Source organism: Nesoenas mayeri (genome assembly GCF_963082525.1).
Source record: "Nesoenas mayeri genome assembly, chromosome: 5".
Taxonomy (NCBI): Eukaryota; Metazoa; Chordata; class Aves; order Columbiformes; family Columbidae; genus Nesoenas; species Nesoenas mayeri.
The window spans coordinates 16,088,928-16,233,106 of NC_137548.1; the positions used below are offsets into that span (position 1 = coordinate 16,088,928).

General features: G+C 38.9%; 1 protein-coding gene across 5 annotated transcripts; it reads left to right on the plus strand.

Moving 5' to 3' along the window:
* Nucleotides 1-11,294: 11,294 nt before the first annotated feature.
* DICER1 (dicer 1, ribonuclease III) lies at nt 11,295-77,085 on the plus strand. 5 transcript variants are annotated; one of them, XM_080345136.1, is made up of 29 exons: nt 11,295-11,963; nt 30,803-30,868; nt 31,779-31,879; nt 37,095-37,287; nt 38,227-38,389; nt 38,833-38,963; nt 40,124-40,258; nt 41,006-41,166; nt 42,412-42,580; nt 44,662-45,134; nt 47,789-47,921; nt 48,341-48,583; nt 48,679-48,833; nt 50,156-50,288; nt 50,788-50,863; nt 51,982-52,121; nt 54,422-54,601; nt 55,376-55,589; nt 55,969-56,122; nt 58,289-58,471; nt 58,877-58,982; nt 59,082-59,257; nt 59,535-60,318; nt 61,711-61,866; nt 65,737-66,622; nt 68,782-69,050; nt 71,646-71,808; nt 71,897-71,972; nt 72,269-77,085. In XM_080345136.1, exons 4-29 carry the CDS (start codon nt 37,144-37,146, stop codon nt 72,432-72,434), a joined length of 5,769 nt encoding a protein of 1,922 aa, XP_080201262.1. In that variant the 5' UTR covers nt 11,295-11,963; nt 30,803-30,868; nt 31,779-31,879; nt 37,095-37,143; the 3' UTR covers nt 72,435-77,085. The 5 variants fall into 5 exon arrangements, 4 of the variants coding, with proteins under 4 accessions (XP_080201262.1, XP_080201265.1, XP_080201263.1 ...); XM_080345137.1 differs by lacking the exon at nt 11,295-11,963 and adding an exon at nt 12,054-12,189; XM_080345138.1 differs by lacking the exons at nt 11,295-11,963; nt 30,803-30,868; nt 31,779-31,879; ... (5 more) ...; nt 42,412-42,580; nt 44,662-45,134 and adding an exon at nt 45,716-45,750.
* The last annotated feature ends 67,094 nt before the right edge of the window (nt 77,086-144,179 follow it).

Sequence of the window (144,179 nt, forward strand, 5' to 3'; positions counted from 1 at the left end):
ATCTTTGAAAAGAAGTTGAGGACACTTAGATACCATGGTTTTAGTTTTGGTACCTCACTGTTTCTGAGGCTGCTTCTGCTTCCTTTTTTCTACTGCTTTTACTTGGCAGATGATGTGAAGATTTCTCTTTTTTGAAGATACAAAAGATTATAGGTAACTTAATTTGCTGAGGCTACTCTAAAGGCACAAGGGCATGGTAAAAGGATTAGCAATATCCCTTAAGTGCCCAAATCAATAAAGAAAGAGATGACAGATGGAAAACTAAATACAGAGAAACATTGACAGCTGGTACGGACTTCCTAGTGCAACTGAAGAGACTCTCGTGGCTTGTCCATAGACACAGTTGAGCCACTTCTGCATCTTGTCATATTTTGTCCACATTGGGGATCCCTTTAGGATACTTGATTTAGGACTTTTGCAGGGGAGGTGTTCCCGTGCATTACAGGATAGAAGAGAGGGCTTCAAATTAAATTGAATAGCAGTAACTTTTCTCTGTGTGACTTTTGGTGAAGTCACTCTTTTTTATCGGCACAGTTTTAGTTTCACAGTATGCTTTATGAGATTATGTTGATGTTGCTGGTTCCACTTGAAAATTCACAAGGTTGACTGTAATGTTCTTCATAAATGAGGGGTTCAATAATTTACATGGAGTGATACTTACAATATGTGGCTATAAGCTTTACATATTTTGTTTTAGAATAAGGTTTATCTCTGCCCTGGCTTAGTTTTCAGCTGACCTAATGGTACCTGGTGTCCTGAATATATAGTAATGTGTTTGCAGGTATTTAAAACCTGTTTTCAGTCATGTCATCTGCTGGGCTAATCCTAACTGTCCATCACACTTCATTCTTCTTTTTAAGTTTTATGTCTCCCTGGGATTTCTCTTCTGAGCAGCAGTTAAAATTCAATAGCAGCAGTGCATGGCAGGAGATCTTAAACATTGAAGATAAAAATCTGAATCTATTTCAGTCAACAGAATGCTGGAATCTTTTCTATTCTGTCCCATCACTGTTGACTAGAGCTGGATTCACCCTGTGAATCTAAAAATAAGACCCTTTGTGCTTCGTGAGGAACAGATCCAAACTTCCCAACTTAATTCGTTGTAAATCAACATAAGTAAAAAAAGATCGTCTTTCACCTTGCTAATGTTCAGCATTTTGAATCATCTGATTTTGTGATGCACGAACGTATTTGTGCTTGTCGATGAAGACATTGATACTTTTTTCCAAAAGAAAACATACACCGTTGAAGAGCTGGTGCTTTTTCTCTGAAAGAACAAAAATTAGTGCAAGAAACTTTATATCCTCATCTTGAAAACCAGTGAATACCAGGCTAGGGCATGGCAGCTATTTAATAGCAGCAAGTAGCAATGTACATTTTTTTGGAAGAAAGTGTTAACAACTCTTCATTATCTGCCAGCCTTCACAGGCTACTTCGGTTTATGACAACTTTTTCTCAGGCTTTCTACCTCATTCTCTGGTTCTTCCATGTTTCTTAGTCTTCGGCAGAGATTATTTGGAGTTGAATTCAGTCTCTTCATAGAACTTTACAGCTAGCAAAGTTTAATTAAATAAAATAAGCCCCCTTCTTGTCTTCTCGCCTTCCTCCCAAGAAAACTAATCAGAATGAGGAGTTCTTTGGTCGTCTCATCTAAACAACTGACATCCTTAAAGAATGGAAAAGTGAATGGGAATGCACTGATGCTGGCAGTTTCATTACACAGTATTTTCTTCCAAGAGGGGGAAAAGCCAGGGCTTGCTTTCTTGCCTCCCACTGATGAACAGTGATTGAAACAGTGAATTAAATGTGCAGTTTAAATGTCAAACAGCATCCAGCAATTGTCTTCATCATCCCACCTGATGTTTAAACTTAAGTATGATTTCCAGCTTATCCCGTGAAGAGATGGGGCATTGCTTCTTCCCTGCAAAACAGGTGAACTCCCCTGCCGCCCAGATTAGTCCATGATAGTCAGTATTAAGTTGCTTTCTGTATTTGGGTTTGTTTGTTCATTTGCTTTTTGCTATAACACAAGTAGTCTACCTTAGCCCTTCCATGGGTAAGAAGATCCAGGGTAAAGAGTTAAGTGATTTTACTGGTGTAGTCAACTATGCATGAAAAGAGACTGAACTCTTCAGGATTTTTGCCATTACTCGGAACTGCAAAAAAATGACATCTGCATAGCCAGCAGCTTCCTCCACTTAAACTGACTAGTAAGCCTGCATCTCCTCTTCCACTCTGCAAAATCCAGTCCCTCGATGCAAGTGCCCCATTCTGAAAACATGGCTTGTTGCTGGACTTTGTGTCCTATTCTTAGCTTAGCAGCTCAAAGTCTGATTGCATTCACTATGGCAAAGCCTGTTTTAACTTGCTGGCTAAACAACTGGCTTGAGGTAGCAGAGGTTTTAAAGGCTGGTGGGAAATCTCTCATCTATCCATTTTCCAACAAATATGTGCACTGTCTGAATAAGCAAGTTTTTCCTGAATTTTTGCTTGGGTTTTTAAAAAGTGCTAATCTCAAACAGACTGCATTTGGTACTTTGATTTAGCAGTAGAAGGGTACTGATCTGTTGAGACTGTATCTAGAACCCAATGTTGAGTTGTGTGGGTAGCAGAGTATTGTGAAGTCTGAGTGTTGGGAAGTGTTTGAGGATTGCTGGACAAAGGATGTTTGATGTTCACAGAAGCATCATTGAAGTCTGAGAGACAACTGTAACAGAATGGTTCAATGTTATTGTAGTCATGTAATTTAACAGCAAAGTGTTTTATTGTGGTTTTATAGAAAGTGCAAGGAAGGATATGCTAGTAAAGATAGATTCCTGCTAAACATTTATGGGGCATATGTCTTAGAGTTGACAAAATGAGTTAAAGAGTCACATAATCTACAAACTGAATTGAATACAGCTTTTGCCAAATTGTTGGAAATGATCAATGCAAATATGGGGAAAGCAGATTACAGAAAAAAAAAATGACAATCACTTTTCAATGCCATGAATATTTTTGATGGATTGAGCTCTAAAATGTATTTTTATTGAGTTTCTAGATTGTAATGAATGTGTCTAAAGAATTTTATGCAGAGCTTGAGAGTTCAGCTGTTTTAAAATGATTTTTTATATAGCAGTGATTATTTTATCTATATATTTAACAGAACTGTAAAACCATTTTAAGAGTACCTGTAAAATTCTATGTATGTGATATCACTATTTATTAATTATGATTCATGAGAATGAACATTAAGCTATGCATTGGTTGTGTCATCCATTTTAAAACTGGAAACTCCAAACAGGAGAAGAGATTTCATGAACAGTAGACTCAAAAAACATGAGAAATGATTGAATACAATTGTGTGACTCTTACAGCTGCATAGCAATATGTCATTTTGTGATGTTAAACTTTCAGCTAATGTTGCAAAATATATTGAGTGATTAAGCTACTTTCTTCCATTAAAACTTCCTGAGGCTGAAATTTCTACATGTTGGTATTTGGTGTCTAAACACACTTAAATCCTCTAGATCTTCTGGAGACTGTCGATTTACTCCAGTTCAGTATGACTGTAAGTTCTTTATCCAAGGAGTGAGCCACTGAGTTTATGGGGGTACCATGCAATAGCCAGTGGGTTTTTTAGGGTTTTCTGCACCAGTCCCCACAGAATCAAAGCTTTAAAAGATTAATTTGGCCAGTGTATATGGTATCATATTCAGCCACCTAACAAGATAATAGTTAGTGCATTATGCCAGGTTTAAGTACTTGGAGTCCCTTCTTGCCAAGCGAAAACCTGAATGCATCCATCCAGTTGTGTTCAGTTCCTCTACTTCTGTGGAAGTCAATGCCGTGCATCTGTGTGCTAAGCACACACTGCAGGATCTGGCCCTGAGGGGACTTAAATTGACTTTAATGACATAAGCCAGGAGGTAGCTGAAGCCATTAGCACTGGATCCCCTCAATTCCAGTGTACAGAAACAATGCCACTGACTTCAGGTAACCCCTCTGTACGCATAGTATTTGTTTGCCTAAATTCTGCAGGATACATCCTCTCTTTCTTGTGGAAAGTTTAACATCTACTTCCATTTTTGATTAAGAGAACAGTGGCAGGAAACAAATGGTTGGAAGATGAAGGTGAGGTTACCGGTTGGAGTGTGGCTGTGACAGTTCCCAAACCACTACAGCCGAAAGCTCTGACCCTGACAACATGCTGCCCACTGTTTTCCAAGTAGTGGATCTCAATGGAGGTTAAAAAAAAAAAAAAACAAACCTTTAAAGTTTTTGTATTTCCACATTGTGCAGTTTTTTGTCAGGTAAATAAAATTCTTCCCCTGGGCGTACCACTGATAACACTAATTTACAGCTGCCCAACTTAAAATGGTTCATGTTCCATGTCTGTATCTAGACAGGACTTGCAGTATGGCTTGTTCCCATGCACACTGCCATAACAGGTGAAGCTGTTCCTGCAGGAGGATGAGAGGTACATGTACATTAAATGATACGGAAAAGTCACATTCCGAATGGGATAGTTTGCTTACTCTGTCCATTGCTTGACACAACTCTAGAGACCACAAAGAGTGAAACATTAACCCCTGTATTTTCAAGTGCCATGTCCATTTCAGGGTTATCTTAACTGAATTGTGGAACATAAAAGTATTTCTTTCCTCCTCTAAACGTGAGATGGATAAAACTTCCTTCCACCTCAGTGGCACTTTTGATGACTCCAGGCAGCTGCCACTGCTGATATTGGAAAACAAGAACTGTGTTATTTTCTCACCATGAAGGGAATGTCCAGGTTTCTCTGGAACATAAAATTGGCCCCAGGGTGATTTATATACTTCTTCCTTCATTAGAAAGCTAGAAGGAGCAATAAAAGTAATTAATTTTAGCTCAGTAAGAAGTACTAAAACTGACCATTCCAAGAGAGGCTAGATCCTGGCCTTCACTGCTGCATTCAGATCAGGTAATATTTTATTCCCCAAGTAGTTTCATTAGTTTCACTGAACCTTCCTGGAATATCTTTGATTCACAGAATAGATTTGCTCTGTGTCCAAGGACCAATTCATATGGGGCGTCCAGATCCATGGCCATTACTAGACTGTAACAGAAAATCACCAGTGTTTACTTGGAAATGACTGGTCTGATTTAAGTCAAGTAACTTTCAACTTATATGCTGCTCATTTTTTGAGAGAAATAATACAGTTATTTTTTAATGCCAAATAACTTACACAAGTCAAATAAGTCTATTTTTATTGTAATAAAAAATTCAACTTCTGCTTTTGTCTTGAACAGAACATATTTTAGTAGGCATACCACTTTGTGCTATTGTATTCTGCTGTGCAAAAAGCTGAAGAAAGCATTTTACCTTTCTTGTTAAAGTTCTCCAGTTTAAAATGAAATCTAGTTTGAAATCTAGAGAGCTAGTTTGCTGAAGAGTTAATGAGGGACTTTTATCCTGAAGAAATAATTTGTAAGTAAGGAATGTAATATTTAGAATACATGCTGCCCTTTGGCAAGTGGTGACCAATGATGGCTATTTAAATGAGAACAAATGCTGGAGGTGCATTTTTGTGTACTTTCAAATACATTTCTGGATGCTTTCAATCAGTGGTTTGTATTGAATGTTTGCACTTGTTGCTCAAAGATAACTTTTGTGAGAAAGAAATAATCTGTATAGTTGGTACACCAGAAAAGCAGATGTTTTTAGGAACCGTTATGCTGTAATAAGAATAGTATTTACTAGTGAATAGTTCCACTTTATTTTATAAAATCTCCAATTTTGAAATAAATGGACAGGCTTCCTGTATATAATCTGTTATCTGTGGGTTTGTCCTTGTCCCCCCCAAAAAAAATCTTCAAACATCTCATTTCAGGAGAGATCACCATTTTGTTCTTACTTTATTTATTCAATATTATTATATATACTATATAAGGTATATATTATATTATCTATGTATTCATTTTCATGCCCAGAAACTATATTCACTTTTTAGCAGAGAAGATCTTGGTAAACACAGGAAATTTGTAAAGTGCATTGTTTCCCCATCTACCCAAAAAGTTACTTTTAATTTTTGGGGAAGAATCTCAACTTTTATTCCAGTCTACAAACAGAAAACAGATTTATTAATTCATTAATGCATAGAAATTGGCATTATAATGGCAAGCCATGAGAAAGCTTAGATTAACAGTTGTTTGGAATTATATACTGTTCTTACAATTCAGCTTATCTGGCCTATTTCTATGTAAATATTTAGACGAGTGGATTAGTAAATTACTAGATGCAGTACTGATTCACATTTACTGTGTTCCTCCCCCTCCACCTTAATTCCCTTTGCAGTATAGGATAAAAGGAAAATAAAGTACAACAGAGATGCAATACACTTCAGAACTAGCCCCATGATCTGTCTCCTGAAAAATACATCTTAACTGGATAAACACAGAGAAAGAAAGCAGCATATGGGGCATGGAGTGGCAGCGCTTCTCTGTGAGTATCGTGCTTTAGAAATTGTATCTGTTCCTCTGTGCCTTCTACAAAATCAAACCCACGTTCTGTCTTCAGCACTAATTATACCCGATGGGTAAACAAAGCCAGCAGGGGCAGGACAACCTTCAGATCACTAGGCAGATAGAACAAAGACTTAGATTTGAGCTGTGATTTCTATTAAGGAACTAATAAACATTAATAATATTTTCTTGAGTTGCTATTTCTGTTACAAGGATTATTTCCAGGAGAGTCAATTGCAGTAATTTATTAAATGCCTTTTAGTGTCTAACTCCATTCCTTGGTTAGACGGTACCATTGGCAGCTCTCTGTCCTTGCCAAACTGTACCGTTTACCTTGGAATATCATGGAACATATGATCAAAGCAAAATGTATAGCTCCATCTGCTGTAAATACTTTGAAGTTATTATTTTTGCATTACATTTTTATGGCTGATCTGCACCCTGGAAAACAGATTTATCACTTTGCTAATAAGTATTTTCGGCATGTTAGCAGGAATCAGCATAAATACAGCAGCTAAGTACATTTATACCTTTTGAAGTGATATTTGTCATTTCTCAGGCAGAAAGGAGCACAAAAAAAGTGTATTTCACAGACATTAGGAACTCCTGTTAATTGCCGTATGATGGATCTTTTGTACTGAGTCACTGCAGCTGTTTGTGAAATGCTGAAATTACATGACTTGCTTAAAGTAACCTTAAGTCAGTGATAGACAGGAAGAGATTCCCAGTTACACTTCTACTAAGTAATGGCTTTCCAGAAACAGGTGGACCAACAGTTTAATGAGGTAAAACAAACAACAGTAAAGCAGTTAAAACCACTGACATTTCTCTTGCACTAGGGAAAACATCCTTATTTAGACTTATTAAGTCTGGGTCACTGAAGCATGAAAGCACACCAAAAGAAGCATTTTAAAGAGCATCGTAGGGGGAATAAAAAGTTTGTGCAACCTAACACCTTTTTCAAATCTCAACTCCAGTTTTAGGAATGGAATCTGTTCAAAATAGGTTATTTTTTTCTTTTTTCTTCCAACTTCCTCCATAATCATACCTGCAGCTTTTTCTCATAATATATTGCAGGTGATACTATTATGTGTGGTTTAAAATGTTTGTAACTGCTCTTTTCTGCAGTGATTCGCAGCTATGAGCTGAAAAACCTGGTAGCCAGACCAGGGGGCCATTTGAGAGGAAAGTCTCAAACTAAACTTTCTTAAATGGGGTGCAGAATAGACACATCCTTTCCTGGCCAGAAACTTGAACGCAACACTCCAGCCCATATTTTCCTGATAACTGCCAGCTTGTTTCAATGTGCATTATTGAAATAGTGTGTGACGCTATGACAAAATAGCATGATGGCTGGTACCAACAGGAGGGAACAACAGAGGTCACCCTTGTCTCATGGGAAGGAATCTCCTCATTTTAGAAGCTGAGGAGATGCACAAACTCCAAAAGCACAAAGCCTGGTTTCCATTGATGTGATTACACTGTTCTACAGCATGAACAAAAGCAACCACTTGTGACACAGTGATTTTTGGTTTTTTTTTATTGCAATTTTCCTCTTTTCTAACCCAAATACATTTTTTCTTACTCTTACCCAGCAGGAAAAAAAACCAAACCAACCATAAACAGCCCCCACATCCCTTATTGATACGATTTAAAAAGGAGGAGATAAATGTGTCTGTTTTCTTGTTGTTACAACAGTTATCCCATAGAGTAAAACACTGGTATTTCCAGTACTATCGACATGGGTATATCTGTAATTTGGTACATTATTACTTATTCTGTTCTGGATTTTAATTAGTTGGACTATTTTATTCTTTTCATCCAATGGCCTGTTTACTTTGGTTCTAGGGTTGGTTGTGTAGTTTTCACCAGACACTGAATGCCAAACAGTTTGAAATACGTGGAATTTTTTAGAGTTATGTATCACACTGATGACTTCATCTCACTTTTCTTTAAAAATCTTTGTAAGAAATCTGTGAAATCAACATAAAGGTCAATTTTTTGTTTGAGCTTTAAACTCTGGAGGTTAGCTGTCATTATACGAGCATATGACGTAAAATATCCATTTCTTATGAAGGAAAGAGGATATTGGTGATAGAATAATAAGGAATAGCACAAATTTTATCCTAACAGCACTTTTAAATCAGAAATGCCTATCAGCATCCAGCCTTCATAAAGAAAGCAACTAAGGACAACATCCTTTTCTATCACAAAAATAACTTTCAGAATTCTCCTGACATTAATATGTTTTGTTTTCTGTGTTGTAAGTATTCTGCTTTATTCTTTGAACATACACAAATTTGATAAAATTCATTACTAAATCATGGCCTGCAGAGGATTAAGGAAGGTTTATTTCTGCTCTATTTTACATTAGAAATAATTGAGAATGCCAATTTCCTTCAGTACTTCAGATAAAACTGGAAAAATAGACCCGTATGTTCTGACAGCTTCTACTGGATAAGACTGAATAGCCGCCCCTCTTGCTAAGCTTTTGTCACAGGATCTAATTATATTTCCATCCATAAAAAACAGAAGGATGTCCCTTCAATGCTTTAAAGTACCTAATACTACAATATTTAACAACATGGGCATTACAGAAGACGTGCTATAAAGAGCAACAGAGGTTTGAGCCAAGAAAACACTTAATTTCATAATACCCCAGGCCTCTGTATCACTTTTAATCTGAAATAATTTTACTAAGGTTTGTTTAAATGAATTTTACAGTGCTCCAGTTAGCTTTATCATCTCATCCAGGTTTTGTAAGCACAGTTATATAAAGGAAGATGCCAAGTCTGCGATAGAATGCAGATGGAATGAGGAAGACTGGACCCCCAGCGACAGACCTTCTGTTGCATAAACATCACCTTCAGCACAACTTCAAAAGGGAGCGGTCAGCCACAAGTGGCTTTGCATTGCATTTATGGATGTTGCCTTCTTTATTAGGCAACAAGTATGATCTTCAGGCTTTGCACAAGTGTTTGCGATCTAAGGAGACTACTGACTTGGTCACCTGGTTGGACACAAGTGGACCTGGTGCTGGACCTGTGCACCAGACACATCCTGCAGGGTTTTGCAACAGGGCAAACAGGATCAGCGAAACACAGCACACAAGCAAGTCGATCCACCACGGAATGGAGGTATCAGGAGGAGGCAGAATGGGGCCAGCAACGTGTATTTACATTATTTAGAGATTTTCTTCCACCAGAGTGACCACATTGCCCACATGTGGCTATATCTTTACATTTTTGGTGTGGTGATTTGTATGGGTAGTCAGTCCATAGATCTGACCACTCACTAGCACTACAGGTAGGGCTGTTCTTCTGAGCTTTAAGTGTGTATATCCCATCATGATGGTAAATTATCATAAAATACAGTATTTTTTCTTGCAGACAAATTAAGAAAACTACTAAAAAGTAACAGAGCTTTTGGACAGGTGTGAGTGAAGGTCAGGGAGGAAGAGTTCAGCTTCCAAACTGAATTGTACCTTTAGCAGTCAAAATGATACCAAAGCAAACTGAGGTCCCTAACAGTACAGATTTTCACCACTTACATCCATTTTTTGGCACAGTCCTTTTTTTTTTCCATGCTCAGAAAAACAAAACCACACAAACCAAGCAAAACCAACCCACAACCAAGCCCTTCCTTTTGGTCAGCAATTTCATTTCTCCATAATGTAAATTAAAACTTGAGAAGGGTATCAAGGTAAAAAGGTAGAGCTATCAGCTCCATGGAGACTATTATAGATAATCTTAACAGCTGAACATTGACAGTGACAAACATTCTACTGACTTTGTGGAAAATGAGCACAATGTGTTCATTAACAGGTAGGGTGATTTGAGCCAGGTGCAGCATTTTCATGGTCACTTCCAAACACAGCTCTTCAGAAGTAAAGCAGCAGTTTTGTGCTCCGCCACTACGGTAACTGATGACTAGATATTCAGCAGGATAAGTCCTCTCTGGTTACATAAAACTGCCATTTATTTGGGGATGTGACCAGACATGAGTGTGATGTGATTATTGCATTTCAGCTCTTTGACAATCCATCAGGACTTACACTAGGCCAAGGAACTTTCAAACTCCAAATTTTAATTTACAAGAATTACCTGTTTCATTACATTCCCTAAGCATCTATCTGATCCAGGCTGTGGCTACAAATCTAAGCCATGCAGTAATAAAGCTTAGAGGTTTGGTGATCAGCTACATCCCTGTGAGGAGGGCTCAGTCTTCTCACCAGTCACAAAGAGAATGCTGTTGGCAAGCGATGCCATGGGAGGTGGGAACTAGGGAATTAAAATTAACTGAGACTGGAATTAAAATAAACCATAATGTAGCTCCAAACATGCTACTTCTCATAAACTAATTCACTTCAGTCCTAAATCCTTCCTTACTGACCAGCCCTTCACACTTAAAACTGAACATTCTCCTACATCGTGCACTGTTTGGCAGTTTTGTTGTGTTACAGCCCAGTTTAGGTAGATAATTTGTACAAGTGTCCCCATAGTTTTCCAAGGACACAGCTTGCAGATTACTGTCAACTGTCATTAAAGTAAAAGCTAGAAATTGGCAGCAGGAGAGGCACAAGAAAAATTGTGTTCTCCTGTTTCACCACGACACATTTCCCTTTGGTTCATCTGCGCTGAAGGGTTTTGATGGTGGAGAAGTTACCCTGCATCAACAGTCCAACCTAGGAAATTTCAGGACACTTAAAAAAAAAATTTAGTAGTAGCAGCTTGTAGCATTACTCAAGCAACTGCGTGTCGACAAGAAACTCAAGTGAGACCAGTGGTCCAGGTAGTCAACAATCTGCCTTAAGCAATGGCAAAAGGAGATGCTGCTTAGGGAGTACACATAATCCAAGCACCTCCAGGGGTCCTTTCTTCCACACTCTGGGCTCAGAAAAAGCAAGGCCTTAGCGCACCAGCTCCCTGGTGGAAAAGCAGCACTTTAGCAAGAAGGCCCAGAGTGATCAGAAAGCTCAGTGCCGCTCAGGCCAGACACTGGCCAGAGTCACCCAGCACTCCCTGCTGCTGCCAGAGGGATCACCTTTCTGCCGGGGCTTGCCTGGAGCCCTACGATAGCACAGCCCCTTCCCTCAGACCCGTCTCACCTCGCAGCTCCTGCCTCCCTGATCCAAGATGGCGGCCGCCGCCCTCGCCTCAGCGCGGCCGCCTCCGGCGCGCGCCACACCCGCCCCAGCGCGTGCACGGACGGGAGCGCCGGGGGCCGCGAGCCTCGCGGTGCTCCGGCGGGGGGAGGGGAGCGCGCACACACACGTGAGTCCATGGACCACCCGGTGGCTCCCGGACGGCTGCTGTTTCCCGCTGTCGGATTGGCTGTCCCATGAACCTTTCACCTTTTACCCGCCTTTCTCCGCCAATCGCCTGGCTCCTTTCATAGCGTGGAGATGTGGAGTGTGTGAGCTGCGCAGGGTGGAATTCTCGGAGCGGGCTTGCGTTGCGGGCGTTGGGCGGCTCTTGTTGGTACGGGTGGGAGGGGTGGGGGAGGTGCTCCGTTTGCGTAGGGCCGGCAGCGCAGGGGGAAGGGAGGGGGAGGAGGTTGTCCCGGGCCCAGGTGAATGGAGGAACCTGACAGTTGGGGGGAGTGAGGTGGCGGCGGCGGGGAAATGGCGGCGGCGGCGGCAGCAGCAGCACAATGAGACGCGGCCTGTAGTGGGGGGAAGCGCCAGACTGAGTCCCGTCCGAGCAGGTAGGAGACAGCGGCCCGGGCACGCCGGCCCCTCGCCCGTGGGAGCTGCATGGCGGCAGAGCACGGGTGCTGGAGCCCGCTGGCCTGAGCTCCCTCAGCCCCGGCGCTGAGCGGGGTGGGATGGCGGCGGTAGCTCCCTCCCGCCGACGGGGCCCGCTTAGGTCTGCCCCGCCTCCGACCCAGCGCTCAGCCCTGTCCCCGCGGGGCCCCGCCGGTCCCAGGGCCGAGACCACCGACCTTCGGGCCTCGGGATCGGCCTCGGGAACTTCCCGCAGGCCCCGGCGCCGGCAGGGCCCGCGTTCTGCGCCTCGAGCGGTGGCAGGGCCCGTGCGGCGGGAGCCGCGCTCTGGCCCGCTCGGCTTTGTCTCCTCTGGCTCCGCGCCCCCCGGGAGGCCCGTCCAGCCGGGCGCTCGGAGCGGCCGCGCCCCGCGGCTGGGGGTCGCCGGAGCCCGCCTGCCGCGTCGCGATGGGCTCGGGGAAGGCAGTGCAGGGTGGTGAAAGAGTTTCTGCTCGGAAGTGTTAAAGGCGGTATAAGAAACTCTTAGCTCCTCTCTGTGCCTCCTTTTCGTTCTCTTCCACTTCAAATAGAGGCAGCACATGGGGTGAAAAAAGGTAGAGGCAGCGTGATGAAGGCAAACCTTGGGCTGTGCGATCTTAACAAAAGGTTAAAAAGACAAATATTTTGGCACTGGAATTTGTTACTGTGTTAGGTAATCTAAAAGAAGATCTCGAATGAGTAGGAAATGGATGATGATGCTGACATCTGAAAAACAAAAAGGATATTTTTTTGTGTATCATCATTAACCATAAATGTTTGAACAAAGTGTATCTCTTAGTGATTAACTTCAACTGCTAAAAGTCTAGAGGATGTTTGACACTTCACATGATCAGTTATGAGTATTTTTGATGTTAAGATTCCAAACTTCAAGTGGCGTGGTGGGCTTAAGTGGTGGAAGTGTGTAGGCTGGGAGGTGATTTCCACTTTTAGATAAACAAGACAAAATGGAAAATTGAGACAGAATTAGCTTTGCAGACAGTCACTTTACATTATGTTCTATTTAGTTTTATGCCTTTACTTTTTATAAGCCATTTTGGGTGCTGTCTTGAAGTGCAAACTGCAGGTGTATGCTTAGTAAGTTGTGTGGTGGTGTTTGTTTTAAGTTGATATAGATGCAAACTGAAACTGATACCTGTTTTGCCATAATTATGCTCCTAAATCCTTCTTTTAAGAGAGTCTTTCCCATTGTCTGTGAGATAAGCTGTAGCCTACTTAAAAGCTTTGGAGATGCTACTAAATGTTTTCAGCTGGAAGGTGTTTTTACATGCATAATCATTGGATTGTTGCTTCATTATTTATTAATCCATAGGATTACAAAAAATATGTATTTATTCAGAAGTGCCATTTTCTGAATTAGCTACTGCTGTTCACGAAAGCATCTTGGATATACAGCTCTCTGAAAGTGGCAGCTCAGTGCTCAATCAAAAGGTGAATAATGCTAGAATTAGCAAATAATTGAAAAGAAAACGTCATCATTATGCCATTTTATAAATCCTTTCTGGGACCATATATGTAATACTAAATGCAGTTTAGCTATTTTTGCTTTAGCTATACCTCAAAAAGGTTGTATTAGGCGAAGAGAAAGAGCTACATCGAAAATTGACAAGGGCTATCCACTTGGGGCAAGAAATACCAGTGGGGGATAAGAGACATTATAAAACTTAAAGTTGTGAATGAAGTAAATAGGGAGCTGTTATTTTTTGTTTGTTTGTTTCCTCTTTTTTGAAAGATTTCTATATTCTACAGATTCAGAACAAACGAGATACTCCTTTACACCATGTGTAACTGAAATGCCTGGTGCATACCTGTAAATACCAAAAGTTTACAAGGCAGCTGAAACAAATAATCTCTGGTGTTCCCTACAAATTATCAATCACAGGGGTATCTTCCCAGACTCAGCAGACATCTAAGTGGCTGGTCAGTGGAAGGTATTCCTGCGGGCTCTGCTATTATATTCCTTGGTGCATGTCCTCCATTGCTCACTGGCAGAGGGAAGCCAACCAACTAGAAAGCTATTTTGTCTGACATAATATAATATTAACATTTTAACAGAAGTAACAGGGGGTGTGTGTGTTTGTTTGTTTTTTTAATAAATAATTTGATCTTCTGTAGCCTACAAGAAGGAAAAAAAAAAAGCAGAACATGCAGTTCAAAAGAAGTTGTCATAGGTTTTGTATAGTCTCTAGATGTTTCTTATTTCCCATCTGAAAAATTTGTAAAATGCTTTTACTGACTTTCACAAAGATAACGGATTACACTAAGTTGTTTTAGCACAGCTAATTAGAGTCTGAGTATCACTGCTTAGTAAAATGGATATAGTGAATTTGGGAATTGAAATACTATGTTTTTGGTTTTTTTGGATAATCTGTAGAATATAAGTGAGAGCAAGAATTCAGGAAGATTTTGAAAAGGAATGATGAGCGTTATAGTAATTGCTAAGATTTTGGACAGGAGTTTTATTGTAGGGCATAATCTAGTCTATCAAGGAGCAGGTAGAACATCAAAACATTATTTGAGATGGGTTATTCCTTTATTCCATAATTCCCTGTGAGGAAATCCAAGGTTTTTGCTCTTGTGCAGGTGGTGCAAACTAGTAAGAGTACTGAGCTTGATAGATTGTTGGCAGAAGAGTGAGATGGTTCCTGTGTTCTGCTTCCCTCCTGTCCTAATGCCTGGCTGTGTAACCACTGACCATCTGTGTCCCATCACCTTCATATTTTCAACAGTAATTTCTTCAGACTGATAGTACAGAACTTGGTTTTTTTCTATTTTTTCTTCTTTTTTTTTTTTTTTTCCTCTTTTTATTTGTTGTTTGTTTGTTTTGTTTTGTTTTTGTGTTTTGTTTTCCCAAGAAGTGGCTCCCTTTAAAGAAAGTGAAAGTGTGATTATGGTATTGTATAGAACAGGAGTCTATATAATTGTCTGCAATATGCTTTTAGAGCACTCTACCTCAAAGGCTAAGAATGATTGGAGTAGAGGAGGAAGCATGATTTTTCTTTGCACCAGACTTCTTCATCCTGTAACTTGACTTCCATATGTATCATGACAAATCAGAAGAGATCTGATAATATAGGAAAAACTAAAAGTTCATTTTTTAGCTGAAGTTACTGCAGACTGTGGTTGGGATTTGAAAGCTGGGTATGCAAAATGTGATTGTTTGGGGGTGTGCATGGGTGTAGGAATGCCATTAAAATAACCATTCTAAAAGACTTAATATACAGGACAAAGCAGTGCCTACTTCAATCTTGATATTATATAAGGTGAACTATTGGTTTTGGTAGTTCCTGCATGCCTTACCTAGTAGTATCATTTTTCAAGTTTGGGTGTTGACCAGTATATTGCAAATTCCCTTGCTATTTATGCTCTATGTTGCAGACTGAGTTAGTTAAGTAAATTTTCTGTTTGTCATCTTTAAATTCCTGCAGCCTTTGGAGTCACGAAGCACAGAACTGAAACTAGTATCAAGGAATTTACTTGCATCATTGCACAGCTGGAGGTGCTGAACTGTCTTTTTCCTGTGGGAAAAGAAGGAAGAGCAATATTCTTAAACTTGCATAAATACTCCTGATTTCAAGAGACTTTAGTACCTCATGTCATGGCTTTTACTTAAGTGCAACACACTTGTGAATCTGTGATCTGGTTTTCATTGGCACAGGTGTTACTTTTGGGTCCTTTCTTACGAAGGCAAAAGAAACAAAATTGTTCATTCTTGATCCTTGCTAATACATGACAGTATTTTCAGCTTTTTTTTTTATGTCCATAGCACAGTACTTACGCTATGTAAACTGGCACAATCAGTTTCTGCCCATGTTTTCCGTCTTCTGTTACTCTTTGTAAATGCTCAGTTCCTTTGGGTTCACCAAATAAGCGTGCATTTACGTCTGAGATGCAGGAGGGTGGCTGCTTACCTTAGGGCTTGGTTGCTGGAAACAGAGGTGGTCAGATTTGGACTGTTTTAGCTGGCATTGGGTTTTTTGTTTTGCTTTAAATTGCTCATCAATATCCTTGTGTTTCTTCATTTGTACACCAAAAAAATCCAACCAACCAACAAAACCCCAACCCACAAACAAACAACGACAAAACCAAACCAAACCCCCACAGAACAACCCTAAACTCCTTACTGCTAATTATTAAAACCTGGTTTCCAGTACCTGTCTCCTCTTTTGAAATCTGATTCCTGATAAATTGTCAAGCCATGTAGCAGCCTGTTCCTCAGCAGAGATGCTAATAGTAGGTAGTGGTAAAAAAAAAAAAAAAAAGTCTTTGAAAACTTAAGAATTCAGGACTTCTTTTGAAAAATCTTTCATTTTTGAAAAGGGGTTTGGAATTTTAGGCCTGCTCTCTTACTGATGGCATAAATTTCCTTTCCTTTAGATGTCAGGCAAATACAGCTTGCTTTTTAAAGTTAATTTGTTTGACTCCATTGAGATGATTTGACTCTGCAAGCATGTCTGGGCTGGCTAACTTTACAATTCATGTCTCTCTTTTGTTTGCAGATCTGCTTTGTTTCTGATCTAGATCAAGCTTCTTACAGTTTTCTTGCAACTGTTACTGGCTTTTTGTGGTGATTTAGGCTGTATATTTTCTTGTTCAAGAATAAATGAACAAGGCTTAATTATCTAAAGGTGAAGTTGAAAGTAAATAGTTGTTAGCAAAAACTTCTAGATGTGATCTATTGATTAGGAAGTTGTCCAGGATTCAGAAAACCTAATTTCTCTCACTGACTCTGGGGTTTGGCAATTTAATTTGAGTATCTCTTTTCACCTCCTCCTTTGAGTTTAACTTTCAAGCAGTTAAATCAGAGACACGTTTTAGGTGTTTATATTCTGCCTCTGTACTTCAAAACATTTAGATGTATTTAAGCTGACTTATTAATTGTGGTTTTATGAATTAATGATGTTCACTGGTTATATTCTTTAAGCAGGAGATTAGTGCCTGGGATCAATCTCAAGTAAGATTTTTAGTTCCTCAATTAATCTTTGTATTTCTGAGAAGACAAACCTGTCTGCCTTGGCTGTCTTCATGGTCAGTGGCTAGTAGATTTTCATTCTTGGAAGACTTTTGCCATGTATCCATTAAAGTTAAGTGCCTCCTAAAGGAGACCTACAAGAAAGCTGGAGGGGTCTTTTTACAAGGGTGTGTAGTGATAGGATGGGGGTAATGACTTTAAACTGAAAGAGGGTAGATCTAGATTTGATATGAGGAAGAAATTCTTCACCATGAGAGTGATGAGGCACAGGAGCAGGTTGCCCAGAGAAGCTGGAAGTGTTCAGGGCCAGGTTGGACAGGGCTCTGGGCAACCTGGTCCAGTGGAAGGTGTTCCTGCCTGTGACAGGGGGACTGGAACTAGATGATCTTTAAGGTCCCTTCCAACCCAAAGCATTCTCTGATTCTATATTATCAATTTGTTATGCGAAGTTATTAAGAAGTAAAATAAGTCTGTGAAAAATTTTTTTTGGGGAAAAAGAAGACATGCTTCTCACCCCCACAGTTACTGAAGATCCTTCTTTGTTACTCTTGCTGTCTAATATAGTGCTGTCTCAGTGATCTCCAAGACTTCAGAAACCAATTTACTGCTGGAGGTGGCTAATGGTCGCGAAAAAATACACTATTTATGAAAAAATATTTGCATCTCTGTTTCTGCTGTATGTTCTGTGAGTTCCTGTGAAGTTGTGTGTGCATTCTTCGTTTACTACTCTTGCTTCTTATGCTTTCCTGTTTCTGTGAGGCAAAATAAGAAGAAAATTGATGCTAGGATAGTTTATCCTAGTTTACTGAATGGAGTCATCATGAATGGCAGACACTGTAAGAGTAAAGTGACAGAAGCGTGTTACAAAGAGCCATGGGGTTACACTTCTGTCTCCCTCTCATTATTTCTACTGTTATTGTAAGCAAGGTCTGCATCTTCTGTTAGCTTATGAAGATCAAAAAAAATGCCATGGACTGCCTTATAGTTTTTTAGTACTTGTAAAAAAAGTGTGAGGGGGAAGTTTTTTCTTCGCTCTTTGAAAGTATATTGAACTGTGTCTGTGTAAGCCTCCTGAGTTGACATATTTTGACAACAAAGAAATGCAGCAAGCTGTAACTGGTAGGGCAAGAAGCAGCTGTCTGTGTATTTTCAAAGGTTAGAAAGTTAAAAATGAGAATGGTATACCCACGTATTCAAGTCCATAGGTTTATATGCTGAATAGATCAGTTGATTTGTTTACTGTGTAATCAGAAAGACTACAACCTAGTGTAGAACCCTTCAACCCTGAAGAAGTGTGTCTATACCATGTACTGAGGAATTTATCTCATAGGATTTGAGAGGAAAGAGTTTGAGCTGTGACAGGTGGTAGAGTTCTGGAGGAGGAGGTGTGTGGGTTTTATGAAGGTAATGGGCAATGTAGGTTTGCATTTTTACCTCCAAGTATTTAATTGAAAAAGGACTGGGAGAGTGCCAAAAACGTTTATGAGCTCTCTGGGTCTTTGAAAGACATACGATCAACTTCCAGGAGATGAGTAATTTTCCCTATGGTAATCTTTGCATAGTTAATGCTCTGCTATGCAGAAGTTGGGAAGTGAAATCTGCCTTGATTAATACTAAATTGTCTGGAAAATAGTCTTCTCAAGACTGTGTGTAACCTAAACTGAATAGAAGATGAATTTTCAGTTATGAAATTTGTGATGTGTTAAAACTGTCTGCTGACCAGTTATTATCTCATGGATGAGGGTCTACAAAGATTTACTGGATGATTTGAGGGCCTGTAGTGACTGGCATAAGAATGAGGCAAGTGGTGATTTCTGGCAAGTATTTTTAGTTGCATGCCAATAATTCTACTAATGTATATGTTGACGGTCAACTATTAACAGTTAAAATCTTTTATTGGTTCATCCTGTTATTGCTGTCTGCTGCCTCTAGGTGTTTCCTTTGGCTGCATTGAGTTGGTTTTGGGCCAGACAGCAAAAAGTTTTGTTTCTGGAATTTTTAGGTTTATTGTCGCTAGTGTAACACATTTCAGCAACAGCTGACAGTAGAGAAGAGAAGCTGGTGTCTGGTTTTGAGTGACAGTCTGAAAACCTGTTGAATCCAATTTGCTTGTTTTCTGTAATGTAGGCAGCCTAGTGGCTGTCAAAATGGATGACAACTGTCTCCTCATGCCAGCTCTAATACTCATCTGATCCCCAACAACTACTTAATTCAGCTTGCTGAACCAGCAGAAAACTTGCCTAGGTCAAGAAAAAAAAATCGCTTGGTTAGTGTGCTGAACTATCTTTTTCTCAAAGAGTCAGACAAGTGTCAAAGCTGTTAGAGAAGTGAAGGAGCAGTTACAGTGAGGTTGCTTCATCTAGCACTGGGTTGCCATGGGATTGGATCCACAGTTGTGTGAAATCTAATCCCAGAATACTTTGAACTTGATTGTCTTCCTTACAGTATGAGTATTGATTTTTTTTTTTTTTTTCCTTCTCAGCTAGTAATTAAAAGCTTCATTTTTTTTTCCAACCTTCCACTTTCTGATGTACTGTTAATAGCTGCTGTTTTAAACAGGTGTATTATTACACTAATTTGTGGGGTTTTTTAAAATATGAAAATAATCTGCGGTAAATCCAGGATTTGAAGCAAAGTGGAGAGTAAAAGCTTATGGTGTGTTGTGAAAATGGAATAAAAATTCCATTAGATTTAACTAAATTTCTTTAATGAGTAATATTCTGAGGCTTTAACAGCTTTTTAATGAAAGTAACAACCATCAGAAAGTATAGTAGTCAAGATGGAACACTTAGGCTCTAGCAATTCACTTGGAAAATTTGGATCTGAAGTTATGCCCAGTTTAAAACCTCTAATTTTTATCTAGTAGTAATTTGTAGTTGTGACTCCATAATTAGGAAGCCATGCAAGAAACTGCTTAAAATTTAAGTACATCTTTTCCAGTTTTCCTGAAATGTGGTGATCATATATTCCAAGATAGTAATATAATTGAATAAAAGCCTAATAAAGTAAAAAATGAATGTCTTCATTTATGCAGTTTTCCTTTGTTCTGCAAGTGATAGGCTGCTGTTTTTGGTAGTGGTGTGTTCAAGTTCTCAGTTGTACTTTGATTAGCTCTAAAAGCTATTGAAAGCAGAGTGGTTAGGCTTCAGTGAGGAAAAGACAAATCATTGTCCTGATAAAAAACCCAAACCAGACTTTAACAAACTGCACAAAAAACCAAAAAACATCCCACAAACAAACCCCAACAAAACAAACACACACAAAACCCCAAACAAGCAAACAACAAAAGCAAAAAACAATGACCAAAACCAACCAAATGACCCCATGCACAGATACAAAACCCAGAACAAGCAACTCCCTACCAACATGGTAGAGATCTGTAATCCTTAATTTGAAACCAAACTTTAGGACCCCATGCTATACGCTACAGTACTCTTTATATATGTAGAAGGTTCAAAAATAATGAGTTGGACTAGTTGAGGGAGGCAAGTCACCTTTGTAAATCAGGAAAACTTTCTGATTTTTCTTTTTTTCTCCAACTTGAGTAAGGATCTGTTTCTCCCTACCCCATAAATTTACTTTCTGAGTAGAACTGGCAGTGAGCTTAGGCTATACAGATTTTCCAGACTGTGTTGTTTGTGTCATTGTTGTTGTTTTTTTACCATGGGCTAAACTTGGGTTTATGTTGAAAATCGACTGTGTTTTTTTGTTAAAGCATGTAATTGAGTGGTGGTAGTACAGTTAAGATACATCAAATCTTTGAGCAAGAACATCCAAAATGTAAGCAAACTGCTTTTCAATGTTAGGAGCTCAGCATTTAAAGAGTAGGCTAAACTTTTGTATCCCATTGGATTTATGGGATAAATAATATTTACGAATTTCAATTTGCAGGCATACTTCTAAGAACATTAGTTGCATGTTTGTATAATTTTCATGAAATAGTAGCCAACACTTAATGCAGGAATATTTGCAATTGATGTTATTATACTGTCTAGAGGGTTAATTAAAAAGACAAAAGCAGAAATTTCATTTAAAATATTCATATTCTCTAAAAGTTTTCATTTTAATTAGGACATATATGATCATGGAAGTACTATGCAAAACAGTAAATCCTTTTTCCTGTTAGGCATCCAAGGTGCATAGTCTGTATCTCAGGCTGTAGTTTGACATGCATTTTAGATGGCATTTCTGCCTAGAAAGAAAATACCTGTATGTCTCCAGCTAGTGGTATTTGTTGTTAAGCTTTATTGGTTCAAGCATGTTTGAAGTTGTATGGTAAAGACTTAATTCATCAAAGAAACAATTTTATTCTGTGTGATTTCTTTATTCTGTTATGGTCTGTCTCTAGATGTGGCACAAATTACCTGGAAAGAGTTGTGCTTTGATAAGAGTGTGTTGATGGCAGCATGAAGAGTTATGCTGTTGTATGTATAGCAGTGCCACATTAAATGCATGTTAAGATGTGGTCTGAGCACCTGTATTGTAGAGCATTTTGTCTCACTGCTGTGTGAAAGTGAAAAAAAGTGATAAAATACAAAGTTCCTTTTCTATATTTTGTCTGCACCAGAGATTTCTAAAATACTAACATAAGAAATAGGATAAGTTTGACTGTACAACCAGACACAGATTTTTATGAGCATATTTAAGAGAGTTAAAATGAAATACCAATCTGGTAAAATTACAGTCTGTTAAACCGCTGCATATGCTCCGAGTTTAATCCTACCAGAAGAGGAGTAACAAGGTCACTCTTCTCAGTGACAGCTTGCCCATAAGGGCTTAACTCACTTTTACTTTTTGAATGAACTTCATCGCCTTATTTGATTAGTCTTAGTTTCTATAAGCTCTTGTTTGTGCAGCAAAGTCAGCCTTTTTAAAATAATATACCTTTAAAATTTAATTTCAAAACTATTTTTATATTGCAAGTCTTAAGGGCCTAGATGTATAGCCTGGGATTTTGTTTGGTTTGGGATTCTTTCACCAGTTAGTTTTAGTATGTGTTTGCACAATGCTGAAGTAGCTTAAATTGTAAATTCTGAAAATGGACATTTTTTAATGAATTATATGTAGCTATGGAGAAAGGGAAAGTTTTTGAATATTGGAATTGTATCCTACCTTCAGTAAGTATCTGTCTATTCAGTCTTTAAAATGCTTAGAGCCCAGATTTTTGCAAATAATAGTACTTTTTATTTTTGTTGTGCAAGAAAGGTGTTGTAATTAATCTGTTAACTAAAAAGAAGTTAGGTTTCCTCTTGCTCAGGGCTGAGAAAGCAGTGCTGAGGAAGGAGTGGGAAATCCTTCAAAGCCCTATTGAAAGTTAGGCATGTAATCTGCTTAAATCATTCTGAAAGTCATACCAATCAATTATCTGCCTCTTTAGGCTTCTTACTGCTTCTGTTTATGCCTTCTCAAGTAAGTCAGCTCATGAACTATAGCTGATAAAAGCAAATGATTAGTCAATGAGGTTGAAAGTCAGTTATATTTAAATAGTTATTTTGCATAATATAAAGTTTTGTTTATTGTTATAACTTCAGATATATTTGCACTGAATTGTAAATTCTTTCCAAATATACTCTAATGTGTGTAATAGGCAGGGGAAAAATTGTTCTACATAATGGAACATACCAGTTAATAAGCAAAATTATCTAATTACTTGAGTGTTAATGGCTGTGACACTACCCTTCTAATTAATTAAGTGCCTGCATTTGATAGTTGCATATTAAGGTAAATGATATCAATATGGAAGCACTTGTTTCTAAAGAAAACTATAAAACAAGTTCCTAACTGATAGTAAGGTTAGTTATGTAAGAAACCTTATATGTAAGGTTTCCAAAAATAAATTTAATCTTGATAGATTAAATTAAGGGGTGTTAATGCCTTTGATTTAATCAGACTTGCTGTATTTGGATGTTGTGGTGGAGTAATTTACCTTAAAATGCTTGATTATTTGCCTGCCTTTAAACTAAGTTATTTGGTATCTTAAGACTTTTAGTAAGGTGGGTTTTTTCTTTAAGCAGAAGTATCTCTACTTTTCTGAAGCTTTGATTGCCTTTGTTTTTCTGGTTTGCTTCTAGAAATTTGTTCTTTTCCTTTTATTCCCTCATAACTAGATTGATTCTTTCTCATTTAAATGCTGACAGTGGTTCTTCTGATCCTGCCTGAAATGTTACATATTCATTACAGCTGCTCTGCTCTCCATCAGCTTCTCTGTTGCTTCATGGATGCCTTCAGAGACTCTGGATTTGATTGACCTCTGGAGAACTGTGTGTTCAGTCAGTCTGACCTGCTGGAATTGGTCATCTCCAGGGTACTGTGAGGATAAATGAGGGCAAGAAAGTACTCCTAATGCAGTACTCATCGCTAAGTGAAAGCACTGAAGTATTTGTAGAGCTGCCCAGCAAACAGATGTCAAGAAATGTTTCCATAATGTGTCTGCCATTGAAACAGTCATAAGATGTCAAACACAGGATTTTCCCAAATTAATTCAGATTGGAAGAATGATGTGATAACTGCAAAAGATCATGTGTGAATATGTATTTAATTTTTCTAAATTCAAAATGAGAGAGATGTGTTCTGCTGCTTATCTGATTCTCCCGTAATCTCCCAGTCTTTTTTTGTCAATGATCAGAATTTCTGCAGTGAATGTATGTGCTAGGCTGTCTGTCACTTTTTTGTGGGTCCTGATGTGTCCAGAGTAGAAGGGCAGAAAGAGGGGAGATTGTCCAGGCTCTGCTGATGCTGCTGTCAGGGAGACCTCAAAGAATTTGTCTGTTTTCTTTTTAAGAAAACGCAGAACTCATTATATAGTAAAACACCTCAGTTTTTGCTGATGGTTGCTTGATGTCAGCTGCTTAATCTTGCTGTAATTAAGGAAGCTGTAAAATGTCTGCTATTATACTTCTGGTAATTAAGTGATATGAGGCATAGTGATAGGTTGTTTGGCAACTTCCCTGCAAACTACAGTTCATGTGGTAAGAAGAGGACAGAATTCTTTCTTTTACTTCATATTTTCTGGTTTTTGGTGTACTATGATTAGATAGCCAGTGCCATGGAGCTGGTAGTTGAGGTAAAGCAAAATCTACAGTAATAGTTTTAGAAAAGAGGCTCTGCTGTAACTAGTACATTAGTGTTTTGTCCAGAAAATGCAGTTCACAACTGATTGAATTACAGAACTATAGTTCAGTGTCATGGAACAGAGGAACTCCCCTCGACTGATGGCTGTGGACTGGGATCTGTCTGTCTTTCCAGTACAGTATTGTGCCAGTTATTCAGAGAGGGCCTGGAATTGAAAGAAGCATGGGAGTATATTAATTCTGAGTAGTGCTGAGCAGGAAAGTTAATTGGCAGGTGCAATACTATATTAATTTAGTTATGTTGCTTCCAGAACCCAAGCTAGTGTCAGAAACCCTCAACTGCTCCATCTACAGGGATTTAACTCCTTTAAAACATTATTTCTCATTCTTGAGTGATTTTAGATAATAATGTACAAAATTGGAATTGTTAAGCAATATTCCATTATCTTCTAACGTGCCTCAATAATCATTAAATGAGTGATGCAATATTTAGTAAACCACAACTGCTTTGAAGTTTGGAGCCATCCTTTCATTTGCATAGCTGGGAATGCTTTTACTTATATGCCAAAGTAGCTTTCAATCCATTCTGAGAAACAAAAGGTAAAAAATTAGATGATCTTCCCCCACCTCCCATCCCCCCCCCCCCCCCTTTTTTTTTTTAAAATGGTGGCTGTAGCAAAACAGCTTACTACAGTTTCTGAAGCTTTTCTTACATCATTCAACAAGGAGGAACAACTTGGATGCTTTTTTTTAGCTACATAGTCTGAGTACCCATTACTATATATATAGTGTGCGGAGTTAATGTGAAAAATTAGATTAATGCTGTACTGGACTGAAGATATTCTTAACTGTAACGTGGACTTGGCATTGGGCAAAAATACCTATTAATATACATTCAGAGAAATCCATCAGGGTTACCTATGTTAGCCCCAGTTATTCTTTTTCTTCTTGCATTCATTCTGCTCCTGTGGAAGATTGACAGATGGTTGAATCAGGAATGGATCTGTTTTCTGATTTGTGCCTGTGCACTGGGAGTGTTACTGGTGCTTAGTTCCATCAGTATTGGAGCTAAGGGACCCTTAAGAATGGGTTACTTCACAGCTCTGGCATGTAGGCTTTGCCCTTGTGCTATCTTTCATAGTTCATCAGAATGTGAAAAGCTTTCAAAGGAGAAAAAAGGCATTAACATTTGAAATGTCTCTGTCAATGTTTAGACATTTGTGATCCCACATATTAGGGAGAGGAAGCTATTTCAGTTGTATTTTGCAGGTCGTGATTATTTTATTTTTTCAAATTCAGTCATTATTCAATATTTAAACCCAATCTTGAACCTAAGGCTTCCACTTAGGGCACCTGTGAAAAGTAAAGGTTTATTTCTTAAATGAAAACTTTAAGTTCTATGGCACAAGATGAAATCCTTAAATCTTTGCAAACTGCTCCAGTTTTTCTTAACTGTAGTTCAGGACTGAGAATACACAAAACAAGCATTTCTCATCACATACTGTTATTTTTTGCCACTTTACCTCAGATAAGAGCTTCAGCTCTCTCATCACTACCTTTTCCCCAAAGTAAATTCTTAAATATATTTGAATCAGTTTCAGTGTGATGTCAATTGTTCTTGAAGGTCAACAGTGCTACAAATTATGTGTGATATGAAAATACTACATAGATCTTCTAGGTTTATACTGTTAAAATGTGGTATTTATGGCTTCTCACCAGTTTAAAACCCCAGTCAGTATACAATGTGCTTTATTGGACAGTATTGAAAAATGAAGATCGATCCATTAAAATAAATAAAAATTGTTAATTGATATGACCTGCTGAAGTCTTATATTAGTTTAACTGTAAAGAATGTAAATGAATTATCATCTTCTATTCTAGATGCATATATTTACATGGAGGGTAATAATACTATCTATAAAATGCTGTAGCTTTTTAACAATATGTTTATGGTATTCAACTAGGTATGTACGGTCTTAGTACCTGCTTCTATGCTAAGGCCTCATGCTTCAGTAGGATATAAAAACCTCTGCTTTTAAGACTGCAGCTCCTTTTAGTTTGACTCTACTAGTAAGCATTAATTACTGTTAAGATATTTTAATTGTTATTAATAGAAAATTCAGAATACTTGGAATCTATTTAAAGTGCTCCATGTTGCTTAAAGTTTTTTAGCGTTGGTCCATTAGTGCTGCAGAATGTGTTGCACTTGTTGATTTGAGATTATCATCACACAGATAATTAATGCTGACCTGGTTGATTCTTAGCTCTTTAAGCAAGAAATGGCTCAATATAAAAGCCTTTTCTGGCTGCTCTGTACAGTGGGTTGGTTAGCCAGAAATGTAGGTTAAGATACTAAGAATTTAATTTTCTAATTACCTTTCCCATTCTAGAATTAATACACATCATTTTACAGTCAGGCACTCTTATTCTTTTCTTGCAATCAGAACATGAGAATTCTGTTCCTCACATCTTGCGTGAGAGCCCTTGTAACACTGTAATCCACAGAGCATTTTCATCTACACCTTTAGATATTCTTACATATTCTGAGGAAACAAAAATGTGGGCGTATGTCTTACCAGTGGTTCTTTTTTTTTTCTGCAATAAATGAAGGAATCAATTAATTATGTTTGGTTGGTTGTTTATGGTGTTATGTCTCAGGAGATTGGATTCTGTGGCGTCTGAGCAGCTTTGAATGTCTTCTGAATTTGGGAGCAAAAATAGTCTCTTATACTACATTTTTACTAACGTACTACTGACTTCATCCCAGCTTCACACAAAAGAAAATTCCGGTAGCGTGCCTGCAAGCTCTTTGCAGGGAAAGAGCATGTGTAGACGTGTAGTGCAACTGGTGAGCAGCTTTTATTTTTTAGGAAGACAGATTAAAAACTACAAAGCCCAAAATGTAATTGGAGTAAATAATGTGCTAATCAGTACGTAATACTTCTGTATTTTAAGATTGCATTAGGATGAGTTAGTCTGATGCACTGTTAATAACAAATACTTTTTTTTTCAAAATAAGCCAGCTGTTTCTACACTGATTCTTGGGTGATACGTGAATTGATACTATGGTCAACTATAAAAGATTTGAACTCTTATTTTAGACTTAGAAATTCTAGAGGGTGACTTAACCCCCAAATATCTGTTGGTCTTGCATCATACATTTAATGACTTCAGAGAAAATGTTTTGTAAGGTAGGACTTTTCAGTAATTTTTGATGTACTGGCACAGAGAACAGAGGACTGTTTTGGGCAGCATGACTTTTTGCCACATGGAGAGAAGAGATTTATGTTTATGCAAATAATGGGACTGAAATCCCCACATGGGGTTGTATTCAGGGGACAGCTGCTTCTTTTCCTTATCATAAGGAAGAATAATTGGTGCTTTGGAACTGTACTTACCTTGCAGCTTGTCCAGGGATTGGGGAAGAGAGAAATCCCAGCCTTAATGTCTGCTTAATTGCCTTCCTGTCCAAAGACATAGATGCCTGGAAGGCTTGAATGTAACCTTTTAAATACATTAAATAATCACAAGTGAATAATTTGGTAACCAAGTAGAGGACCAAATGATAAATTCACAGATATCGTCAGTTATCCCTTCTTGTGATATTGATATAATAGTATGGTTACCTGCGTAAGTTAGGATCTGTAAATTTAGCTGTGAATCTTCTGTGGCTTAGTTTTCAATCAGCAGCTTGGAAAAAAAAAAAAGTACATGGAATAATTTAATTCTGCTTACTGTTCAGTCTCTTAAATGCATTTCCAAGGGCTCATATAGCTCAGATTTTCTTAGCTAGCTAGTGAGATGTGTCCTGAGTGTAGTTTTTTTCATGCCTGTCATGGAGAAGACTTAGTTCCTTGGATGCTAAGAGCATTTTGTTTCAGAGTTAGTCTGAGGCAGTAGGGAGTTTGTACTGTGGTTTCTGACGAACTTTGTTTGTACCATAATAAACCAGAGAAAAATATTTGAAATCTAAGGTTGCTGGAATAACATATGGAAGAGAAGGATGGGTCCTGTTTTATAGTCATCCCTTCCCCCCCTTCCAGCATCTGCGACCAGCTGTAATTAGAGAGAGACAGGATGCCGGTCCAGATGGACTTCTTCCTCACAATCCTAATGGTAGTTTTTAACCATAACCCCTCTGATGCGGTGCAGGACTTTTTGATTCACACTGGAATTCATTTGTATTTGGATGAAGATAATTCACTTCATAATAGCTCCATTGTGAGCTTAAGAGTCCAATTGCATAGTTCCTCTTGCAAGATAAGAACCTCTTTTTCAAGTCGTTAACAGTTTGAATAATGGTTTAATTAAATAGTAACATTATTATTGGGATGGGGGGAGGAATTGTGTAATTTCAAACTGTAGATGTTGAAGAATGAGAACGACGATAGTCCTGTTGACTGATGGGTGTCAGTAGGTCTTTTACTTCTAAAATTTCAGTCTTCCTTTTTCTGGCAATTTTTTTTAATAGCCACAATTAGATATCACATTAACATTATTATTTTTAAATACTGAATTACAAAAACAGGAAATAAAAATAAAACCTGTTGATATATCCTTTTGCTTACTCTTTGATAGATTGGGACACTTGGGTTTTGTATTAGCAAATTTTTAAGTAGCAAATAGCCGGGATACTTGAAGATCTTGGCGGAGATTTGCAGAAGTGACCAATGTATCACGTCTCAGCTGCTTCTGTTGATGTCTTTATAGGACCTGATTTTTTTTTTTTCCATGTTGCTACTTTATTCTTGGAATATTTGATATGTTTGTGGTGTGTCTAGGTAGGTGCTGCAAATGGCTAGTTACCTTGGAACTCTCGTCTTCTACCTTTAGATAAAACGTGAATGTTGAGCTCTTAGTAGAGCTCTTGGTTTTGTGGGGATTTTTTGTTTGTTTGTTTTGTTTTTGTTTTTAAACAAACGGTGGCATTACTGTTCAATAGAAGACATTCCAGAAGTCTAATTTTTACCAGTGTCAGTGTTATGTACTTTCCATTTTTGTCCCTTTTGCCTTCTTTTAACAAGATCCCCAGTCACTGTAGAGTCGAATGAGATGTATAGTTTGTTGTTGTGTGGTGGTTTTTTTATGTTTGTTTTGTTTTGTTTGTTTGTTTGTTGTTGTGTGTTTGGTGTGTGTGTGTGTTTGGTTTTTTTTTTGTGGTGTGTAGTTTTTATTATTTTTATTTTTAAAAAATTTAAGACCCTGTTGCCGGGTCTCAGTGCGGAGTTGCGTGTCGGAGGTGCGTGTGTCGGTGCGGGTGTTCGCGGCAGCCCCGGCCAGGCGGGTTGTGCCCGCGGAGGGAAGGGTCGCCCCCGCCCCTCGCCTTTGTCCGGGGGTGCAGCGGCACCATTGAGATGCTAATGGTATCAGCGCCCTGTTTTATACTAGAACTTGACTGCATCTCAGGAATGTGGCCTGTCTGGTTTCGTGTTGGCTTCGGCATTGAACAGGCCTACTGTAATTCATGGCTGCCGATCGATTAAAGCTGCGGTCTGCTGGTTTGTGGCTTTGATGTGCCAAAGGAAATTGTTGGGGTTACTGGAGAATTAATTTTTTTTTTTTGTTCTGCCAGATCTTACCTGCTGATCTGTATGCTTTTTGTTTGCTATGTTTAGGACATAAAGTAAATTTGCTGTTTGAAGTAATACAAGGCATTAGCTTTACTGGCAGTGTTGAATGTTTTTTTTCCTGTTCATATTTGTTATATGGGGGGGAGATGGGACTGAATGCTGTATTGTTCCTTTCTGCTTTTATTGCAGATATAAAGGGGGAGTATCTTTTTACAGGAGATGTGACAGTTTCCTGTTGTTAGGCTATTTTCTGGTTCGATGGAATATGTATTCTGGTTCGTGTTTTAGAGGTGGTGAATAAATTAATAACTTTGGCATAACAGGGACATGTTATAATAAATTTAAGTTCTAGTCACTGCATCTTAAAAGCAATTTGCTGGGTTTTCTGCAGAAAAAAGATGCGTGTATGATGCAAACACGAATTTAAAGAGTAGCCATGGGAATAACATTTCTGCAGGTCTGTTTTGTACACAAATGCAGTACTCATCAGATTTTCTGTGCTGCACTCCCTACATATTCTTGTTGTAAAATAAAGCAATAACTTTTTATGTTGCTTTCTCATAACACATTCTTTAAGATTTTTTTTTTTTAATAAATGTGTTGAATGATAAGTTTCTTCAAGATTTCATTACTGTATTAGGTGAAACATGCATGAAGGGAGCACAGGAGAGATAAACTGTAAATCTAGTTGGACACAGCTAGCAATTACTTAAGCAGATAAAAGAAAATATGCAAATATCTCCTGACCACTCTAAGGCTGATCTTTCAGACACTGACTGTCTGTATCCTTTGCCAAAAAAGGACATATGATAATTAGATTTTGAAGGACCATGTGCTGTTGCTACAGAGCTAAATATTAAAATGCAAGAAAGCAGACTACCACATGGCACAATTGATTTTTATGGCAGTTCATGTTAAAATGCTCTCTTTTTATATTGCCTTTTAGGTTACCTAGGGTGAAACAAAATTACAGGCTTGGAGACTCTGGAAAAGCTCAGCATCAGCATTTGAGGTAAAATTGAACATACTGAAGTAATCTTGGGAGTGTCCTTCTTGTTGACTTTATGGAACTGATTGGAGTAGAAATTTTCATCAAGATCCATTTTGCATTTAAGTTTTCAGTATTGATTTAAAAAAATTTGACTTCAGAATCTCTTTTCAGCTCTGGGAAATCTCATAGTTTAGGTGAATATATTGTGTAATTTTTTTATTTTAGAGCTTTGAGCATTGTAGATCTGCTTATATATGTGTATTTTTGTTTTAAGTTGTAGTATTATAGAACGGCTAATATATCTATGAAATTCTTTGTCATGTTTTTGCTAATTTTACTTGTATAGCTAAATGTATTTTTATGCAAATAAGTCTTTATTGCGCAATATTTTTCCTGCTATTAAAAAACATGTGTTAGTGTACTTAGGAAGAAATGGTTGTTGCTTTTTCATGAGTTTACTGTATTAACTGTGGCTTCAAATTGAAATACTTTTAAATAAAATCTGAATGCAAATTTATTTATATTTTTTAACGTTTAACTCAAGTGAAATGAAAATACAGATGCATAATAAAAGCAGTACAATTAGATCGATCAAAACAAAATTACATAGAACATACTACTACTGTATTTCTCACATGAACCAGTTGTTATATTAATTTTAGTAAGCTGTAAATAGGATTAGGGACGTATGCTTTCCTTGCACATTGATACTATGAAGAATGCTTTTAAAGCATTCTTTTAAACTTTTCTAATACTAATTAATGTTCAGGATGGACTTAAGTAGTTCATTTTCTGTTCGCAAATTACAGTATAGGGTTGAGATATTTAAATGTTTAAAAGCAACTACATTCCTACAGTTATTCCTGCTATTGTAGTTAGTTCCTTTTTCAAACCATTTTTATAGTTCATAGGTTTTGTTGTTGTTTTTAAGAGGCGAAGCTTGCAAATTATGTGATTAATCTACAAGCTGATATCATGATGTCAAAATGCAGTTCGGGAAGCATAAACACAGAGACTGCGGAAATTAAAACGGTAAGACTGTGCTTTGTAGTACAAAAAAAGCAGCTTTTTGTGTATCACTTCACTGTATTCTGCTATTTTATGTCTAAAGCTTCTTCAGGACCTTAAAGTAACTTCCATGTGTGACGTTATAGAAATTTACTGTGAATTTCTTTGGAAAGAATAATGATATTAGCTACTTTATCCATAGAAGGTGAGATACAGCAGAGGCATAGATACGTTTGTCATTAAACACATGCTTTGATATCTCTTATGAAGCTGAATATGATTAGAAATACATTCATTTTTTTTAAAAGGGTGTGTTTTTAAATATTTCTTGTGGGTTTTATGTTCTAATATGGTTGTATTGGTGAAATGCGATCGATTTAAAAAAAAAAAAAAGAAAGGGGAGATACAAAGGCTTGGAATTAGAATTGAATTTATATGTTGTTTGCAATAAGAGATACAAAGTCAATGGTGAGGAAAGTAAGTGACGAGTAAATTATTAAGGCCTTAGTTACGATAACATGATCCAGTTTGAATTAGGAGTTCAGCAAAAATGGGAAAAGAGGTTGTCTGATTAAAGCTATGTAAAAGAAAAATAGGTAGTATGTTAACATAAGGAAGGCAGAAATGTATCCAGTTTTACTGGTGGTCACACTGTCTTTCATCTTAGGTTCCACACAGTTCATGTTTTATCTTTTGTCCTTTGTGTTAAGGAGGTAAAAGAAGAGCAATCTGGGTAGCACCAGTTCTACACCACTGATTAAGAAACTACATAGTTAGGACAGTTGCACAGGGCCTTTTACACATCATTTTAAAAAATAATTTGTTCCAGAATCAGGCTACGTGTCTGTATTTGTTAAAATTGAAACACCCCCTTTCTAAACTTCTATTCTGAATGCTTCATGTACTAGTGTCACTATAGAGATGCTAGAAAACTGTGGTTTATTTGTTTGTTTTCTTCACGTTTTCTTTCTGTACTGTTAAATTCCCTACAGCCCATGTACCTTGTGCTAATATATGGTGGTATACTCCTTTTACTTTAAAGACTTTTACAGTGTACAGCAGCGTAACTTTAGTATGAACTGGGTCTTGCTGCCTCTGTTGATAGAGCTAGACTAATTGCAACAGAAAATGTTTATTAGACTTTGGCCTCAAATCCAGGCTTGGTCATACTGGTCATGAATACTAGATGAAGGACTTGAGGGGTTGTGTGTTTTTCTGAGTCTGCTACATGTCATATTGTACTCCATTTCTCTCTTATATACAGACATTCAGGAGGAGTCTGCCAGGGATTCCAGCTATTAACTATACTAAATTGCTTGTAGAAATGCTTCAGAAGCAGCTCTCTCAAATCTAGAGCCTCAATGTAATCTTCATTTAATAAGTTCTTTAATGAAACTTTTCTGAACAATGAAAAGCAGCTTTTGCTGCTTGAGTATGTCTTGGTGTGCTATTGGAGACCAATGTTCTGCTTGTGCTGTGAGACTGGTCCTGTATCAAAAATAGAACTACTAAAATTCTTCTAGTTCAAGATGAACATTCACAATGAGTATTGATTATTATGCTTGGAAAACCAGGGAAGCTGGTTCATAAAGGAATGCTTACATCTGAGCTTTGTAAGCATTTATGCACTCTGCCCTTCTGGAAAGGGAACAGATCTGATTTTTTTTTTTTCCCCCCTTTAAGAATATTGTAAGACCCAATATAAAAACTGCTGTTAAGCAGTGCATGTGGTGAAGGTCTTTAAAGGATAACACATAAGGAGTGTCTCGTGCAGCTGTGTTGTATGTTAAAGGCAGCATAACATAGAAGAGGTTTCTGATTAATCCTGTTGAATGATATGTTTTGACAGTATTTCCTTATTTTAGACCTTCTGGGTCCTTATGTGATTAGAAAGTTTGAATTTTGAGTTGGAAGCAGAAATCTCAATGCTTAATTTTCAAGGTATCCTAGATACCAGCTGCTAAATGGAGGAGACAAAGCCTTTTCCTATGAAAATGAAACTTTTTCACTTGTGTCTGAGGTAGTTGTGGTTTATTTTGGTTTTTGTTTGTTTTTAATTTTTTTTTTTTTAGTTCTCTAAGAGAACTGAAATTGCAGGTGTAATATTCACAAATATGCTTTTGTAATGCTTTTGGACTATCACAGACAAAGTGAAATCCTTTTAAACAGTATGCTTGTAAAAGCAGGTTTAGAAACCAGATGATGTAGGAAGTCTTGTATGTTGACCTCACTTGGGCAAAAACAAATCTTGCCCCTGAATGCTTATAGTATAAGTTGCTTTACTGTAGATTTCTGCACTAGTTGATATAGAACAGGGGTGTCAAACTCATTTTAGGACTGTTCTAAAATTACATTCGGCCCTTTGAAGGCAACCATGAGGCTGATGTGACCTCCAGTGAAAATGGGTTTGATGCCCCAGGTATAGAACATCCTCAGTGAATAGTTTAGATTTTGTAAATTAACTTTTACATTCATTTTCTGCTCTGTAGTTTGTTATATTTTTATAGTTTTCTTTTTGTTTGTTCATCCATTAGCCAAGTAAGTATTTTCTGTGTTAGATTGTTCAGTAAGTTAATGTTTCATGTGGCATTCAGACATAAAGCTTACTATAAAGCTTGGGAAGATGTGTATCGGGCTACTGTCCTTGCCATGCAAATGCTTTAATTTGATTAGTCACATACTGATTAACATTTGATGTCCAAATACTCTGTAGATCAGAATGCCAAGGATGATTGTCTTTGCTACATGCCACTGTATAGCACATACTTATCTTGGCTGCTGGTTGTCTCCTGTGACCCAGAGCTGTGGAGTCCTGGTGGAGGAGCAGCCATGAAGCAAGTAGTTCCACAGACGGATTGAACCAAAACATCTTTTAGTTGTTCTGCACTTGAATGCTCTATGACGTTACCAGTTGAATTGTTAGAACATAACCTGCATGTGCTTGTGTGCGTTGTTTAAAACGTATAAGACAAAAGTTTAAAATTTACAGGAGTTTTTTTATTATAACTGAAATGAATACTGATATACTACTGATTTTATGGTATGTGTAGACTATATTGTTTTCTGTTTGCAGCTAAATTAAGCAATATCATATCGATCTATTTTATCTGTTTAGATCTGAAAGACTCTGGCTGATATGGTAGCTTAGGTTACAGGACTGAAAAAGGAAATGAGAAGATTTGCATGAGTTTGGAGATTCATACAAAAGCAACTGAAAAGAAATCAGTTAAAATGTCAAGACCGTTATTTGGTATATCTTGTGAAAATGTACATTAATTCCCTTTTTTTCTTTAAACAATGGAACATTTGAATACATCTATTCTTTTTGGGGCCTTCTCACCCTGACAGTTTGTCTGAAGCTCAAATTAAAATATCTACCAAGATTCCTGCAGTATCAACACAGTTCTCTTAGTGAAGAAATACTATTTTTAATGGGGGGAAGTGCACTGATTACTAAGCCAAACTCAAGAATTTTTCCCTCTTTCACTAAGTAGCATTTGCTACTGAATGTTTGTCTTCAAAAGAGAAATCATTACTTAGAATGAAGCAGAACAATGTTACTTAACCACACTGTCCTTCAGGACTCCCTGATCCTTTTGGGGAAAAAAAAAAAGAGACAAAGCTTTATCTCTGACTGCTTTTTATAAAGTGGCTTTACTTCTGTATGAGTCTGGAAGAGGAATGATCATGTAATTCAATTTATTACTTTTTCTGTAATTTACAAGATATACTGGAGGAGGAAAACTAGAGAGAATCGGTTTGATCTCTTTTGTCAGAGCTTCCAATAGTTATCTAATATTAATGGAGTTAGAATATAAATTGGTGTTTAGACATGGCCCAAATTATAATATTTAATTTAAAATTGTGAATATACAACAAAGAGCTACAGTGTTTTATAATATTAGTTGAAAACTATGTTAAGTAAAATTCATGATCTTGGTACAAATACAAAAGTGATTTTTTTTTTAATTTGTACTGCTTTATTTGTACTCTGTCAAAGCAGTTATTCCTCCAAACTATTAGTGGTTAATATTTTCTATTTGATACTATATCATACTTTTCTCTTTTTTTTTCTTCTGCACATTTTGCACATTTTTAAAACTTAACCAACCTTCCTGTTATATCGAAAAGCAAGGACATTTCTATGTGGTAAAATGATAATTACCGTTTCCTCATGTATTTCTAATGAATGGTTACATTTGAAAGCATTTGTCAGTTTTATGTAGGTATCACTTTGAGATTGATGCTAAAGAGAATATAGAGCATCAAGGAATTTTGAGGAAAACTAACTTGAAAATGTTTTGTTGAAAAAGGTATGAATCTGATTCGAGGGGGAAGCATTCACATTTCTTAGATTTGATGCCATATGTTTGTGTTATACTTCAGCAATATTTTTCTGCATCGTCAGGCCTTAGTTTCCCTGGGCAAGGCAGAATTTTTGTTTTTCACCTTGATCATTCCTGACAGAAAGCAAACATTTTAAAAAGCCCCAGTGATGAAGACTTCATAGCCTTAGTATGAAAGTGTTTTCCAGTGTGTAGCTGTTATCAAGTTGTGAATGGTTTGTGTGTTTATCAATTAGAATATCTTTCTGGAGATAGGTGGTTAACTTGATAAGGCTCCCTTTCTGCATTGGTCTTTATCAGAGTCATCAGCAATTATTTATAATACTTCTGTCAGTTCATTAAACAGATAACCTTATCAGAATCTGTTGATTTGAAAGTACTGAGGTTCTTGTGTAGTTCCTGTTCTTTGCCTGGTGATTAGAATAAAGTTACTGTTGCATGTGAGTTTGTAAAGCTTTTAACTGGTCATATGGACAGAAAAATGGAAAATGTGATACTTATTTATGCCTGTGTTCTAGAAAAATAAATCTTCTTTCTTGAAGTAAAGCTAAACCAGCTTTAAAAAAAAAATTCTTTAAAGATATTTTACACGGGATTCTGTCAGAACATAAATGGAACTTCATTCTGAAACATACATGCATAAATCCAAATGCCTAGAATAAACTTTGCCCCATAAAGTACTGCTCCTTTCGAAATTCCTTGTACTTTGATAAACACCTATATTTGGTTGGAAAGGTGCCTGTAAATTTAAAATGAACATTTTCTGCTGAAAATAGTATGAAATTTAGCACTTTCTGGAAGTAAAATCAAGTACTGTCATTTTCTTCGAATAAATTTTCTGTTCTTGCTTTATATTGTGACATATCTAATACTATTTCCTTTTCTTCTCACAGTAGGCTGTGCTGGAACAAAAATGCAATGAAAGAAACACTGGATGAATGAATGAAAAGCCCTGCTTTGCAATCCCTCAGCATGGCAGGACTGCAGCTCATGACCCCTGCTTCCTCCCCAATGGGTCCATTTTTTGGACTGCCATGGCAACAAGAAGCAATTCACGATAACATTTACACGCCAAGAAAATATCAGGTACTAGTGATAATACTAATACAGTAATGTTATAAAAAAAGTACAATTAAATCTATTAACTTCATAGAAGAAGCACCAGGGCAGCTGGAGAATATGTGATCTTACACACAGTCCAGGCATGTCCCTCTCACAGCTCCACCCATTGGGAGTTAATTGTGTCTCTCTTTCTTTAGCCTGGTTGTGTTCTACATTTTCAATATCCCCCATTCCCTCTTCTCAGTTTGGTTAATGAGCAGAGCAGATTTTAAGCTGAGTATTCTCTTGCTGATTTCTGCAAAATGCTGTTAGGGGCAAACACAGTAAACATTACACTGTGCATCTTGATTGTGTGCATACAATCGTGTCTCCTCTGCCTCTGATCTTTGGTATTCTACATGGTAAATCTTAACTTTTGGTTCACATACTGGTCAGAAAAGCTCAGTAATGTCAGAAACCTTATCAGGGCACTTTGATTTTCATTTTATTCAGCAAACCTCTTTCTGAGTTCTAGAATTTCAGTTCTGTTTGCACTGCAGAGGTGCTGGAAAGCTATCATTTGGTTAGTATTACTGAAGAGCTTAGATCACCTTGAGCTAATATACTTGCCTGTTTGGCTGAATTGATGTATACAGTGAGATTTAAGAGCTCTAACTTCTTCACACAATGTGTCTAGCTAGCAACAGAATCATCTATTAAAACAATATAGTTAGAAAGCTACTTAAAACAGCAGCAAATTGTGATACTAAAGGATTTTAGATTTAGAAGATAGACTATATATAATGTTTGTTAATATTTTTTGTAAACTAGTTTTTTATGAAGGAGACATAGTCTATGGCACTGGAAAGATCTTTAAAGAAACTACTGAATTGTCTGTAGTTTATTTAACACTTGTGTTATTTTTGTTGTCAGCTTTTTCACTGCATTTCTGGAAGTAAGGTCATTATTGTCTTTTAAACCCAGGTTGAACTGCTTGAAGCAGCTTTGGATCATAATACAATAGTCTGCTTAAACACTGGCTCAGGGAAGACTTTTATTGCAGTACTACTCACTAAAGAGCTGTCCTATCAGATCAGGGGAGACTTCAACAAAAATGGAAAAAGAACTGTGTTCTTGGTCAACTCAGGTAAGAGGAAAGTGACACCGAGTTGATGAATGTGCTGCTAATATTTCCAAGGAGTATTCCTTAGTAGAAGTTTGTGTGAAAGCAAAGATGGGAGAAACTTTTGCGTAAAATCTTGAACAGCAAGGATGCTAAACTGATTAAAGGATGTAATACATTTAATCTTTTGCTTATAATCCATTTAATACAACCTGTTTATCTCTGACTTTTTCTGTTTCCTGTTTTAAAATTAAGGTGTAGAATTTGAAGTGCATTTTAGTCAGCAATCTGTTTCCTTGCTGTGGCTTTTTACATGGAGGCAGTTGCTGCATACACCTGGTTTAACATTAGTCTAAGCTAAAGATTACGTCACAAAACTTGCTACTAGGTAATATGACACACATCTTGAAAATTTGTCTGAAAAGACCTTTATGTGATTGAAGTTTTTTTGTGTTTTTTTTCTTAAGCAAATCAAGTTGCTCAACAAGTGTCAGCTGTCAGGACACATTCAGATCTTAAAGTGGGAGAGTATTCAAGTTTAGAGGTAATTGAATCATGGACAAAAGAGAAGTGGAGTCAGGAATTCTCTAAGCATCAGGTAATGTATTAAGTATAAGCTGTAAATATAAGCAGAGTCTACAGTATGTTATGCTTGATCAGGAGTGGTTGTTTCTTCCAATTATCCCTAAACTCCTTTTTCTAACAAATTGAGCATATTGGTATTATTTGTATACCAGTTTTGAAGCAAAACATGTATAGGGCTTCTCAGGTTTTTTTTTAAAAAGCTGTCCTTTTAATCCTTTGTTTTCAGTCTCCCTGACGTGTGGTTTGTGATGGTGGTGATTGCAGGAGAAACGTTGAGTGTTCATAGTGTACTTTAAGTGCCATTAAAAGATATTTAAATATTAGGTAATAAAGCAGATTATAAAATTGAATATTCTCTGGGGATACAGCACATCCTCTTTGATGTACATTTTTTCTGCCTCTTTGACATGCTGTTTGTGTGAAGTTCTTTTTTGATAGAAAGTCATTAGTTTTAATGGTAACATTTTTCCTTCGTGGTTCTTGAATTCTTTCTGTTATATATTTTTCTATACTGACCTAAATATCTTGCAGTAATGCAATTATTTGTAATTTCTGGGATTTTTTTTTTGTTCTCCAGCATTTCGTAGTGGCCTGTGAAGTATGTCTGAGGAACTCTGACAAGCTGAAGTGTTATGATACTTAGTGGAGTTCAAAGTTAACATAAAAATAGTGCATAATTTTATCAAGCAACTCAACTTTTTATCTGTGATAATGTACAAGAAATGAGTTTTCCTTTAAAAAGAATTGTGGTAACATCCTGCTTTTCTCTTACAGCTGCAGGTGGTTATAAGTTTATGAAGAATTCTCTTTCTTTCCAGAGACATGATAGTGGGAGACATAAGGAACACTAACTTGTTATGGGTTTAATGACATTTGTTCTGTGTAGTCTGGCTGATGTTGGTATCATCTGTTGTATTTTTTTTTTTTTTCATTGGCATGTGACTGGAGATAGATACATATAAAGCTTTCAGACAGCTAACTTTCTCAAGTAGAGAATGTTTTATTCTCTTTTGTCTCTACCTGATGTTTGTAGTTGAACACGAGTCGATATTTGCTAATACTGTCCAGCAAGACCTGCAGATGGCTTTCCTACTTCCTTGACCTGAGACAGCTTGCACTTTTCTTATACTGATGCTTTTGTTTGTTTGTTTGGTTTTTTCCCTTTCAAACTAGGTTCTGGTTATGACATGTCATGTTGCTTTGACTGTTTTGAGAAATGAATATTTATCCCTGTCAGATATTAATCTTCTGGTGTTTGATGAGTGCCATCTTGCAATCCAGGATCATGCATACCGTGAAATTATGAAGGTTGGTTTCCATTGCGTGAATGCTTTAATACTTGTTAGAGGAGGAGGGGTCAGGTGGGAGGGCTGGAGAAGTGTGAACTATTTTAAGGCAGCTTTTGTCACCAAGGAAAAATATTAGTGGAACCATATTTTAGCATGTTTGGAACTGTGGAATTACTATAATGAATTAAGACCTCCATGATATCATGAGATAGAAAAATAATGTATTTCGTGCATTTTATTTTACAGTGGGGATTAAAGAACAATCTGGCGTTCACAGAGAAGCTATATTTGTAGAATTAGGGGAATTGTGTAAATTCATTAATAAAATACTTGAGTTTGAGAATGGGATGCACTAACCAGTTTTTATTATTTTTAAGATACTGATTGCTAAAGATTCTTGTAGGCCTCTTTCAGGATATTCTTGGCTCCATGTGGTGTTTAGTTTATATAGCACGAGAAACCCAGTCTTCCCAAATCCTTCTTCACGTTTAACTACAGCATCTGTCTCTTTAATTTTTTTAGATGATGCTTTAATTTTTACATGGTATGGAAATATTATGATATGTGTGTTAGAAAGGTTGGATATTCTGTGCAATGCTGTTTATTTATTTATATTTTTCCAGATTGTAAATATTTACATTTAAAGATTATTGCTGTTAAATATTATTCAGTTTCCAACTAAGCATCTAAGTTTGCGGTCCGCTAGCTTGATGGTAGATTTGCATTATAACCGTCCTGAGGTATTTTATTCTGTTTCACTTCAAAGATCTGTGAGGGTTATCCATCATGTCCTCGAATCTTGGGATTAACAGCTTCCATTTTAAATGGGAAGTGTGATCCTGCTGAGTTAGAAGAGAAGATCCAGAAACTGGAGAAGATTTTGAAGAGCAATGCTGAAACTGCAACTGATTTGGTGGTCTTAGACAGGTATGTTGTACAATTATGGCTGTTAAAATGATGCCTGCATTTTTATTTTGGGTAGAGAACTAAGCCAGTAGAAATATTTCCTCTTTAAAATTTAAAGAAAGTTTGTGTGTATGTGATGCCATTATTTCTGTTTGGGGTGGGGAGGGTATGTCGAACTGCTTTTTGAGTAACCAGTGTTGAAGTACATCTTTCCTTAACGTTAGATCAAAGGCCGATTTGCTTTGATACTCAAACAAAAAGCCTGACCAACCAAAAAAATCCCAAAGCCCAACACTCCACCAACCTAAAAAAATCATGTTACACATTTTTGACTTTGTAAAGTGCACCTTATTCTGCTTGGAGAATAAATGGTTCATGTTTATTATATGCAAGAATGTTACTATTTAATTTAGTGAAATGTTGTAACATCCACAGTGCAAGATGTTCTTAATGCCAGAAGAGTTCCATGATTTTTTCTTTTTTTTTTCTTTTTGACTGAGTAGCCTTGGCTTAGAGGGTGATCAAAGACAGAGGGAGATGTTAGGAAGCAGTAAAAACAATATTGAAGCAGCATAGCAAGTGGGTGTTTTCCTCTGTCGTCTTACGGAGTGTAGAATCCTGTGAATGATGATTTGTTATGGAGGGAAATTATTGTGGAATCATTCATATGTAGCAAGTTTTCTTGCACCACCTGTACTGTGTTGTATGAACTGAGTTTCAAAGTCGAAGTTAGTTATTTCATGTTCTGGAACAGGTGTTTTGTAGGTGTTTTATAAAATGCATTTTTCTGAACTTGTGTGAACCATTTGCTTTTAAGAATTTCTCACTCGTATCTCTGCCATTCAAGAAGAGCGATTGCTTGTGTGTGTATATATAGACCTAAATGGACATTATGTAAATTGTATTTGTTTCATGTACCAAAAGAGTACAGGCTGGAAAACCAAAAGTGAAGGTGGTGGTCAAATAAACTCAATTTGCTTTGCCTTAAATTTTCCAATATTTGAAATGAAGATAGTAATATTAAACTTTTTTTAGGGAGTGTATTAGAAAGAACAGTATTTTAGAATGAAGTATTTGGGGTGATGTTTTTTTTACTTTGAAGTATTTAACTGTTTAACTATTCATCATTATTAATTCATGGTGAGTAAAGAAATGTACACCAATGCACTTCATGTTGCTGTTGTTATTTGCTGTATAATCTTAACAGGCTGAAATAGCTCTGGCTTCCAAAAGCTGTGTTTAACTTGATCTTTGCCCTCAATTAAGATATACTTCTCAGCCGTGTGAGATTGTTGTAGACTGTGGACCATATACTGACAAAAGTGGGTTGTATGGAAGATTACTGAAGGAGTTGGATGAAGCACTTACTTTTCTAAATGACTGCAACATATCTGTACATTCAAAAGAAAGAGATTCTACCTTAATTTCTAAGCAGGTAAGGACATTAAGCTGTGTGAAAAAACTGGAGAATAGAAATCTTGCTATTGTTTTTCTTTGCTGTGTATGTTACATCACCAGAACTTTCTAAGCTAGTCATCCTGGACTATGAGCAAAAAGATTTCTGATTTTTGTACTCAGTAACAGTGGAGGTCTTTTCATAAATGAGTGGAGCTTGAATGTCAATTGTTGATTAGTACGTTATCTAGTTTAATATTCAAATTTGCTTAAGGCAGTAAAATATTTCTGCACCCTGATGTTGTGGGTCCTATTTTCTGAAGTCAAGAACTTCTCCATGATCTCCCATGACCTTGAATAATTCAGTACAGAAGAGAAAACAATGCCTCAGGAACTAGATGGGCAAACCATACCCAGGTGTATTAAAAGATGATAAAATAAGAATTCAGGCAAAAATTCCAGCCGTAGTTCTACAATTTTGCAATTTCTACAGCTTATCTTAGAACAATATTGGACTAGTGCCACACCTTGCTGGAATGGAATTTGAATCTCAGGCTTGTTCCAGCTTTCTCTGTGTTTGCCTCTACATTGTCATGTGAGATGGTAGAGTCCACGAGACACGGTGTTTGAGCAGGGAACTCTCACACGTGGGGTCCAGGCAGCTTTTTACCCTTTCGGGCTTTGTGGGTTGGAATTGCCTCCTGAGATACAACTATGTAGGTATGTAAGTCTCTGTTTAACAAGAAATCAGTAATGAGTCACATTTCTATAATAGTCCATGAGGAAGTTGCAGAACATTTGTATTTCTTCAGCCCAAAGTATTCCAGTTTCCTTTAACATTCATAGAAACCCAGAACTCTAACACTGTCCAGAAGATCATTTGAGCCAAACAGAAGGATGATAGTTAAGGCAGCCTATCACAACTGTATGGGAAAAGGAAGTCCTGTTTACTTTTGTGCTAAAATATAACAGGCCAAAATACATAGGGGATGCTGACAGCTGGGGGCAATCCTTGGGATTTGCATAGTCCAGAAAGGTGAATTAACTGATATGCTTGTAATGCATGTAACCCTCTGTGCTTGTTTTCTGATCCAGTAGCTCTTCAAGAGGATGGAGGCACTCATATTAAGAAAAAGAAATAATTTTTCAATATGGGGTGCCTTGGTCATCAAGCCTCAATGTGCAGTTACAATTATTACTTTAGATAAAATTGCCCTTATTTAAGTCTTACAGTTTACAAACTTCAGGGAGGATAGTGTAAGGAGAACGGTAACCTGTTATTCTTCACAGAAGGGAAGAAGGGAGAGAAATTAAAACAGCAGCTGAAAACTGTATGATAGTGACTGTTACAGTTTTGTCATAGTTCTTCTGTTGTAATAGTACATCCAAATCCTGAGTCTTTTTAATAGCATTATCAATGTTTCTAGATTTCTAGTTTGTTTGTTTGACCATGTGTCTCTTCAGGAGGAAACAACTTGCTGTGGCATAAGATGTTGATGGTACTCAAGTGCCTATACTATGCTCTTTGAGTATGGTATAGTTCCCTGGTTTTGCTCTCCCACCCACACATACAAACCCCTGATTTTTTTTTTTCCTTTGAGAGGCTAGATTTGCTAAGATTACCCTAAGGCCCACTCTATAACTTTTTGGCTAAATACTTTTGAAACCGTGGCAAGTATCAGTAACAAATAAACTAAAATGCCCAGTAAAGCATTATCTTTTATATTTAACATAGAACTAATAAAATTATTAATTTCTGTTTTGTTTGTCTAGCTGCCTCAAGAATTATTCTTCTTTTTAGCGTAATTGTCTTAAGTTAAACTTCAAATTACAATTCCACAAAATTCGAAAATATTCTTCAAGCTTGTTTTTTTAAGATCCAGAGATGTTCAAAGTTTAATTGTAGTAATTTAGGGGGGGAGGGAAAAACTTGCTCCAGTAGAAATACTAAAGTTCCCAAGGTTGTCTAAATAACAGAAGCAGAGTTCTGAATATATTTGTAGTAGAACAATTGTCATAATAGATATAAAGATTGTGCTATATGAGAAACAAGATACTGGTCTTAAATGAATGGTTCATGAATGTACTCTTTGAACTGATATTTGAATTCATTTTTTGTAGATACTATCAGACTGTCGAGCTGTGTTGGTTGTTCTGGGACCCTGGTGTGCAGATAAGGTAGCTGGGATGATGGTGAGAGAGCTACAGAAGTATATCAAACACGAACAAGAGGAGCTGCACAGGAAATTTTTATTGTTTACAGACACTTTCCTAAGGAAAATACATGCACTCTGTGAAGAGCATTTCTCGCCTGCCTCACTTGACCTGAAATTTGTAACCCCTAAAGTAATAAAGCTGCTCGAAATCTTGCGCAAATATAAACCATATGAACGGCAGCAGTTTGAAAGTGTTGAATGGTATAACAATAGGAATCAGGATAATTACGTATCTTGGAGTGATTCTGAAGATGATGATGAGGATGAAGAAATTGAGGAGAAAGAGAAGCCAGAGACTAATTTCCCATCTCCCTTTACTAATATTTTATGTGGAATTATTTTTGTGGAAAGAAGATACACAGCAGTTGTTCTAAATAGGTAACGCTTTTTATTAAAAAAATATATATATATTAAAAGAAGAAAACAGAAAAAAGGCAGACTCAGCTGCCAGCACATGGATGTTAATATAATGAATATGTAGGGATTGTCTTGTATTTTCAGACCTCTATTTTAAAGTTGGTTAAGGAGATCATTCTGGATCTGCATAAAGAATAACAAAAAAAACCCCAGTAATTCAGGATATGTGTATATGGGGTGGATGTGTCTTTGAAAATTGTACTGAAGGGCTTGTTTTGAACTTGAGTCTGTAATTTAATTCTTTTAGAAGGCAAAACCTGAAATACTATACTTAACCTGTAAAATAGCCACATAGTTGCCTGTCTTAATCAGTCTTTATATTTGCCAGTGGATGCTGGAAACTTCTCTAGTCTACTGAGTGCAATACTTCTGGAAATGTTAACTTTACCTTACTAAATCACATTATTATATATTCCACGTTTACAGCAAATCAAATTTGCCCTTGCACAAATATCTCTTAAGATTTACCAGTGCTACTTTAACAGTTGATGTTTATAAAACGCCTGTTCGGTCAAACACTAAGTGCTTTCTTACAGTCTCCAACAAGAAAAATATGGACCCTGGAATATTTGCCAAGGTATACTTTGCAGTACTCTAGTTCCTTATCAGTCCTTATTCCTGAATATGATCCATGTTAGTTATACATAACACTTGTTAAATGCTATTTGTGACAAACAATGAATGGCATCCAATCTATTAACTTTTTTTTTTGGGGGGGTGGTGGTAGATTGTTTTGATAGAGTGCCAACTGTCCTGTGCAGTTTGTTTATTGCATTCTGGATACATCTGGATCTGACCCTTCTGTTACCTTTTTGCCTGAGTCAGTAGTTGGAATGCATAATATATTCTTTGATCTGCAGACTTGCCAATGTGTGTTTTGTGAACTTCATCTTTTTCTTTGCCTTTTTGCATTTAGACATGTATTTACATATATATGCAATATGAGGCAAACTAAGCCATTCAATGAAATGAACATATTCTCTTAATGCCTCTTGAAGAAATAACATTAACAGATTCTGATCAGCTTCTCCTGAGCTGAAATGAGTATTTCATTATCCTCCAGGAAACAGAGTTGTGATTTTTTTTATTTTTTTATTTTTTTTTTTCCTGTTAAGTCCCAAATGTGATTTAAATTATACTGTTCTCCCATTGCGTTCTTTCAGACTGATTTATGCACTATACTATATCCTAACGGCTGATGAACCTGAGAAAATATTGTTTCTACATCAAATAGGTAGCCAAATTGTGCCATTTTTAAGCACCTTTTGTACAGATTATTGGCAGCAAAAAATAAAACCATATGTAATATTTATCCACTTCTGAAAGCTAGCTAGCAGACTTAAAGAATGCTCCTTTACCTCATGTAACATGCCTGGTTTTAAAATACCTGGATAATCAGCAGATGTGAGCTGTTGGAATGAAGACTGAAAGCCTTCAGTGGAAACCTCACTGTAGGCTCTCTTCAACTGAGAAGATTTGGTTCTAGGGCCTCTGCTGATTGCAGCTGAATAAGGAAGTCTTGACTGTTTGAATTAGTGTATCAAAATCACTCAAGCTTCCAGTGATCCATTGTGGATCATTATACCTCCACTTTAGCTTAGTTCTGTATATTTTTTTTTCTTAAAATATATTTATTATGGTAGTAGTATTTAGAGACTAGAATCCCATTTTATGACGTCCATGGTGACTGAGGAAGAGCAAAATTCATTACATATGTAGTATTTTCTGGGAGAAAGCGGTAGCAATTTTCCCTGAAGCAGTAATTAGAGCTAATCTCTTTCTTTAGAGACCTTTAGCAATGGCCACTGTACATATACACATACTACAAATTAGAGGGGAAAAACAAAACAAAACACTTATTCTTTGATTATTTTTTGATTATTTTGATCATTATTGCACACAACCAATGAAGTGGCTCACTTGCTGTTTTCTTCAGTGTATATGGTGGAGCCCAGTTTCCTTCCATTTTCATTGTGTTGCCTCTTGACTCCCTTAGAGGGGATGTGAAAGCAGAAGTCTTTGTATCTATTTTAAAAACACCACCTGTTACCTACCACTAATAATATCAATAACATTCAAGATTCCAACCTTGCAGTTACAAAAAAATCCTCAGTGTTGCTTTTAAATAATTGGATTAAATCCTCCAATTGCATGTGGATACATTCAGGTTAATTTCAAGAGTAGTAAACATCTCACGGGGTAGGCTGAACCTAAAAATTAACACCTTATATTGAGGAACCATACTTTGTTGAAGCTGGAGTTACAGGTCTTCCTGCTAATATCAGTCATAATTTACATAAAATGAGATAAACTAAAGCACTCATGAGTAGGGAGCCTTAGAATAATAGATTAGTGTAAAAACATCTGGTTTTAACATGATAGGTCTGAAATGTGTGCGATGCATGCACACTCATGCTGTGTATGTGTGCAGTCCGTTTTTTATTGTCCTTACAGGGGTTTTCACTATAACTGATGGTTTTTAGAGAAGACTAAAGTCAGTTTCTGTGTGAGCATGGCTTGTCATGCTTTCACTTTTGATGTAGATCTTGCTAGCAAAAGATTGTCTTCCATATTATGGGTTGTGTAACTTCTAAAAACACATCTGTTATTTTTAGGTTGATAAAAGAAGCTGGCAAGCAAGATCCAGAACTGGCTTACATCAGTAGCAATTTCATAACTGGACATGGCATTGGCAAGAACCAGCCTCGTAACAAGCAAATGGAAGTGGAATTCAGAAAACAGGAAGAGGTAACTTGAAGAAAAATAACTGAAACTAGCAGTACCTTCAGAACCTTTGGCTTTCCTTTTTTTTGTGTTTTTTTTTTTTATTTTTAAATTGGTGTATGTGTCTTTAAAAACAAACCAAACCAGCAGGCGGAGTCTGGGGCACAGTCATTGGAAGTTTCCGGAATGCCCTTGGTCTAACAAATATATTTATTTGAGATACAGATGTTCCTCATTTAAAAAAAAAAAAAAAAGGCATGTTTGGAGACATTGCTATGTCATATTACACAAACAGGAATTAAAACTTGATGTAAAATCATGTTTGTGTCTAGTCAGATCATCAACCATCTAATTTTTCTGCATTGGATTAGTAGTAATATAGTTCCAATGATGGAAACAGGTTTCAGACTAATCTCTCAAATTTGTCTTCATTACTTTTGCAGGTTCTTAGAAAATTTCGAGCACACGAGACCAACCTACTTATTGCTACTAGTATTGTAGAAGAGGGTGTTGACATACCAAAATGCAATTTGGTGGTGCGTTTTGATCTGCCTACAGAATACCGTTCCTATGTGCAGTCTAAAGGAAGAGCTAGAGCACCGATTTCTAATTATATCATGTTAGCAGATACAGACAAAATAAAAAGTTTTGAAGAAGATCTTAAAACATACAAAGCAATCGAGAAGGTATGATGTCAAAGGAATGTGCCTTGTTTTGTTAAATTTATCATAGTGGTTTTTAAGGCAAAAATCTTACCATGTTCTGTTCTTGAAATGTTAAGATCCTCAGAAACAAGTGCTCAAAATCTGTTGATACCAATGAAACTGAAACGGAACCCATTGTTGATGATGATGATGTATTTCCACCTTATGTCTTGAGGCCAGATGAGAACAGTCCAAGAGTTACTATTAACACTGCTATTGGACACATAAATAGGTAAGAGGCATGTTTATTTTTTACTTCTTGTCCTTGAATAAAAAGTTTCTTAGTCTGTCTTGCAACATGGAAGCAGAGCCTGAGGCATTGCACATATTTCCTCTTGGGAATCTTGACAGGATCTTCTCTCCTAAAGAAAGTGGTTGGAGTGGTTCGAACAGATAATTTGATTTTTGTGTCTTTATCCTACAGAGGTTCTAGTTCTGGTAATAAATTTAATGATACTGATTCCTGTTTAATTAAAAGCTGCCCAGAAAACAAACAAACAAAAAAAGGCTTATTAAAACTGAAGTAAAATCTTCTGGTTCTAATATTCACATTTGTAATAGCAATCTGTTGTCATGTTTAGAAACAGGAATGTAGTAAGCAAGCTGAATATATAATACAAGTCCACAAGACAGGATGGTTTGCTTCCAAGGGAGCTTGTCAAATACCAGCTTTGTAAGGCCATGGCAATTAGAGGAGGTTCTCAGTGACAGGAAAAGGTAAAAATTATGGCACTTCAAACATGACAAGGAAGAAGATCCAGGGAGCTACAGACTGGGTAATTTTACCTTAGTCATATGGAATATAATGGATTAAGTCCTTATGGAAGCTGTTTCCAGGCACATAAAATGTTTGGCAGCAGCCAACGGAGTTTTATTGAGGGCATGTTTGACTGACCCACCTTATTGTCTCCTGTGTGATGAAGTGATTGACTGTATGAACAGGGGAAGAGCAGTGAATGAGATGTACTTAAGTAAATCTTTCAATGCAATTACCATGGTACCTTAATAGCCGAATTCTTGAGATGCAGATCATTTCAGTGAACTGCCTGGTACATAAAACCTGACAGAGTAGTCAGATTCAAAGAATGGAATGGTAGATGGTTCAAAGGGTAGCTGGCATTACTCATGGGCTATTAGAAGGTCCGGTGTGGTTTAAAATCAGCACATTTGCATTTGACACCAAGTTGTGATCAAGGAAAGAGACTGCAGTAGATGTAAGGCCACCATTTAGATGGGAACAATGAGGAATAGGGCAACAGTAAACTCAGGTTAAGCGAAGATATATGCAAACTGTAGGACTTGAGATGGAATAGTCTTGTGCATCTTTACAACCTTGGAACCACCTTGCTGGAGACAAGCTTTGTGGTAAAGGACTTGGAGGTCTTCTGCTCAGCAGTTAGTTCAGTATGAGTCAGCAGTGTGTTCTTGCAGTGCTCCATATGGCATGAAATCATCTTCTGTAGTGTTTACACCAGTAAGGCAAGATTCCGTTGAAATATATTTAGGTTTTAATTTGCAGGTTTTGATAATTTGTAAAATGTTTTGTCAACTTAGGTACTGCGCTAGATTACCAAGTGATCCATTTACACACCTAGCTCCCAAGTGTAAAACCCGAGAACTACCTGATCATACGTTTTACTCTACTCTCTACCTGCCAATCAACTCACCTCTTCGAGCTTCAATTGTTGTAGGTATTTGGGGAAATAAAAACGTTGAAATAAGTGAATGTTGGTATAGATGTGTCTGTGCCGTTTCTAGAGTTAGTTTCACTGTTGTTGATTAAAATCACGTGATTTTTCTTTTCCTATATTGTGCTCTGTAACTGTATTTAGATCTCTGTTTGTATCTGTTATAATCACTTTTCCAGCAGTTACTGTTTATTCCAAAGACAAAAATATTTAGATATTCTTCCCAGTACCTTGTCTTTCCACACACTCATGTATCAGTTGTAGGGCATTGTCCTTTATTGATTTAGATCAATAGTATGTTGAATTAAAAAACTTGTAATCTTGACTTCTGTGGAAAAGCAACATAAGTCTGAGTATCTTCAGAAAACTGTCATCAATGTAATTTTTTATGGAGTTTGCTCACCTAATATGTTTGTGTTAAATTAAACTAACTGTTTGTAACATGTAAGTAATGTGCTATTCAACCGAAGTTTTTAAGAATTATTTAAATGTTTGTAGGGTCCTCCGATGAGTTGTGCAAGATTGGCTGAGAGAGTTGTAGCTCTTATTTGCTGTGAAAAACTGCACAAAATTGGTAAGAACTGGAAAAGCAACATCTTTGATCAAAAATATTTTATAATTGAGAAATTGAACATGGTGCTGGTGTTCTGCATATATGTGCATTTCTGCTATAGCCACCTACTACAGCTTCCTTTCTCTTGCCTTGTTTTGTGATATAATCATGTACTTACTAATTTAACTTACACCTCATAAGCTAAAGATAAAAAGATTGCCCTGGAAAAATTATTTAATATATTTTATCTTAAACAGCAAATGCAATGCTAGTACAAGACATGTAGATTCTGACATTGAATATACTTAATAAAGGCTAAAAGTCTTGTTCTCTAGAAGATTTTGATTACAGGTCAGGGACTACATCCTGCAGCCAAAAAAATAACTTGTTCTTTAAAGTGAATTGTAATAAATAATACAATAAATTTAGGGCTGTGTATTTTATTTATTCTCTACTATATCGTAATGTGTGTTCCAAAAATAGGACATGGCAGGATTATTTGATCTCTCTTGTCTCCAGTAAATATAATGGAGCATATTCTTCACTGTGGAATGTTTTAAGGAGAATTCCATGTTATGTGTGTTTTGATAAAGTACAGAAGTATTTATGTATCTTTTAAGCAAAAAAAATTTGTAAGTCTGGTGTTTGTATTTTTATTCTGTCTGAGTTAAAACTTTTGATCACTGAATTTGTATCTGTAAATGTATCCAAGAATAACACCATGATGGCTCAAGTCAGTCTTGCGAGTGCACATTGAGCAGTAGTAATTCCCTTTTTAGAATGATACAGAAATATAACTCTTCTCTCTTTCTTGGCTTAACTCCACGTGAGTGATTTTTTTAAATGAATATTTCGGTTACTGGTAGTTTTTATGGGCAAAAGGAGTGTTTGTTTTCATATTTTCATTATAGAATTTTTTTATTAAAATTTCAGATATTTTTACTGTAAGTATTGCTGCCAAAAAATCAACCTGTATCACACTTTCCCCAAGTTATACTCCTGGAGCCTTGCAGTACTAACTGTAGTTTAAAAACTTAGGTGAGGTGTTTTCATGAGCAATCACATCTACTGCGTAGTATCTGAAGAAACCAAGATTGGATGTTCTTAATGGTATTTCTTTGTACTCTCATAATATTCAGGTGAACTGGATGATCATTTGATGCCAGTTGGTAAAGAAACGGTTAAATATGAGGAGGAGCTTGATTTACATGATGAAGAAGAAACCAGCGTTCCAGGAAGGCCAGGCTCTACAAAACGAAGACAGTGCTATCCTAAAGCTGTTCGTATCACTCGCTGCTCTCCACATCTCCCATCAAATGCTTTATGTACTGATAAGAAAACAAAATTGCCAACTCTTAATCTTAACCAATAAGAATCTTTTACAGCAATAATGCATTTATAGTTGAAATACTGTGCAGTTTTAACAGTATAGAAGCTTGCACTAGTACCCGAATGAGCATATGGGACCGTATGCTCTGGAAGCATGCCTGTACCTGCTGTAAAGTTTGTTGACTTTATTTGCCTAGTATAGAAATAACTGGGAGGAAGAATTGACATTCATTAATAATCTATAAAAACTTTAAGTTTTCTGGTAAATACATTAGAGAGAAGGAAGAATTCCTGGCTTTCTAGACAATTGGAGATTGAAGGCGATGCCCAGGGGTCAAAGTTCTCTGTCATATTTTTGTTCTATGCTCGCTTTAGTTTGACTTTACTGATTAAACACAGAATTCCATAATTTTTGGTTTAAATCTTAAAACATCAAGTATACTTTTAATATTTTTTACTTTTAAAGTAGTTTCAAATATTATACTTAAAACACTGAAGGAGTCGCATAAGATATTTACTACAGCTCTGCACTATTAGGTAACTTACTATTAAAACAGCCACATCGGTTTGTAGAAGTAGACTTTTTAGATGTTATTTGGGGTGAGATGTCAAATACTTTAAGAGAAAATGGGGAAAAGAAACTTTGTCACAGTATTTTGCAACTACTTCAGAACCTTCATTCTTCCCCTGCAGTTGTTACAGGTTCTGTCTGAAGGCCTTTGAATAGCACAGGTAACTCGTTCAGAACAGATTGCCTGGTAGCTTCTGATAATCTTTGACTTTTACAAAGAAACCTACAGGCTTTGTTCACATGTAGGAATGTCATGATGTACACTCCAGTGGTAGGTTACAGTGCTGTGTTGTATGTTCAGGTGCAGCCTCAGGTATGGTGGTAACCTGTAAGTAATTCCATTTGTGGCACCCTCCACATGCCCAATTTGTATTAGTAGTTTATATTGGGAAAGCTTAGGAAAGGATACCATGGCATAACAAGAATATATTACAGACAATGACAGATAAGAAAACCTTTTTTTACAAGACTTCACAAACAGTTTGAATCTTTGTGCAGTGTTTCTTGGTGCTTCTTTTTACAAGTGCCTTTCTCAGTCTTACCTCGCTAGTGATTTTTGGGAATCGGGGTCATTCGTAAAATGCACAATTACAGTATCTCTCATTTAGAGGGAGCTGATTTGTCAAGTGATGCATCATTCTTAGTCAGTTATTTTTTTAATACAGAATCCAAGAATACTTTCCCTTTTGTCCCAACTTTTCACATCTGGAAAAGAAGCCTTGGCAAATGTTTAAGGTCTACAAGATCCTCTTGGGCTTAATATAGTTATTAAACTTATGAGTAATTTTCCAGTAAGCCAAGAGCATAGTTCTGCTACAGTATAACCTTAAAATTCAGAACTACATGTATTGCAGTTTAATTTTAGATAAACAGGAGGATTATTTTTGAGACCTACAAAGTAATGAACTCCTACCAAACATAAAACATGGTTTCTTAAGGTCTATGACAGATATGAGCAGCAGAGTTAAAAATGCTTGTGGCTGTTGTGAGTATTCACATCTGCCAACCAGAGTTGTTAATATAAAAGTTGTATGGTGTAGTGCCTGAGCAAAAAAGCAGTGTATCAAATTTTGTGTGTTTGTTCCAAGTATATGAAAGAGGTTTTTGATACTTTTAAACAGTTCTGCTGGGGAAAACAGTCCCTATTAATGGAGCTGTAAGTTCACCCAGGCTTTGTTGTTTGGTTATCTTTTATTGTGTATGCATGGTTTTTGTTTGTTTTCTTCTACACTTATGGTCCAAAGACCTTGGATATAATGTGTGCTCCAGAGTTACTGGCTAAATATGGAAATTGGCATCGAAACTTAAGTTATATTTTTGGTGAAGTGCTGTCTATGTTCTATAGTTAGACTTGCATTTCTACCAGAGGGTGGATATGGAGGAAGTTTAGGGATGTAATGGAAGTTGCCTCTTGGCAAATAGGAAGATCTGGGAGCATTGTGCTCCCTTGATACAAGTGTTCAGACAGATTTCATGGTTGCCAGCCAGGCTGCTGACCTAATGATTTTGCTTAAAAAATAATTAAATTAAAAATTGAGTCCAGATTAATTTTTTTATTCTTCATTCTTAGCAATACCTTTCCAAATAAACATGTGAAAGCTTGTTCAAAGAATAGTCTTTGGGTGAAGTTTGCCGATTTTTTTCACTTTAATGTTTTCCTTTTTTTTATATATTTTTAGATTCCAGAATGTTTGAGGGATAGTTATCCCAAACCTGATCAGCCCTGTTACTTGTATGTAATAGGAATGGTGTTAACGACTCCTCTACCTGATGAGCTCAACTTCAGGAGACGAAAGCTATATCCTCCTGAGGATACAACAAGATGTTTCGGCATATTGACAGCCAAACCTATACCTCAGGTAATGAGTCTAGCTCCTTTCCTTATTCTACATGCCTTACAACCTGTCATTTTCCACTTATTCCCCACCCCCAGACTGAGAAGTTGGAAATGACCCTAAGTGCTGCTTGTATCAAGTTACCTTCAGAAAATAAGCAATAATATCAATCCAGTCCAGTCACCACTGCATTTTATGCCTTAGTGATGTAACTGTTGTTTCACAACTTAAATTTTGCAGTGGCAAATTCAAAATGTTGCTCCTTTTTTGTATGAGATAGGAGTGGTATATTAGCTACTGAGATGGCCTGCAGCACTACCTTATCTGCATGAAAGCTATAGTAACGACTCCCCTGGGCATTCCTAGTCTACAGCAGCAGAAAAATTAGGCCATGTTAATTGAAATTGCCACCTCTTGCTTAGGAAAGTTTTTAATAGACATCTGTGGATGAGACTCAGCTGTGGAAGATTTTTCCAAATTATGTTACCTATTGTGCACAGAAGAAAACATTTCAGCAGTGTTGTTGGTTTTCACATTTCTTCCTCTGTAATGGAAGACTTCCATTTTAACTTAGTCTTACATAAAGATAAGTGCTGTAAAACACAGGGAGAACTATTAAAAAAATCTGTCATTCTTCATGCCTTCAAAATCTCATCTATAACTGAAGGTCATCAAAGGTCAAAATTTTGGTCCAGTTTGTGGTGGGGTCAGGCAAGCACTACCTCTTTATCTGACCTAAACACCTGGTATTCTGTAGAGGATTCACAGTCTGGATTTTCTCTCTTGATTTTTATTTAGATTCCTCACTTTCCTGTGTATACTCGCTCTGGAGAGGTTACAATATCTATTGAGCTTAAGAAGTCTGGTTTTACTCTGTCGCTGCAAATGCTTGAGCTGATAACGCGACTCCACCAGTACATTTTTTCACATATTCTTCGTCTTGAGAAACCTGCACTAGAGTTCAAACCCACAGAAGCTGATTCAGCCTATTGTGTTCTACCTCTTAATGTTGGTAAGAACAGAGCTCTTGTTTTTTATTCACTTTGAGTTCCTTTAGCAGCGTTTGTTAATGTTTTGTGTTAAATTTCTGGTGGTAGCTGTAGAAATAATACCATATGTGGTCGTGTGAAAATTTGTCAGTTATATTTTTATTACTTCTTCATGATTCCAAATTAATTTTAACTTGGTGATGTGAATTGATTTATAGTAGGTTTCAGCTGACTCTATAAGGGTCTAAAATCATATACATGTCTCCTTTTGAATTTTTTTTTTTGAAATAATCAAATATGTGTACAGAGTAAGGAAAAATATTGTAATTTACTGCTTCCCAGAAAAGTTCAGCCTGGAAAACTTGCCCCTGAATAACTGATTTATGCATTTTCTTTTTTAAGTTGATGACTCCAGCACTTTGGACATTGACTTTAAGTTTATGGAAGACATTGAGAAATCTGAGGCACGTACAGGCATTCCCAGTACACAATATACGAAAGAAATGCCTTTTATTTTCAAGTTAGAAGATTACCAGGATGCAGTTATCATTCCAAGGTGAGTACTTTATACATACCTTAGATAATGTACCTATTGTATTTGTATGAACACTTGTAGCATGGAGATGTTAGTATCTGCACAGAGTTGCTTGTAAGAAATGCATGCCATTAATCTGAAGGTATCTGATGATGTCTTAAATAATTTAAAGATGTTTTATAGTCAATAGTTAATCTTGTATAGTAGGATATAAGTGTTTAGGCCTCCCACAACTCATTACTTTTTATTAGAGATAGTAGATGTTACAGATCTTCTGTAGTATTTTGATAAAATGTTGCAACTTCATCAAGAGCTGGCCTGCTGACAGCAATGTTAGTTTGAAAGATTTGAGTGGAAATCCTTTTCTCTGGTTACTGCTTATTCATGCCAAAGGCCTGCTAAAGGTATGCTCTTGGTAGATGGAAAAATTAACAAGGGAAAAAGAGCAATTAAAAGAATCTTTCTATTGAGTGGTATTTAGAGGAGAAATTTACTTAATTTTATGTAGTGTTTTCCAGAACTGGTAAGTTGGCATGATGTGAAAAAAGAAAATGGTCTGACTGGCTTGTCCTTGTACCTAGTATATTGTAAACTGCAGTAGTTGCAGAATATATATGGAAGATAAATGTTAGTACTTTGTTTTAGCCTCATCTGTGTTAGACTTTTTTTCTTCCCTTAAATGTCTTCCTACCTGTTTAGATAACTACTGTTGTAAAAATGCTAGTGTAAAAAAAGTTGTGACAGACCATCGCTGTGTGTAAGATTACATTGTGTGATTGAGCTAATGCCATAGAAGTACCTCCCAGGTCAGGTGGTGCAGCTCAGCACAGTTGCTGGACTTCACTGATGTTGTGGTATTTCACCTGTCTGAAGATTTGGCGGAAGTGCCTAAAACCTCTCATTTATGGTGTGGTGGTGGTTTGTTTTGAAGTGGGTTTTTTTGGTTTTTTGTTTTGTGTTTTGTTTTGTTTTTTGAGAGTGGAGCTGGAGTAGGCGGCTGAAACTTATGAAAGTTATTAGTAGTTATCTGTTAATATCCTGGCTTGGGAGAAGCCAAAAATTTTTGACCTTGTTTCACATGGTAAGAGATCTCAGAATTTCAAGTACTTTGTTTTCAGTCGACATAAAAATGGTGGAAATATGTGCTTGTCCTTCTCTGTCCTGCTTGGTTGTAAGCTCCTCAGAGGAAGCATAATACCATGACTGTGTATTGGTACAGTTCCGATTGCATTCTTCAGAGCAGGCATGATTGTGAATAAGATAAGAAAAAAGTATTTCCTGAAAGCTCCTTTAACCAACATGTTCTTCAGTGAAGAAGTTCAGAGAGCCTGGGAACATGATTTTCATAATTTTTCTCTTTGGAAGAAAGCTAAGCAGACTCATTAATAGTGTGTTAATTTTATTTAGAGATGTACATTTAGATATTTCAGTAGAAGCTTAAGATGATAGATGGAGCAGATCAAAGTATGAAATAAGCTAATATGCAAATCTAAATATTGGATGTTGATTTCATTGTGTTTTAATTACTCTTATTTTCCTGTGCACGTGTATCACCATAGTACCCAGTGACCATCAGTAGCCACGTTAAAGGTGTTGCTGCATTCTGGCTCTCTTTTTCTAACATTCTGCAAGAATTCTGCAAGAATTGCATTGTGCTTGGTAGGCTTGTGAATTTACCGTCCTAGGTATTTGGGGGTTTGTATTTTAACTTTATTTGGAGGTTGACTTGGTTAAAATGCCTGTTTAGATGTGAGTTAGTATAACTTTGTATGCAGTAAAACTCCATTTCTACTGATTGTAGCACATAGGTGACTGGACATTAAAAAGTCAAATGATAAAGTTTAATTGTTAAGTGTTTGGAATCAAGAAATTGTGATTTGCGGCGTTACTCTTGGAGACTGCTGTCCAGTGCTTCATTTTGTGTTAGATTTTGAAGACATAAATCCTGCATTGAGCTTAAAATGTTTCTGTTGAGGGAATTCTTTAGATTATAGATTGACTTTATTCTTCCTTATTTTATAGCACACTTCTCATTTAGTATTTGAGTTAGCTGAACATATGGTTTCTACAAAAAAAAAAGTCCATCGAACAAAAACCTTAAGTGAGCTATTTAACTGTTTATCACCTTGCAATATTAGAATATGGAGAACTTAACATAACAGATGGCTTTTTTCTTTTTTGGGTTAGGTATCGAAATTTTGATCAGCCTCATCGATTCTATGTTGCTGATGTATACACTGATCTTACTCCACTCAGTAAATTCCCTTCCCCTGAATATGAAACTTTTGCTGAATATTATAAAACAAAGTATAATCTTGACCTGACCAATCTCAACCAGCCACTGCTGGATGTGGACCACACATCTTCAAGGTAACAACAGTCATATTTGTATCTGATGTTTGTAGTTTGACAATGAAGTGCCTTTTTTGTTTTTTTTTTAATTATGAGATAAAGCTGAGGGCTTGTGTTTTACAAAATATGTAGGCAGGGGTTTTTTGTGTGGTGTGGCCTTTTTTTGTGTGTTGGGGTTTTTGTTTGTTTGTTTTGGGGTTTGTTTGTGGTTTTGGTGTTTTGTTTTGTGTTTTCTCGCGGGGTACTTGACTTATGTTATAGCAACCGTAACTCGAGGCCATTTTTTTCAAGAGGTAACTGTGCTGTCACTTCACAATGCGTTAAGGTTGAATGCAAAGAATAAGTCATCACTTAAAGTTTAGGCTAGTAAGTTCTGTTCGTTAATTATGTACTCATATTAAAGTATTTTCACATGGTTTTTAGACTTAATCTTTTGACTCCTCGCCATTTGAATCAGAAGGGGAAAGCACTTCCGCTAAGCAGTGCTGAGAAGAGGAAAGCAAAGTGGGAAAGTTTGCAGAATAAGCAGGTAAAACAGAAGTATCTAATTCAAGTCACCTCTCTCTTAGCAATAATCTGACAACTACCTTTACAGGTAAAATTCTTTTCTTCCCCCTTCTCTCTCCAGATACTGGTACCAGAGCTCTGTGCTATACATCCTATTCCAGCATCTTTGTGGAGAAAAGCAGTTTGTCTCCCCAGCATACTTTATCGCCTGCACTGCCTCTTGACAGCAGAGGAACTAAGAGCTCAAACAGCCACAGATGCTGGTGTAGGGGTTAAATCACTTCCTGCAGATTTCAGGCACGTATTTTTTCAATACGTATTTTTCCATATGATATCTGACTTCATTGGAAAATGAGGTGAAAACAGTTACTGCGTGAATTTAAAACTGATACCCTTTGTTTAACTCATCTCAGTTTTCAGTGAAACGTAGTTTAAAAAGACTTGATTGTGAATGGTAGAGTGCCGCAGTCACTGTTCTTTTCTGAAGAATGTAGCTTTCTTAAAAACATGTATGTACTTGTAGTCATCTTGTCGTAATATTGCTTTTTAATAAAATCAGTGTGTATCTTTACAGATATCCTAACTTGGACTTCGGATGGAAAAAGTCTATTGACAGCAAATCCTTCATCTCTATTCCTAACTCCTCTTTAGTAGAGAATGAAAATTACTGTAAGCACAGCACAATTGTAGTCCCTGAAAATGCTGCACATCAAGGTGCTAATAGAACCTCTTCTGCAGAAAACCATGACCAAATGTCTGTGAGTTACAGAACATTGCTCAATGAGTCACCCAGTAAACTCCAAATTGATGTCTCGGCAGAACTTGCAGCAATTAATGGTGTTTCTTATAATAAAAATCTTGCCAATGGCAGTTGTGATTTAGTTAACAGAGACTTTTGCCAAGGAAATCAGCTGAATTACTGCAGGCAGGAAATACCTGTCCAACCAACTACCTCATATCCCATTCAGAATTTATACAGCAGTGAGAACCAGCCCAAGCCCAGCAATGAATGTACTCTACTGAGTAATAAATACCTTGATGGAAATGTTAACAGATCTACCTCAGATGGATGCCCCAAAATGGCTGTGACCACCAGTACTTCAAAAGCTATTAATCTTTCAAAAGGCAGAGCAGATACTGAAAAGAACCTTTCCAGTGGGTACTCCTCAAAAACTCTCGGTCCTAATCCTGGTCTCATTCTTCAAGCTTTGACTCTTTCAAATGCTAGTGATGGATTTAATCTGGAGCGGCTAGAAATGCTTGGTGATTCATTTTTAAAGCATGCCATCACTACATACTTGTTTTGCACTTACCCTGATGCTCATGAGGGACGGCTGTCATATATGAGAAGCAAAAAAGTAAGTAGTAACAATCCAATAATATTATGTAAGAGGCATGCTATAACAAGCCATATATATAAAAATTGTACTAGAAAATTGAATAGCAACAGGTTGATTTAATTTCACAACTTTACTAATTACACAATGAGTAGTGTGCATATTAGGAATAAAAATACAAGACTACAGGATTAATGTTGCCATAAGTGTGATTGGTTGAACTTGTTTTCTGCAGTTCATTTCAAAACCTAAATCAGCTTATTACCTGCCTAAGAAAGGGTGGGACTGAACAGAACTAAAAGTTCTGGGTTACTGAAGAAATTTAGTGAACTCAAAACTACAGTTGTATTGAGTAGAAGCTCTTTAACAGGAGTGCTTCAACAAGGTGTAAGAAGTAACATCACAGAGCCTTAGGCTGTAGCTTTATTTGACCTTTTATTTTTTTTTTTTTGCTCAATTAAGCTACTTTCCTTAAAATTTTAGTGTGGCCTTACAGGAACACTAAAAATGAATCCACAAGAAAAAAATCTTACAGAACTGTTGCATCAAAACTTTTGGAAGTATTTTGAGGTAAATGTAAACAGTATGGAGCAGAGTCTTCAGTTCTACTGCTGCTGGTTTTATATTCTGGAATAATCAATCATGAAAGTTTGCTTTGTTTAGGGTTTTTTCCTCACATAATGTGATAACTTGAATTAAATGCTACTTCTGATAAAACACATCACTGAGAATTAAATGATTGAGTAGTTCAATCTTGGAAAATAAGGAGGGCTAAATAAATTGCACAGTTCAAATAAAGCAAGTGATTGAATCTTCAAGTTCAAATTTCAAGACTTTTAAAAGAAGCATGGAAAGTTTGTTTAAAATGAGAAATAAGTATCAGAAGTTGATAGCTAAAAAGGAAAACAAAGTACATTTGTGTGAGCGTGCTTTTTCCTCTTCCCTTTAAAATATTTAAAAGAATTTTAGAGGCTATCCGAATAACGTCTGGATGATAACTTAGTAAGATTTGTTATATGGAACTCTTTTAACACTTTCTACTGCCAAGGTTTAGGTCAATCTACCCGTAATAGCTATTATTTTTCATCCCAAATCTAGTCTGAATGTTGACTATTAATGCTGGTAATTAATGACACTTGTACAGCTTATATTTACTATTACTTTAAAACCAGCAATAATTTTATTTTGCAAAGATAATGTAATATGTCAGATTTCTTCAGCTGAAATTATCATAGCTAAAATGCTTGACCTTAAAAAGAAAAAGAAAACTGAATTCCCCTTTGAGAACTAGAGAACATGCCTAATGGTACAAGATTTGGCTTGATATGTAAAATTGTTTTGCTCCTTTTGCTTTTTAACTGATTTTCATGTAAATGTATGTCCAGAAGTTTACCAGAATGTTTTTTCTTGAAGGTCAGCAACTGTAACTTGTATCGCCTTGGAAAGAAGAAAGGACTGCCCAGTCGTATGGTGGTATCAATTTTTGATCCACCAGTCAATTGGCTTCCTCCTGGTTACATAGTGAACCAGGACAAGAGCAACACAGATAAATGGGAGAAAGATGAAATGGTAAGACTTCATTTAACTATGTTGAGGTGTAATTATTTGTGCATCAGTATTCTCTCACCTCTGCCTCCTCCCCACCCCCAGATATTTTGCAGTTTTCAGTAAAATAACATAAATCTATATCATTGTTTCCGTTCTAAAATGTCATTGTAACTTATGGAAAATGAGAGGAAAACCAATCCTGAATAGAACCCAAAGTACTGAACATCGTCCAGTAATGAGTGTATATATTAATAGAAAAACAGGGAAGAAAAACATTTTCCATGTAGTTAGCATGCTCTGAGGAGTTTTTCTCAAATTTCTCTTGGAAATTTTAGATGGAATTATCATTACTGGTTATGTTGTAATATATACAGACAAAAGACTGTTTCATTTTAATAAATAATGAGTTAACTTTTAGAGAACATATGAAAAGGAGTTTCTGGTTTTCATAGTGGTGAGGCAGAAGGAGGATTAGAACTGTCTTGAAGATGTTCAGTATTGTTTGCTGTTGGCTAAACCAAGGGTATGACTGAGAGCTCCTTCTCATCCAAAATACGATGTTGGCTTAGTCACCCTCACTGTCTTATCACCAAAAGCTTCAGATTGACAGATCTTAATGAGGAACAATTCAAATTATTTTCTAACTAAACTCATTGTATTTTGAGAGTAGAAGTGCATGTCGAAGAAATATCACTAATTGAAGTAGTCAGTGACATAAAGTGTTTGAGACCAGTTTGGAGGTTGGGGGAAGGGGATGGAAGGATTTTTTTTCTTTTTCCCAATTCTGAAGACCTTGCTTGGATTATGGAACCAGCAGAGGGCACATGAGAGAACTGTTATGTAGAGGCACTGTGCAAATAAATGTTTATTGCAGAATAAAACTACGTGATTATTGTGGTTCTGTATTGTGCCAAGATTTCATCTCAAAGAGACTTACTGCTTTTGAATAGCTTTCAGTTCTCCATAGCTTTTCAGTGGCCTCTTCTACTTTGCTAGTCACTGTTTATTTGTAAACAACCAATAAGTGGTTTCTTTGTGCCAAGTAGATATTTGGCTTTCTTTGGATGTGAATTTCATTCTCTATCCATGGACTGATGGCCTGTGACTGGGGCTAGAAATCTCATAATTACAAATTATTACAAAAAATCCTAGTAAAATGTTAGTATTTTTTGTGTTACTGAGCTGAATTAAGGGGAGGGATCTTCCTTTGTTCATTTGACCAAATAGCTGATTTCCAAAGACCATGAAAAAAGTACATACATCAGAGGTGTCAAACTCATTTTCACCAGGGGCCATATCAGCCTTGCAGTTGCCTTCAAAGGGCCGAGTGTAATTTTAGGACTTTAAAAATGTAATTACTCCTACATTTATACCCCTGACTTACATATATTTATCTTCAGCGTGTAAGTGGCCATTACTTATTCAAAATCAATCAAGTATTTAAGAAAAGGTTCGTTCTTCTGGAGTTCATTCTTGATTTGTTTTTGAAATGCTGTCTAATGATGAAGCAATCAGCTATCAGAATTACTTCCTGGCTCCTTTACCTACTATTCATTTTCAAAAATTACATTTTTTTTATTTAATACAAGAAACTATGTGTAGACAATGTTAGAGTAGTTCATGTACCTGTCCTGCTAAGTAAAATTAATTTGATTTTGAGAAACCTGTGAATGAAATTTTAGTAAAAATGAAATTATTATTTATTAAATCATTGCAAAAACAGATACCAAAATCTGTTTAGAATCATCCATGTAGACATGTCTCACTTAGTGTATTTTTATTTCACTGAAATATTTCACAGGTAGTGTGTATTAAGAAAAAAATAAGCACTAAAATAACTAATTCAAACCAAAATTTTGTTATCTCTTTCTGATCAGTAAAGTTACAGAAATTCCTTCTGTGTATATGCGAGATGGGTAATGACAACAGCAGAAATTATTTGGGCAAAACATCTACTCTATTAATTTCTATAGACATTTATATTTCCCTTTCCTCTCATTACTAAACCTGACTAATCCTGCTCCACCCCGATGAAGAACATCGTGATCTGTTTGATCCTTAGATGGTTTTGCATGCTGCCTGGTGCACCTTAGAGCTGCCATTCATCTGCACCTCTGGAGAGTTGTGCCCTTGGCCCAAAAGGAGAGGTCCCCAGTGGTAGCATCTGGTTCAGAGGTTTCCAAGATTGACTGGTGGAGACCTACAACATGATGTACCTAGACTGAGGACAGATCTAGGCTGCTTCGCTTGATTTGAAATGGTATTGGCTTTCAGGACTCAATCCAGAAAAGCTCTTGGAATCTGCTCTTGCTCCTATCAAATGCAGGGGCAGAATTCCCACTGACATCAGGGATGCTGGGTTGAGCCTGTGAATAGTCCTCTTCATGTTAGAAAGACCACTTGTGGATTTAGCAAATATGTTTAAGTGCTTTCCTGGATTGGGGCCATGGCAAATTGTGCAGCATTGTGTAGAGCTTGGGCATATCTGTACTCAGGTTGTAATTTACATCAGTCCATACCAATTTGCTCAATATAGGCAGGGGAAAGACATAAGACATCAGTAGTTTTACTGTTGTGGGTATGTATGTAAATATTAGAAAATTGGTGTCAACTTTAACTTTTCTTTTAATTAGTTAAGACTATAAGTATAGCCTGAAAAAAACAAACAAAAAACACCACAACACACACCAAAAACCACAAGCAAACAAACAAAAAAAAAACCACCACAAAAAAACCAAACTTGAAACAAATATATACTTGTTTAAAGGACAGGATTAATACTAGTTGCCTTTGCATTCAGTTATTATCCTATTTCAGGATTTAATGTATATGCCAATTTTCAGTTTAAAAACAACAAAAACCCATATTACAGAAGTGTGCCCTTTTTTCTGCTTTTCCATTTTTAGACCTGCTATACTAAGTTCCTGGTAATATTAAATGTATGACAAACTGTAGAGATGTCATGTTTGTTAAAATTAGGAACCATAGTGCAAGTTTATAATTCTTACAGAACCAAAAATTTGCCTATACCTAACAAGTAATAAGCAGCAAGATCACTTACTGAGTTTTCAACACATGTAGTCAAGACTGTCACCCAGATAAGCATTACATTCTTGCCAACTAACTGCTATAGATTCTCTTGTATGATCTGTAATATAAAAATCACCTGCACTGATTCACTAAGCTTTTTAGTGGTTGCCAAGTAGACTGAATTAATTTGCAGCTATGTTTGAGAGCATAGATGATTGTATTTTGTTGCTTCAAGTGATGATTATTGAGGGACCTGGGTAAGGAAGTTCTTAGTTGTTTCGCTGAATGTGTTCTGTTTGTGTGTCCCAAAATTGAGATTATGATTGTGACTACAGTAAACCCTGCAAGCCCCTTAATATTTGCCATAGAAGGATGTTGAAAGAATCTTCAGGCTTACATTGACTGAACATTTGTAATAGCCTTACTTAGCACCTAGAGAGAAGGATGCACCCAAAACTGTTTGTATTTCTCTAAATCCGTTAATTTAAAATTATTTCTTTTGTTCACTTTGGCTTGCAAGCATATAGTGTTTAGTGGTTTTAAAGTTAATTCTATGTGGGTCACATTCAAGTATAAGCATGAGTTGCTATGAAATGCAGCATATGTTATATGTAGAACATATGATATTGTAGGTTAGTAATAAAGGATTTTGTATTCCAGGACAATTATTCTAGTCTTAAGATGCAAGTGTTAATTGAGGTTTTATTGTGCATCTGATCAGACAATGTAATTAGCAACATTAATTAAAAAAAATCCATCTTGTTATTAGCAGAAAATACTCATATCTTGCTCTTCGGACAGTTCTGGAATAAAAGTTACTTATTTCCCTCTTCAGTACTGTATTTTTGTGTTCTTTCATAGACAAAGGAGAACCTGTTGGCTAATGGTAAACTTGATGATTATGATGATGATGATGAAGAGGATGAAGACCTAATGTGGAGGCTACCCAAGGAAGAAACAGACTTTGAAGATGATTTTCTGGAGTACGATCAGGAGCATATCAAATTCATTGATAATATGCTAATGGGATCAGGGGCTTTTGTGAAGAAAATTTCTCTCTCTCACTTTTCAACCACTGATTCAAACTATGAATGGAAAGTACCCAAAAAGTCATCCCTGGGTAACGTTCAGTTTTCATCGGATTTTGATGATTTTGACTACAGCTCTTGGGATGCTATGTGCTACCTGGATCCTAGCAAGGCTGTTGAAGAGGATGATTTTGTAGTGGGCTTCTGGAATCCATCAGAAGAAAACTGTGGTGTTGATGCAGGAAAACAGTCTATCTCATATGACTTGCATACAGAGCAGTGTATTGCTGACAAGAGCATTGCAGACTGTGTGGAAGCCCTGTTGGGCTGCTATCTGACCAGCTGTGGTGAAAGAGCTGCTCAGCTTTTCCTGTGTTCACTGGGGCTGAAGGTGCTCCCTGTAATTAAAAAGACTGATTGGGAAGGCGCTTTGTGTGCTACCAGAGAAAACTGTAACAGCGAGCAGAAAAATTCTTCACCGAACTCGTTTTCTGCTTCTGTAGCTAATTTGGAGCCTTCTCTGTATAAAGACCTGGAGTATGGCTGTTTGAAGATTCCACCAAGGTGTATGTTTGATCACCCAGATGCTGAAAAAACCCTAAATCACCTTATATCTGGTTTTGAAAACTTTGAGAAGAAAATAAACTACAGTTTTAAGAACAAGGCTTATCTTCTTCAGGCATTTACTCATGCCTCCTACCATTATAATACCATTACTGGTAAGTTGTCTTAAATTATTTTTTTGTTATATCGTAAATATAAGAGAAGTAGTACAGGTTGTGTTCCCAGACAGTCTTTTTTCAGACATCATGTGTTACTCTAAGAAGTTCCTAGTCTCTGAATACAAAATCTTAGAAAATATTTTGCCCCTTATTTAGAGGGGGATACTTCTTGAAGCTGTATCTCAATGATTATTCATATTTTGACTTGATACAGATACAAGATTTACTGAAGCCTAAACAAGTTTTGGGAAAGAGCAGCGTTTTTCATCTCTGGTGCTGTATCACTAGTTATATATGACTGACATTAAACCCTCCTTTAGCTGAAATTAGTTCTTGTAGAACTCTGGAAAATTGCACTGTGCTTCTAGAAGTAGCGATCATTCTTTGCAAATATATTTAGCAAATCTGTTCCATAATTTGTTCCCAAGAATATTTCCCTTTGACTGTACTTTTGAAGATTAAAAGTAGACTATACAACTTACATTAGCTGAACAGTCTATAGGATAGTGAAATATGGAGACTTCCATTTGAAGTTGTGAATTGCAAGGCTTAATTTAAATCTAGGCATTTCATTGCGTAAATATTTAAAGTCAAAATTTGAAGCAGTTGACTAAATCAGACTAAATATTAATTTCAGGTTAACTGTTTAATGTTTCTGTACATGAACTGAAAAGATTTTGCAGCAGTACAAATTTGTATTTCTGTAATCTTTAATTACTTTTGCTTATACTAATTAATTTAGTATTCTTTCATTCTAAAACTTTAAATATTTTCCTGTGATAACACACAATAAAAAGCAAACCGTGGTGAAATTCCAACTCTATTTCTAGTGAATGGCAGATTCCTGTGTGGTCAGCAGTCTAAATTTTTCCTAGTGGTGAACTGGTTCCTTATTCCAAGAAGAAAGCTTTGCTTTAATTAAAGAAATAAGTCATTTTGAAATGTTAGTACATTGAGAAACAGTTCTGACAACACATTGAAATGCTCCTTTGGTATTTCATTTTAGGTAATATAACCCACATATATATTTACTTTTGACAAATATTTCACAAAACATATAGAAAATAGATGATTCCTTTTTATTCGTGTGCTAATGGAGAGAAACCTTGAGGCCTAGTGTCCAGATGAAATTACATTATTGGTAGCAGAATGTTTTGATTCCATTTCTATTTACCAAGTAAGACAGCTGTGAGTTGCTGTTACCTGTAGCTTTTCTCTTAAGGAGTAACTAGCAGTTGAGATCTGGCAGCATCTATGTTCAGCTGCTGGAAAAGCAACTTAGTATTAGCTATTTCCCTCTCATGTTACTTTTGTAGTAATTTTGTCTTTCTTCTTTCTCTACTAACCTATCCCTATTTGCTTTCAACAGGCACTTTTGCTTTTGTTCATATTCTAAAACCAGACCTCTGTAGCTCCGTTTCTGTGTCCCCTGACAATTTTCCGAACAGCAAAGTCTTGGCAATTTTAGTTTCCAGTTAAGACAACCCATTCTGAATGGGAGTCTTTGCTCAGTGCTTTTTAAGAAATTTAAATGTGTGGCAAATTAATTAAAAATCTTAGATTGTATGTTCCCCCTGCTTTTAATACTTTTGGTTTTTTGAGGCTTAATTGTTATGGTTTTCAGATCAGCCTGCTGGTGGAATCCCTTGATTTTACTTTTTGATGTTTCTCAGCACAATGTAAAAATCTTGAGTAAAATCATTAATTGATTATAAACACATTTGTTTTGCTGGCCTGACAAATTAAGATTGGGTTCAAAAGTGACTTTATGATTAGATATAACTTCTGGTTTTTCTATTTATTTTTTTGTTTGTTTTGAGTTGGGATTTTTTGTTTGGTTGGTTTGGGGGGGTGGTTTTGTTTGTTTTTGTTTGGGTTTTTTGTTTGTTTTTTTGTGTGTGTGTGGGGGGGTGTGTTTGTTTGTTTATTTTGGGTTTGTTGTTGTTGTTTGGGGTTTTTTAATATTTCAATAACACTCTTTTTAAACACGAAAATCCTGTTCTGAAAAAACTCCAGCTTGTCTTCTCTGAGCATTGGTTAGTTTGTGGAATTTATATGGCAGCGTACCAAACCTCCTATCCAGAAAGGCCTGGAAAGAATGTGTGTGTTAAACTTAATTGTATTGTTTTACATTCTTCTATTTCCAATGCTTTAAGATTGTTACCAGCGCTTAGAATTCCTGGGAGATGCAATTTTGGACTACCTCATAACCAAGCACCTTTACGAAGACCCACGGCAACACTCTCCAGGAGTTCTTACTGACCTACGATCTGCTCTAGTCAACAATACCATTTTTGCATCGTTAGCTGTAAAGTATGATTACCACAAGTACTTCAAAGCTGTCTCTCCGGAGCTGTTTCATGTTATTGATGACTTTGTGCAGTTTCAAATGGAAAAGAATGAAATGCAAGGAATGGATTCTGAGGTTAGTGATGTAGAAGAAATGTATCTGATTTGAAGCATGTCACTGGATTTCTTAGCGTGATGCCCATTTTTGTAATGTTTCAGTTTTACACACACAACAGCCATAGAAGCAGGCTCTCAGTAATAAAGCCTGCAATATGCAAGGTAAAATACAATCTTCAGAAATTGAAAAGTTAGAACATTCAGAAAATAATCAAATAGAAACTAGTTTGCCTCTAGATTTTTCTGTGATGCTTGATTTTAGCCACTATTTTGCTTTTGTGGTGGTGTTAGAACAACATGTTGGGGGGGAACACTTAGCTTGCTGTTGTCACTGACACGTTGGAAGCACTACTGTGCTATAAAATTGTGACAAAGCATTACTAAGTCACGTAATGCTGACTCAGGATGTCCATTCAACATCATGAACAATACTACCTTGGCACAATGCTGGGATTACTTCATGTGGCACACTGACAGATATTTCCACTGTTTTTCATGTGACCATTTCTGTAAGAGCAGGTGTCATTGCACTGTGCTCAGGGGTCTTTCATATGCTCCCTGCTAGCCAGGGAAACATTATGTGTGTCGTTCAAATAAGCCACTTGAAAAATAGTGTAACTGAAGACTTCCAAACTCAGATCATATCTGTGCCATGCAGGAGAGGTAATGATAATGAACATCTGTTTGCTAGAGAATAGACTAAAACTAACTCATTTAGATGAACTGATCAGAAAATGTATGAGAGCAAGGGCCTTGCAAGTCAAATTCTAATCAGAGTCCTGGAAGAGATGGACTTTCTCATTATCCTTTCTTTAAAAGTTGTTATCCAATAGCTATTTCTAGTAGTTTGTCTCCTGAAAAACTGATCAGTCTCTTATAAAACATTCTGAGAATACTGCAGCTCTAAATAAACACGTTATCTTTGTCTTTAGTAATTTATTCTTTCTGATATACAATTTAAAAGCTTGGGAAGCAAAATACTTCAGTTACATAGATGTGTTTATAGCTCATGCGCTCTGTTGCAAAGTGAATTCCATATGTCTCATGGAAAGGTTCAAGAAAACATTGACTAATAAATTTGTCACTGAGATGTAGAGAATATAAATTATTTTATATCAGAGGCTTAAACTCTGTTACCAGTTTTGTTTTCTTCATAATATGAGTGAAAAGGCTGAATACTTACTTTAAGAGCTTATAGTAGTGATTTTTAGCTTTGTTCAGTTTTTGTTGGTATGCAAAAAGATTGCCTAGAAACTTCCACCAAAGTTGCAACCAAATTGTGTGATAGCTGTTTCAAATAAAATTCTTGTTTCACTCTCCCCTACGCCTGCTCCCTATCTTGGTCTGGCACTGAATTACTGGAACTCTTATTTCATCAGAGTTAATGCAAGAGTCTTTGTTTCTTCAGTTCGTGCCAGCCAGACTGGTTTCCATGTGTGTCTCCACGTCATCTGCTTTTCTTTTTTCAAATCTCACTCCTGAAACATCTGTTGTCCCTTGCCTTATAGTTCATAGTTTCTCTCCCCTTCTGTTATTTCAGTATAACTCAGAAGTGCGGCACTTTGCACTTGGTGTGAAATGTGCTATTCAGAAGAGTTGAGTTTGGTTTTTAAACCTCAAAATTCCCATTTGGAATGTGTACACATCAAGTCTAACTTTTTGTTTGATTTATTTTAGGTAGAAATATTGAGTGGGACTAGTTTGCAAAGTAGTACAGTGACGCTTAAGAGGAGAGAATCGACTTTAAAACTCCAAATAGGGGCCAGAGGGAGAGAGTAGCTGCTGGGGGAAGAGACTGACGTACTTATTTCTCTTTAGCCAGAGGACAGTAACGGTCAAAAACTTTGTTTTCAGCTTACTTTGTTTGGACTTAGGTGAATGTGTATTAGATATATTTGAGTTATTTTTCCATAAAGGATTAGATTAACTCAAGACCTTTAAGACGTATACTGTAAGTTTAGTTTTAATAATTAGAATAGGCTGTTGTCTGAAATTAGTAGCATAGAAGAAAACACTGCCTGATGCATTTAAAAGTATCTAAATATGCCTGTTAGTTCAGGCTGATATTGCTAGTTATCAGTTATTTATGGCTTGTTTTACTAATGCTGGTTTCATGCTTGTCGTCTGGGGTAAATGAGGTAAGGAAAAGTACAGGCGATTTTCATCCAGAGATTAGACTTACAGATTTTAAAGTCTCATTCTAACAGATATTTAATGTATGAACTCTTCCTTTGTTACGAGTAGCTTTCTCATATTAACTGATAGAGACAAGTCTGTTTCTTATTGGAAAAAACAGACCCCTGGTGAAATCCTACAGAATTATTTCAGGAGGAATTCACAAAGCATATAAGGTCTCTGTACGCAATGGTGGTTGGGATTTTTTTTTTCGCATTTGAAAAATGATATATCCAGCAATTTGGTTTGGGAATAAAAGAACTATTTCACTGTGGAAAGTTGTCAATGAAAAACTTAAAGGAAGCAGCTCGGGATAGGATGTGAGAGAGCTTAAATTTCTGAAGATCTTTGTTTTATTTTAAAAGAAGTAATTGTTTCTCTCTTTTCTCCTCCCCTTCTCTCTCCCTCCCCCTCCTTGGCTTTTTTTAATTGCAAACAGCTCAGAAGATCTGAAGAAGACGAAGAAAAAGAGGAAGACATTGAAGTACCAAAGGCCATGGGGGATATATTTGAGTCCCTTGCTGGTGCCATTTATATGGATAGTGGAATGTCTTTGGAAATGGTTTGGCAAGTGTACTATCCAATGATGAGGCCATTAATAGGTATTGTCAGCTTTCAGAAAAAAAAATAATTAAGTGCCATCTGCTATGAAGAGAACAAAGCTAAATATTTTATTTTTTCCCCAAATAGAAAAATTTTCTGCTAATGTGCCCCGTTCACCAGTGCGAGAGCTGCTGGAGATGGAGCCAGAGACAGCCAAATTTAGGTAAGAGAATATTTCCTTTGGTATACGCTGCCATAAAATATTTTTAAGCTGTGCTTCATAAACTACTGAGGATTTTTAAATGTCAGGAATTACTTTTAATTTCTGTTGCACTAAACAGCTAGCATGGTCATTTGTTCACTGATTTTTTATTTCTTTACCTTGCATACCTTTCTGAGAAAAGTAATGATTTCTGTTAAACTTATACTGCTTTAACAGCTGTAGAAAAGAGAACGTAGGTCTCTGTTCTAATGTTAACTTGCCTAGGCAGTAAGTAATTCTTGTGTATATTTTTGCAGTCCTGCAGAAAGAACTTACGATGGAAAGGTCAGAGTAACAGTGGAAGTTGTAGGAAAGGGAAAGTTTAAAGGTGTTGGCAGAAGCTACAGGATTGCCAAATCTGCAGCTGCGAGAAGAGCACTACGAAGCCTCAAAGCAAATCAACCTCAGGTCCCAAACAGCTGAGACTCCTCTTAAAAATAAATAAAATGGGGGAAAAAAACCACATACAGATAAAGCAAATGTTTAAAAATGTTGATGTTGAGAGGAACAAATTGGAAGACAGAATTTAAAGTTTGTTGGATAACAAAATAGATAACAAAGCATTTAACATGTATAAAATTTTGGAACTAATTGTAGTTATAGTTTTTTGCGCAAACACAATCTTGTCTTCTTTCCTCACTTCTGCTTTGTTTAATCACGAGAGTGCTTTAATGATGACATTTAGCAAGTGTTCAGAATAATTGTTGTCAGGTCTTTTTGGTTTACTTTTATTGTCAGTACAGCTTTGCTTAGTATTAGAAGGCCAGGGATCTTATGCCTAATGCAGTTGCTAGATTTATATATAGTAACCTTGAAATTCTTCAATCTGTGCACTAGTGCCAGTCATAAAGCAGTTGATAAACTGTACTGGATGATTTGGTATAAGAAAGAATAAGTGTGCCAGTATTCCTTTTTTTTTTCCTTTTTTTTTTTTCCTTCTTCTCCATGTCATCTTTTGACATTAAGATGACATTCCCAATCATTATTGCACTTATTTGTTAGGGACAGATTTTAATTGAAATGGCTGGCATACTGGTAGAATGAAACTTCAGTTTCCTTATGCCACACAGTCTTGCATAAAAAAAGGTTCTTGCCTTAAAAATAAATAAACCCTCATTAATAATCTTTAATTTCTGATCTCTTTTGGAACAAACTGTTTTACATTCCCTTCATTTTGTCGTGCATTTTACAATGATACAGCTCTATATTTACAGTACAACTCATTACTATAGCTGTGACTTATAACAGGATTATAATAGAAATTGTATTCATATATATGTAATTAGGTTATTTTTAACAATTCTGAGGAGGTGATTAGTGTACAATTTTTTTTTTTATACCATAAATGAAATATGGTCTTTGGCTAAAATTCCAATTTTACACAAACATGCAAGCTAGATAGTTCCAATACTGGAAACAGTAATGAATTGCACAGTGCAAACTGTCACTCTAACAAAAATAATCTTAGACATATCACACCTAAAATATGCTGCAGATTTTATAGTCAATTGGTTACGTATTTAACAAACAGAGCACCTTTACACTTAAGAGATATTTCCACGTAAATTTCTTACTGTACTTTTCAGAGTTGCATGCATATTTCACCTACCAAAGCTGTGCTGTTAAATAACATGAAAGTTGATGTTTGAGGTATAACTGCCGTACTTTTGATACATCTGTGATTTAGGTCCTTAATTTAGAGAAACTAGGTCATTGGTGTTTTGGTCTACTGGGGGCGGGGGGGAAATCATACTTTTATTTGTAGGCTTTGCCTATACTTCTTTAATTAGATTTTTGTAGGCACTCTTCACTTAAATACCTCAGTTCTGTTTTTCTTTTCTTTTCCTTCTTTCTTTTTTTTTTTTGCATGCGTTGTTTTTTTCTGTTTTGGTGCTATGTTTATATATTATGCTTGAAATTTTAATTTTTTGCACTGTAACTATGATACCTCTTAATTTACCTTTTAAAAAAGCTGTGGGTCTCGTATTCCCACCAATATCAGTAGAGGTTTGCTGCAATTTTGCCCTGTTAATTATGCTTGAAGTTTGAGAAAGCAGAGCAAGGTGTTTTAACGTTTTCCAGCACAATAGTTTGAACTTGATGCTGTGTCTTATGTATTAAATTACAAATAAATACTGTATTTCCTGCTTTTAAACCCTATTCCTTTCCTCACAAATGCACACTAAAACAAAACAAAAACTGTCAGCTCTTGCTTTCTTAATAAACAAACAAACAAAAAAGCCTTTGTGACAAGGAGTAGACATTAAGCTTTTCTGAAATACAGTTCTCAAAAGTTCTTATATTTTCTATCTCAGTCATTTTTCATTCTGCAAAAAAGACCGTTCTTGTATTTGAAAGCAGCATTGTTATAGCGGTCAGACCAAGAATTAAAATAGTAGCTTACAAAAAATTCTAGCATATTTGTTTGGTACTTCAGTCACGAAAGTACAACAAGGAAGTATAAGACCTGCAAGTCTCAATGTGTATGAAATGAATGTGAATGAGACAGAACACTGAAAACATGGATCTAAGTTGTCGAAGGTAAATTGCTTTGAGTTAACTGTTTGAAAAAAAATCACCTATTTAAATTATAGCTCTTTCCTCATGGTAGAACTGAAGTTTCTTAGAGAAAATACATGATTGGTAATGGTAACAGTTCTGTGTTTCTGGCCAGACATAAATCAGCAGATAAGAACAAAGCATCTAGAAAGTCTTGATAGTTTTAACTGCATTACGATAAACTAAAATTTCAGTTGGTCTTTGAATGCCTTGAATTCCATATTGGCTGTTACAAGGTTGTAGATTCTCAGGGGTTTCAGGTAATTATTTGCATAAAGTGCTGTAGGGTGTTCTGATGCCAAGAATATTAAGTGAACTTGCTCTGTGTTTCAGAATAGTTTAATGATCACTTTGTTACTAAATAAAGCCTACAAATTGGAAGTCTGAAATATGTAGTGGCTGACTATAAAGTAGTTTCTGCTGCTCATGCATTTTTAAATGCTTTTAAGATGCCGCAATTTTTTTCCAGTGTGACCTCATTGAAATATTTTTTATCCTTTGAGATAGAAAATTCATATTAGTTTCCATGTTATACATCTGTGTGTTTTACCCTACAGTTGATATGATTTTGATATTGGACAGTGTATTCTATTAAAGGCCTAAATCTGATCATTTGAAGGTTGGGATAGAAATCACTTGACATGCTATAAGCACAAGTGTAAGTGGACTGTTGCAACCCATCTTCAAAAGCAACCACACGGGCTCATCATAAATAGTGTGGGGGTTAGTTGGCATGAACCTTGTTTTATTTTTTTATCTAAGTCCTGTTATACTGTACTTTAAACAGTCCTCCTAACTATGCTGCATTTTTATTTTTATGGCTTTTTTTTTTGCGCTGTTCTGTTCATGTAGCACAAATAAGCATTGCACTTGGTACCATGCTTTACCTCATTTCAAGGAAAAAATACTTAACAGAGAGGAAAAATGTGGTTTGGCCTTGCTGCTGTTCTGATTTACTGAATTTGAAAATGATAATTATAATGCCTGCAATGTGTCATTTACTTGCACAACTTAAATAGGTCATTTGTAATGTCTGTGGCATTTTTACTGTATGTGGAAAAATACAACAAAGATGTGTAACAACTCTTGATTGTATTTTTAAAGCTATTGTTTCTCTACTACATCATTTTACTGTTATGTGAAGTAATTAAAATTAGAATGACCTCTGACACTCCAGTAATTATCTCTGAAGAAACCAACATATTATGCGTATAATGTAGTTTTTGTGAGAAGACAGCCCCTAGTAGTATGGTCAACCTCAACTAAATAGCTCCTCAGTCTGAATATTGAATGCTCAGTAGTGACTTGTGAAGCGTTTGTTCAGCTCGATGCTGCTAAAGTCCATACAGAAAAAAAAGCCTGCTATTTTTAAGTCTCATGACACAATAGTATGTTGTGACTGCAGAGTACAGAACTTGGACGAGAACCAGTTTCCATGCTGGGGTGGAATGTAGCGGTGGCCCAGGGATGAGGTGCCGGATCCTCGGCTGGTGCAAATTGATGTGGTATCATTTTAACTGATGGAACTGCATTCTTTTACATATCTGAAGATCTTGTGCTTATATGTATGTTGCATAGTTTGGGTTTTCCTCCTTGTAAGCGAATATAGAGCTAGAAACTGGAAAATGTGATTCTTATGTTACTGCCTATGACATAACTATGCGACGCGCATACGTTGGTATAGAAAGTGAAATCTTTGCATCCCAGTCACAGCAGCACACGTAGCCCGAGAATGACAAACGGCACCGTGGTCTGCTGTGAAACTGCACTTGCCTTTATCTGACAGTATTCTGAGTTTGTGTGTTTTGAGTGGGGTTCCCTACAAAAACATTCTAATGGAAATCTCTGTATTTGTTACGTGAGTAAAGCAAGAAGGATTTTGATTTTTGGTATTTAATTACTGACATTGATCTTTTTCCAATTGCTCTAATTTTCAAGAAGTTAGTTTCTTTACTTTCATATTAGGTTTAAAAGTTAAAAACACTACCGTTCATGACCATGAAATGTAACCTAAATATCAACTGTAACTCAATCTGAATTATGTTAGCAAATATCTAGAGGTCATTGTAGTATACTCCACTAGCAGTTAAAATTAACTTCTGTCAAAGCTAACTATGTTTCTTAAAAATAAATTTTATCCAATAAAGTCCTTGGGTTTTTTCCCTCTTTTATTTGAATGGCAACCACAGACTACTTTAATTGCTTTATAGATGCACTCAGAATTTACTGCAGCAGCAAGTTGGAGAGAAAAATGTTTGTGAACAAGAATTGGAAATTGCAGGCATTTTTATTGTAAATAGTTCGACTGAAAAGATGGTTAAAATCAAGTAGAATGAATGACAAATATAATTTGATGGACAATAAAATATTTACCATCACATGCTGCAGCTGTCTTTAAGGGACATAAAATGTAATTCATTCATACTGTAATCATGCTGCAGAAGTTTGCAATCTGCACCTTATGGATCACAATTACCTTTAATAGTTTTTTGTAATAATTGTAGCTGAGTATATCTCCAATAAAGTTATGGTCTGTTCACCTTGTATTGTCTGTTTGCTTTTGTTTTTAGTTCCTTTTAGTCTTTCCATAAATCTTCTAGAGTTTACAAAATATTACTTTTCCGTCTTGGTCTAAATAAAGAAAAAATTGTGAAGACATTATTTCTTGACCTTGTTTAAAGACAAGTCTGCTTGTCTCTTTCCTCTGATGAATGAACTGTCTTCATAGCTATGTGGACTCTTAAGGGACACTCAGGTTAAAAATGATGATGTACGTGCTATGATTTGATCTCTGGGTTGACCATTTTACCTGCAGTGTTTCTGCTGGAGCTGGGAGGCCCCAGAGCATGAGAGTTCAGTAACACACAGTTCAACACATCTTTTAAGAACAAGTTAATCTTTGCTTATAGTCTCAAAATTAATAAAATTTATTTTAATTATTTTTCCAGTTGTTTTCTATTAGTATTTCACTTACGCTAAATTTCAAAAGCCTGTTTGTGGAGTGTTTTGACTGGCTCACCAGCATCGTGCTTGTGTTTTACAGAGATGAGCCAGACGTGTCCAGTCAAAGATCAGGAGTCTCCTTTTTAGAAAACTTCCCAATGCAGCGGTCAGTTTCTGGACATTGCAAGGGGCAACTTCTACCACATGTTTGCTCTTAGCCAATAGAGAAAATCCTGCAGAACTGCTGATAGGCATGGTGGTACCTTCTTCTGGGACTTGGAGGAGGACCAAATCACCCAAGTCTTTCAATGGTGTCAGTTTGTTCCCTGTCTCAGCTGTAATGATGCAAGCAATTCTCAGTTGAGAATCCTGAGGAACTCTGTGGATCTTCTGTGGCTTTCCAGTCCATTTTCCCCTTCTATGTTCCCCCCTGATGCTGAGGGCACCAGTAGGTAAGGCCCTTTAGGCTCCAGTGTGTAGGCTAGTGAGCTGTAGTAGGGGATAACAACACAACCGCTGACCCCAAGTTCTAGCAGCTGGATTAAATGAGAAGACTATTTCCTAAAATGTTCTACAGGAAAATAGGCCTGAAAATAATAATTTTTTTAAAAAGTTCCTTGTGGAGGAGGAACAAGATGAGGAGTGGCTGTCTAAACCAGAGTCCCAAAGGTCCATCCTCTGCTGGGCAGTAACGTGAAGCATCCAGAGTTCTCCAGAAAGTCAATGTGTAAAATTAATAAAGGTTCTGCGGCAAAGGCAGGTGAATGCATTTTTTCCCCAGTATGGGAGCATTACCTGTTTACTGTAGATTTTGAGTACAGCTTATTAGCAATGGTGTTGGAACTGCCTAACATAAAATAAAGATCCGTTTAGGGTTTTTTTAGAATGCAGCAATGACCGGGGTCTTCCTCCCCCATGAAGGAACATCAAGCTTGACTTAAAAAGAGGAATAATTAACTTTACTAAAGCTATAACATCAAAACACAAATTTTCAGATATTTACCACTATCCTGACAGGCCTCAGTGGCCACTCTATAGGAATTGAAAAAAGAATGTCTCTGTATCTGTCTGAAGAAGAGTTCCCAGGTACTGGTTTTCTCATCTTATTATAAGAATAGATGTTTCATAATTGCATCAATGAAGTTATGATAGCTATTTGGTTAGGTGTTATTCTTAAGTAAAACCATACAGAAAAAGGAATTTGAGCAAAAACTGAGAGGAATAAGTTTCTGAAAAGGTTTGCACTGAAAAATGGTAGTAACAAAGCTGATCATAACTTCAAGTCCAAAATCAGAGGAGCAGATTTGGTGCTTGGCTGGGCTTCCCTTAACACTTCTGCTGGAGTCCAGGTGCAGGATCTGCTCCTTAGAGGAAATCTCCGTCTCAGTGGACACAGGCTGTACTGACATGTAAGTGGGTTTTTTTATTCTCATAACTGTGATTATGTTCTTCCTTATTGTAGAACATGAACAATACTTTTATTTTGGTGAGGAAAATAACCAAGGACCTTTCATATGTTATGAAAATGGTATCATTTACTTTGCAGCTTAACCACTTCCACTTATCTGGCTTATATAATTTATTTTTCAACATTATTTTATATCTATTTTTTATTGGAAGCTTCATGCTAACTTTTAAATTGAATTAATTTTCTGTTAACTTGAATATTTCCTATAGTTTCAGGTTCCTGTCCAGCTCCCATTGAAGTCACTGGGAAGACTGGGGCTCTGTAATTAATGTGCGTTTGAACTTAACGCAAAAGTCCTTCAGATATAATAAGTGTAAATTCCAGATGTCAAGTAGAAGTTGAGAAACGCAGTGATGTGGAACAGCAGCCTCTTCTGCTCTGCTTCTGTTTTTGAGGCTTTTAAGTAAAAAGGGTGGCACATTTGCCAAGTACCTGCTTCTGAGATAGCCCACGTGTTGTAGTGAATATCCAGCTGCTGGGGCAACGTTTAGAGGGGAGGAAGGAGGGCAATCGTCCTCACAGCTTTTATTAACATCTAGGATGCTTCAGCTCACTTCAGGCTTGTGCTCTGCGGCCAGCTGCACCCGGGCTAACTCATCTCACCTGTCTCTTCTGCTTTCAGCAGGGGCACGTCAGCAGCCGCAGGGCACCGTTTGGTTCTCCTGCCCTTAGATCACCCTTTCAAAATGAGATGAGTTGAATAAGAGAGAAAGGGCCCTTTCTCCCCAGCCTGGGCCTGGCTCTCAGCTCGTGGGATGGATCCCACACTGTAGGCTGAAGCTGGAAATGTTTGTCTGGGGCAAAGAGAAGCAGAGATTGCATTGGGCTGCAGTGTGGCCAGGCAGTCACTGGTTACTCCAGGGTCACGTTCATTTCCTGCAAAGATGAGGATGATACCCCCCTTTACTGCCACTCAGCCTGGAGCAGGGAGTGAGTATGATCTCTTGCAGCTGTTCCAGCGTTTGTAGTAAAATGGTGCTGTTTGCAGACTTCACTTAACCAAACTCTGAAGCACTGAGCTGCAGGAGGGGACTGCAGGGTGGTCAGTCCAGTTTTCAAAGATACATTCCTTTGAGAAAGTAATTTTCATAGAGGTACTTGAGTGGCACTTTACCATGAGTTTTAGGGTAAGGTTTTTAACTTTGATGAGAATCTAAGTAACATAGAGGAAGAGCACTATGGTTGTGTGTCGCCTATTGCACAACTACTAGCATCGCACAACCATCAGTGAACACAGATATCATTAAACACAGACATCTCCTTCCATGTTCTTATACCACAGATATTCTTATACCACCAGACATTATTACTTTCATATGTTCACCCTCCAGTCACCTGAATTTAGACAAGGCCCTGGTGTCAGAACAACACCCTCCCTGCATTCAGTCAAGCCTCAGTGTCTTGATAGCCAAGATCTGCCCTATCCTAACACATCTATAGCAATTACTAGTATTTTGCAGCATCAGTTTTAGAGTTAAGAAATTATTGCTTTCAGGGTGATTCTAGCTGGAATAGCAGGGCATTATGTTCCTGCCAGCAACACTCATCACCTTCCTCTCAGCTTTACATAGTATATGTGCTCCAGCCAAAAGAGATCTCATTATACAAACAGGCATGGCACAAGCAGCCGCACTCCCTGTCTCAACTGGCTGCTGTGCAGGGCCGTGCCAGCAAAAAGCTCACTTAACACAGGGCAAAAGTTCCCAGGACTCTGCCTTAACAACCGTGTTGAAGTTGCTGGTGGTGGAGATGGGAAGGGATATGTGGAAGATGTAGTATCCTTTTTTTTCCTGGACCGAATGCCCTTGCTGATCTTTAAAAAGTTGCCTTTTGTGTGGAATCCACCAGCTAGAAGGGTTCCTGTGCTGAGCACTGAGCATGGCCTGCTGTGGGGGGCTGAGCTCCCACAGAGCTCCCGTGTCCCCAGCAGGTACAGATAGGCAGAGAAGGGCACTTTGGACCTTCCTGACCCACCCTGCAGAGCTGAATCAAACTCACATCCCTGTGCGTGTGCATTGCAAGGGTACTCCTTATTTTACTGAACATTTTGTTGCAAGCTGCTACATCAGTGTAAAATAGCCATACAGCAACCTCTGTGGAAGATTTCTTTTAATGTTGGCTTGTTGGCAGTTTAGCTAAAATGAAGGGTTACGTAATGCAGCAGCTAAAGAAATCGCAGCAGAGCCTATGGCACATAGGCTGCAGGAATTAAACTAAACACAAGTATGAAATCTATGCTAGATATATAACAGCTGCTTTTTGTATAGGATATGGTGTGTTGATGTGTGTCAGAAAATCCCAGAAACTGGAGTGACTGGGGCAAGGAATGATGGGGGACCTGCATAAATACCTGAGATGTATCAACAAATAGAGAAATTTGTAGGCTGGAAGTATTTATGAGAGGAAATGCTAAGATTTAGAGGCACACAAATACAGAGAGGAAAGGGAACAGACCTGGGCAACTCAGCTCTTAAATTAGCTCCCCAAAAAGGGGTGAGTGTTGTGGAGGAGAGCTGGGCAATGGTGGAAATGGGTAGAGCCAAAGTTGGCTTATTCCAGTATCAGGTTTTAAGGTGACAGCAGGACATGTGGGAGGGACTGAGACCAACTGAAGCAGAGCCATACAAGAAGGGTCGAGCTTGGCCACCAGGTACTGCAGAAGTCACTTATCAGTTTTTGCCACTTCCAATAAACTTAAAGCCTCAGGTATCCCTGAACTTAGTCCTCTGAGGTCCAAAATGTCCTGTGGTCCGGGACCTGAACATTGCCTCCTCCTGCAAGAGTTCAGAGCTTGTGACTCTTTGCATTGTCACTCCTGTGAGAGTTCCACGTTTTAACCGCAATAGCGAAAACTCTGTCTTGCATCTGACACAGGCTTGTGGGGAGAAGAGCTGTGGTCTGTCCTCTGTACACCAGTAAAGGTGCCGTTTCTGTGCCAGCCGTGCCACAGACAGCAGGCACAGGAGGGTTGTGTTTGGTAGGAGGGAAACTGGTTTTGCTGTTTAAGGTAAGACTATAGTTGTGGCCTTCTGGCATCACTCAGCATAAAACCCTCTGCTGTTTTTCACCTCATGATTATTCACATTGAGAACCATAATGGCTCATCCCCTATTGGCACAGTCTTCCGTGCTTTCTGAAAAAGCATCTCTGCCCCGAGCCTTGACCAAGATAACATATCTCAAACCAGAGAGAAGCAATTGCATCTTAGGATTTTTGTTGTCTGGTTGAAGTCTGGCAGTCAGGATTAAGCACACCAGTGATGATTTTCAGGGGACAGTTTTAAGCTTTCAACTGATTTTCTTGCAAAGCTAAAACTAACCTGATGTTTAGAAGTTGATTCCTCACTGTGATCAAAGACATTCTGAGAAGGTCCTGGCTGAGACCAGGCTGGAGATATTTGGGGCTGATGTGAAGCTGCAGGAGACTGCTTTGGGGTCAAGGTCCAACCAGGTCAATGGCCCAGACATAAATCCATTCACCTGCCAGATTTTTCTCTAAAGTTGCATTATTTTTGGATGGTTTCACCCACTTACCCACCACAGAGGTCTCCAGTCAGGGAGCTCCCATTGTCCTATGGTTTTCTGGAAGCGCAGCTGGGGTTGGGTTATCTTTGGGGAATCTGAGCAATGCAGTGTGACAATGCTAGAGATGGAACCTTCAGCTCAACTCCCTCAGCAGCCAGGGACTGTGCCGTGGGGAGGCTCATCCTGTTCCCTGCCCCCTGCCTGGGCGCTGGAGCCAAAGGCTGTGGCCTGACCCGACGGTCAGGACTTGTCACTGGTGGCAGGTACTGCAGGGATACCCCAAATCAGCTCATGTCCTGCCGTGGCTGCCTGTGCCCCTCCCTCGCCGGCAACTGGGGTTGTGCCTTTTACATTGTGCCCCGGAGGCTTCGATATGATTCTGTCCACTCCCCATTGCCAAGCATCTCTCTCGACTGTCAGCATTTATAACTGCTGTGACAATTTCCCTCCTTCCCGAACCCCCTCTCCACCCCAGAGGCAGCTGTATTTCCACAGCGAATGAAGCCAGTCCTGTATGTGCTTTGGGACCCTTTGGGAGAGAAGGTGCTATTGTATAAGATATTATTAAAACAGGAATCTGCATAATGGGTGATAAATTTTGACACTGTATGTTTAATATAATATGACGGTTGTAAATCCAGTGAATTACCATAGGTATTTGCTGTGCAGTGTGTTTATGAATTGTTTGGGCAGGTGTTTTTCAAGTCCCAGTTTTTCACATGAAATGTGAATTATAGGGCAGTTTAGTAGTATTCCTTACTAGACTCCAATATACCACAATTATGTGCATAAATGTTATCACTTGATGGCTGAGTTTGGTTTCTGATTAAGTCCATGTATAAGAAGGTAAATGAAGAAAAGCAGCACAGAGAAGAGATCTACAGAAGTAAACTTTTAAATCTGTCTTTGATCTCTTCCAAGCAAAAAGCAAATATCTTTTAAAGCTGCAGAAATCAATAGTTTTAGTATTGTTCAACTGTATTTTACATGTGCTTCCATATAGGTTAGAAGCAGTTTATTTTGATTGCAATAATGAAATGATTCTCTAAAAGTTTATATTCAATAGTTATACTATTAATATTTATTGATGTGAAGGGATATCTGTACTGCACATGTTGTTTGAATCAAACCTTGCTGGACAGTTTTAAAATCAGATCCAAAATAATGTAATTAAGGATTACATAGGGTCAGAATATCTTATTTTTATTTTTTACTGACTTCCACATAAAAAAGACTTATAAGACCTTGAAAAAACATTTCCCTCCTCTGAAGAAGGCAAAAGTGCTCTATTTCACTCTTCCATCTGCTTTTGTACTACGAGCTGAATCTCATCCTGCGCGGACATTACTGAACTGCACAGCAGTAAACTATCTAGAGGTCGGGCTAGGTAGAGGTTATTAAACTTAGTAACTGAAGAACACATCTTCTCCATCACTAGGATTTTGTGAGTGTAAGCTGGGCTGTCAGTAGTTTTATTAAAGCCTGTCACTGGTGTTCTTTGGGCTGTGGAGCCCTTTGCTTTTCACGTAGGTGTTTGCAGCACCAGTGGCCTTGCCGTGATTTATACACCTCTGCAGCCATTGCTGGCACCTTCCGGGCGAGCAGGACCCAGGGACACGTTTTGGAGGCTCTGTGCTCCCACGGCTCCATCTGACGTGCAGGGTGGCTGAAGGTGCTGGGCACCACCACCTGCATCTCCAAGCCCCGTCCTGCCTGGCTCGTGCCCCCCTGAGCACCCAGGAGCTCAGCACTGCCAGGATCAGACCCACCATTGAGCATAGCTGGATCTCACCACAGCGAAGTTACAAGCTGGTAGCTGGGGTGCGGGTTTACTTGAACGTGTACGCAAGGCGTTTGCAGCCTGTCCCCCATCCCCGTGCCGTGCCTTGTGTATGTGTAAAAGCTGCCCTTGGCCCCGGATGATATGTTTGCATTTCATAATTAATGCTGAGCTCGACTTGAGGCAGATACCAAAGGACAATTTTTTAAACAGATGTTGCAGGTCACTTGTAAGTTATTTGTCAAATAAGTTTCGGAGAGCAAGCCGCTGCTTTTGCCATTGTAACCAAAGGCGTATGCTGTTCAGCAGCAGTAATTACAAAGCCAGGGCAACGCAGGGAAAATTCATCTTATTTAAAAGTGTTTTAGTGTCACCAAACAGCTTGCTATGCCATTAGGCAAGTTTTGCTAGACACGTTCAAGTTGAGGGTTTTAATTTGTTTGAAGTATTCTCTAAAACAGAATTATGTTGGAGTTTACATAAAATGAGAGAATGACATGAAAAGTTTTAACTTAAGCAGCAAAATATAAAGGCTAATCTTATTTAAAAGTAATATGTGTGTCTTGATTGAGTGCCCAGATACACTCAACTGGGACATTTTAGTGGAATCGGTTCTAAGCTGTTACACTGAGTTATACAGAGTAGGTTTTCCTGAGCTCACGTTGCCAGACCTGAAATACTCTTGTGGCTGCATTTAATAAAGAAACGAAAGTCTTGGGTAAGGGGATATGATTTTTTATGACAGAAGGAATGCAAATAACTTTTAGTCTCATTGCCTAGACCGGGTTTGGTCTGATTTGATGGAGTTTAATAATGACTTATAACCTGTGCTGACAATGTGCAGACCCGCACAACGTCATTTAACTCATTTATTCTGCTTGCTGTAAAAACAAAGAGATGGCAAATAAATATATGGAAAGTTCATTGTTTGTCAGAGGGCCCAAGCCAAAAGTTTTCAGTGACCTTTTAAAATATGGTCCCAGGCTAGTACTAAAATGTCTGTCACTCAGCGCACACACTTGCACAATTTGGCCTTTTAACCCGTGCATCTTGTTTTTCTCTCTTTCAACTGGTTGTATGAATTTCAAATCAGCTGCAGCTATTTAAGTTTTTGCATTGGAGGATTACTGTAAATTGCAGTCTGACAATTACAATGTACAGCGCACAGGAGAGTTATTAATGGATAGGCCTACTGATGGCCTTTCAGCGCTGACGAGGGCCTGGTGTTCCTCACCCCTAATTAGATCCAGTGGTCGGGGTCTGTGCGGATGAGGCAGGGGAGGGGGTCGGCTGTGGAGCACTGCTTTATCAGAGGAAGATATCAATTGATCAGAGATAGTTACTATCGGCAACGTCTAAATCTCTAATTCACCTTCTTCTTAATGACTTGTATTGGCTTAAGAAGCTAAGTTATTTGACAGCACGGAGCTCAGCTGACAAAGCCGCACAGGTGGTTTTAATAGAGGATTTCTGTTGCTTGAGATTTCACTAAAGACGGAGCAACAGTTCAACAGACACAACAGAGGCCAGTAAAAACCCCGGTCTGCTGCTCTGCTCGTCGGGGATGCCAGCGGGGCTCGGCTGCAGCGAACCACCCTCCCACTTACGCGACACTTTTTCCCTTTGCAAACACCGCACAAGGGTTTTCTCTGAGGTTTCAGTATTTATTTTAAGGAACGAATCTTATGTGGGCATAAATTATATTTGACAAATGAAAACCCTTCAGGGGGGATTTTTATTTTTTTTTTTAATGCTCTACGAGAAACATTTTCCAGAACATGATGTTCCCGAAAAATTAAATATACTTTTTAGGACGAAGATCGGCCAGTGCCCAGGAAGAATGAGTAGGCTTCGTAAAAGGGGAAGACAATGGTCACTTACTATCAGTAAACCCAGAAAATAAACTGACTGCAGGTCAAGTGCTTAGATTAGATATGGCATCATGAACCAAAATCTCAGCTTTTTAGTGAAGTAATCCAAGAAGCAGCAGTTTTGTGCTTACATTATCACAGTGTAAATCCAATAAAGGATGGGCACCTAACTCCCCAAGGCGCTGCTGATCCAGCCCTGATCCTTTCTAGTAGGATTACAACCACCTGCCGGGAAGTTTTCCATGCAGTAGAGCGTGTAGCCAATCTGATGTTCATGGTATGTCCCAGAGGTTTTTTATTACTGTTATTCAGATTATGTATACCCATGGTGAATACAGGTTTGAGTCTGTTAAGGCTTTTTTGGGGTAAACATTCATTTAAAATCTTGTTCCAATCTCTTGACCCATATTGAAGTAAAATCTAATTGAGTAGATCACTGGCATAGGTGGAACTTTTAGTTGTTTAGCAGTTCTGTGAAACTTTGAGTGGAAACATATTTATCAGTACGAAGACTGCTTTTTTAATTGATTCTGGAACTAGCAAAGCTGATGGACCTGTCTTCTGGTTTCACTACCAGGTTCAAAACCTCACTCCTAATATCACTTCTGGGTTCGCTTCACAGTTTCTACTTGTGAGAACAAATTGCCATTCGTACTTCCACTATACTCGCAACCCATCTTTGTGAGCTATGGCTTTGCAGCTTCTTGGTCAGAGACCACTAGCCCGAAGTGCTAAGAGTAAATACACTGTGTGCTTGTGGTGTGCTGTTATCTCAAGATTTCAAAGTACCTTTGAAACTTGCTAATTATGGTTTATAGAGCTCTGAGTGTTATCCCTGTTAGAGAATAAAAAGGCAAAGGGAAATAACTAACTATCCCCAAAGCAATACATTGTTAAATGGTACGTTAAGTGATTTGCCCATACAGGGATACAGACTGAGCTGGAACATGGATTGAAATCCTGATTCTTTGATGCTGACAGTAAGATGTCCATTGGCTTCAGTCTTCTCATGACCTCATGGACTTTTTTTATTTTTTGCTTTACATGGGAAGAGCACCCAGGCACCAAAGTTGTGGATGAGTTATGATATAATTAGCTTTCCTAGTTAAAATGAGAGCTGCCATTTTGGAGCTGATCAAGCTAGCTAGCTGGGGTGCCAGTGTCACCTTGTCTTTAACAGCAGAAAGCTGACTGGAGAATGGTGCTGAGGTGGAGGCCTTTTTCTCGTTACCATGAAGAAAAGAAAAAGCATAGTGATAGCAGTCTTTTTCAACCCAAAATGTAACTATTCTGCCATGAACAATGAGAGATGTCTAACAAGTCCTTTTTGGAATAGGTGTGTGAATCAGCTGTTTGTTACAAAATCTATGTTTATTTTATCGTTGCATGTGCTTATGCCCTTAAACTTCTGCTTTTTGTGTTTGAAGTTACCTTGAGCAGCGAAGGTTTCTTCACTCGTGTTTGTAGAGCAACCTGAACAGTAAAAAGCTGTCACTGATATTTTCAGTTGTTATTATATATTAATGAATGAGTAGAGATGGTGAGGGCAATAAGCAATGTGGCTCCACAAGAGCCCCATGCCCCACAGGAAGGTTTCTCTCCGATTCCAGTCTTGAGAGAGCTGCCGGGTATGGGTGTTAGGGCAGGCCTGAGTCTCAGCTCTGTCTGAAACTACATGCCAAATAGTTGAACTTCTTGCTGAGGAACACTTTGGCACCAAGAATCAAGCACAATCCTTTCTCTTGCTGTAAGTCTGCCTTTTTTATTATTTAATTTTCTTGTAAGTATGGATTGGAATGTTTCAATTACTTTATTTTCCTTTACCTGTGTTCAAGGACGTGTCAAAAGAATTCATTTGGATGCAAAGAGCAAACCTTGGTCACCCAGCTCTCCAAGGTGACAGTTTTGGCACATTCGGAGGGTTCAGAGTAGGGGGGCCACATTCTTTCCTCTTATAAAAAGGAGAACCTCTGCTGACTCAGTCAAGCTCTTTTCATTTACACAGAGAAGACTGGGCCCAATGGTTTGCTCTGTAATGGTTTCCATAAGAGACAGCTCAGCTCAGTCCCTGTAATAGTCCGTGTGGTGTGAATAATCGCCAAGCTGTTAGCAATTTTGAGCAAGCATGTTAGCACCATGATTTGGTCAGCTGAGTTCTGCAGAGAGGTGTTGCTGACCTGTTCTGTTGCTCACAGCTGTGGTGCTCTTGAAGTTCACATCTTGCTATGGGGCAGCGTAACATGGGAGCTGCCAGTATTCGGTATTCGGTGGCTTTTCCCACTTTTGCTGCCCAATGATGACTGTGCCCCACCATGTGGTATTTCAATTCAAACATGCTTATTAAATTCAATGACTTTGAAGACAGTTGCTTTCATGTTTAATGCCCATTAGCTAATGACATTGGAGTCAGCTGGTCAAAAGAGGGTACATGGTAGGTGACGTTATTCTACTAGGGTGCCCATGAATCAAGACCAAAACATGACTTTTTATGCACTGGAGTCTGTATCTATACCTCGTTCTTCTTCCCCAAGTAAAAAATATACTAGTTTAATCTTTAGTGTGTATATATATACACACACACCTTATATATGTGTATATGACTTGTTCATATATGACTTGCATGTCAAGCCATCTTATGACAAAGCAAAGAAAACAATCAGCTCTGCAGCTTCTGACACGAAGCACTGCTGCAAAAAGCATTATAATGAATAACTGACTTCTGTCTTAGTGGTGCCTTCATCTTTTTATTCCTTTTTAAAACAAAGTCTGTTTTGACTGCTTTGCTATACTGCTAACAGACAGATACACTCAAAATGTTGGCAGTTATGTTCGAGGCTGGATTAATATAGGTTTGTTATTTTACTAGCATATCCAAGGGCAAATACTCCTACTGGACTCCACCCTTCAGCTGTGAAGCAGGTTGTAAATCAGTCCCTTTTTTGTTGTTTTTAACGTAGTTTAGGGGCTTTAAAATGGTATTTAACATTATTACAGTCTGCTTGAATATTATACAGTTTCTAACTATGTCTTCTTTTTTATATCCACTTTTCTGCCACTCAGAAGCTTCTAAAGAAAACAATACAGTCACTACTAATGCCAAGGTGTTGCAGAAGTGCTTATAATGTTCTTAATGACTGTTCTCCCCAAAGCATTTAGGTGCCATAATTTTTACCTTGCCAAAAACCCCCAACATTTTCACATGTACAGAGGGAAAGAATGGAAGCCAGAGTTTCAGACTTTGTCTCTTTGTCTCTGAGGCTGAAATGGGTAAATTTGTCCTTACTTCTTCCCCTAGGAAAGCTCTAGTAGGTGCACAGCCAGCTGTTCTTGTCCTTGTGCTGTCCTCCTTAATATATCAATAAGACTATGGAAAAAAATGTTCTGCATCTGGAAACATGGAAGGAAATGACCATGGAGTCAGAAGCCAGCAGTTCTGATGCTCGCACATGTTCAGCCATATCCATCAAGCACTCTGTGACCTGTAAAAGTTACATCCTAAAATATCCCTATTAATTTGTTTCTATTTTGAAATTGTGGACTCCAGGTTTATTCTCTTTCCTCCAAGTCAGAGAAATGTAATCTGAATACTGGAGGAACTGTTGTTTGAGCTGATCTTCTTGGATTCTTGACTGATTCTAAAAATAGTGCCCTCCTATCTATTAAGATAAGACTGAAACGCTGGTGACATTAAGCATGGCTAATAGCTTGGTGGTCTGGTCGGCAAAAAAATGTCCATCCTGTCTAGTAGGTCCATTGTGTCTGTCTGGTCTCTCAGATTTGGGTTAGAGGCTCCAGTCTATGAAGTTTCACCTCCCACTGTGTCCTGGCAGCTACCGTTCCCAGAGGGAGGGACCCAGTGAGCATACGATGTTCCAGAGCTCTTGAGATAAAGCTTGTGTACCCTGGAAGACCAATCTGCTTCTGCCTCACCTTGCTCTCTTCATATTTCGTGTTCCTGAAACCTCTTGTGCTGTTTGTTTTTATTTTCTTTGCAAGACTCCCTTTTTTTTTTTTTTCCAACTCCTGCTGGGTGTCGCCTTCCCTTTCACATCCTGTCCCTGTGCTGCGTAGTGTTCCTGGGAGTAATGCAGTGTGTGCACCCAGCCGGACTGGCATCTACCTGCAACCTCTTGTGCAAGCCCAAGGCTGCATCTTTAGAGCTTCGCAAATGTAAGGACCAAAAAGCGAAAAAAACATTGTTTTTCAGTCCCTGCAAGCTAAGCACAATGTAGATTGACATCCAAACCTTGCTTTCCTGCCCTCCTCTGCCCTTCCAGTGCTGTGTTCCTGCCGCTCCCCCAGCTCCAGCAGCGGTGTTTGCAGACCGCACGCCGAGCTGGGTGGGAGAACTATCCCCACCGCAGTGTAACTTTGGGTGTTGTTTTGTTTTATGGTCACGTCAGCTTTCAGTTACATCAGGTCTCTCACCTGACCTACTGCATAACTTTAGGAGCACCAGCATCAACAGGAGGGAGAAGGCAGGGCTGCTGAAGGTGAGAAAGCACGGGCTGGCACCAGTCTTCGCTTGCCCCGGTTGCGAGCCTCTGTGGGACTGCAAGCTGTGTGCTCCCACCCCATCACACCAATCGTGGGAGAATCACCAGGACCAGCTCCTGACCCCAATGCTCAGGTTACTCAACGAGCCAATGTGTCTGCGTGTGGCCGTGTGATCCCAGCACAAAGCAAGTGTTGGAAATGGATGAGGATGGGCAGGAGAGGCAGAGCCGGGCTGCTGCTCCTGGGAGCAGCCGGTGACTGGGTCAGACTGGCTGTGGTGCGAAACCGAGCCCATGCGGAGGAACAGATCAAAGCACCATCTCAACGTGTTCATGTCAGACACAGCAAGCATTTAGCAATTTACTTCGGTGGTGAGATAGAAGAAGTTTATTTAATACTTCTGTAAGATATCAGTCTGCGCGCTGTGGCTCGCTCCCACTCACCTCCTTCCCCGTCTGCTACTCACACACACACACACAATGTCCTCTTTGTGGTACGGAAAAGCCCTCCACGGGGAGCTGCACATCCCAGAATGCAGCTCTGTTTGCGTCTCAAGTCATGATGGATCACTGTGGGGAACCTTAAATCTCTGCAGCTCTCAGATCTCTATCAAAATGGGGGCAGCTGGACTATGCTCCATTTACTGCAAACTACATGCATAGCTGGATTCCTTACCACCTTGTCAATGCCACCCCCAGCTGCCAAGGTCTGAGAGCCCCTGAGTCTACTGAAACCAAACGGAGGTGAGGATTTTCTTTGACTTGGATGCAGGTTTTTTAGAGGGAACTTGGGAAATAATTAACACATAATTAACCTGTGGAACTCTCTGCCAGGAAGTATTATTGAGGCCAACTGCTCTGCAGGGTTAGGAATTTATGTGAATAATAAGAGGTCCAAAGTGGAAAAGGTATCAGCCTTCAAAGTAAAGAGGACATCATTAACCAAAATGGGTTAAAGAGATGGTTTTTTTATGGATAAATTATTTCCTAGTGGTCTATTATGGGATATCTTGTGCCTTTCTGTGAAGCCTTTGGGAATAGCTAGGTATGAAGACAATAGAGCACTGGTCTGGTCCACTCTGGCAAATGTTTCCTATTAAATATTCAGTATTGCAGATGATGTTCTCTAGAGCTAATGGAGCTGCACTCATCATGGTTCCTACTGTGCTCCAGGAAATAATTGATTGCTCAACGGATTTTAAAAATATACCTTATTCAATCCCATATCTGTTACTCTTGTAGCTTGCCATTATTTGAATGATTCATTGTCACTTCATCTTACTGGCCAGTTGTTCATTAGAAATGAAAAAATACACATGGAGAAAGCCAGTCTGTTTGGGGAGTGAACTACGTAAGGCTGTGACATAAAGCTGCCAGAACAGATCACACCAAAAGACCACCCAGCCCAAGATGCACCCTTGCAGTGGTCTATCAGTGCCAGAGGAAAGAATATAAGCAATGGAGTAAGTGCAGAGTTATCCTTCTTGGTAGACCATCTGATTGTGGCACTTTTTGACTTGTGGACTCCTGAAGCTTGAAGCTGTCTCCCCTTGATAGCCACTGAAGTTTTTTTATTCCTTCTGCAACCTTTTTTATATTTTGGCCTCCACTACATTCTGTGGCAGTTACATCCAATGTTGTAATTACAGCCTGGGTGAGAAGGTGCCTCCTTTTGGTTATTCCGAGCTTGCTTGGCCTAATCCCATGGGATGGACAAGAGTGAGCAGTCATTTCCACAAGTTGTTACAGCACCAGAAGCATCTCTCATATCTTCTGCCTCCTGCCTTCTCCCAGGTTATCACCCAGAAGATTCCAAGATATCTCAGAGTTTCAGTGTGCTCCCTTACTCTCTTCTTCCAAATAAGAGCTGAAGCACTTCTTTCCAGATGAGTTCAGCAAGAGACACTGAGGCTCAGAAATATTTGTTTTGCCCCCTGTCCCCAAAGCAACAGGTTTGACTTCCTTTTCTCCTTGTCCTTGCAACAGATCTAAGCTAATCTACTTTGTCTGTAGCATTTGTGATTTTACACCCTTCTACTGCATCTCCTTACCCTCTCCATCCACAACGCAGTCATTTCTTTTCCACTGACTGCTTCTGTGTATGAAAGTTCAGTATATCCTCGTCTTTTATTGCCTTTGGTGGGCTTTTCTCCAGTATCTTTGTAGCCTTTTCCTTTTGTAGTTCTGCTGCATCCTGCTAGAGACGGGGTGGCCAAAACGGCTCCCGTGATTCACAATGTGGGGACACTGTGCCTTTACACAGTGGGGCAGCAAGCACCGCTGTTGTATTCTCCTAACTCTGAAATGATGTTTGTCTTATGGACTGCTGTGGATCCCAGAGCTGGCACTGTCAGAGGCCAAACTGTAGTGATACCCAGACATCTTTCCTAAATAGTTTTTGAGCTTGCTTGAGGAGCACAGCTCCGGGAAGAACTCCTTGAGACAATTACTCGTGGGTATTTTCTCTCCAATGGGGAAATGAAACATGGTTCCTCTAACTTCTTCACAGGAGTGAAACTATGGCCATATTGGATCAGACCAGAAGTGCATCTTGTCCACAACCTTGTCTCTGACAGTGGCTTGTGGATGCTTAGGGGAAGAACCAGGTGATGTATTGTGATGCTTTCTGTATATATTTTCCATATTAGGCCAGTCTGTGTCTTGAAAATTTCTTGGCCAGGAGGTTACCTCTGTTTGGGTTCTCACAGTCCTTGGGGGACCTTTTCTCTTTTCACTTTCACATGGACTTTTGAATTTAATTTCAGCCATTTATTAAACCAAAAGATGAACTTGCCCTTATCCTTGAAGAGCCCAAGTCTAAGGAAAAGTGGGTAAGAACTCTTGCTTTTTGACCTTTTTTTGAAACTCTAGACTCATTCATCTGACAGCCATAATAGCCATTGGCATAATCTATTTGAAAAGTATCTTTTTCTAATACAGCCTCCTTGTCCGCTTTGTCTATCCATGTCAGAAACCTAAGGGGACTGAAGCTCCAGAAAGCCCTCCAACTTCACTTGAAACTAGGCAGCCTCAGAGTGCTTGGGGATGACGGTGGGGCCTACAGCTCTCAATGGGTTATTCAGCCTTCTGCTGCCATGACTGCAGCGTTATCAGTACCCGGCAAGCCAGATGAAAGCTAGCTCCACTGTCTGCTCAAGTTGTAGTCACACCTCCAGGCTGCAGCACAGACACCCACTCCGTCTGAGAGTGTTACACTACATGAGTTCTTCCAGTTATAATAAATTAACAGTGAAATATTAAACGCTGGCATATACAATTTTTTTGGCAAAAAGAAGCAAAAGTTGGAATCTGAATTTAAAACTGTAATGCAACAAGTGAACATGCAGATTTACGGGCTTAACAAACACATACAACTTTTAAGACGTGCCTAGCAGACATCATGCTTTTAAAATGTCACAGTTCATGTAGCTGTCACTTCAAACACTAAGGAAACTGGCACCCCAAAGTGCTAGAAAGCTCTGACTGGACAGTAACAAGACTCAGAGGTCTAAAATTAAAAACTGTCCAAGAAAGCATATAACTTCTTAAAGACCTCATTCCGAATGTTTTATACCACACTCCAGTCTGCAAAGAAATGGTTGTCTGGTCAGCTAAATAGAAATGAGATGTTTCCACCACACCTTTGGTAGAGGAAGCAGAGCTGTTTGTAATGGAACAGCTTCCATGAGGAGCGTTCTGAGCCCTGCTGATTGAAGAACGTCTTCTCCTATGAGGTTTGCTCATGTTTCTGTGGCAGATGTCTAATCAGTGATACTGACCTGTTTTACGCAGTGGCCCATCTGAATGTTGCTGATGAATAGGATGTATTCTAGTTCTGCAGTTATCAGAAACCTCATTTCAGTTCACATGTCAGATAATTTTTCTTTCTGTTACAGTATTCTGGTAATGTCAGCTTGGAAATCTCATTGCAGCCTGTTTCAGCAAACGAGGTACACTGACCTAATTGAGACCTCTAGTATAAACAGAGAAAACTCCCTGGGTTTTGAGACCTGCTGCCCTTCTCCTCCTAACAGCAGCAGACAGACACCCCTGTGGAAGCATCTTTCTCCTGCTGAAATGCACCAAATCATTTGATAAATGAACCTTTTTCTTCTGGTGCTCCAGGAAGTTAAAATAAATATCAGAACCCAGAATACAAGAACACGTATTATTAATTCTACGCAGACTTCACTCTTCAAAGAAACATGTTTGTGTTTGAGTTTGGGAACTTAAAAATATAAATTTTCTGGTGAACTGAGACAGGAGAACTCCAGAGTGAATTTATTCTCTGTTAACAGGATATTCTACTGATGCACAGCAGTAAAGAAAATTTAGATCAGATGTCTTAAATGTTATTTTCCATATACCTGGGTGTAGTTTTACAACCAGCTGCACCCTCCACCTCATCCCAGAGACATACTGCTTGTATTGGATTTTCCTGTCCTTTCCCTTAGGTTTAGTTGTCAGCCAGGTCAACTCCTTCATCCAATTGACCTCACCCCCTCAAATCCTGCTGTGAACTCATGGATGCACAAGGTACACGTGGCTGAGCGTGAGGGAAAGAACATCTCATGTCCTTTCAGCTGCAAGCTTAATATTACCTTTTTCAAACCTCTGATGCAGCTTTTGGACACTAATTAGTGCACTGATTACCTTGTTCCACTGAATTCTTTGTTTCCCTCAGTGGCTCCAGTCACACTTCCAAGCCAAAGGTTTCTATTGGATATGGTGAGACTTTGCACTTTAGCTCAATTAAAGCACATAACAGAAGCACAGCTAAGCCTCATCTATAAAAGTGGAAATGAACCACACAAGGACAAAGAGTTTTGTTGTAGTGTCCTCTTCTAAGAAGAGTTCCTTTTGTGAAGCAACCGGAAATAAAACAGAAAAAGAAGGCAGTCCACTAAAATCCTAGGACTAAAAAAGAAGACAAGAAAAGAAACAACTCCTGCATTACCACCAAGAGACACAGCAAAAATGAATGTTGTCTTTCAGTGCTGGTCAAGTTCCTTTTCTTATCTCCCCTTAAAGAACTGAAGACAGCAGCAAGACCCACGATGCCATTACACTTCTCAGGTTTACTGATCTCCATTCTCGCCTCTACCAAACTGCCAGGCTCCTCAAAAAAGCCTTTCAGTTCATGAAAAGTTCAAGGATTGCTAGCTTGCATGTAAAAGGACTGAAATAAGAGACTTTAATTAAATTCCAGACTTGTTATTGAGTTGAAGTATTGTCACAACAAACTTTTGTTTTGGAGATTTTTTTTTTAACATACAGCACAAAACTAAGTAGGACAAAATGAAATTTCTTCAAGAAAGTGAGGAAAAGCAGAATCTCCAGTCTTGGGGTTATCAGATCCTTTTTGCTCATAGATTGGTACAGGCATGTAGTGGGAGACAGTGTGGTACACTACTTTATGAACAATACTAGAAAAGTACTTTCAAAAAAAGTACTTCTTTCTTTCTTGGATAACTTTCTTCTCATTTGGGTGGGCAAGGCTCCTTGATCATGACTGCAGCTGGAGGGTTATTGCCCAAAACATGGTAGCAGTTTTATCAACTGAGGACAAATGTGCACAGTCTCAGCTGGACTCAAGGATCTACCTTTCCTGAAGCGGTTACCAGGAGAAGCCATCACAGGCTTTTTAATGCCTTTCCAGTAAGTGGGGCCACTTTTCTCAGACTGAGTCCCACGGTTGGTTCCTTGGGAACACAGCTGCCAAAAACTTGAATTCTCCATGTATGACCACATGTCCTGCATGTCCTTCCTCTTCCAGTCCATGTGCATTGCAAGCCTCCTGCTTCCAGCAGGGCTGATTAGGTGTGTGGATAGACTTGACCAGCTATTTGGGATGATTTCTTTAATTACTCCACTGGGAAGATTAAACTATTTCCCTAGCTGTGTCCAATGAGCTCGCCATGTATTTGACACCCTCTATTTACAAGGAGATGACAAGGCAAAACATTTGGTACCGGGTGTAACAGATGGATGGATTATGCAGAAATTTGGAGGCGGAGTAAGCATCATATTAAGAGAGGTATAAATGTGTAGATTTAAACACTTAGATTAAAAACCTATGGAAGATTTGAATCCTTTTATTCTTCTGCTGCCCTAGATACCAACACAAGACTGAAATGAAAGAGTGGTTCATCGAGAGCGCTTTGGGTTCCTGGAGTATCTTCCCTGAGCACAAAGGGGTTTTGAAGCTGACCTGGGGTGAAAAGGGAGATTTGTGAGGGGCAGCAGGTCACTTGCATGCCAGTATCCCTTGTGGTATTATGAGCAGTTTTTGGAGGATCTGAAGTCTCTTCTGACAGTACGATGGGGACCTGTGGTGGCTTGGCTGCTGCGTAGATCAGGGTACATGTTGCACTGGCACCTCCCAGTACTGAGTGCTGTGTTCACATCAGACTCCACCAAAGAGTACAAAATAAGCTGTTTCTCACCAAACCATTTGTCTTTGGCTAAGGAATTAATAAGAATGATGCAGAGAAGGAAGGCCAAATGCCTGAAAGGGCACTGTGGCGTGGGCAGGCAAGGTGGTGACAGCCTCTCCCCTAGGACACCACGTGTGCCTGGGCAGATCTAGCAGGGGACATGGCCCCTGTTACCCCCCACTCGGCAGTGTACATTTGTCACCACAAGGCATTACATATTTAATATCTCACAAGACTTGTATGACTTCCAAGGCCCATGTGTCATGAATGAGATGAAATATTTTTCAAAGTGTAAAAAAAAACTTCTTAGTCCCAGGGACAGCAACCCTGGATTTTTACGTTACTTCTGTCATGTTTCTCCTGAGCCCAGAAGAAGCTTGTGGTTTCTCTGGTTTGTCCATTAAGCTCTGTCATGACCCCTTCAGTGGCCCGCAGGCTGTCTAGCAGAGCTTGGTCCTGCTTCACCAGGTGGAGAGGCTGCAGGTCTTGCTGGATTTGCCTACTGAAATTAATGCAGATAATTGCCTGCACTGTCTTCAGTTGTAAAACTCTCCCATAATAAAAAAAAAAAAAAATAGATTTATGGACAGATTTATGGACAGAAAATGCTTCTCTGGTGTATTGGTAATAGCTTTCTCCTTGTAGAAATACATATTCAAAAAGATATAGAAATGTTGAGCTGTCAAAAAAGTGATTGAAGCAGCTACCTATTATCTTTCAGGGAAAAAATGCTCATTTGTCATGGACCATCTTCTCTTGATGTGGTTATCCCCAATTAGGGTAAAAGTGCTAGAATTACGACATAGTGTCTGCCAATTTAGCTTTACAATGGCTTGATAATTATAGTGCAGGAAAATAGTATGTCCGGAAAGGTGTTAACTGAAGAGCAAGAGGCCATGAAAATAAACTTGACAATGATACAGAAAGGCAAGAAAAAGACACTACTGGATAACAATGTTATGGTGTGCAGGAGTTATTTACATGCAACCAGAGCTTGTCACAAATAATGAGAATTAGAGAAAAGCCCCTGCCCTTGCAAGTCAGGCTTGCCATAGAACCTCTTTGCCTCAAAAACGCCAACATGGGAGTTTAATTTGCTTTCTGTATTGCACAAACCTGTGTCTTCTGACTGGGCCTAAAATGTGGTCACAGTGTCAGCCTCCACCTACCAGCTCTCCAGGCAAGTTCCTCTTTCAGAGGACAATTAGCTCCGGAGAAATGTGGGAAGGGGAATATGGGGCATGGGGAAATGTGGCTTTTTTGTTTTTTTGAAGAAATTATGGGGTTTGTGTAGTGGGAAAACTCCAAATAGCTGTGAGACCTCATGGGAAAAACCGCAAGAGCTAGCGAGACTAGATACTGCTCTGGCCTTCCCTTCATCATCAAATAGCACTTACAGAAAGATTAAACAAAATTTCTATGGATTTCTGTGGATTTCACCAGAGACCTTTATGGCTTCATAAGGTCTTCAACTTTTATATGTAAAGAACATTAAAATGCAGCACAAATTCCTACATCCTTCGCCTACTTAAAATAATAGCTTCTGCAATCTACTTGCAGAGCTTGTCAGCTCTAGTAATTATTAGAAAAGTACATTAGTATAGATGCAACACTGTGCTAACAGGACCCCGTTGCTTTTAGCCTGCTCTGAGCATGTGCAGCGTGAGCTGTTGTTTGCCTGGAGAACACTGTGTAAATGTTCTTTTCCCTAAATTAAAAGGAACGCTTGTACAGCATCCAGCAGAAGGTCCTGCTCTGTGGCAAGGTCTTTTATCTGCACTGAAAAATAAACAAAGATCATATCCGTAGCTAATAAATATCTTCAGGATTTGGCCCATAGAAATGATAAATTGGCTAGGTCTGTCAGATTATGAGGTGTACATAAGATTTCTCAATTTTTTTTTCTAACTGCGTCTGTGCATTAATGGAGCCACTATGCCAAAAACTACTGAGTATCATGATACCTGTATATCGCATAATGCCCCACTATGTCAGTAGGAAGAAAAAATGCAAAAGCAAACCTAAATGAACAATATTCCTTCTCTGAATGAAGAAATGTAAATTTTTAGATGTCATGGTGACACAGAAAGCTTAAAAACTAGATGCAAGCTCAGTATTCAGGATTGAAGAGAAGGAAAGCAGGCAGCAGTTGTCCTGCATTTTTAAGTAAATCAATCATATGGATTATTTTTAAGTCACTGTCCTGATTTTGTAGGGCTGCTTCCCACCGCCTGTTTCCCCTCTCTGGAATCACATTGCCTCCCTGTGGTTTTCCAGCAAACACTTTGACATAGGGAAAGCAACACGCACAATTTCGCATTTTTAAAATTTCTTTTAATGAATAAGGGGAGAAGAGAGCCTGTGTCTACAGCCAGCAGGTGTCCCTGGATTTCCAGTGGCCAGTGCCACACAGCCTGGTTGGGTTCTCACCTATAGATGGCTCGGTAACATATCATGTAGCATCCTGCAGTGTTAAACATCCTGTGTGAGAAAAGCTCTACCACACTCCTGAAGAGCCATTTCCCAGCTCAGTAAGTCTCATACTGACAGTTTTCAGACAAATTGCAATTATCCAATTCACCCCATGAAGAACTATTTTCCATAAAAGCGGTCAATGCCCAACTGTACCCAAGGTTTCAGCTTGCGTTGCTGGTGAAGTGCTGCCTGTGAGTGTACACAGCAATGTTACAGCAGAATGCCTGATGGTATCACTGAAGTTCACCCCGGCAAGTGCCTTCACCGCCCTACACACTTTCTTATTCATCTCCTCACTTTATACAGTTCCTGGCCTCAACTATTCTACCAAGGCTGCCTGTATGATTGCCTTGGGCTTGAACAGAGTTAACTGATGTGGATAACAGCATTCGTTTTCATCTGGGGTGTGTACAAATACAGCCTACCACAGCTGTGCTATGTTGGGTGTCTTCCAATCTTCTCTTCTAGTCAGGTTTCATATCTCTACCTAGGGATACGTAAATATTTCTGAATCTGACTTTAAGCGATGAAGGTGCCTCCACATCATCTATTTTCCCTGAAACAGACCATATTCTTCCCGTCTTCTTTGGTCTCATGCCGTCCCACAAAGGCGCCTCTCCAGTATTTCAAAAGGTTTGTGAGTCCTTCTCATGTGCACTCTCTCCTGTCCCCTCCTGTGCTGCCCCATGCACCAGTCCTGACAGCACATGCTGAGCAGCAGTGTGGGGGTCTGTGACCCTCCAGCCCTACACAGGACATCGCTCTGGGGGGATGTCTGAACCTCACATTCAGCAGGACCTTCCTGTGACATTGGGGAGCTCCTCTCCCCCTGCTTTGCTATGGCCCTTCTCTCCTTTACCTGCCTGTGGCTGGGCTGAAGACACCTGCCTGCTTCCTGGGCAGCCTTGCATTGGTGGGACACCTCTCGCTATGTATTTGTTCATAGGAGACTTTGAACACTGTACAGCAGCATGTGTTTTTCCTGATGGTTTCAAGATATTGCGAACTGCATAAGAACAAAGGCACATCTGGGGCTCAGAAAGGTCATTCAGGTTAAGTGTGGGCCTGGGACAAGCCAAGGTCTCGGAGGTTTCAAGGTTTCACGTTAATACCTCCTGGTAGTGCACCCAGCAATTAAGAAGTCCTTTTCACGTCCTGTGCTTCAATAGAGATTTGCCCTGGTTTATATCCTTCAAAAACTGGTTATGTTACACATCAAAATGGTAAAAATACTCAGTAGGATCTCAGCTGTTAAGTCTTCCTAGCCTGGCATCTATCTCAGATGTCTGAGCTCTTCCCTCCTCACTCGCACTCCCAGGACTTGGGAGAGTCAAGAATATGGACACTTTAAAAAAAAAAAATCCCCTTAGGAGTCTGTCTGCTTCTCCTGTCATTTAAATATTTACAAAACTCTGGCCTGTTGGCCCCTTAACAAGTTTCATCTCTACGTATTTCATGTATTTCCAGGAGCACCCAGAGTTTGGGAGCACCGGTGCCCTTCAAATTCTCTAACCAAATAAGCTGATTACCAAACATACTGAATAGCTAAGAGAAAATTAGCAACCTAATAGTGCAGCTACTTTGCATACTTTTAATGGTTTTGTTTCATTTCCGTTCACTTGCAAAGAACCCGACTAAAGGGCAAAAATAAATACATATAGAGTCACTGGGCCAAACACATTCCTGATGTAAGTCCAATGAAGCTGCACTTGGGACAAATTTAGCTCAGTGGATTTAGGTATGCCTCTGTTTTCCCTGTCAAAGGGCTCACAGCTGGTAGAAAGCACATCTCAGCACAGTCACGCAATCCATGAAATGAACCTATGTTTCATGTTGTTTAAATCTGAAGACATACTGTATGTTTCATATTTCACATCAAGTAGCCCTCAGAAAGCTATTTCAGCCTACTTCTGTCCTTCGTGATGGAATCACCCACAAAAGCCAAGGTAACTAGTCTATTAGGGACTTCAGCCTCTTCAGGCATGCCCCAGTGGATGGAGCGGAGCCAGGGCAGCGGGATAAATGTATAACACAGAGTTATACAAAAACTAATTCAGAGCGAAGCATCTGAGCCTCCATCCAGTGCCTCCCTGGAGAAGAGATCAGAGGGGCCATAGAGAATGGGGAACACACCAGAGCAGCATGGATGTGGTTTCCCTTTGGGCCAAGCACACAACACAAAAGCAGTTTGCAGTTACCTTTCTGTCCTCTCCTTATCACACCCGACCCCTGCTGTTGTGAGCTTCGCGCCTCAGATCCCAAGGATCTATCCGAAAATATTTAGCTCATTTTGTACGTATTACCTTCAAGTAATCATACACCACTGAGTCATACATCATGGGATTAACAATCCTACACATGGTATAAACAGAACCTAAATAAAATCCCAGAAAAAGGATATTGCCTTTTAAATAAGTCCTGACAGCTGTGGAAAATATTATGCCCCAATACAACCCTCCCATACGACATACATTAATATGAAGAGAACCCCAAACTATTCCTCTGGATATTTTGTAAGGTTTTATTTTATTATGGATTGGACATATTGAAGTAAGACTATAATCTTATTGTGCTCTGACCTGTGTTTTTACTGTGCTGTATAAACAGCAGTTACTATGTTAGATGGAGAAATGTTTACAGAAAGAAGAAATAAAAACAAACGGATTTATTGTGTTGCAGAAATTCGAAACAGAGCCTAAAGGCTGCCCGTGTGTTTTGTGCTCATAAGACCTTTCCCTGATGGAAACAGAGAGCTTAGACATGACAGAAGCACAGAGGTCCTGCGCTATCAAAAATAAAATGTAATATCTGCAGAGCACCGACTCTCTCCAGCCAGCCTTGCCTACAATCAAGGCCCTTGATACAGCTCTTGCTGTTTGTTGTCTGTTCCCATACAAGGGGTTTGGGATCTAATTTTTTTAATAGATTTTGAAATTGTTTTTAAGTGCTAGTGAAAAGTGCCAGGTTGACACGTCTGGAGTCTCTTTTTAATCTCAGAAAGAGCACAGCACGAGAAATGGCAAAGCAAACTTCCTTCCCAGCCCCATCAGCGTCGGGGAGGGAAGCACAGGAGGTTGTCCTTCCCTCCCGGCTTCTTTGCCAAAAATGCCCCGAGCGGGCAGCCACCAGCCCTCATGGGCTTCCAGATGAGAAGTTGCTCCAGGCACCCATAAAACCAGGCCAGGTATGCAAAGCACCGGGGAAGGCAAATCTCCATTTTGGGAAAGCCATTCTGTCTGCCTCTCTTCGAAAATTTGACTGTTTCTCAAGGCAAAGATCATTAAAGAAAAACGGACTTTTTCACATTTCATGATTTGGCTTCTTTTTTTTTTTCTTTTCTGTTGACATTTTTATTGACAAGTGTTATCAAGATCAATGCCAGAACGATCATTTAGATTTTACATTTTTCCAAATTCTGTGTTTGTGGCAGAAAAGAATGCTAATAAGCAAGTAAATGATATCCTTGATAAAAACATTGATTAAAAATATCATATGCAAAATCTTCAGTGATAGAACACAGAAGTAAAAAACTGGCCTATTTTCAACTCTGCAAAATGGAAACAATTTTGAAATTTTCTTAGGATTTTTCTGTTTTGCATTTCAACCAGCTTTGTGATCCTCCAAGTCAAATCTCCGCAGGCTGCTCAAAAAGGAAGAAAAAAAGTATCTTAAAATGAAATCCTGGCCTCACTGAAGTCATCTGTAAAGCTCCACTTGAATTCAGCCCGGCTAGAATTTCACCCCTTATTTGTATACTGAGCAAATCTGATCTGGAGTCGGTAACACATAATAAACATGGGACCCTAGGATGCCATTTTTAGTCACTTTTCAGGGGAGAGCTGTGCTTTAGTTTATTTTGTCAACTGTTTCCACTTAGGTTTTTCCTATTAATGCTTCTGTTACCCACTGCACAGTAAGGTTATACCTCATATAAGTTGTTCTTCTCCCTTAACAGTTGTGGTACTTTTGCAAATGTTACTCTCTTTAATATGTGATTTCAGAATAATAAATGCTTGTCAAATTGATTTTTTTGCTGTCTTAAAATGGGTGGATGTGTTAAGCAATTTGTGCTAAGAAACAGGCATGATATGACTTAAAAATGACAGTGGGACTACAGAATGGGCTGAATTATCCTGAGCATCTTCCCAATAATCAGATGTCAGCTATTTGGCTGTTAAAAGGGTGTTTCAGGATTCGTGGCACTCTAGATGAATTTTGTTCCTTTCAAAGCCCCATTGTACAAAGCCTGTGTGTATAGGAAAAACGAACTTCTGAGATATCAGATAAAATCCTGAAAAATTCTTACAGCCACCAAGTAGAATGAGGAAGGAAATCATAGCCCAGGCACTATTCTTAGTAACACCAAGAATAGTTCACAACATTAAATAAACCAGGGATGTGAGGAGATTATCCTGAAATAAGAATTAATCAGAAAACAGAAAAAAAATATAATGAAGAAGTTTCCTGATTTTTTTTTTTCTCTTTTAGCAATGAACAGTACAAATCTTCCCCTTTCAAAATGCTTCTTGAGAAGCTAAAGACTAGATGTTCTGAAAAAAGCTCAATGACAAGTGCCGCTTTTTGGATGGAAACTTTTAATAAGTAGCAAATGTACTTGCTGTATCAAGATCAGCATTTCTAAAGCTAAAACCATTCAGATTTTAATGTCTAATCCCTTGGTTGGGAAAAGGACTGGCTGATCCTGCCCTGCTTCAGTTCCTTCCGTCCTTCCAGCAGTGCAAGGCTGTGAGCTGTCAGCCTCTCTGTTTATGGCAGTTTTACATAAGGAAATGGTGTCACAAGATCACGTTAAATATTGGAAAGACTAGATGTCGAGAAATGATCATATTCATATAGAATCCCAAGTTCTAGAGGAAATAGAAGATGTTTCTAACATATGTATGTGTGTATGTATGCATGTATTTAAAATGGCTGTTTGAGGTTGGTTAGAGATTGAGGAAGCCTTAGGCAGATGCCTAACTCACTGAATGCAGGTCATGGTAGGTAAATAGACATCACACAGTCTTGTGAATTGTATTAATTTTAGACTCATGGAAAACACAGTTGGAAAGAAACTCAAACTAACTATTCCAACTTTCTCCACTGATGTGGGATCAATTTCATTTGTTGTGTGGAGTCTAATCTGCACCTTCCTAGCTAGGTGAAGGGTTTGAAGCGATCAGAAGTGCATGCTCTATGCAGATTGCTATCTGTCCTTGCTTTCAGACAGCAGAGCTCGTGTGTTACTGTGATATAAGCAGGAATTAAGTGATTCACTTCGATGCTGAAAAAGCTTCCCCAATCCAGCATTAAGAGTACTTTGCAACACCACTTCTCGCCAGTGTCTCAGAGGACTATGTCTGAAAATGTTCAGCAGCGCATGGGCTGATAAGGTCTTCAAAACCTGCTCTGTAGCGAAAATTGAAAAGAATGTAACCTATTTATTTTGTCAAGCAGAAAATGGGTCATGGTTGCAAGTGTCAGAAGAACAAGTCCAGGAGCTCATTGCTGCTTAAAAGGGATGTCTCATATGCATGCCCTCTGCTCTGGGGACCACCTGCATATTCAAAATCCCTTGTGGAGAGGAGATTTTGGATATCAGATAGGTCTAGATTTTGTCAGTGAAAATGGAACAAAAATCAGTGGCTGAAAAGGGAAACTTTACAAGACAGTGATGTTTCCTTCACAAAAAGAGGTCAGTTACCTCTGCCTGCTGGAACAACTTCTCCAATGCTGTAGTGGTTTGCCCAAACTGGAGATCTGTCTCTATTGACGTTCTCCAGTTCGGCCAGAAGGTATCAGTTTGGTTCAGGAATTGCTTCTTGGCCTTTGATATTTTATGGCCTTCGTTATATCAAAAGTCAGACTAGACGATCATAACAGTCCCTTTCAGCCACCAGATCTTTAGATCTATTATACAATTTTAGAGTAAACCATAACCTGGCTCCAACAAGTTACATGTGGTATCTGTGAAAGTCAGTGGAGAATATTGCCTGTTGAGGTCTGTGTGCTCTCAATGTCTCATTGTATGAACAGGTACTGGGTACAAAGTGAGAGATAGGTGAGAGCGTGTGTGTGAGTGTGTGAATGAAACAAGATGATGCACTATAGCGCAAATCAGAGCTCTATAAAATGAGTCTCTATGTGAAACCAGCCATCTAATGGAAAAAGAGAGAACAGATGGTGAAATAACTCTTTAAACAAGCTGCTGCTTTAGACTCTGGCCTTCCACAAACAAGTTGCAAGTATTTCTGATCCATGGTCCAGTGATTAAAGAGATGAAATTCAAAGGAAAAAGTGGGGGAAATCAAAGGGGATGGGGGGAAGAATGCATAAAACCCCAACCCAGTTTAAGTTTCATAGTGGAATATCAAAGCAATATTGAAATATAGGAATATCAAATACCAATACTTTTATTTTTATGTTTTGCATTTACTGAATCAGTTTCAATTCTATGAAGCTCTCTGCCCTTAAGCCCTATGATATAAATTTTATTGGATTTAAAGGAAACAGATTGGGAATCTGGGACAGAAATATATATATTTTACCAGTACAGATTTTATGGTTTTGCCAGCGGAAGCCTCAAAACTGTTTGAAGTGCTGCTTATTTAGTACTACTAACATATTCAGGAGTTGGGGATGGAAGAAAGAGAGAGGTAAAGGAAGGCCCAGAGATCTGTGCAGAGACCAAGTAACATTCTCCCCCTGGAAGCAATAAAGCGATCAGAGGCTGCAAGTGTGCCTGGGGACATGTGAGAGAAAGAGAGAGCGAGGGAGGTGGAGGTGGTGGCGGGAAGGGACTCTAGCTGCTAGCAAGGACAAATGATGTTTCCACCTAACTTTTTCCTTGCCAGTCGGAGGGTGAATGCTCTAACCTCACCATCAGACACTCGGCAGATATTATGATGGCTGTTTACACCCCATTACCGAATGCCTGCTGGCAGGAGGGCAGCCAATGGCCCCCTTGGCTGTGCTACCCAGGAGGCTTCAACCCTCACATTCAGGATGGTGTGACCGTCCGGTTCCTTCCCTGTGACCAGCTAACAGGCGCCTGGCCCAGCACCTCCGAACCCCTTGGGCATGCAGTAGCATATAGGAGTGCGTTAGACAATATCTGAGTTTATTTCTGCCCCATGGCCAGGAACCCACTGGCAAGAGAAGCAGTAAAACACTGTGTCTGAACACAGCTTTGCTCTGTGCTGGGTGTTGCAGAAAACCCTCTCATTTTGCTCATGCAGCGGTCTTACATGTGAATTTGGCCTTCAAGCTACCCTAAAGTGAGTCCAGGTGAGGCCCTGGGCACAGAAAGGGGGCTGGTCACCCTCTTTGCATCCCAAATATTTGCCAGGTCTCTGAAGAAGAGGTTACCAAAGCACCTCTCTGTTTTTTTCGGAAAATGTAAGCCTTAAATTGAAATATGCTACCTTTTGTAAAAATGACAGACAGTCTTCTGTTTGTCTGTTAACAGTCTTTGCCATCATGGTGGTGGGAAGATTATATGTTCTTGTTTTCCAAAGTCTGCTTGGCCACCTCACTTTCTGCCTCCTGCCAAGCCCTGCTGTCTGGGGATGCTCTCCCTGTTTTACTCTTTCAACTCTTCCATATGAGAAGGTCAGAGATAGAAAGCTTCTTCCTGTAGAATATAAGGAAAGGTGGAAGAATGTGTGGAAGATAGGGGAAGCTCTAATATTTCCCAAAGGTTTGGACTACGTTGGTGCATCCTGGCCATGGGAAAGCTGAGAAAGCCACAAGCACCTGGACTTCTGTAGGTGAGGCAAGTATGGTCAAGAAGATGAAGTCTGTAGTCGTGGTGGTATCAGCTGTTGATCTTGGACACTGAGGAATTCAGATGTCTCCATCATCATGGGTTAAGTAAGAGACCATCCTAACATATGGCAGGAGAAATGGATTTGTTCCTGGGGGAGGGGAAGGTACTTGGAGGTAGCTGAAACTGAGCACAGAATGGGTATGAAACTGCCTTTCTTGAAACATGTGGGGCTGGGTATTTAGTTCTGGTGGTCAGTGACCAGTCTCCTTCAACCATGAGTAGCTCTGTGTCTACTGAGTACCCGCAGAGCTGCTCCAGGCAGAGGGGGAAAATGGCAAGGCAGAATAGCTGCTGGAAAATGATGACTATGGAGTCTTGGTTTTTGTTTCCACTTACGTTACTCAAAAATATTCCAGAAGCTCTGCCAGAAGAGGTAGGACCAGGCAGTTAAATCCTCTGCCACGGATGGGAGGTCATGCAGCTCTGAAATGTAAGGTTCATATCTGAAGTGCCTTAAATTCACCAAAATGACCATTTGTATGAACACATATACTGCACAGTAATCTGATTTATTTGGGCATTGGTCACCACTTGTGTTTACTAATGTCTGCTTATGTTGCCATCACCAGCTACAGTTTTAAGTCATTCTGTTCTCAGAGTTTACACTCACCCTCATGCTAATGCGTCACCACTTACTTGTCACTAAATTATAGGTTGTATATGTCATGTCTTTAATAAGAGATAGTCCCAGCAAATAATTTCTAGAAAAATATTTTTGTTAAGCCAAGTCCTGAGTTCATTTCAGCTGTGTTTGTCTTCTGTGAATATTGTAGAGAGCAACTTTGCTAACAGTGAAGTTTTCAGGAAAAATGAGAGCTGAGCAGATGCTACAGAATACCAATGGAAAGTAAACTATAACTACCTAAGAGTGCGCATTAGCACCTATTTTGTGGTAATCCAAACAGAGGCAGTAACCCAAACAGAGGCAGCAACATGCAATGTGTTCAATAGATTTAATGTTGAATATTTCTAATTTCTAACTGGAAATATTTTTTGCACCCATTTTATTTTCCACGAAAAAAGGCATTTAGATTTTTTAAAATTATTTTTCCTTCTTCTGGAGGAGCCTATATGAACCAAGAAATGGTTCTCTATTCTGGCCTTTTTTCCTATTTCAAAAATCAAAGTTTCTGGAAAAAGTGCTTACAAATCTGAAAGAATTCTCATGGGATTCTGTGCAGGGCCTGAAAATCTAGTGATCGAGAGTTACAATAATTCATGTGGATAAACATGTTAAGTAAGAAGTTTTATTTGCCAGTTATCTGATTTGATAATGAAAAATACTTTGTGGAACGATCTGGAAGAAATATAAAAGAGTAACTTATAATCAGTTTATTAGTGAGATTATTCAAAACCACACTGAACATCCCCCACAAATTTCATGATAACATGAAGCCAGAGTAACAAATTAATGTTTTCCAGTGATAAAATGATTTTCTTCCTTTTGACTTCAAGGAAAACTTTAATTGGATTTGCTGTAGTATCTAGGTTCTGAAAAGAAAGTTATTGCTATCTAATGTGGAAAAAGTCATCCTGTGGGAGAGAAGGGGTAACCATAATACCAGTAATGCTGGACAAAAAATCATCCATGTGGCTGCTGAAGGAAGACAACTATAGCACTAAAAAATAAAATAAAATCTTTACTATTACATTACAATGTCTCCTAAAACTTACACTCTGAAACAGACTTTCTTGTACATAATCCTGGTTAATAAAATGGTTGAAGCATTTGAATATTTTTTAGCTGATGGTTCTGACAAGTTAAGACTAAATATATATTGTGGCAACCACTGTTGTATATATGTTTCATGCACAAATGGAGAAAATAACATGTTGACTGTAATTTCATAAGACCAGAAGGATCAGTCTCAGATTCGTATCTTAAGATAAAATAGTGCAATTACCATTTCAGTCCATCTTTCTGGAATATCTTCAATCAAAGAAAAGTCAACCATAATTGTGGATTTAAGTGGAATATAGATGTCAGAAAAATGTTTCAGACCGCTGTGATTACATCATCTGCATCGTGAAGATCCCGTGCTGTTCGCTCCCAAGCCCAGCACAGCCACAGCTCCTGCGGCACATTGTAAAGATCTGTGATACTCTACAGATAAAGAGAAAACAGACAAAACCCAATCAGGGCTCATGGGGGTTCATGTGCGGACACGTGCAGGTTTTCTCACATGCCCAGGGAATGGAGGATGAGGCTTAGGAGTCTCGACCATGGTCCCGCTTATACAGCTTTGCTCAAGCCCACGGTGGGTGCCGGAGGAACCAGGGTTGGTGCCATTGCCCATCAGGGAGTCCCTCTAAATGAGACTGTCGGGCCAGAGGAGACTGCCTCTTTCTGTGGACCATGACCTCAGTTTGAGACACCTGAAGGTTTAACGAGGAGCGCCTTCTTACCTTTGGTGAGAGGAATAAATGAAAACAGACTGACAAATGAATCCCCATGTCAGCATGGCAGGGCAGGGTAGGGCAGAGCTAAGACAAGTGTCTCCTCTTTCCCTCTCTTGCATTGTAGATGGATCTCGCTGGGGTGCTCCTGTTCTGGCACCTCCTGGAGAGAAGTTCTGCCTGCACCGGAACACAGACAGTTGAACCTGTCATCTACGAGACTGTCAGGTCCATGATGGATGGGAGGGAGATGAAAGGCAGGAAGATAGTGGGGAGCAAGGGAGAGGGCAAGAAGGATTCCCTAGCACCGTTACCACCATGAGCTTTTGGTTTTTTTTCCATCGCACAAGGCACAGTGTATACATTGTGTATCCTGCTTCTCAGCCATAATAGACCAATGTGACATGCCACGTAGTGTGTCATGGACCCTTTTTGTTTAATCCATCCATGAAAAAAAAATGCAGTGCCATTGCCATCTCACAGACTTATGCAAGTAATAATAATCACCATTTTATTTTTTCCCACAACTTTGAGGCTTAATAGCTTTAAAATCTTACAAGTTGTAAAAACAATTAAAGCAATAATTTTAAAAATAAGCAGAATGGGACCTTCAAAAGAATGTGAACCTTTAACACTTCACGGTTAAATAAGGGCTTTGTAATACAGTCACTTGAAGGCCAGCCCTGAGAAAACGCAGAAGCATCCTGTGAATTTGTTGATGCTAGTTCAGACAGACTGTTTATTTTCATGATTTCATGGAAGAATTTTAATTTAATGAGTGTTTTATACACTAATGTAAAGCATAGTTTCAACCCTATAATTATAGTGTCAAAATATTTCTGCTTAAACAGCAGCAGCTGACTACAGAAATGTGATTTACATCTGAATTGTATCAGGGGGACACTGCTAAAAATAATCAGCATGTGCCTCTTAATTGAATAAAAAAATTAACAAAGAATATCAACGTATCTCTCAGCCTACGTCTTTCTGCCTTTCATTTAAATGCTCTGCTTATTTGCTTATTGTCTTTTTATGGCTAAGGTTTCCTGAAAAAGTATAAGCACAGAATGGCTGTGTGTCATTTTTGCCCACCCATTTCTCCCTATTGCACACATAGCGATGGGAAATTGCATGAGCAAATTGTCGGTTCCTGTCATTGGGAGCCTACATTTTTTAAAAATCTCACCATTAATCTTTCAGCTCAGTTTTAAAATAACCAACTGCCATCATGAAACAGGTTTCTCATGCTGCTTAAGGCTGTCAGCAGGTTTTGACCAGTTCAGGCCACATTTTCCTCTTGGAAAGGGGTTAGAAATCTTTTTTGTTGTTGTGGTTACTGTTGGAGAATTCATCCTTTGAGGTAATGCCTAGGGCAGCTTCAGCTGGAAGAAATCTCAGTTGTGCACTCCTGATCTGTTTGCACCACCACACCACTGGAAATGGGAACACAGCCCTGCTGCAGCTGTCCTGGTCTCTGTCTAGCCCTTGTCCATCTGTAAGGCTGGATTATTCTCTTTTTGTCTCACAGTACCTTCTAGAGGCCCCAGATGAAATGGCATGGCGTTGTGCTGGGTGTTTTATGCACTCCCCAGGTAGTTTCTTCCCCAGAGAAACTACGATCTAGAAGCCAAGGCAAACAGAGTCAGGACCTTTATCCATATTTTGGAAACAAAGGAGTGATGTTGTAGCTACATCCACATCTAGTGTGGGTAGAAGGACATGGGACCCTTCTGAATATACACCTCTCCCGTTTGTTGGCTCCTGTGCTTGCAGTTCCTGTTGTAAGAGCAGGAGAGGCGATAAGCAAGGGCACCAAGGGCTGTGTCTCCAGTTAGGTCAGCCAAGGAATACAAACCCAGGAGCTCATCAAGATATACACCTGCCCTCCAGTTTAGAAAACTTCCAGGATTATGTTAACTTTCACACTCAACCAGGAGATCTGTGCTGAAGCAACAGCTCTTTGCACAAGATGTTTTGTTTCATTCATGCAGGAGACTTTGGGGTGAAGAGAAGCCCATGTTGCTATGTCACATGCACAAGTATGCCCGTGTTTGTCTTCAATGGATACAATAGCCTGCTTCTCCTCTTCTGTGCTGCCTGAGTTTTTGTGGGTTTAGGTTAAACAGATCTGTCTTGATTCTTCCAAGAAGGTTTAAGACAGCTACCTAGTCTGCAGGAGATCCTCACTCTCTTCTCTCAACTTTCAGCTTTGGGCCAGCTCCTTCACACAGAACCGTGCTTACAACCAGTAATTTATTTTCCAGCCTCAGCAGCCCACTCCAGCGGTCACACAGCCAGTGTCAGCAGCCCAGGGCTCAGCAAGGAGCAACACAGCGCAGCCCCAGTGAGTCACCGAGATCTCCATGGCACAGACTGATAGACAAAGACCGTCTACATCTGTTTTGTGCTCTTTGGTTGCTATTTTCTAGCCCAAGAATGTATGATTATGTCCTCGTACAATGAGTATGTGATCATGAATGCATCTGCAAGTTAGAAGAAAGTTTCTGTTATGTGTAGCTAAACTCTATAAACACTGCATACGTGCATTATATATTGCATGTGGGCATACGCATGCATGCAAATGTGTATATGTAAAAATATTATGCCTCTCTTATGTGATGAAGCACAAATTTGGGATCCTCTGGAATTCAAGGCCTGTTATCGATTCTCATATACGTATTCGCTTTAGTTCATCGTATTCCTGCAGCACTAGATACTCTCCAATGCCAGCAATGTGATATGAAACCTCTTTCACAGGGCAAGATCCTAAAGTTTTGCTATGGCCTTTCATGACATTAGGATGAATGTATGGATGAATCTGGTATTCGTATAGATTTCAGTGTCTCTGTGGGAACTGCATATGGTCTTTTTGTTTTATACTAAGATTCCACTATATTGTCCTTTGGATTTATTTCAAAGAAGGAAAGGGGGAAAAAGGCAGTAAAGATTGCTCTTCTTATGCTTTAGTTGTTTTTTTAACTCAATTATATTTTGACAATTCTGTATGAAACTTTGGAGTATGTCTTTGTTTAAGCAGTATACCTTCCATAGGAATAGTCAGTTAAATGTATATGGCTAGTTTCAGGCATAACAAGCTTTGACAAGGGCATTTAGCGGTTGTAATTCAAATCTAATTCAGAACATCTTAGCGCTGGACCTGTCAAGCACTTGAAATGCACTGTAGCTGCAAAACCAAGGGATATAGTCCCAGTTGTGCTCTGTGTGGCATCAAGCTGATGTGTCAACAAGAGCAGTTACAATTACAGGTTCTTTCAAGCATACTAAACTAATTTACAGTACTCTGAAAATGTGGGAAAAGGCCTTGCCAGCCTAAAGGTATACAGGACTTTCAGGCTACAAAGGCAAGGCGAGTGGCATGACCATTTCATTTAGGAGTTTAAATATTGTGCTGGTTTAGTACCGTCTTTGGGGGGGTAGATTTGTAACTAGATATTTTGTAGATAATAACAGATTTGCCTTACAGCCATCAAATACTCTTGTCAAATCCCATTAGAATCACGTTGCACACTTATTTGAAACCTCAATCTAAAATGCATGCATTTGCGAAGTGAGGATGAGGTCCTAATTGCGCTGGCACTGACTGGTCTGTTTTGTTTGTCTGTCTTGTTTACCCGATAAATACCATTTACACTGGTTGCAAAACACTTAGGATTCTTCTGCTTACAGGGATTAGAAAACTTAGTGCAAAGGGAGAGGTCTTTCCAGAAGCAGATCTGATTCAAGGATGTCCCACAAAAAACAAGACAGAATTACAGTAACCAACATGTAATTTTAACATCAAGATATAAAAAGACTTGATTTTAAAGTGCAGCAGTGATTTAAAGCAGCTGCACACATTTAAAGGGCATTGCTCTAATGTGCACACAAAGGCTAATGGAAGCTTTTACAAAAGAAAAAAAAAATCAGGTTTTATGATTTATCTACTTTTTATGCACAACATTATAGGCCCTCCCCCCAGGGACTCATAAATGTGATTTTTACTTCCCAAATTACAAAGCTAGTCAATTATTTGGGAATGAGTCATTCATTCAAAAGTGTCTGTAACGGGATGTGTTAACCATCAGGAAATTTTACACCAATTGGAATTATAAACACCAGAGTAAAAAAACCCTCTTGGCCAACCAGCTATGTCTATTTGTGAAACCTTGAGTATGGAGTGCAGTGTACTGCAAGTTGGAGAAGTTCTGAGAAGCTGATTTGAAGGAGAGGAACGGGTGGTGAATTTTTTTTCTTTTCCTTTTGATTGTATAAAATGTGTTTATTTTATTTTGAAATAATGTAGTTAGCAAGTCTGCAGCAACTTGCAGTCAAGGCTCCTAAAGCACCTTATAAACCTTTGTCGATTAAGCCTTGCAACCATGTGCAGGGTAAGTAACTATTAGCCCTGTTTTATGGAACGAGAAGCTGAGGGCCAGAGGTGGCTGCTGGTGGGCAGACATGCAGGCGTTTCCTTTGGTGGCAGAAATCACTCTGTCCCTTACCATAACTCCACCAAGGCCAACAAGAACCAAAGGAGCTGGTTTTTATTTGCATCTGCTTCCCTCTATATATGCCTGTTGGCCCCCAGTGACTTGTGTTGACCCATCCAGAAGTAGTCCCTGGGGTTAATGGCGAGCCTTGAGCATGGATGAGACTGATGACTTGTGCCTAAACTGGTTGCCAAATGACGTACTGTTGAAACATCACATTGTTCTTTTGGCCACTGTAAACTCTGGCTGTACCCTAGGACAAAATTAGAAAACCTCTGAGGATCTTCATTAGACACTACTCCTCCAAAGAGGATACCGGTCTGATACGGATGAATAGAGAGGTATGTCTCTGCTGACATTTCCTCTGCTCCTGCTTGATGAGGGAGCAATCTATGAAGTCCCTTCTCATCGTCAGTGCACTTTTCTGGGGAAGGCATTCAATCATTTTTGTTCTCAAGAAAAGAAATTCATACATGCACTTGCAAGTAGATGAATGAAAAATGAAGGGTGGAAAAGCAAGGGTACCGTATTTATATTGCTACTATTTTTTAAAGTATCATCAGGACTTTATTTCTTCCTTTTTCTAAAGGAATTTGGACATTGTAAATAGCTTCGGTGATGGAAATGTTTGCCGTGGTTCCGCACTGAAAGCATAGCAAAAAACTGTCGCCCTGCTTGTGTGACATTCAGCTTTTCCGCAACTTCTGAAATATATATCAGTATAAAGTAGACTCTTAATGACTATATGTAGTCTTCAGGTTTCTAGGTGATACAACATCTGAAATTTAAATCTCAGCTCCTCATATTCAGAAGGGTCGCTGATTCCACCTGCAGAATACTTGAATGCCAATGTAAGGACAGAAGTACAGTCATGGAAAGCTTGGAAAGAAGTCACCATATAGCAACATCCTGATGAGGTCATATACAGCAAGTACTTTGGGGATAAGCCATACAAAGAGTGATTCAGACTTGAAGAAATGGCCCACAGAGCCTTGGCTAAATCTTGTGAAGGATGAGGAGAGCTTCCAGTACAGGAGCAACTCCCACGGATCTCGTCTGCAAGGAGACACAAAGCAGCGATAAGTGTCATAGGATCTGCAGTAAAAGATTTGTAGCAAGGGCTGAACTGCGCGTTGCTTTACAAGCCAGATTAAAAAGAGATCACAACCCTTATCCCCACTTAGACCACTTCTGTAAGGTTCATTTTCTGAGGCTTTGCACAGTGCTTTGTTTCCTTTTTTGTACTTAAATGTAGACCATTTGAGGGCAGAACCAGGTACTTTGGAGCAGGTATTTCCTTGCAGCTGCATTTCTGCTGGCTGGGTTGCAAATACTGTGAACACACGGCTGCCGTGGCAAGCTCTGTTTTCTTTTCTCTGGAAATGGAAGAAAAGCTAAACAGCATCTGATGGATCCTCTAAAAACTGAGTGTTTAGAATCTGTGTCCAGATTGGAATTATGTGATATAAACCCATAAAAATGACAGAGGAATGTACGCTATTTTAAGGTAGTAAAAAACCCAAAGCATGCTTGTAAATAATCAATTTTATTCCTTATACTGTTTGCAAGTCATGCCATTATTCAAGCAAAGGCTGCATCCTACAAGGACTTAAGAATGACATTACCATTAAATAAGTGAGCAGATACATTGCCTTCAGAAAAGCTATATATAACAATATATACATATAAGCATATATTAAAATAATATATAAAAATTAAAATATATATTTAGGTGTTCACACAACTAATTTCTAATAAAACCAGCTATGGATTGCTGAATCAGGCCCTGAATAGTTTGGTAGTGCATGATGAAAGATTTCCTTCTGTAAATTACTTTCTGTGAAACACTTTAACTGAGTTCCAGACAAGTACAAAGACTTTAAAAAAAATGGAAAATTTCGGAGAAAAATAGATTTCCTGAAGTCTTAGTTAATACTTCAAGAACTTATCTGCTACACAAGACTAAGGAGTTGGTTGTCAAAATTTTCCTGACATTTATTTTTGCAAAGAAATCCAAAAAATGTTAAGTAGTTTTGGCTCAGGTATTACTTACAGTGCAAATCAAGAATTCTTTTTTTTCCACCAAACTCACATGCCAGGAATCTGACACAGGATCTGAACCACAACGATTGAAAATTAAGGAAAGTAAAGGCTATTCTTTTTGTCATCACACTTCCACTTATAGTGATATGCTCTTTTGTTATTAAACAGGCCCAATCAAAACAAAAGGGATACTGTTTCTTTCATGAGTAATGCACTAACCCACCAGCAGAAAAAAGTTCACATAAAACGTATGGGTTCGGACAGCATAAGATTTATTACGATGGCTACAAAAATTATTCCTTCTTAACAGCACTTAAATTGTCTAATTATTCACAGCTGTTTTCAATTTGTTTCAGGTTCTTAATTAGGGGGTAGGGTCCTCTGCCCAAGTCCTAAACTAGCACTGAAAAAAGCTAAGAATTGCTTCATGCTAAACCAGCCCAGCCCTGGGGCAGATTAGTGGAATCCACTGCAAGATAATTTGCTATTCATACTTATCCATCCGCCTCCCGCTGGGCTGAGATAACGATTACGGAGAGACACAATTTCCTACTTGTTTGTATAATTATTTTGATCCATCAAGGCAATCATGGTCTCAATGGAAGGGGGGAAAAAAAAGTGAAAAAAAAAGTAGTGTTTGCTGCTCTTTTCAAGGAGCAATGCAGGGTAAACAGATATGTTTGTGAGACAGCACCTGATAATCTTAATTAATCTCTGGATTTGGAGTTAGGAGATCCTTGTTAAAATTTAGCGTATCAGCAGGAGGCTGAGTGCCTGAGGAGTTCTTGGGGAGTGTGTAAATGTTCAACCTGCAGGTAGCAGCAACTCTTGGGGATTTTAGACTTCCAGAAAAGGCATCTTTCCCGAAGGACATTACAGCAGGGCACAACCGGTCTCTGCTGATTTTGGATAGGGACCTAACTGTTTATTGCTGAGAAGTACATGCCAGTTCTCTTTATATATATGAGACCATAAAAGTGGAGGATTATGTCAAATTTAGAAAGATGAGGACTCATTTTTTTCAGATTGTCTCAGATTTGTCCTAGACATTTTCTTTCTTTTGAATAGTCTCCATGCTTCAAGTATTACAGTTTTGAGAAGCCAAAAGCCAGAAAGACTCCTTGTTCTCCCTCCACCTGTGGAATGGTTGTGCATTTTGCATCAGGAGCATATGTGTAGGTGCAATTTCTGCCCTTGCATACCGGAATTTACACTTGGGTTGGATGGCTGGCTGGGTACATGCAGTAAAGGGAGCTCGAGACAGTTCCAAAGGAAGTCTTACTGGTTTAAATGGGAGTGAGATCAGGACCTGAATAAATCTTTCAGGTCACCAGCTGCACTTAGCTGGCCTCATTAAAATTCAGGCCCTTAATATCTGTAGGTGAGTGTATGAAAGAGGGTTATGGGGTGAATTGGTCAACAGATTTGAGGTTTGTTTGTGCTCCCTGTGGACTCCCCTACTGAAAAAGTCCTGAAGAGTTTAACAGGAAAAAAAGAACCTGTGTTATTCTGGTTTTAACTATCCTATAGGATTTAATAGGGAATTATATCCTGACTATGGACATTTTTTTATGGTTCAGATAACCGTAGGCAAGAATGATTTGTGCATTAATGCATTTTTCTAGTGTGTCTCAATTATAGAAACATCTGCACTAAGTGAACTTGAAACCTCTTTGATTCCCTGTGCAAATTCTCACTATTCACTCTTCATGTTTTCCTATTTCTTGCCTTTAGCTTAATAGTTTCAGAGTGGGTTGCAATAGTGTGTAACTGTGTAGCTTAAGAAAGAAAGATGCATTTTTAATATAATTATTTAAATCCTTCAAAACCTGCATTCAAAAAACATGCATAGCTCAGCACCGCTTTGTCTCCTGGAGGTTATGAGCAGCTTCTCTTATCTCTGGCAAAGATTTTCAGCCTAAACAACAGTACTCAGCCCATGCTGCACTTCATTGGGCTGGGGAGGTTATATGGATCCCCTTTTACAGTCATGAGTGTTTAATGGAAGAGAGGAGTTTCGTCTGTTTTTTAAGCCTGGTGCACAGAGTGATTTTCTGTTGCTCTCTTGCTGTCATTTGCACCAGTGCAAAATTAGTGTAATCTGCTACTTTTAGGTGGGCTATTTCACAAGGGCAAGAACAGAGGAAAATTATTTTTCTGGCTAATTGGAATATGAAATACTACCATCTTAAAACACATGGTTAAATTTGAAAAGTCATTTCTCAGGTTTGTATAACAAGTTTACAGCAAGTTGCTCTCATTCTGGGTGTGTTGTATAGCCCAAGCAAACTTCCCCAGGTCTGTTCAGCGATGAATGGTTTCAATTCACCGTTCACTGCTCTGTACCTCCAAAGCATGTCTGACACCAGCTGCATATTACCAGCAGCATGCTCCCTCTGATGAGATAGCATAAGACCAGTTTTTAGTGTCTCTGGAGCCCAGCTTTCCAGGCAATCCTCTGCAAACAAAATGCCTTCTCACACCCCCATCCTGGGTTTTGCCCCTTGTTTTTTGCCCACCTCAGGAGATGCGGAGCCTCTTCCAGCCAGCAGTGGGTTGTGAGAAAGGGGCTTTGCTGTCATCTTAGTAAAAAGCAATCCAACTCCTGGAAGGTTTTCTGTCTAAACAAGTGCAAAAACAAAAAAAAAAAGCTATTCAACTAATCCCAGAAACAAAACCACTGAAGCCAATTACTATCATTACCATAATCAGGAGAGTCATAGTGAGTGTGGGCTGGGTCCTATGGCTCTCCTCTTTGGAAGAAGTGAAGAAGACTTCCATTATGGTGGAGAGTCTGGGGACAGATTAAGAAGGTTATCCAGTATCACCATGGAGTGTGTGGTAGACTTCAGAATTGAACTAGATGTTCATATCCCATGTATAGCTTTTCTGGGGTACTTGGTTCGGGGAAGTGGGGTGGGGTGGGTGTTTTTTGTTTTGTTTTGGTTTTTAATTTTAACTTTCTGAAATAGCTCTGCTTTAGCTTTCCACATGCTGACACAGCTTTCTTATTGGGCACAAACTTCTGCTGCGTCAATGTATGTTGGTTATCATAGTTAGGTGGATATCTGCAGATATAGACACTTCTGTGTATATAAGGGCCAATTCCCAGTGAAATAAATTGAAAGTCTATTATTAATATCATTGACCTTTACCTCAGACCTGGAGTAAAAGTGTTTGCACAGATAGTTGAAAACTTAGCTTGTAATGTGACCATTGCTGTTTGTTTGTCCTCTGCCCAAGCTCGGCAGCAATTGGATTTTGATGGGAGAAATGGCACTGGCAGCTTTGAGATGGCTGATATCTGTGTCTTGAGAAGGTTCAGTCTGTTTTTGGACTTTTGTGATAATGGCTTGAAATTTGTCCAGTAAACTCAAACTGTTTGGGACAGACTTCAGAAAAAATTTGACCAATATAATTTTATGTTTGTATGAGTCATCCAAGTGTTTTGTTAAATCTTAACTTAGTTTAGGTTTTAGTCATTCACTGGGACACCAATAAGAAAGAAATATCCTTAAAGAAAAAACAGCTAGTGACTCAAAATCAAATCCTGCTGATGTTTCTCTCCCAATAAAATTGGTCTCACTGATATGAAGGCAAATTCTTCACATTATACATAATATGATATACTATAATACATAATAGAATATATATGCACACATAAAACCCTAATGCTTTAAGAACTAGGATTTAGAAAATATATAGGGAAACAAAATTACATTCACTGCTGGGCACCCTATTACCAAAGGGGATCTAGATAAACTGGAAGGACTTCAAAGAAGAGACATTAAAGTGACTGGGAATCCAGAGGTATTGAATTATGGGGAAGGATTAAAGCACCTAAAACTTGTATCTAGGAAAAAATGAGAAGGTGACTCAGGGCTCTGACTCACATCAAAACTGGCACCATTTTTGGCTGACGTATGAAGGTAAATTGAAGCCAGGACTGGTTTACACTGGCAGCTGAGCTGTCTCCACAGTGGGGATGGAAACCTCGAAACACAGGGCTGGAAGGGGCAGCCAGGGCAGATATGTCATCATGCTGCCCAGGACGGCTGCTCCATCCAGAGAAGGTGATTCCCAACCAAAATGCTGATGTCAGGTCAGGAAACTGCACCCAACAACCTAATCAGCAGGAACTTTGCTTTTCGAGGGTACTGGTGACAACAAGGCTGGACCCTGAGCGGCTGCTATGTCTTGAACAGCTGAGAAGGTCCAAGTGCCACTTTCTAGGTGCTGTTGTCCCTGTGTGTGTGGCAGCAGTGTTACCCCAGGGGCTGTGCTCCAGCTGAGAAGCTCAGGGATGCAGCAGGAAAATACAAGTATCCTGCAAACAGCTGAGACAAGGGAAGAATGGAGGCATCTGCTTGTGGACACAGTTTCCAACAGAGGCAGAGATCCACCCCAGACCCTGAGGTACAGGTATGTAACCTGAACAAAAAGTTCCCTTCCCTCCGAGCACAGCCAGATTAGAATGAATACCAGGAATATGCACACGTTAAATCAGAAAAATCAGAATCGCAACAGCAAAAATTCTTGATGGTAAGACATCACCCTGTGAGTGGACTGCTTGCTCTTTTCCCTGTTTTCTTTTTTTTTTAACAGACATTTTTCACAAGAACTCATTTGTAAACTTCCTCCATGCCCATTGGGAAAGTTCTTGTTGTAGGACCCAAAGGCCATGGTTCCTGTTATGCAAGATTTTTATATTTAAATGCGGCAAAATCATATTACAGGAAATAACACTGCTCACTATGTTTATCTTTGTCCTCTCAGACAGGTTGGTTGATTTAACATGCCTTTTTCACTGCAAACATGAATTATTACTTTTCAGGTATTATCTAACAAATAAGGGTGTCTTTTCATAATGAAATCCCACCCTTAATTTTAATCAGTCACAAAATGAGATCTACTTGTGCAAGAACATAAAAAAAAAATACTTAAAGGTCAAGATATGGTTATTATATTATAATTTTAGGTGCGAGAAGATCCATTGGCTGGAGCTCTGTTAATAAGGATCTCTGACTTGCATATCCAGGCACATAAAACACAGATGCTGATATCACTTTACTCCAGTGTGTCTTTTATGGGGACTGAATGATAAATTTTTCAAAAAGGAATGGACTCTGTGCATAAATTCTTACTGAATCAGATCACCAATTGCTTCTGTTTCCCCCATATTTGGAACTTCCTCTTCTTATTTTGTTTAGGAAAAAAGTGTGCTTATCCCACTTAAAACCATTTCCTTTTTCCTCTTTGCTAAGTGAAAAAGCAGAGATGTGAATTAGTAAACATAAAAGAGCTATACATCTGCTACAACAACTTATTGTTGGAAATCTTGAATCCTAATTAAGGGAAAGAAAAGAAACTGATCTTTGGAAAGCGATAATGTTGTAATATTTTATGTATACGAGCATTTGGAAAACTGCAACGACTTTTGTGTTGAATTTATAAGTGAAAGGTAAAATATTAATGTAAGAGAAACATGCTTCAAGCAAATAATAAAGCAATGAATCATGTTAAATGAATTTTTGAAGGACGTGCAAAGGATGTGTTCCTATTCCTGAATGGTTAGTTTCTTGCAAAGAGCCTGTTAAGTTGAAACCGTGTCTGTCATTTGCTGTTTAATGAAAGAGCAAGATAAACTGGGGAGACTACAACAATAATGAAAAACCAGAAATCCATGAGACAGGTTTTGTAGAGCACTTCCTCAGGGAGAGGAAGGGCAGGAGGGATGGATTGCTAATGACTAGAAGTAGAACGTTTGATGGCATTACCAGGCAATGTAAATATGGACTAATGGCCTCATCCTGCAACACCTCTTCTGAGGTGCTGAGTGAGCAGCCTGAAAATTGACCACAGCCAGCAGAAACCTAGACAGCTTTAGGATGAGACCTGAAGTTACTGGGAATATGAAGCAGGATTTCAGTCCCTGCTAGCAATGCTGGTTGCAACATGGGATCTGGTCCCCAGAACAGACAGATTCCAGGAGTCATTGTCCCTGTCATGCTTCTGTCTAGGCTAGCCTGAATTTAATGAGCTTCTGTGCTAATTTCTGCTTAAGGAGATATTCAGGTACCTAAATACAGGTGCCTTCCAACCACCACTCCGTAAGGGAACAAGTCTCTTGTAGAGGCCCTCTGGCATCTCTGCTGGCTTGTGCTCATGTCCCAGGTCCCCTCAGAGGTCCAGGACACACTCAATATCTACAGCTAGGCACCAGCACTGTTGTCTTGGTTCCAGCAGGAATATCTGAATGCAAGAGGTAAGTTTTAATTTATTTCAGTAATTTGTCTCTAATATTCCCACTGCGTTTGTGCAGGTGGAATGTTCTTGGCTTAGTCTTCTGGAGGCTGGAATTCTCCCCAGATAAGAATTGGTCTGGATGCAGCAACTCTTTACAGAAGTATAACGGATCTTAGATGTTGAAAGTCTACGAAGAGAAGAGTTCTCATGGTTACTGTGATTGTCTAAAAAAACCAAAACTGCCATTGTGCATTGGAAAAGAAAAGCAGTAGCTCTGGCACTGGAACAATATAATATACGTATTCTTTATGGGTCTCGGGCCAAATTCAGCTATTTTTTATGTGCATGTGCTCCTTTTACGTGGCTGGTGTTCTTCCCATCGATATGAGAGCACATTCCCTCTTGCCATTTTCCCTTCAGCTGCACAACTCCTTCTTCAGGTATGGCAGCTTTAAAACAACACAAAAGTACTCTTTAACCCGGCTGACCTTTAAGCACATGGCCTGTGAAAACATCGTCTTCTTTATATCTACCATACTCTGTATATCCAAGCACACATTTGACATTTATGTTTTCCTGAGGCAGTAAATTTTCCTTCTGCTGACATTGAAGTAAATGCTTTAATCAGAATAAATCTGACTCTTTAAATCAGCTAATTACATCTATAGCAAATTAATTACTAACAATGGCTGTGCTTAAGGAGGCTGGATGTTTCTATTATTTATTGAGTTCATGACTGTTTTTTTCTACAGTTTCTCAAGAGGTTTGATCTCTGCACAGTTGAATAATTCCAGTTCACTTTAATGGTACTAGTGTGTGGGTTAAGCATTATTAGTTTGAGTCCTAAAATTAATGTGAAAGCTACTGCAGGCAGCAAATTTCTGTGCTCTGAGAGAAAACACAGGCCTGGACAAGGATGAAGGGAGTCATCTTTAACTCACATTGTCTACAAACTGGATGCTCCTGGGAGCAGGTGACGTTTGAGCCCTTGCAGAAAGGACCCTGGGCATTGTGGTCAGCCTGGGGTTGGAGGTGGCACATTGTTGTGCTGAGCATGGGGCTTGAGGCATGGGCTGTGCCAAAACATGTCTCTGCTACCAGCCTTGCACCAGCCATGGCTCCACCAGGAACTGACCTGCTCCTAAAACATTCTGCAGGTACGGCCACTGAGCGTAAACTGGAACCTATGAAAAACTTCCCTGCAATTTTTAACAGGAAACATGTCCGGCCTCCGTAACAACAATAACTGTCACAATTAAAGGCACTCTTTAAAACTTCATTTGGTTGAAAAAGGAAGATTTGGCTGTTTGGAGAAAATGCCAATCCAAACCTTTTTTTGTGAAAGAAGCCTTTAAGGACTTTCAAAATATGCTGTAAATAACTTAGCCAAACTTCTGAAGATCTCTTTTCTTCCATGCAGATGATCAAAGCAAGTTCCCTCTTCTTCCATTTGTTATGTATTTCACAAATTTCTGCCAATCATCTTGAACATGAGCAAGCACTTTAGTTCATACTTTGTTATGAAAGAATCTATTTTCCAATTTTTCCAGAGTTTTCACAATATCTTTCCCGTAAGTATAACTGCTGCTGCTCAGAAAGCAGTGAGTTTGGCCCAACCTCTTTCACAGATGAAAACCACAATGGGAAATAAAAATAAGACCTTCCCACACACTGATGGACTCCCACTATTTAGGTCTTTGTTTCTTTCCCAAAATTCTTTAAGACCAGAACGGGCTGTATTCAAACCCATCTGCCCCAGCACCACCTGCAGCTCAATGTTGGGCTGTTTCCCAAGACATTATTGAACACCTAACTTTAGCATCCTTCCATCAAAACTCCCACTCCCTTGGTTAAAATGATGGCCCTCAATTGCAGTGGGTCTGGGGATGTGTTTGAACCCATATGAGGATGTCCCATGCTTGCTTCTGGTTAACTCTAAAAGGTTTGGACCAGCAGAAAATTCCAGCATCACTGGAGGAGCAATGTGCCCAGTAACTCCAAGGGCCTTCTTCCTGGTGCAAACCTGCGCTGAAGTCAGTGATGTGACTTATGTTTAAAATAGACATTGTTCAACTGAAAGTGGTGGCTCTGGGCATTTCACCTCTTCTGAAATCTGGTTAAGGGTGTGGTTTTGGGGTAAAACAACATTTTCTCAGAATCTATATGGATGCTTAGCAATTCCTCACTCCACTCAAAACAAAACAATACAAGAAAACAAATAAACACCCTCCAAAACAAAACAAACACCCCCTCAAAAAAACCAAACAAAACAAAACACACACCACACAGAAATAACCCCAGAAGCTACAGAAGCTAACTAGATAAGGAGCAGACCTCAGCTGGATAAAAACAACAGCAGTTGCAGATTCTTTGTAAGTTTGATGAATAAATGATTTGACACTTGCTTGCAAAATCCTGCATAATTATTAAGCTTTTACCCTCACTGCTACAATGAAAAGCAAGTCAGAGATTAAGCGACTGATCCACCAAATATTTCAAGCTCTGCCGAAGGGTGGAAGCCAACAGAGCTGCCAGATTCCTGAGGTCATGTTCAGAGTGAGATAACTGTGTCCAAATCTCGTTCTGAACATGAGTTTGCCTCCTGGTATGCATGTGAAACCTTTCAGTATCTCCATCGACTTTAATCTTCAGTTTTTCGAAGCTTGCTAGACTAGCAACTTGGACAAAGATGGTAAACAAATAAATAAATGAATAAAATAATGTGTTTGCCGAAGAGATAACTTTCTGACTTTGTTTGCTCAGACTAAAACTGTTAAAAAAAAAAAAAAAAAAAAAAAAAGTACAATACTGAGCAAGCCAGTATTGCAATGTGATTAACAAAGATTTCACATCTGTAGGTGCAGGAGGGTTCACAACCTTCACAACCTTCTGTGAATTGCATCACTACACTAGTTTGTTTCCTTCTCTTAAAATTTCATCCACACTCTCAAATATAAGCAAATTCTGTGCAATTTTGGACCTGAACTATTTAAATTGGCATCTAGCCTATAGACTAATGCTAAGCCACAAAATAATGCCAGGAAGTGGGAATTTGAATCAATGAATACTTTGAATTTTTGAGGATGTCAGAAACAGAACAAATAGTAATCATAGCTAATGATGGAATCATCATTAATAAATTCACAGATTTTTCCCATGGTATGCTGCTGCAGTGATACCAGGTAGGTTTTTTTTTTAATGTGTGGATCTCACACTATGTAGTGAAATATTTACATTTCATCATCCCTGTTTCTTCAGTCACTGAGAAGGTCTCATGCCCAGGGTGATCACTTAAAAAAAAACAATAAAAAGGCCCCAGGTGGTCCAAGACATGTCCCTGTGCTGGATTACTGGGGGCACTGGCCACATCCATTTCTTCCCGTAGGTGACCAAGGCTGGCGGAGGGACCAGGTGAGGGGCAGGTGCCCTGCGCTGCGTCACAGCACTGATGTCCCTGCTCAGCCCTGCCCCGGTACATGGCTAGATGGGCTAATGCTTTTCTAGAGAACAGGATTTTATATGTGGCCTGTGATGCAGCTTCTAGACAGGCCACCACCCTGACACCTTCCTTGGGGGTGGTGCTGGGGCTTCCCCAAGCAATGGGGAAGAGAAAAAGGCACAATGTGCTCACAGAGGCACGGGAATTGGTGAAAGGCATCTGAGCAGTACATGAGAGGATGGCTGGTTTTAACTTTTAATTAACTGGTTATCAGGTTAATTAAACTTCTGAGGCCAGAGGCAGGCTGTTCTCAGTAAATAATTCAGGGGATTTGCATTCTCCAGCAGGTTGCAACAGACAGATTTGACAGCTGACTTTGCAAGTGACCCCTGCTAAGGAAGAATATGCAGCAAGTCTCTTCTGCTAGATTAAAGCAGGGCGAGAGTCACGCAATTATAGCTCCAGTGGCGCAGTGCTGGCCTGAAGCATTTACAACTTAAAGACTCACTGAAATACCATGGCACACTGATGTTATTTTTATTTACCAGTATAGCTCAGAATTAAGTATTCATGTACCAAATTTCCACTGAAAATGTATAAATTAGGCATTTATATTTAATATTTTAGAAGACCTCAGCCTGAATCGTGAAGTCTTAATTCAACAAAAGACTATCCTCTGACTACAACTGGAGCTTCCTCACAGTAAGCATTGAAGGGTTTAGTCTTAGAAGGCAAGTAGTTTTAAAACCACTGGCAACTGGCTGAAACTACCTGTTTGGGAAACTCAGAGCCACATTTGTATAGCAGTAGCAGAAATGCTAATACATTTTTTTCTTGCAGATCAGTGACAGAAACAGAAGTATTAAAAAATCTGTTTTTTTAATAAGTTTTCTACAACTTTAGTGTTTGTGCGTAGATTTGTGGGCATGCTGGATTTGCCTGTCTGTAATCATTACTATATAAAAAAAAGACTTTAAGGTAACTATTTGGGTTAAAAATGATAACTTTCTAGCGATCATCTGCACCCTGTCATTTTGACTTCTTAAGCCTGAAGTTTGCAGTGCCTCAGGCAAAAACATTACTGTTACCGTACGTTAGATAAGATGCAGCCTGGCTTTTCTTATATATAATATTTATTGCATATTGGGCATTGCTAAAGTGGATCTTATTTTAACTGAAGCCAGATTTTCTGTAGTTAATAGAGTTAGGAATGGTGTATTATTTTCCAACTTGGACGGGTTATTAATACTTATAAGTTGTGAACATGGAAAGAATTCCCATAAATCTGCGCAGTGCACTGCAGATTACGGCTGAAGAGATAAAGACATATAAAAACCTGCTGAGTGCCTGCATGTTACATTCGGACCCTGTTCAAGGGCCCAGTTCTGTTCTGTTGCTCTGGGGCTCCTGGAGGAGATACCTACATGGGGCTGCCAGCAGGACCTGGGGTCAACTGTCCTCCTCCCCAAAAGCCGCTCTCCAGCCCTGTGTGTTTTCTGCATGTGTCATGACAGTCCTCTGCCTCCCCAAAGGGTGTGGTTCAGCCAAAAGCAGGAGGATTTACCAGGACATTGAAGAAATGTTAAAGGACTGACGACTGATTATTTTTTCGTCTCCATTTTAACAGGCAGAGTGGGCTGAATATTTATTCTGTGTTGCCCAAAGGGATGAGCACCATTTTCAAGTCAAAAGGCCTCACTCCAGTTAACCAGAGCTATATTCAGACTTCAGTGTCCTACATCAGATTTTTGATCTAAAGACATTTATATACACCTCTGTGTGTAAAGCTGGCATTTTCCCCTGCTGTGCCATAAGTAATTAGGGGTCATTTCTATCCAGGCTCGTCTTTTCAGTCACACACATGCCTCACTTGCACGCACAAGCATGGCATTCATGCAAACCAGGTGCATACAGAAAATGTTTGCTCTGAATATGCATTTAGGCAGCAGTAACTCAGCTCTCCAAATTCTTCTGCTGAGGTGTTCAGGGCTTTGTGTAAAACCTGGGACAGACTCTCACTCTTATTTTTAATTTCTCTGTCATCCTGTTGTGGAATCCAGAGGAGATATTCCCACGATGCGACCACTCTGCTGCTGCCTCACTGCATGACTTTGGGCAACACAGGGAGTGCACAACATTACAAGCTACTGAGTGCTCTTATCCCCTTCCAGCAAAACACTTAAGCATGTTATTAAAATCAAAGGAAAGTCTCACTGGCTTCAGTGGAATCAGTGCTTGTGCTTTCCTTGAACAGGTCTGGAGCATTCAGTACCTTATTAGATCCAGCCCTTGATGGTTTTGTTCCAGCTCTCTCTTTCCCTCACTGTCTGTAAAAATGCAGATAATAGTATTCAACTTGCAAGGATTTTTTTGGTGTTTGGTTTTTTTTTTTTTTTTTACTCTATATGAAAGAAATCTCAGGAAAGTGAATCATAAATGTCAGTGCATTGTTTGGGGGAAGTGTTAACAGGAAATGTGATATATCCAGTCTACTTACACAATAGTAATTACCATCATTCTTTTACATCTTGTCTGCATTTATTCTCACCACACTGTGCAAGGTCTTTATGGATGTATAGCTAAGGGAAGCTAAGTGACTTCCATGAGTCACAAAAGAATACATGGCCATGAGAAGTCTCAGGTATCCTACCCAGGCTGTTACTTATGAATTGCCTTAACTAGGTCCTATAAATAGCCTGGGTCCCAATTCTGCTTCCACCTACACTCCTGTAATTCCAACCAATCCATTTATGTGCCACTGCTCTATGTCTCTTGTAGGAAAGTTTAGAATTCAACTTCAGATTCCCTGTTGCCATATCTCATGTTTGATAAGGAGATGATAGATTAGATCACTAAAGCTGAGGTTACATAACTAAAGTAAGACTTACAGCAGACATAAGTACCAAAGTAAACAGCCCTCTCTCAGAGATTTACAGTTGTGTTCTACACAAGTGTGGAAGTGGTCTTATACGTGTCTGCATATACATTAAGCACTGATCGTATCTGACAAAAAAGCAAAAATGGAAACCTCCTCTAAGGCAAGATCCCCAAATATATAATTTAAAGCACAGGATGTGTGGATGGTTGCATCACTTACACCAAGTGCTGTGGGACGCACAGCTGCAGTTTTCTCCTTCTCAGCACTGACAGCTTCCAATATGTGATGATTGCGTAGGGGTGGAGGTTATGCCTCTTTATGTACTCTACAACAAATTGAAAAATCAGCTTTTGGTTATGAAAAATGTAACTGGTTGGTGTTAAAGACAGGACAGATGTCTGCGTGGACCTTTGCCCCTGGTACAGATACTATTATGGTCTGATGAGTTTGTAATTGTCACATCCAACACATCAACATGGTGAAGAACTATCCAAACGGTTTGACAGTGAGATTTTTGTTCTTATAACTTATTTTAGCAGGATGCAACAGTAGTTTGAAAAATAATGGATGTTTCCACTTTGAACCACATCAAAGATGTAAACACTGGCCTTTCATTTTGTCTTCTGATGATTCAAAAATACAGTAGCACTCTGGAAGATGCTATTGAAATATTTGCCCTCAGTCAAAGTGGGGTATCCACACACCTATAGGATCTCTGTGTGACAACCCTGTTGACGCTGCTAAAATTCTCTTCCAGGGCTCTGATTCACCAGTGCTGTTAAGTTGTGGTGACTGCAGAAGCTAGTTAGAAGGTGCCTTCATCAGCCAGAACAGCTACATCTGTTGGGGATTTCGAGTTAGTTCACAGACCAGCACAGTAACATAAATTGAAATATATGCTGAACTTTTTGTTTGCATACCAGGGTCTAAACATTGAAGACTTCTGAACAGGCAGGCTGCCTGGTATTCCCACCTTCATGTAGATACCATAGCTTTGGTAGATAACTTGGCCAGGTGGGGAGCAGAAACTTCTGTCTATCAGAACTAAACTGGCAGAACCTATGAACCAAGGACTGTTCCTCCTCTTGTCAAACCATATCTCATCCACATGGGTGTAATGAAGGGATAACTGGTCTAGAAATGTTTGCAAGTGTGTTGTGAACCTGCACTTCAAAGAAAGCAGTGTTGTGAACTGACTGTGTTTTGATTACGGGAAGTCCTTATGAGAGATTTTCAAAGCATCCGGATGGTTAATTCATTGTTTTAGTGACAAACAGGACTGCTCCAAAGGGCTGTTTACACATATGGCTTTGGAAACTTGCTTTCAAAGGACATTTTTGATGGGATGGATTTACCTTTGTTACTGGATGTATTTTTCTCCTGGAGAATGTTCAACTATGTGCTCTGGGTCTGGGGCTAACAAGTTCGGCAAGGCTGGTGTTGAAAGATGGATAATAACGTAGGTGGTAGGGTACCTGTCAGCACAGTTTGCAGCAGGCTTGGTAGGCTGCAGAGACATGCCTTGAACTACCAGGAGTAAAGGGCATGATCCCAGCTTGCCAAGGTTTCAGTAACTCACCATCACCAACAAAAGGTTACATGGAGAGTATCTTTATGTGGATGAGTCACTCATTGCAAGCACTGAAGCGGTAGTTTAACATTTTAAAGAGCAGCTAGATGACTACAGAGCTTGTGTGTAGTTGCCATTATTATCTTCTGGAGTCTGAGTTAATTTCTGAAGGTGTGGAGCACCTACCTGTACAAGAAAATCTTAGAAGTCTAACTCACACATGGCAGCAGCTTAAAATTAGACCTCCACAAGGGATTGCTGTCACCAGTGCTCACTGCACGGTGCTAGAGGAGGCTGCTGCATTTATCTGAAGGGGAGGTAGAGAGCTCATGAAAAGGCTTGTGAATCTTCTCGCTTTTTGTTCTGATCTACTATGGCATGCTAAACACCCTTTCAAATGGAAAGTGGAAGGATACCCACTCTGCACTCAAAGCCAGCTCATCGACTCAATGTGATAGACTTCCTACTAAAACCTGGCCAGAAACTGGGCTGAGCTGAGGTGTTCCTTGACCACAAACACAGGAGCTATAAGCCTGTCTTGGGGAAGCGGTATGTGAGGCAGAGGTAGTGGGAGGTGGGAAGGCAGAGAAGGAAAAGCCAACAGAAAGCAAAGTGAAGGGACTGTTGCTGCGTCCTTCAGGGGGAAGCGATATTGAAAGACTCCAAGGCAAGTTTGTAAATTATGAGCAAGGATAGCACATGCTGTTTGCTTCTCCATTGTTCAGAGGGGTGGAAATTTATGTACAGTCACATAAATGAACTAGATTGCAGCAAGAAATATCCCTGAATTAATCTTCCATTTTTTTTCTCCAATAATTGCTCCAGGGTCTTAAGCCGCAGCAGATAAATATATGGTTACCCTTTTGTCCCCAGTAGTCAGACAGTTTTTAAAGAAGGATACTAAATACTGAAAGACTGTTGTGTACACACATGCATGCTGTCTTGGAAATCTTGTGTATGTATGTGCATTTTCCAAGCTCGTTCCCAGAAAGAACGGCATTGCTCCACAGGCCATACAATGACTTAGTTATTGGGGAAGCCAATCCCATTGTGATTTCAATTGCGCCTGGAGTTATTAAAAAAAAAATCTAACATGGTTTTAATTGCTACGAAGGTTTAGTTGCTTGTAGCCAGGAATTGAGCCCAAAATGTCTGCACTCCTGAGTTTAATTTGTGCAAACTTTAATATCTTTGTGCAACAAACCACTGAGGTATTTTTGTTTTCGGAGCAATATACTAAACCATTCTGACTTCTCCAGGCAGGATCAGTTTAAAGCTTTGATTACCTAAGCTTTAAATCCTTAATCTGTGCTTCAAAAAGGCAGGGGAGGGCAGTTAGTGGCGAGGGGCAGGATTTGCTGAATGTCCAGACAAGTATTTCCTAACAAAACTGAAAATAGATTTTCTGTGGCACAGATGCACGTGAATTTGCCCATGGTAAAAACACAGCAGCATGCTAATTTGGCGGGTGAGTGCATGTATGGCACATGCGTGGTCTCTAAAGCCGAGGACAAGTGTCTGTGCTCCGCAGCCCCTGCCCCTTTTACCCCGCGCAGCCATGTGCGAGTAAATCACAGCTGTCAGTATGGTAGCAGCTTGATTAAAGTTCAGGGGTTTAATAGATCATTTTAAAAACCCCAAATTACTCCCACTCCCTAGTCGATCCACCTGGACCCTTGCCCTAGGTGCATGGCAGTTTTCAACCAGCACTGGAGAAGCCAAGTCTGGGCCTGAGGTTCCTGCTTATTCCCTGAGGATCCTCACTGCAGACCTAGACCAACATTCTCAGCTGTATTTAATCTGCTCTGAGACAAGCTGGCTATGAGAAAATGCAAAGGAAAAGGCACATAAGCAAAGACATGCAAAAACTTGGACAGTTGGCCTGCTTTGTTCACTTGGTAAACTGGAGGCCGGCCAGTAACAGCGGAGCTCCCTTGGCAATACAAGTCTGTTCCAATTAATCGTGTTTAACCATTCTAATCACACTTTAGCACATTAATCCTATTTTCAATCCAAAACACATCTGAAAGAGCGGCATGTGGGCCTTTTTATAGCAACCGCAAATCAGATGTAACTGAGAGACATAGGGCCCTAGTTTACTCTGCACTTTCACTGAACTTAAACTTAATAAAATATGTGACTGAGTTGTGGTTGGATTTACTGCATGATGTTGATGCTTCCACATATAAATAGATCCCTTAAGTAACTTTAAAACCTGTCAGAAAGGGCAGTGAAAATTTGATTATAAGGTAACCAGTGTGTGTGTTTTCTAACAATGACATTGCTCCTCTGGCCAGTCGTATTGAGAGAACTTTTAAAATTTAATCTGCTTATGGATATAAATGATGCTACACTTGAAATCGCTGGCCTGCATTTTGTGTCTTGCCACTCTCAGCTACAAAGAATTTTATGGTTTGCTTTAACCGCGAAAACAAGATAAAGCTGTTACCTTTTGCCAAGCGTGCTTTCTTCTGGCATTTAAAATGTTTTAAACCAGCAAAATTTTAAAGTTTATTGTATGCACCATGAACAAAGTGAAATATCATTTTATCAGTTGTACTCCTGATAAAATTTAACTGCTTTGCATTGCTTTTGTGTTAAAAATCTTTCTTTCGATGAGAGATGATCTTATTATGCTATAGATCCATAATGCTGCATTTGACCCAACTCTGTGGATTTATTTTAAACTGAACAACAGCCACAAGCAAAAAAACTTGTGTTCAGATATGTCCACCCCCAAACCTACTGATGTCTTTAGTGTCTGAATCCATGTTTAAAGACAGGCTCAAAAGAAAGGCATTGAACTGTAAGTTATGCAGAAAGGCATGTGTTTTAGCCTTGAATTTAGCTGTGGAGTGAGAATGAAGTTATCAATTCAAGCTAAATGGAATATTTAGCAAGCCAGAATATGGCAAGAAAAGACATATAAGAAAGTTCAGGCTTAAAAAGGAAAATCTTGGACAATTACCAGGATTACACTTGATGTTTGGTTTTCTAAGTAAACACTTCTACCTTTTTATGTTACAAATAATAATCTGGAAAGATGCATTAGGGGAACTTAAATGCAAGCTAGAAATGAGTTTATCCAGGTAAGTAAGATTTTATTAAACAATTTAATTCATTCCAGTTCTTTTGGAAGAAATTGCAGGTTATGGTTAATGTAGTGTATCAGACAGGAATAGCATTCACAGAGCCACCTGCATTTAATATACAACTGTCAGAAACCTCTACTCACTACCACTTACCCAGAAAGAAATATGCAACAATTTGATCACCTCAGGATTTTTTAATATTAAAAAATAAAAATTAAAAAAAAAAATCTGAACACAATGAAAATGCAGACTCAAATTATGGTATTTTGCTCTTCAGTAGAATCTATGTGGGTTTTTTTGAGCTTATGGAATTAACTGTCATTTTGGCCCCTTTTGTACACTTTAGTAGACACTGGAAAATGCTATCCACTGGGATTGTAACCAAATAGAGAATTAAGACAATACATTCAAGGCAAGTCTCATAAATAAGCTTTTCCAAATATAATGAAATAAGTTCTGAAGAAATAAGTTAGTGCTAGTGATGCCAAAGCCTGAAAATCCTTGGGTTAAAGATCCTAACTGATGCATGGAATATTACAAAATTCCAAAACCTTCTAATGGAAACAGCTTATTTAGCAAGTATTTCTAATATTCTTCAAAAGCAGTGTATTTGTGGTGAAAAAAAGCAACTGGGTGACCTGGTATCTGTGGTGGTAGAGCACAAATGGTGAGCTGACTGTTTCGGCTACTCCCCACTGCTGATGAAGAGCATGACCTGAAAAACTCTGAACCTCTTTTTCTCCCCTTGCCCTGCAAAACTGGGACTACTTGAGGAAGGTCATGAAAGTCAGTTTTACCAAGGCAGGAGCTTTGAGATGCCCACTAGACCAGGCTGCCTTCATAAGAAGGTGGAAGGGGACGATCGCTCTAGTGGGAAGTTAGGAATAGCATGAATTATTTATTTTTCACTATCATCTGTACTGTTTCCTGCAAAAAAAAATCACGGTTGAGTGTCTTCAGTTTTCATTTTAAGTGCAAGCTATAGGGCAGATGGGCAGAGTGGCAAGTACTTCTACATATCCTAGAAAATAAACTACAGCCAGAAAGAGTTTGTTCACTTGTGCTTCAGGCCAGTGGTGATACTTTGTCTTCTGCAAAGCAGAACCTCTAAGGGTCAAGGGGTTCAATGTATTAATCTTTCCCCTCCTGAAGTTCAGTGAGGTTTTTGCCATCTATTTCAGCAGAGCCAAGATCAAATCAAAACCTACCTACAGTCCTATTTCTGCCGCAAACTTTAACAAGTACCATGGGACTCTGCTGAACCAGGCAGAGGAAAGGTTGATAGTTTATTTCCTTTCCCTTATTAGGAAACCTTTCCATAATTTGTAATAATTCATCTCCTGAAGGGAAGCTCTGCAGCAGATGAGGAGTTGTCTGGTGTGTGCTGGCCAGGCAGCAGCGGGGAAGCCCCACGGCTCTGCACCTCACAGTCCGACTTTGGACACCCCCTTCACCACTCACCTGCCCACGTAAAACAATCCATCCACAGCATCCTGAAAAACCTTTGAGGCCAAGCAAATCACAAATCACATCAGCAGTGGGTACCTGCTCATCCCTAAGATCAGAGCCTTCTCACTGTGCCAATGCTGCCTTTTCATTGGCCCCCAGAAAGTAAATCCTCCATGAGCTGATCACAGAACTGTTACCTAGATCTTAAACATAAATCTTAAACCACATCTTGAATTTCAGTCAAAAAATGTTTGTTTCCTTTAGGCCAGGTTTTGTCATTGTACTAGTACAGGAACTCCCGACATGTTCCCAAATACTTTGTGTCTTCAGCAGGGAAAGGAGACAGCACAGGTGAGGGTATTTGTAACTGGTATGTGTTTAAGTATTTTGACATTAAAGCAGGTAAAGAAATTAGAATTTGGTCAGCTTTTTAGAGAGGCTATTCCTGTTGCTTAAAAATGTATTTATTTTTAATCATTGTTTCAGATAAAGGCAGGGTTAGAATGTAAACAAAATAACTATGACAATACAAGTGATAAAGTAAGAAACAAAGGTGTAAGTGTAGTTACATGGTCATCTCCTGGATTATACGATGTAGTTGATTCCCTAAGATCAGCATTACACTCCTGGTCTTCATAGGGGATCAGGATAGGAAGATCTAGATTATTTGCTTAGTTTTACTGATATGAAACTGGAGTAACTCCAGTATTTCAGATTTGGATCCAAATTACAGTAGTTCAAATCCTGTAGTAACATTATTATCCTCTAGGCAGCCTCTGGAGCTTATCCTGATTAATACCCATGTAAATAAGATCACAGTTTAACTCCCAGAATCAGTTTGGAAAGTTTTTATAATGCTAATTTTAATTCAGATTTAGTTGGCCTCTATTCTTCTCCGAACTTGTGTCTTAGTAGTATGTGCAGCTGCAGCCAGTGGTGTAAGAGCTGCTGTGGAAAGTTCCTAATTCCCCTTCAGGAAGGGTGTAATCCCTTTGTTTCAGGTTCTTCAAGGAAAAAACTCCCTTTAAACTGTATGCTTTTATCTTTGTCCTTGGATAAGACTTTTGTACCCAGACTGTTTCTATTCTCTGGAACAGAAAAACCTTGAATGCATATCTAACCTCTTGGAATGGCTTGAAAACTCCCGTTTCAGACACAGTCGAATGAAAGGGACATCATGTCATGGTCCTGTTGACTACATGGTAAATGCTTCTATACAGATTTTGTGTTGAACACACTCACATGGCTCAGCTTGCCTGTTCATTTGTACTGAAGAAGAAACCAAGGACTTGCAATGAAAAGATGGGCCCAGTCCTCCCAGAGGACTCAGCTCGAGCTTAAGGCATGGATGCTCTTTACATTAAATGGGCTTTAGCCCACTTTCTTTCCAAAACTTTTGGATCAACAGACCTCTATCAATTCTCAACACTTCTCACAGACCATATTTAGAGTAAAATGTTTAACTGAAACACAATTAAATCCGACTCGTGGTGTGGCCCAGCCATGGATCACTTACCATGGCCTCATGATGTCCTCTAATGAATAAAGGAAAACAATTACATTTATGACTTTCTCTTCAATAGGCATGACAGAGATGAAGATCCTGTTAGAACTGCTGATTGTGTTCCTACCATTTCCTTTAAAAAAATTCTTATATGCACCATTTGTTTTTTGACTAAGGAATATAAGCTCTAGATGACCTACAGGCCAGTCTATATGACAGATAATGCCTGTTCACCCAGACTGAGTTGAGTATATAGTGTGTGTCAAATGTTAGCAGGATTGCACAGGGCACCTAGAAAAAATGCTGTAGCCTTTATTTAAAGAGTAAGCAGTACACAGCCAGTGTATATGGAAGTACAAACAGGCATCACCCGGAGTCAAGAGACCACATCTAAAGACAACAGACTGAATTTCTCAAGTGTGGAAGTGCGTGAGACCTCAGTCCAGGACAATTCTCAATTTGTCTAGAATATTAAAAAATTGGCAAGAAAACTTGTTTCCTGACAAAATACTGCATGACAGCTGAGGCCTCAGGGAGTAAAGGTGACAAGGCCAGTAGGTTTTAGGCGTGAGAGCTTCAAATCAGCCAGGCAGTAGTGGTAGAAAGAGGTCAGTGTGGTGTTAAAGGAAACTAAGCCCAGTTTCAGGATTCTGCTTGTGACAGTGCTCGCTTGTGGCAGTGTTTTACATTTGAGCAAATTATGTATTTCAGTTGTAGTAGAGTCACATAGTTTTTCAGGCTGGGTGGTACCAATACATACTTTTCAAACTAGCTAAGCATCTGCATTTGTATTGCTCAGTAACAGTATTGTAGTTCAATCATTCGATACTGTGCAATAACAATACTGCAGTGCTTAGGCATCCCAGGTATGGACAAGAACTACAAGGTGCTGAAAAAATACAGGACAAAGTCATGACCCCTGCTCTAAACACATGGTCCTAGTAGATAAGAGACAATAGATGAGAAAAAATTTTGATCAGTGAGGCCAAGTTAGTCTGAGCAGTTATTGGACAGTGCATTAGTAAATTCATTTTACATTTCTTTACTGCTGAGCTGTATAGAAATCGATCAAATATCTTATTCAGAATTGGGATTTCTTTTCACAAATATTTTAGCTTATTTTAAAAATTGCTGGCAAGTGTCCTAGCAAAGTCTCTGTAACCCTTTGCACAGGATAATATGAGGAATATAGGCTTCTTTATAGTTTCTTGATGAATGTTTCTAATGCACATACATGCATTAAAAAAAAAAAAAAAAAAAAAAGTAAATAATTTCTGTAACAGATTTGTATTTAGACCAAACCAAAAAGACAGGTTTTATAATCAGCCAGTCATTATAGGTGCAAGCTTGCAGCCTTAGGGGTTTTGGATAGGGAGAACCATCATAATCCCATCCCCAGAAGGGATGTTCCCTTGTCTGTTTAGTGATGCTGTGCATTGGTCACACAGATCTCAGGGATACATGAATTTTGTGGTACCATTAAGGAACTGCTGCTGCCCTGTGTGTTCCTCTCTGATCAAACTTTGGCAGAATGACAGCCAAAGGAGAAATGCAGTCCATCAGCCAGCCTTGCGTCAAAGTCACTGTGTCACTGGAACATCACAAAGTCTTTTCACTTTGGGTGAGAATTTCAGCCAGCTGCATTTGACCTTTTCACCCATGTCTGCAGAGACACAAATACATTGGAGTGCTTGCAAGTTAGCTCAAACATGGCCAAGGCTGCCCTGCTATTTTAAAAAAGGGAAAACAAACCCTAAACGTTGTTAGGGATATAGTTAAAATTAGAAATAGGTCCAAGTGGAAATACGGGAAATTAATCCATTTTGAAATAGAGGCTGAACCCATATTTTCACCCTGCTTACATCTGCAGCTCTGAAAAGAGAGTCTGGGGTGTGTTTGAAATGCACATGGGAGGTTAGGGGCAGGCCCGTCCCCAACTGCACTTAGCAATGGTTCCCACAGAGCAAAATGTAGACTCACAACTGAGAGAGATGTATATTTTCAGCCTTCTAGAGACCAAGTCATTTGTTTTAGGCCTTATCAAAAGAAGGGTGCAATGCATTTGATGGCAGGACCATCTGTTTGAGATTTAAAAAGAGAGGACTCCATACCCTACTGCACAGATATAAAGATGTGGCCTCCAGCACTGTACCTCAGTCCTTATTCTCACCTGGCTGTGAACCAGCGGGGTGTTTGCAGCAGATTTAGAGCTATGCAGACTTCGTCCAGCATCGCTGCACTTCCCACAAGCGCAGCATCCCAGGGGGGCTGTAAGGGCAGCCACATGCCCTCTCCTAAACTGCTTCCAAAGTACATTTTTAACAAAGCTGCAGCAAGCTATTTTCTTTTTTTTTTTTTTTTTATTTCAAGCCCAACTATGCCTGATGACCAAGACAGAGAAACCCAGGTCAAACTCACTGTTGATTTGCAGAGGTCAGGAGACTGGAGATACTTCTTTGCTAGTGCATCTGGACTCTGGGAGCAGTTCAGCTGCTGAGCTCCACTGTGAAGCTCTCTGAGCAGCAGAGGTTCGCTGCTACTGCCTGGGCAAGCTGAGGTGCATCTCTGCCCTGCGGCAGCGCATCTTCCATCTGCAATCACAGCCTGGGCAGTGCTGGTCTCTGGAAAGCAAGATGATGTCCGCAATCATTTCTTTCCATCCTATCTCGTCTCTGAGCAGGCACTTGGGTAACAGGCCTGTTCTGCATTTTCAGAAGGATGTGAGAAAAGCGGGTCTTTTCAAAATCAGAGGATGAGCTCAGAGCTCACTGCTGAGGTGTGTTTGTTTGGGTTTGACAAATTCAGATTTTCCTTTGCAAGCCCAAACCTTCTTTTTGAAAGCCTTTGAATTCCAGCTTTAAATTCCAGCTGCCTCAATTTCAGGAAGGCAGATTTTGAGTCAGATCCCTGTGGTTTTGGTTTAGGGTTATATCCACAACTGAAATGGGCCTTAATTTAGCTAGTTCCTCTTGGGAAGAGGGCCAAAATATTGAGGTTTCTGCCATCTTGGGCACAACCATAATAAGAAATGCTCCTGAAGTTTCCTTGCTGTCAAATTCAAGCCCTCCATGCTGCTTCAGCATGACATCCCAGATTAAAATCTAAGCAGAACAGATCACATTCTGAATTCTTGAACTTTTGTGGGTATTGGACAGGCAGGGATTATAGCAAATAGTGTTCACTCTGGACTTTGCTTCCTCATTACTAGTTGAGATTTGAGACAGCTGCAGTTCTCACTCCTTCCTGTTGTTCTGGCCTTGGGGGTTTTGATTAGGAAAAGAAATAGAAATGCCAGCAAAAGGAATGGAGAGAAGAGGAAATTGCCAAAACCAAGCTGCCTTGGGACATATCCTAACTGAAGTCGTACAAGAGAAGCAAAGCTGTGGCCCTATTGTGTTCATATTTTGGTCTCACATCTCCCCAGTAGAAATGACAATATGCCCTAAGCAAGTGAACACATGCTTTCATCTCACATTTTATTTTGTTTGTCCTGGTAAATGAGCAAACTGCCTCACACGCCGTTTTGAAGTTCTGCTTCATGTCTATGTGATAGCTCCTGTCCTATTGAACACAGAGACAGATTCGGGGACCCCAGAGCTGAAAGCTGTGTGCTCCCAGAACTGCCATGTGGCTTTTGGGCCCTGAGCGGAAACCAAGATCTTCCCAGAGAGCACTTGTGGGGCACAGAAAGGTGCTGAATGAAGGGTATGAGTCTCTTGGGGCTGGCACAGGACAGGGGTGGGAGAGTGCCACTGGTGATGTATGACAGTATAATCTCTGTAGCTCTCTGCATCCAAAATTTAGTAGCTGTTCTTTCAGATTGTGCTGCTTAGAGGAAGTTTTTCAAAAATTTTGACAAGATAAATCTTCTGGGGTTCATCACCGGATCTATTATTGCATAGCAGCAGCCCTTGCACTTTAAATAGATTCCCAAGGCCGACTTCCCTGATGAATAGCAACATCCTCTAGTGCAGAAGTGCCTCGGAGAGAAGAATGTTTTCCCAAAATGCTGTTTTGGCTGTTGGCTCTTTAAATATAGCCAAGAGTAGCTGCAGCAGCTCAGGAGCAATTGTAAGCCATTTTAGGTCCTGTCATCACTCGCTCTGTCTCCTCTTCCAGCTGGTAGCTCATGTCATGTCCTTCTTTCCTTGTTCCAGAGGAATCTCCGTGTGTTCATAACTATTCCTCATTGCTTCTAATTATTCGATCAGTCCTAACATTTTCTACTCTTTCTCCTGCATGTGACTGGCATGAGTTGCTGCTTTTTCTCTAGCAAATTCAAGAGGGGAGCTCCTCAGAAGGGAAGATGGGAGAAGTATCTATATTTAGCAGTGTTGATGCTGACCGCAAAATCCCTGCTGAGCTTGTGTTGGGAAACCTGCACTGAGATGAATTTTAGTGTGAGCCTGGGGTGACTTTCTCTCCCATGCTTTATAGCTTTACCTGCCTGCAGAGGCACAAACCTTCTCATGCTCAGTTACAGACTACACATTTGTTATTATTTCATTTTAATTGTCCCTAGTAATTCTAGATTGTAAGCCACTCAGTGCATCTGGGGAAGTATGACTGTACAAAAGCATCTTTTCTCTATTTGAACCATTTTTTCTTTTAGTTATTGTTCAGCTTTAATTTTTCTTAAATCTTCACTTTTTTATCTTTACAGAGAAACATTGCATTTATTTATTTATTTATTTTCCTTCTAAGCTATCATTTACTTGTTGTTGAAATGGGGAGCACAGGAAATGGTAATTATGACTACTTTTCACATTATATAAAGATACTGCTCTGTCACAGCTGCTGGCCATATGAGCAGCCTTTCTTTGAGGAAACCCTGCTTGGTTTCACAGTGTAATTCTGCATTCATCCAAAACCTGCCAATAGGCAGTTATGGGCTCTTATAAAATGGACATTTTGTTATTAATCAGGTGTGGATGTTGCAAAGAAATTTAAAAATACTAAAGTTCCTGATATCTATATATAGGGAAAAATGGGTATTTTCTGACTGGATTACAGAGGTAATGATTTTAGTGGGTAGTATCTTTCAGTGTGTTGAACACTTGAACTAAGCAGAAAAACAGCATTAAATTTTGAATCTCGTTCTTTAGACAAAAATGGGATACATTTTAATTTAAGGAGAGTTACAGGCTTTAGGTTGTGACATTGGCTCCATACTCACAAAGCTCTGAGCCCGGTTCTAGAAATCTGCTAATGGACTCTTGCATAGAGAAAGTCAGTGAAATATGGGAGATATGGAGTATATGGAGATATGGGGATTTTTACATCTTCACATGCCCCTTTGATATTTTCTGAAGCTCCCATAGAAGTGGGTGGAGTTGCACATTCACATCACTTGCAGCTCTGTTGTCGAAATATCTCCCATGTGGAGGGGACATTTTGGGGGGCAGAGGACCTGCAGGCAAGGTTGGGATTGGGCACCCTGCTCCAGCAAAGTGACCCCAGCATAGGCAGCCCTGCCAGCCCCTGGGCCAAGTGAGCATCGCAGGCAGGAAAATGGCTGACACCAGTGAGGGGGAAGACACCAACAGTTCTGTAGATCTGCATCTCCTCCTGCTCTGCTTGTAGAGCTTTTGCAGTGGTATTTTCAAATTAATAAATATGCAGGCAGGAACCAGAAACCAGGCCTGCTATTTCTCCAGGGCTCAGCCCAAAGCACAGCTTTATTGGTGGTTGGGCCATTCTGATGTAAGAGGGGAGAGGTGGGTCTAAACCTACAGTCTGGGAAGGACTCTAGAGGAGGTCTTCTGCATGATGAGCAGGTTTCATAGCCACTGAGTCACTTTGGAAAGCCTGGCTCCTATTGCTCCAGGCCTGGTTTTGACTGAGAGTAGCTATTGGTTGCCATGCCCTCACCTCAGTGCTGCCAGTGTGTGCTGAACCTGCCAGCTGGAGGTACTCACCAGTGAAGGAATGGCTGGTTTGTTTACTCCAAGTAGATTTGTTTACTCTAGATGCTAAAGACTCAACTTTGCCTTGATTGGTGTCCATCTGGGCTTATTGGATAGCTGTGGTTTCCTGAAAGTTGTGGTTAAAATGAAGATTTATTCAGGCCCCAAGGCACTCAAGCATCCAGACAGTATTGCTGAGCTCACCTGATTGGGTTGCCAAATTTCACCCAAGGGATACAGGTCTCTGAGTATTTCCTTTGCAATGCTTCTCCTCTACTCCTATACTCACCCCTTTGCTCTGACTTAACCCATGAAAAACCCAAGAGAAGCACCTCTGAGGGTGAAGGCCATCCAAGATGATCCTCTCACAGCGTGGCCATGCATGAAGACATGAGGAGGACACATCAGGTGTGGAGCTGAAGGGGCACTGAGCAGCTATACAGGAGCAGGAACATCACCCAAGGCTGCAGGAGATGTGAGCTTCTTCAACTGCCATAGAGAAAATGTTTGCCTGCTTTAGTCCTCTGATGAATCAGCCTTGATGTCTGTCAAAAAGCGTTGTCTATTTGTCAGTGGGCAGTTATTTCTCCTTGGCTGATGGACAGACAAATGCCTGTGGGTAGGAAGACATGTGACATCCTGGATACCAGAGTCATTTTTTTCCCTTTTCCAAGAAATGAGGGAGTCGTTTCTCTTTGTACTGACTGGGAGCAATTAACCACTTGCTGAATGAACATCTCCAGGCCTGAATTACAAATGGATCTGCTGCTATTATCAAGCTTATTTATTTATTTATATTTAATTCTTCAGGGCAACACTCGAAGAATATTCAAGAAAGTGTAAAATGACAGTAAAAGCATAAGGCTCAGTTTTTGTCTCACTGGATGCAGACCTCCTGCTGACTTGCATTATACCCCAAAAGCAATTGTGGGATCAGACTGATTTAAGGGGTGGTATGGAAGGTATACTGAGGTGGGGAGTGGGCAGAAATGGATGAGTTTACCTTAAACATACAGCTTGCTGTTAGGCTAATAAAACAATACAATACATCTGGGTTGATTTTCTCCTTAGTGATGGAGGCTTGGTCTAATACTGAAGCCTTGGTCATGGCTGACTTGGACATTTTTTAAACTCTTTAATAGGGTTCTCATATCTTTTTCTCTATTTCTAAAATCATGACAAGAGGAAAGTATTTATTACCAGGAAGGCTGCACCCCTAGGCAAGAACTAGTCATCTTTGATTTAACTTTCAACTGAAGTTGCTGAATTAAATGTACTTTTGTTTTTATCTGTTTGCATGGAAGGCTTCCAGATAAAACAACTGTTTTAGTGACCTGTGCACTTGTATCATGTTAATTAGGTTTGAAAACTCATATATTGTTTTCATAAGGCTATTACATTTTCTGTAATTAAATTAAGCAAAAAATAAGGATGCATGGCAATAATATTTATTATTAATACCAGACTCAAAAGGCTTACAACATGTGAATTGAAGGCAAGGGCCTTGAAGACAGCCTGAACTTGAAAACTATGTCAAATAGCCTAGTTTTTCAGCAAGTCGTTACCGCATATATTTAAAGAAAGCATTTATAGAGTGAGAAACAGCCCATTGAATAGACAGGCTCCTGGTCCTTTATGAAACTAGACAATTTCTAGGACCTTTACTGTCTGAGTGGGAATGGAGATTTAACCTAGTTAAATGGATAGGGGTGTGATCTTTTGCTGTGTCATGTGTCCAAGCTAGGGATGAGGTCTGGGAGGCTGCCTGCATGG

Coding starts and splice junctions, on each gene's coding strand:
- DICER1 (XM_080345136.1), top strand. CDS start 37,144: ATGAAAAGCCCTGCTTTGCAATCCCTCAGCATGGCAGGACTGCAGCTC. Junction 41,167..42,411: donor GATTTGGTGGTCTTAGACAG/GTATGTTGTACA, acceptor CCCTCAATTAAG/ATATACTTCTCAGCCGTGTG. Junction 69,051..71,645: donor TGCAAGGAATGGATTCTGAG/GTTAGTGATGTA, acceptor AATTGCAAACAG/CTCAGAAGATCTGAAGAAGA.